This window comes from Pleurodeles waltl, chromosome 1_1 (genome assembly GCF_031143425.1).
Source record: "Pleurodeles waltl isolate 20211129_DDA chromosome 1_1, aPleWal1.hap1.20221129, whole genome shotgun sequence".
Lineage (NCBI taxonomy): Eukaryota > Metazoa > Chordata > Amphibia > Caudata > Salamandridae > Pleurodeles > Pleurodeles waltl.
In genome coordinates, this window is record NC_090436.1 from 592833658 (window position 1) to 592977836 (window position 144179).

Genomic DNA, 144179 nt, shown 5'->3' on the forward strand with positions numbered 1-144179 from the left:
GTATAATATAAGCGATGTAGGAATGAAAGTGTATAAGCCGCAGTCAGTAGTTAGGCAATGGTGCTCTCTTGTGTGCGCAACAGCTTCTCCACATTGCCTCAGTAATATCCTCCCCAAAATCCATCTCCCATTTAGCCCTAGCAGCCTCCATCAATGCCTTCCGCTGCTCCTGCAAGCACCTATACAGTCTGGTGATAAGCCTTCGTGGCGACTGCACGCGCCACAGCAACTCAAGCGCTGAGGCATTGTCTGAAGGCCAGTAAATCACGCACGGAGCATCGCATATACATACAACAAATAAAGCCTATGCAGCACATTATCGGCTCCAGCACTCAGCGCCTCCTCCGGCGAAAGCAAGCGCTCGTTCACAAACCAGTTCCCCAGCAGTGAAGCAGCAAGAAAATCTCGCAGTCGTGCATCTGCAACATCCAGCACCGGCATCGCAGGAGCAAAGGGCTCACACGTCCCCGACCGACGCACCAAAGCAGCCCAAGACCCAGAAGTGCATGCAACAGTATCCACTCCCCCACTCCCCTGGGTCGAGTCCGGGACATGCATCCAAGTACCCTCGGCAGCCGGTCCGGCCACACCGCGTCACTCTCAGGCGCAAGATGAGCTAAATACCGTATAGGGCGGATCCAGAAATACGCAAAATGAGCCTGTGCACAATAATAATAAAGCTCCAGGTCAGGGGCGGCAAGGCCCCCCATCTCGAACGGCAGCATCAGCTTCTCCCAGGCAATCCTGGAATTCCCGCCCACCCACACCAGCCGCACCAAAGCTGATCTAAGCCTCTGTAGGAAACTCACGGTTAGCACCAGTGGAAGGTTAACAGATACAAAAAATTTGGCAGCACGACCATTTTGGCAATGCGCCCAATAATCGAAAGCGGTAGCGAGCGCCACACCTCAAGCTTGTCCTCCACCCAGGCTACTAACTTGCCATAAATTGCAAGCCAAAGGGTCTCTACGTTGCAACTCAGCCAAACTCCCAGATAGTGAACCGGGCCATCCGCCCACTCAATAGGATAACGCAACAAAAAGCACGCTGTGCCACCAGTGAGGGGAAGCACAACCGATTAAGACCAATTCATCATTATGCCGGAGAAGGCACCAAAGCGGACAACCTCAGTAAGCAAAACATCAAGATTCCTACCCGGCTCCTGCAGATACAGCGCAATATCATCCGCATACATCGAAATTAAAATCGGACGTTACCTGAACTACAGCCCTCTGTGATTATGATGTTGCTGCAAATAGGCCGTCAGCGGTTCCATCGCAATAGCAAAAGGCAGCGGGGATAGAGGGCACCCCTGTCGAGTCCCCTGGGCCACCGGAAGGGGCCCCAGACGCAGCCATTCAGCCAGAGCCTCGCAACCGGATCAGTATACAGCAAGCGAATCAGCCTTATAAATCGGGCACTCATGCCCACACTGCCCAAGAGCGCAAATACATATGGCCAGACCAAAGAATCAAACGCCTTTCTAGCATCTAAAAACACTGCAGCAGCCTCATCTTCCGCCGCAAGGCCACACAGCACCGCAAAGAACGTGCACAAATTGTGTGTCGTCGACTGCCCTGGCACAAAGCCAGACTGGTCCGGGAGCACCAGGCGCGGCATCAATGGCTGCAGACGGAGCGCTATTAACTTAGCCAAAATGTTATTGTCTACATTGATCATGGAGAGCGGGTGGTATAAATCACAGCTACAGGGATCCTTTCCCGGCTTAAGTATCATGACGATCAACGCCTCCCGTAGGGACGCAGGGAGAGACCCAGCTTCCAATGCCTCAGCATAAATCTCCAACAGATAGGGAGACAAAATATCAGAGTACTCTTTGTAAAAAGCATGAGTTAAGCCGTCCAGTCTAGGAGACTTGTCGCCAGGAAGTCCGCTGATGACTGCCTTGATCTCTTCCGCCGAGAAGGGCTCATCAAAGTAAGTTCCATGTGCATCATCAAACCAAAGCAGGCTGATCTCTGAAAAATAAGCTTGCGCCGCGTCAAGATTCAGCTCGGCAGGGGGCGAATATAGGTCCTCAAAGTATCTCGTAAAGACCTTCATGACACCTTCCGTTCCAGCCACCCGCTCTCCCCCCTGCCCATCTATTTTGGTGACATATCCACCTGCCCAAAGTTTGCGTAGCATGTTCGCCAATGTTCGACCTACCCTGTCTCCCTCCCCGTAACACCGGGCCCTGGCATATTTTCCCAAAAAACAGACCTCCCTCTGGGAGGCCTCTTCATATAGGGAGACCGCATCCCGCAAAGCCGCCATCGTCTCGCCAGCCCAGTCCGCCACTAATTTCGCCTCCAGCTCCACTATCTGCGATTCCAGCTCGGCTAACTCTCGACGCAAAACACAAAGCACACCATGCTGCTTAAAGAGGCACACTCCTCGAATAACCACCTTCAAGGCCTCCCAGAGCGTTCTGGCTGAGCTAACCGACCCGCGATTCTCATAGAAGAAATGTAAGATGGCCTCCCGAATCTCCTCGCAAAACACTGCATCCCGAAGAGCTCCCTGTGGCAAACGGCATGCAAACACAGCAGTCGGGGTCCCAGGTATCGACAGCTGCAGTTTGACCGGGGAGTGGTCCGAGAGGGTTCGGGTAGATGCTCCACTGATTGTGTCCACATCTCCACATGCCTAGTTCCCAGCCATCGGTCTATGCGAGACCAGCTATTATGATCATAGTTGAAGCACGTGTCCTTTCTCTGATCACCATGCTTTGTCCTCCATAGGTCAACCAAGGCACCATCACTCATTACAGTCATTAAGGCAGCCGCAGCAGCAGTATGTCGAGGCCTAGTCGTGCTCTCCCGGTCCCTCTCCAGAACTAAAACCACATTGAAGTCACCCCCCCCAAATCACAGCCCCATTCCCCATTGAGTCAACTAGGTGGCCCACCTCACAAAAGATCCGGGGTCATCAACATTAGGGTTGTAAACCCACACCAGCCGACAGGGCCTGTCCACAGTGTCCCACTCAACAAAATGTAGCGCCCAATCGGATCCACTATCACGCGGTGCGTTCGCCATTGCAGCCCCTTACGCAACAAGATCGCCACCCCTCTAGCGTACCTCTAGAACACCGCTCCATGACACTCACCAATCCATTCAGCCTTCAGCCGATTCAGCATGGACGCCTCCAAATGGGTCTCCTTAAGCATACACACATCTATGTGATGACGCTGGATATAAGCAGACATGAGCCGCACCTTACGCTGATCATTCAAGCCACGCACATTCCAGGTACGGCAGCTAACCGCTGTTATCGTCCCCAGCCTCATCACAACAGCACTTCCATTCGTCCCGCCACAGAGCCACCTGCCCCCACCTACCAGTCCCATTCTTCACAAAAGGACAGTAATACGAAGTCCAAACATCACAGGAACAACAATCCAGAACACAGACCCACCCACGCAGACCCCCCCAAATGGGTCAAAGCAGAAATCCCCCACCCCATCCCCCAACAGAGGAGATCTGAAACCCACAGCATAGTAATGGGACTCATCCAGGGGTCGTAGGCCTAGCCATCCAGCCCATCCGCAATCAGACAGCCTGGAAAGGACAAAGGGCTAGGGAAACAGGTATACCGACACAGCAGCGCTGAAAGAGGGAGTCAAAGGCATCACAACAATAACGCCCGGCAGGAATCAGGGCCAAACAGCAACGCAACTCCACAGACAGTCAATCGGTGTCACTAAGGTTCGCCTGCTCTGAGCCAGGATCTCCTGATTGCTCAGCCGAAGAGCGCTGTGGAAGCGTCTTAACAAATTTGGCAGCCAGCTTTAGATCTGTAAAGAAATGCAGTGTGCCGCCATGCTGTATCCGAAGCTTCACCGTATAGATAAGAGAACAACAAGCTGCAGTCAAACTCAAAGAGCGCTTGATCGGCAGGAACTGTTGCCGCCTGCACACTCGGAGTATAGTCTGGGGAAAAATGCAGCTCTGTGTTTCTGTAGATCACTGGTCAGCGCTCTCGAGCCAGTCGCAGCACATTGACGCAGTCACGATAATTCAAGAGGTGAAAAATTACAGGTCGCGGCGGAGTCCCGGGAGGAGGCCTAGGGCCCAACAACCTATTAGCCCTCCCCACCACCAGCATTCGAGAAAGCTCACCAGGAAACAAGTCGGCAACCATTTTGAAGTCTTTCATCCTGCCCATGTCCGTGGACTCGGGAAGACCAATCATCCTAACATTGTTGCACCGGGACTGCGCCTCCAAATCTTAATTTTTATTCCTTATTACCTCCAGCACCCGCTCCATCTGCAGCAAGCGTTCTCTCTCACCACGCCGCTGATCCTCCATCTCCGAGGTGCGTGACTCGAGCTGCTCAAAGCTAGCATCCTGCTCATCCACCCAGGCCCTGATGCAGTCCATCTGCTCCGTCAAATGGTCAAGCTTGGCATCTAAGCCGGCCAACCTGCTCTTGAGATCCAAAAACATGGACTTAACGGAGACATCTGAGGGCCCATCGTCCATCTGCACCTCTCCAGGCTGCGGCACGGGGTGCCCCCCCTCTGTTTGCTGCCATCGAAGGAAAGCTATGTCTGCCACTGCTCCACCTTGCCCATAGCGTCATCCACTATAATCTCAACCATGGACGCACCACTGATCGCCAAAAGGCCGGCAGGCCACCCAGAGAGTATAGGACCCAGGCGGGAACCCATCAAAGGACTCCCAGTCACTGGTCGAAACGCACCAGCCGGTGACCACACTCACCCAGAGGTAAGTACTAGATAGCAGGAGGGCCGGTCAGTCGTCTCGCAAGAGATGTCAAGTACGAACCAGAATCTCCTTCAGTCCTCCACCAACGCCAAAACGTCTTCTGTCTTCTCCATCAGACCAACAAGTGCAGTAACGGTCCAAAAAGGGCCTATTTTCTCCTAAAGGCCCAAAAGGCTCTCCCCGGCCCGGCCCGGCCGGCGACAATTACCATCGGGCTCCTCCAGCAGGGGTCCACCGCCAGGAGGCCCATGGCGAGTCCACCCGACCACAGGATCCAAGGCTGGGTCCCCCGCCACGTAGGAGGGCCTCCCGGCCACCAATTCCCAGGGGCCCCCGCACTCCAACGGCACCGCTGCCCAGAGGGCCCCTGCCCCCTCAGTGCCGCCGCCGATCCTGCCTCCTCCAAAGCGAGACAGGCCTCACTCCTACAGGCCACGCCGCCAGGCCACAGACCGCCCGATGCCCGGGCCCACAAAGTCACGGGGGCCGTGGCCCGATTAGACCACCAAAGGCCCCCCCAGCAGCGCCCCCTCTCACCTCGCTCCAGCGGGAGCACATGGCCTTCTCCTGGGCGCTCACAGCAGTGCGCGACAGCCCGCCCGAGCCGAACAAGCCTCTCTCCTGCAGGCCCGGAGCTGGCCGAGCTCTCCTCCACATCGTCGACCGCAGGCAACCGGATTTTCAGGACGGGCAAAGGCACCGTCCCAATCCGCAAGTCTCCTGGCTGGGGGGAGCACTTCTAATGCCGCTCCATCAGGATCATTTGAAAAATAGCCCTAAGTCCGGCAGAGCCCCACATGGTTATGGCCATCTTGCCGGCAGGCTATCTCCGCCCCCCGTAGCAGGGTTTATACCTGACGTTACTGCATGCGGTTGGGCTGGAGCAGCACGTGTTGGGTTTGTATTTAATGTTTTCATCACAAACTGTACCAATCATCTATATGTCACTGTTAATTCAGTATATAAGCGACGAACCTCAGCTACTGCTAAATTCGCTACTGGAGGGTGTGGTGTATAGGTGGCCATTGAAGGCCAGGTGGGACCACCGTTACTTAGAGGACCTGACCTTACTGGTAATATTATGTGTGATAGAGCGCCATCAAGCTAATTATTATGTTCTTGATAAGATAATGGTATCTCTAAGTATGCATATGTCCTGAAATGTCGAGGTGCGTTGGCGTGTGTATAATAATCAAATGTATTTGTGTTCCCATCAACTGCTGGTAATGGGACCCAAGAATAGAATAGTTCTGTTCCATAAGCTGCCTTGGTGTCCACCACAAATGTGACTGGACCCCCCTTGGCCGTTAAGCTGTTTGCTAATAAATGTGCAGTCAGAGGTTGTCTCATATTGACTGCTATTACTATCTGCTGTGGATTCGCCATACTAGATCAAAGAAGTGTTCAGAGAAGGCACACCAAATAGGGTTTTCCTTTTAAAGTTCAAGCTTGAACAACCTCCAGCCTCAGATAGGATAGCCTATGTAGCTGGGGTGGAAATCCTTAGTACCACGGACGTCTCTGTATACAGTATTGAGGTATCATTGTATAAAATGAGACAGAGATATCCGGAGGACCCGAAAATTGGAGCCTGACCAAACATTGGGCAGCGCATGTCACACAAGGTTTTATTATTTTAATAAGACTACTGCAGTTTGAGCAGCAGGATTGCCTGCGGTGTGGGAGACTTAGGGGGTCATTCCGACCCCGCCCAAACACCGCCCCGCGATCAAATGACCGCGGGGAGCATTCCAACTTTCCCGCTGGGCCGGCGGGCGATCTTCAAAAGATCGCCCGCTGGCCCAGCGGAAAAGCCCCAGCAAAGATGAAGCCGGCTCCGAATGGAGCCGGCGGATTTGCTGGGGTGCGACGGGTGCAGTTGCACCCGTCGCGATTTTCAGTGTCTGCCAAGCAGACACTGAAAATCTTAATGGGGCCCTGTTAGGGGGCCCCTGCAGTGCCCATGCCAGTTCCCGCCAGCCTCTTCCTGGTGGAAGGGGGTCGGAATCCCCATCGAGGATTCCCTGGGGCAGGGGAAAACCGGCGGGAAACCTTTTCTGACCGCGGCTTTACCGCCGCTGTCAGAATTGCCCCGTTAGCACCGCCAGCCTGTTGGCGGTGCTTCCTCTGCCCTCTGCCCTGGCGGTTGGAACCCTCCAGGGTCAGAATGAGGGCCTAAGTCTGATCCACTGCGGGTGACACCTGTCGCTCCAATCCGGGTTTTGCTCCGGCCAACTAGCAGTGCCTCATCTCTACCCAAGGATAGGGATGACTGGGCAGCCGAGCACATGACATACTTGGTTTCTCAGGGAAGCCGTAGTCACTCAAGTCTCATCCGTTTCTCTCCGTTTCATTTAGTCTCATATATAAATGGCAAACAGAGGCAGTATATTTTTTAATAATGAGTTTAATAAAACAACTGCATCTGAGATAGCAAAGTGTGAGCTTCAATAACCAGGACAGCACAACATGACAGTATTAAAATTGTGAAGAGAAGAGTGAGCATAAGAATAACGCTATCATATTGTCACTATTGCCAATAGACTAACTACTACCTACGCTATGATAGAGCACAGCATGTTAAGCTCTAATTCTGCCCTTCAGGTTCCCCTGGGAAGACATCATCCCCCATACCTGAGCAAAGGCCTGTGGTCTCTGTTAGCATCTGTAGCAAAGCATTCAGCAATCAGCATACAGTCATGGTTCTCTGGCTGGAATCTCCCTCTAACGTGTAAGGGACAAGGAAGTGTTTTCATAAGAACACAGCTGATGTTCTGGGAAAATGTCCATACGTAAGGATGCGTGTTTTATATGAATGTTGGATACTAAACTTCTACCACTTTCACCGGCAATGTACTGTGCTGTATCCTTGAAAGAAGCACAGAGTGATCAAGAATGTCTTGTTTGAGAACAGAGTACTGGCCTAGGCAAAAACAGTTAGATAAACAGAAAAAAAACAAGACCGTAAAAGTGGCTATTGCAACAATAATAAAATGAAGCTGAATAAAATATATCTAGGTTGAGGTGCACAGAGGTTTGGCCTATTGTGTTAAAATAACATGTATGAAGCTATGGCTAAAATGGCTACACAACAACATGCCTACAACTACCATGAGGCACTCTTTCTGTAACTCAAACCGAGAGGCCATTTTGCAATTGCCCAAAGATACTTGTTAGCCATGTCACAACTGATGTGCATTCATCCTGAAGGTGACCATATGTCCAGGGTTGGAAGTCTGAAAGTGACATCACTACCAAGAGGCCCTCTTTCTGTAACTCAAAATAAGAGGCTTTTTGCACTTGCGCAGACACTTGTCAATCATGTCACAAATGATGTTCACTCATCATTGAGTGAGCAATCTACATATCATGCTTATCTGTGAGACGTGTATGCCTGTCTAGCTTGATTTTGTCCTGGTAACCCCAAATTACACTACTGATGCCATGAATGACACCTTACCAACTGGGTACACCAAGTACTTGTAAGGCACTAATCTGCTTCAGCTGATTGGATGTAGTAGGTAACCTATTGACTCTGGACTACTCACATGATGTCTACTGCTACACATACAGCCACGCTTTGTTTTCTCCTGTATCTTATACAACTAGGCCTTGAAATGGTCAAACACACGTTACTTCTTCTCTGTGTTGCCTTAACTATTTGGTGGATGTTATGCCCATTGCTTAATGTAACATGCATGTTATCAGCACATCTAAGGAGCTGCTCAATCCTAATGGATTTTGCAACCACCACAAATGTTTGTCAACAACGTCAATACCATGGAAATATATCAGAATAATAAACACTACCTATTAACATTTCCCTTGGACTGTACTTACTTTGACAGTAAATATTTGTATGTAGATTCTACACTTCCATCAATAACAATGTACTCTATTTCACAACAGGTAAAACTGGCACTCCACCTGGGCAGACTTTGTCCACCGAGCAGACTCCCAACACCCCCCATGGATGAAGCACTAAGGGATGACAGCACTCCTGGAAATGTGCATGTGAATGACGGTCCTGGCACATCTGGTCAGTTTGGTGAAACAGTAATAGTGAGTCTCACTGTGCCCACATCAACAACTTCCATCCCAGCTGCTACAACATCTCAGCCGCCCACATACCCCCCAACCTGAGGGCCTAGCACAGTCAGTACAATCTTGTGCCCCCCCCCAGTCTTAAACCCTGAAGTGCAAATCACCACCCCTGACACAGAGAGACCAGGACCCAATTAGAGAGGGCCCCCTGAGCCTATGGCACAGCCTTGTGGGGGCAGGGGCCATGGAAAGGATGCTAAGGGATGGCAGAGTGGGGTACCTGGTGCCACTCATGACCAGGACACCATCAGGTAAGTCTTGGGGGGGTCTATCAGGAGTCCCAATGCATGATGGGCCAGATAGTAACTGAGCTATGGGACATCAAGCAGCTCCAGAGAGACATGTACTAACAGGTGGTGGCCATAATTCCAACATGGGCATCCTAACAGGGGTGCTGGTGGACATCCACACAATCCTGAGCAGGGCTTTTCTACCACCACCTATCCCTTCCTGTGGTGCAAGTACATCAAGGCCTTCTACATCTCTAGCAGACACAGGAAAGGAGGCCATAGCAGAGGAAGAAATACTGTCAGACACACCTGCCTCTGCAGCAGCTGAACCACACCCCCTCCCTCACAAGCAGGGATGTCCATTCAAATATCCCGGAGGTGCAGATGGCAGGACACCCACCACTGCCAGCAAGAAACATGAACCTTAATGTTCTCCTTTGTGTGTCACACATTTGCTCCGTGGACTAATTCTGTACACTTTAATTTGCCTGATGGGAAGAGCAATTTGGACTTCAGATAATTTGACATCTACATCTATGGTTTCATTCACTATGACTGACTCCTTCACTTTTTATTTATGTTTGTTTTTACATCAACTATGTCTTCACCTTTAACACTGATAAATTCACAAGTCACAAACTCATTGTCTGCTACAGTAAATTTCACATTTGGCAATGTATATATGTAAGACCGTGTGCACTATACAATGACAAAACACTTGTGTAAGCATTGATATGGTGCATGTACACAATGTTTAGCTCCGGAATCACAACCATGACACATCAACACATACATATGTGTCTTGTTTAAGAATATTTTTATTACAGTTTTCAAACCATAGTATGGCAAGATGACAGATACATAGAAAATCCAACATGATTGAATTGTACTGTGTAAATGATCAGATTACAAGTGCAGAACTCCAGAATATGGAAGGAATGGATATAGCATACATTGTCCTATAGCATAGACAAAAATGAATTTGGTTGATATCATCAGCTGGAGCCATATCACCTACCTCACAAAATGGAATCCAACATCACTTAATTCAACATTCAGCCATATGGCAGTACAACAGTACCTGATCACAGGGTCATTAAAATCCAGTGCTTCTGCGTCTGGTGGTATGACACAAACAAATGTCAGTGATATGCCTACGATGATGAAACACATCAACAGCTATATACGGTTCAAACAAAAAGAGGGCTAAGCCAAGGTGAAGCAAAACTAACATGGGTTTGGCCTACAGCTACATAAGTTCTGACCACATGATGACACACATAATGTGTCATGGCCTCCACAAGACAAGGAACAAGTCCAATCAAGTCTCCTTAACTTCCATCCTAGCTCTGTGTAAGCTGTCTTGTACACCCAAAGTCTTAGGTCATACATCCCCAGGAACAATCCATCTCCGCTTCATATGTCCCAACAGCATCAAATACCTGCCATTGTCACAACTCTGAAATGTCCAAATGAAGATGCCACGAGGAAGGTACCTATACAAACACACAAACACAACGACTATGGTTTTGAAACCATACATGTGACATAGCAAACATCTGGGTAATGCAGTCCATGAAAAAGTTTAACATAAAGAAAGGAACTTTTACTAAATGTGAATGTGACAAAAGCTTCATCACCAAGCACCCAGAGTTTAGAGGTTGTTCCTTGGGGTCCCCTTTGAATGTTAAGGTTGCAAGGGGGATTACCATTAGGGCACAGCAGGTTCTTTGTTGCAGGGCACAGGGCAGCAGGATGCAGAGTGAATTGGTGAGCCTGGAGCTGTGTGGAAGGATGCCCTTGGGATCTATAGGTAAGTCACTTTAAGGGGCGCTTACAGGAAAATGAGGGCACTCTGGTGGGAATTCCAGGGTGTTCCTGAAGCCCTTTGACTGGGGTTTCCTCCTGGTCCTTTTTCATTCCTGGATAGGTTTATCTGGTGTCTGACACCAGCTGACCAGTAGCCAGGGTATTGGTATGGGTCGACCACTGGAGGGCACAATGCCACCAAACGTGTCACACTTTCAGGGTGTGTCCTTGTGGTTGTTGGCGTGTCATCAGGTCCAGCTGCAACTTCAAGTTCAGGAGTTAGCAGCCAGTCAAGTGAAATGACAGTCAATGGGTTGCTGTTTTTTTCTTTGTTGCAGAGTGGTGCCTCCACTCTGGAGAGAGCTCTTGGGTAATTGGCGAATCCTAGAGGTCCTCTGGGTTTCTTGAAGACAGTCCAGTTGCTCAGCAGCTCCTTAGTGGTGACTGTCGGGTCCTGGGTGCAGCAGGCAGGATTTGGTGCCTTTTGTTTGAGTAGCAGGTCCACAGTTCTCGTGCCATGGATCTTCTTTGGTCTAGGGATGCCCACTAAATATTGAATTTAGTGGGCATTTTAGCGGGTACCTGGTAGTGTCCAATGGGACACTTACCTTTGGGTGGCTACACCCACTATAGTGACCACTTCCAGGGGAACGGTCACTACCCTAACCCTGATTGGCTATTTTCCTTGCATCTAAGATGGAGGAAAATGAAATGGAGTGTCCACTTTGCAGGCAACACCTTACGGATGGTGCATGCCAAGTGGGGACTCCCTCCCTACCCTTTGTGTGGTTTCTCGCCTTTGCTCCTGCCAAAAGTAGGGGTTTGCAAAGGGTTGACCATCTGCTGCTAGTAGCTGACCTGGGGGTTGAGTTTCAAAAGCGGTAAGCCCTTTGAAGCTTGCCACCAGGGCAGTGCACATTCCTGAGTGATGGAGTGTTAGCACCTCCACCCAGGAACAGCATTGGTTTACAAACCAGAGAGACAGGGCTTTCCCCCAAGGTTTGTAGATTGGGTGTCTGGAGGTGGAAGGCTGGATAGAATCAGTCAGCAACCATACCAGTGTAGTTATCTTTTGCAGGGGGCACCTCTGAGGTGACCCCTGGGAACATGTAGTGATAAATCAAACACTGGTACCAGTTTGCATTTATCATTCTGAGTTGTTTGATACCAAAAAAATCAGGGTTCAGAGTGGCCATCAAGTAGCTGGGAAACTCGTGTTGACCAGGGTCCAGCACATGTATTAAAATGGCTGCTCTGCTCACTCACTATGTCCCAGGTTTAGCAAGGACACAGTGGGGTCATATTGCTCATGCAGCTATGACTTCACATTTAATATTGTGCACCCTGCCTTAGGGCTGTAAGGCCTGCAAGAGGAGTGTCTTACCCATAGTAAATGCAGTGTATGGTGGACATGGCACACAGGCAGTGTGCCATGTCAAGTTTGTGTTTTAGGTTTGCAACAGGACACTCAGCCTCTAAAATGGCGGATGCCAGAACTCATTTACTTTTGGAAGCTGCTGCTGCAGGCGGCAATTGACTTTGCAGTGGGCGGTTTCATCCATGGCAGTCCCAACCATTGGCTAACGTTGTTGACTGTGATGGTTGTGGACCAATGGCTGTGCCCATCTGTGCCTGTGCCCTGTGTCCTAGTATCTGTATCTGTTACCTAGTAGTCTCGTTATTTTGTGTGTTGTACCGCTTCTTGCTCTCTCCCCTTGTGCGTCTCCCTCCTCCTCTGACCCCCGCCCTCAATCCAGCGCCATCCGCCCGCTTCCCTGACTCTTTTCTCCCAGCCTACACCCCCTGCCTTCCCACCTCCCCCTCCCCTCTAGCTACCTAGCGTTATTTTTTTCACCCCCCCTCCCTACTCGCCGCTCCCTCGCCCGTTTCCCGCCGCTTTGGCCCTGCCCCCCTCCCGCCCCCAGCTCCTCCTCCCTCCCTCCACCCCCTCTTAATGCAGGTCGCTGCGCTGCGAGGCCGCGTTCTCTGACCTTGTTGTCAGGACAGGACGCTCCCCCCGCCGCACAGTGCACCCTGCAGGTGCTCTGTCCCTGACTGCCGCTGCTGCCTGAGTTCGAGGCCCTCCTCCACCCGCAGGCCCCTGCCTGCGCCTCATCCCTGGTGGCTCAGTGGTGGGCAGTAAGGTTTGCTCTGTCATGTCTGTTTCTGTCTCTGTTTCCTCACCGTCTCTCCCTGTTGTGTATTCTCTGTATTGTATTGTTATCACGTTGTCACTGTTATTCACTGTTATTCCATCTGTGCCCTGTGTCCTAGTATCTGTATCTGTTACCTAGTAGTCTCGTTATTTTGTGTGTTGTACCGCTTCTTGCTCTCTCCCCTTGCGTGTCTCCCTCCTCCTCTGACCAACCTGCCCTCAATTCAGCGCCATCCGCCCGCTTCCCTGACTATTTTCTCACAGCCTACACCCCCTGCCCTCCCTCCTCCCCCTCCCCTCTAGCTACCTAGCATTATTTTTTTCACCCCCCCTCCCTACTCGCCGCTCCCTCGCCCGTTTCCCGCCGCTTCGGCCCCGCCCCCCTCCCGCCCCCAGCTCCTCCTCCCTCCGTCCACCCCCTCTTAATGCAGGCCGCTGCGTTGCGAGGGTGCGTTCTCTGACCTTGTTGTCAGGACAGGACGCTCCCCCCGCCGCACAGCGCACCCTGCAGGTGCTCTGACCCTGACTGCCCTGCTGCCCGAGTTTGAGGCCCTCCTCCACCCGCAGGCCCCCGCCTGCGCCTCATCCCTGGTGGCCCAGTGGTGGTCAGTAAGGTTTGCTCTGTCGTGTCTGTTTCTGTCTGTTTCCTCACTGTCTCTCCCTGTTGTGTATTCTCTGTATTGTATTGTAATCACGTTGTCACTGTTATTCCCTGTTATTCCATCTGTGCCCTGTGTCCTAGTATCTGTATCTGTTACCTAGTAGTCTCGTTATTTTGTGTGTTGTACTGCTTCTTGCTCTCTCCCCTTGCGCGTCTCCCTCCTCCTCTGACCCCCCGCCCTCAATCCAGCACCATCCGCCCGCTTCCCTGACTCTTTTCTCCCAGCCTACACCCCCTGCCCTCCCACCTCACCCTCCCCTCTAGCTACCTAGTGTTATTTTTTTCACCCCCCCTCCCTACTCACAGCTCCCTCGCCCGTTTCCCGCCGCTTCGGCCCCGCCCCCTCCCACCCCCAGCTCCTCCTCCCTCCCTCCACCCCCTCTTAATGCAGGTCGCTGCGCGACTGTGCAGCGGGCGCATGCAGCGGGCGCGCCGGAGGCGCACCAGAGGCAAGCCCGTCTGTGCCCGTCCGCGCCTGGCCCGCGCCCAGCGCCAGGACCCTTGGACCTCGCACCCCGCACTGCACACCGCCCAGGCTCAGCTACGACGCCGCCTCCCTCCACGCACTCAACTACGGCCGAGACCAACACTGCTACCAAGCCGCCCCGAAGCACACCCACGGACCTTTCGCCTGCCGCAACTGCCACTTCTCCTGCGACCGATCCTCCAAACCAACGACCACCAGGCCGAACCACCTCCACTGCATACTCCTCAACACCCGCTCCGCACGCAAACATGCCGTAGAACTCTGGGACCTACTCGACAGCACCGCCCCGGACGTAGCATTCCTGACCGAGACATGGTGGAACGACTCATCTGCGCCAGACATCGCGATCGCCATCCCAGACAGAACAAGATCTCCCGCAGGGACCGCACCAACGGCTACGGAGGAGGACTCGCCATCGTCCACAAATACTCCCACAAGATCACCACCCACACCGACAAGCATTTCAACACCGCAGAGCTTCTACACTTCCGGATCCACACCGACCCCAACACCACCCTGAGAGGCACCCTCGTCTACAGACCCCCCGGTCCACGGGCCCAGTTCTGCTACACCATCGCCGACCTCGCAAGCACCCACGCACTCACCTCAACGGACTACATCCTCCTCGGGGACCTCAATTTTCACCTCGAGAACAACAACGACCGCAACTCGACCACGCTGATCAGCAACCTCAGGAACGTCTGACTCAGACAACTCGTCACGTCACCAACCCACGCCGCCGGACACACACTGGACGCCATCTTCTCCACCAGCGAAGACACCACCGAACCCTACTGGACCGACCAACACTGCATCCATTTCACCTATGACAAAAGCACAGCACACCACCACAGCCGCCAACTCCCCCTCCGCAACTGGGGCAAAGTCACCGAAGAACAACTCCTCAGCACCCTCTCCCAGAACCCACCGAACGAGCCCACCGGCCCAGACACCGCAGCCTGCAACTTCAAACAATGGATCAACAACTGCTCCAACATCCTCGCCCCACTGAAGAAACCCCCCAGCAACCTCGCCAGCAAGAAAGCCTCCTGGTTCACCGACGAACTCCTGGCCTCCAAACGCGCCTGCAGGAAATTGGAAAAGAAATGGCTCCAAGAACGCACACCGGTCAACCACGTAACCCTCAAAGACGCCACCCGCCGACACCACCACCTCATCAGGACCACCAAGAGGTCCTCCTTCAAAGACCGCCTAGACAACAATGCACACAACAGCAAAGAGCTCTTCCGCATCGTAAAGGAACTGTCCACCCCCAGCGCCAACGTCAACGACATCCCACCCTCTCAGGAACTTTGCGACTCCCTCGCCGCTTTTTTCCACTGCAGCTTCAACACCCCGACCACGCCCACCTCTGTCACCACCTCAAACCCAAGCAGCATCAACCCCATCACCGCCTGGTCCAACGTCGACGACGATGCAACACGCAAAATCATGAACTCCATCCACTCCGGATCACCGACTGATCCCTGCCCCCACCACATCTTCAACAAAGCCGACTCTATCATCGCGCCCCAACTCCGCAAGATCGTCAATGCCTCCTTCGAAACAGGCACCTTCCCGGAAAGCTGGAAGCACGCAGACATCAACGCCCTCTGCAAGAAACCCAAAGCCGACCCCAAGGACCTCAAGAACTTCCGCCCCATCTCCCTCCTCCCCTACCCACCAAAAGTCGCAGAAAAGATCGTCAACCTTCAACTGACACGCCACATCGAAGACAACAACGTCCTCGACCCCTCACAAACCGGATTTAGACGAAACCACAGAACCGAGACCGCACTCATCGCTGCCACAGATGACATCAGACGCCAACTCGACCACGGCGAGACCTCCGCCCTCATCCTCCTAGACCTCTTAGCGGCCTTCGACACGGTCTGCCACCGCACCCTACTATCACGCCTCCAAGAAGCCGGCATCCAGGAAAAAGCCCTAGCCTGGACCTCATCCTTCCTCTCCGGCAGAACACAGACTGTCCGCCTCCCACCCTACCGCTCAGAAGCCAACAACATCATCTGCGGCGTCCCCCAGGGCTCCTCCCTGAGCCCAACGCTGTTCAACATTTACATGGCCCCCCTCGCACAAGTGGCCCGCCGTCATGACCTCAACATCATCACCTACGCCGACGACACCCAGCTCATCCTCTCCCTCACCAACGACCCCGCCACCGCCAAAGCCAACGTCCACGAAGGAATGAAAGCAGTCTCCGACTGGATGAGAAATAGCCGCCTGAAACTCAGCACCGACAAGACAGAAATCCTCATCCTCGGGACATCCCCCTCCACCTTGAACGACTCGTGGTGGCCCACCACCCTTGGTAGGGCTCCGACGCCCACCAACCACGCCCTCAACTTGGGATTCATCCACTCTCCATGGACAGACAAGTCAGCGCCGTCACCTCCTCCTGCTACAACACCCTCCGCACCCTCTGCAGGATCTACAAGTGGATCCCGACCGACACCAGGAAGACGGTGACCCACGCCCTCGTCAGCAGCAGATTGGACTACGGCAACGCACTCTTGCAGGAATCCCAGCAAAACACCTCCAACGGCTCCAACGCATCCAGAACGCCTCAGCCTGACTCATCACCAACGCACCCCGCCACAGCCACATCACCCCTCACCTCAAATAGCTCCACTGGCTTCCCGTCGACAAAAGGGTCACCTTTAAGCTTCTCACCCACGCACACAAAGCACTCCACAACGCCGGCCCCACCTACCTCAACGAGAGACTCAATTTCAACACGCCGACCCGCCAACTGCGATCCGCGAGCCTCGCCCTCGCCACCGTCACCCACATCCAACGAACCACCGCCGGTGCAGATCCTTCTCCTACCTCGCCGCCAAGACCTGAAACACGCACCCTACCTACCTCCGACAGACTCAAGACCTACTCGCCTTCAGAAGACTCCTCAAGACCTGGCTCTTCGAGCAGTAGCTGTCTCCACCCCCCCTCAGCGCCTTGGAACCCTAACGGGTAAGTAGCGCGCTCTATAAATGTCTGTGATTGATTGATTGACTGTCGCTTAGCCTTGTACCTGTTTGTTTCTTCCAGAGCCTGCTCCCTGTTTCTCTGTCCTGCTCCAGCCTTGTTTCAGCCTGAAACTGCTCTATGTTTCCCAGTCCTGTTTACTGCGTATTCCTACTCCCTGTATTCCAACCCTGTCCTTGCTTGTTCCTGCCAGAGTCTGCTTTCTGTTTCCCAGCCCTGTCTCTGTTTGTTCGAGCCAGAAGTTTGCACCCTGTTTTCCAGTCCTAGTCCTGCCTTTGCTTCAGCCTGAGCCTGTTCCCAGTTCCTGCCTCTACCTCTTGATGTGTTCCTTCTGTTTCTGTTTCCTCTCAGTATTTGTGTCTGATAAGTGCTCTATCAGTCTTCACCAGTGTATAGGTGTCCTCCTTTGTACTGGGGTTGGCTCCTGGTTTCCAGGAGGCAATTCCAGCCCCCATCCTTGTCTAGTGTTCTACGTTGTCCTTTGTGCCTTACAGTGACAGTGTGCTTTTGCTGTTTTTCTAGGAATCGCCACTGTGTTTTCCAGCTAGACCCACAAGAGCTTGTCTTGTGTATGTAGGTAGTATCCCTGTTTGTGGTCTAAGGTTCAGAGACAGACTCACTTCTGCTGCCTCCTTTCTAGGGGGCTGCAGGGTGACTATCTGTAAGAGCAAACTGCACAGAGGCATTGACATTCCCTGTCACTGTGGGAAGTTCTGTGCCCTACTCTGTGTACAACCCCTGCGTATTTGTCCATTAGTAATCCGTTTCCTGTTTGTTCACACAAGGGTTGCTCTTCTTTTACTTTCCTGTTTCCTGTACCTGTCCATAGCTGTCCTTTCTGTGTATGCCTTTAGCTGCTCTTCTGCCCCAGTACACTACCTCTTTGGGATATTCTGTGACCTTAAGGGGTGGCCCAACCAGAGTGCTGATCAGACACACCCGAAACCGTGACAAAATGCATGACCCAAAGATTTCAAGCTCCCCAGGCAGCAAAGGCACACACAGACCTAAAATGCTTTCCTATCATGTTTAGGCACCCCTTTCTAAACCTATACATTCTCTGAACACCTCTAAAAAAAAGCCTTAGTTTAAAGGATAGACTTGTTAAAGAAGACCATAACTTGCAAGTTCAGTACTACACCAAGTGGCTTGCTAATCCTTCAATGACAGTCCCTGTGTAGAAGAATTACAAGGACGTAATGAGTTTCAGCAGTATATATTAGCCAAAGCCAGTAAGAATGTTCATAACAATGGTAGTGCTCTTGATACCTCTGCACAAGACACTTAGGGGGTGATTCTGATTCTGGCAGGCGGCGGAGGCCGCCCGCCAGAATTCCGCCCCCATTATACCGCTCCGCGGTCAGAAGACCGCGGAGGGTATTATGAGTTTTTCCCTGGGCTGGCGGGCGGTCTCCAAAAGACCGCCCGCCAGCCCAGGGAAAAACTCCCTTCCCACGAGGATGCCGGCTCGTAATCGAGCCGGCGGAGTGGGAAGGGGCGACGGGTGCAGTGGCACCCGTCGCGTATTTCAGTGTCTGCAAGGCAGACACTGAAATACTTTGCGGGGCCCTCTTACGGGGGCCCCTGCCGTGCCCATGCCATTGGCATGGGCACGGCAGGGGCCCCCAGGGGCCCCGCGACCCCCCCTACCGCCATCCTGTTCATGGCGGCTTTCCCGCCATGAACAGGATGGCGGTAGGGGGGGTCAGAATCCTCATGGCGGCGGAGCACGCTCCGCCGCCATGAAGGATTCCCCCGAGCAGCGGTAAGTCGGTGGGAGCCCGCCGACTTGCCGCTTCTGACCGCGGCTGAACCGCCGCGGTCAGAATGCTCGTGGGAGCACCGCCAGCCTGTTGGCGGTGCTCCCGTGGTCGGTGGCCCTGGCGGCCACCGGCCGCCAGGGTCAGAATGACCCCCTTACTCTCTACTCTCTAATTCCTTGCCTCATGCTAGTGCATCCCAAGTTAATTTCCATGACTTTGCTATAACAAAGAATCCTGACACTGTCCAAGAAGCCATCCTAGGGATCCCTTTGCATTCTGATGCATGCTTCAGCCCATCTAGGTCAATTTCTCAGAATTCAAAGTGCAGTGCTGACTCTTATAAGGACCTACCAATCCTTCAGAACTTTCAAGTCAGCAGGGTAGACCCTGTATCTAAGAGATCAGTAAAGACTGTGGGATTCCTTAGTTCAACTCAAATGGCTTGTGCTCTTCCCAAATCGGATGACATTACATCAGTCTCAATTCCTAAGTGCTGTGCTGACTCTTGTGAAGACCTACCAGTCATTCAGAGATTTCAAGTCAGCAGGATAGGCTCTGTATCAAAGGGATCAGTAAGGACTGTGGGATTCCTTAGTTCCACTCAAAAGGCTTGCAATCTTCCCATACTGGATGATAATACACCAGTCTCAATCCCTAAAAGCTTTTCTAAACCATTTTCTATCATGAGTGGGATTGATAACAATATGGACATACACATACTAAAAGAGCAGTTTTGGCAGATTAAAAGGCAGATATCGGACTTCTATGATGAATATGTTGTAACATACACAAGAAATCTTGCACGTGGGCTCTTTTCATCAATGTATATTTCACTGTTGCCAGAACCAGAAATTCTGTTTATCTGTAAGGTAGAATAAGTAACAGAACAGTTGATGGAAACTACTGCAAGGCAATTTGAAAACATGAAAAAAGAAAATGATCACCATCTTTGGCTTAAAGAACAGTATACTACTTCATGTGCCTCTCCAGAAACTACTATAGTGCAGATGTTCTGTGCTATTAATGAATGTCAAAAGACTGCTCCAGTTTTAAATTTATCAGCCTCTTCTTCAGACTCTCTCTCAGCTTGTACTTTTCCAGAGAATATCCCTGTGCAGTTGACTGAATCTCTGACATCTCTGAGAGATTTGAAACCTCTTGATTCAAAGGATGAATCGGAGGCTTCACAAGGAAGTGTCTCAGCCCCTCTATCAGAAAAAATAAAGCATAAGGAAGAAGACAGTTCTGATGCAGACTTCAATAGCTGCACCTTAAGAAACCAAGATGTGACTTTACTGGAGATTAATAGCAAGTTGTTCAATAGTGTTGAAGAATCTGAATCTAGTGATGACAGTGGTTCCTGCCCTGCGGTAAACAAACCTGCAGATAGTGCTGTTCAAATGACGCACACACCAGAATTTTCAGCTCAAGGGGATACTCCTGCCCTTTCAAACACTATCATAGAATTTTCAGCAACACCCCAACCATCCTTTCCACATCCAACTCCTCCACTGTGACACCTGATTTCCCCTCATTGAACCCAGCCATATCCCGAGGAAAACCAAAATAGGGACCCCCCTCCCAAACCCAAGCCCACCCTTTCCAAAACCAAATCCTCCCATCTCAAAACTGTGAGGTGCCCATGGCATTGTACTGAGAGGCAAGGTAAGTTGCTCAGCAGTGTCCTGGACCACCTCTATTACTATTGGGCTGTCTTTTTGCCTTACCTACATATGTTTATTTGTTTAAAATAAAAAAGAGGTTGCTAGTTTTCCTACACATTTGTCCTGCCATTACTTTTCTACCATTTGGATGTTAATGGCACTTTGGTATATATAACTACTGTTGTGTTTGTTTCACTTGTTTCACCCTGATTGATGTGCTCGAGTCACCCAGGACTAGGGGAAATGTACAGCGGATAGATATTTGGGATGTAATCTTATTGGGACTTACACTGCATTGGGTGGTATTTATATGGTAAATATTTAATCTTGGCTTGGCACATGTCATCATTATTTGGGTTCCATTTCTCCTATCATGTATGTTGGACATTTGTTTAATGTGTGCAAGCTAGAGATTTGTTTGTCCACATATGGATGGTGTTCAATTTTCATACCTTTGTATTTATTTTACTGGACATGTGTCCATTTTCATGTGTGTAGCTTACACCTAATCTAGCTAAATGTGTGACCCACGTGGTTACTGCTGTATTTGCTTTCATGATTTGCACTAATACATTTCCCACATATGCATGGCACTTGGTTATACTCTTGGTTGTTCCTGGTAGACATCAAGCCACGGTTCCACTGCAGATAGGGGTTTTGAGGGATATGCAAAGTGATAGCCCAGGCCAGCAGTGTCCTGGACCACCTCTATTACTATTGGGCTGGCTTTTTGCCTTACCTACATATGTTTATTTGTTTAAAATAAAAAAGAGGTTGCTAGTTTTCCTACACATTTGTCCTGCCATTACTTTTCTACCATTTGGATGTTCATGGCACTTTGGTATATATAACTACTGTTGTGTTTGTTTCACTTGTTTCACCCTGATTGATGTGCTCGAGTCACCCAGGACTAGGTGAAATGTACAGCGGATAGATATTTGGGATGTAATCTTATTGGGAATTACACTGCATTGGGTGGTATTTATATGGTAAATATTTAATCTTGGCTTGGCACATGTCATCATTATTTGGGTTCCATTTCTTCTATCATGTATGTTGAACATTTGTTTAATGTGTGCAAGCTAGAGATTTGTTTGTCCACATATGGATGGTGTTCAATTTTCATACCCTTGTATTTATTTTAGTGGACATGTGTTCATTTTCATGTGTGTAGTTTACACCTAATCTAGCTAAATGTGTGACCCACGTGGTTACTGCTGTATTTGCTTTCATGGTTTGCACTAATGCATTTTCCACATATGCATGGCACTTGGTTATACTCTTGGTTGTTCCTGGTAGACATCAAGCCACGGTTCCTGTGGAGATAGGGGTTTTGAGGGATATGCAAAGTGATAGCCCAGGCCACCAGTCTTCTTGGGGTTCCCCTGGTAGAGGCATTCATATGCTGCAGGGGCTCTTTGTATTGTGACCTTTGAATGTTTCTCACACTGATTGGTTTGCATCCCATTTACCTTGCATTATTTTGAAATGTGAGTGATATATGGAAGTCCATAACAGATGTTTAGCAGAAAAGGTGGGATTCAGTTTCATGACACACCTGTACAAATGTATATTTTATATCATAACAGGCGATGGCATGTGAACAATGTGAGGGTGTCACTTAGATTTGGAGGTGGGATATCAAAGATGAGTTGCTGTTGTGTGATACTATGTTATGGGTACATCACTTTCCGAGAGTATTGGTTGTGCACACATTTATCATTTAGAAGAGTGTGCCTGCACAGTATCAGTGACCTGGACAGAGAGGGCATCAGAGGGCTGTGATTGGGTCATACGTGGAGTGCAACTCAAAACATGGGCACACAAAATATGTTTTGACCACGTACTCCATGCCGGGTCCATGGCGGGGCATCGATTTGTTGTCGAGTTGTTGGTAATGGGTAAGTGTTTCACTTACAGTCGGTTGTGTCCAAGACAGCGTTGATTTTGGACATTATCTAGAAGTACAAGCAGTGGAAGTGCATGTACGATCGTCTCAAAGGGGTCACCAGATGTGTGAAACTGAGTACAGTTGAGTTTCAGCCTTATATGCCTACCTTTCCGTCTGCACAGATGTGATGGTTGGACCGTCACAGTCACATCAGCAGAATGTCACATTGTAATCGGACTGACTGTTGCACTGGTGGTCTGCCCTCTGACAGAAGCATTGGCCTATCTCACAAATACCACAGTCTAGATTTGCTAGCGGTGTCAGCGGGACCACTAAGGTCTTTCATCTAGGTAACCACATGCATCGTAATACGGTGGTTGGACGGCAAACACTTAAGCACGGTAACCGTCGCCGCTGCCATGGTGGTCCCAGTACGGCCAAAGGTGTAATCAGGCCCTAACTTTAGGATTTGAGTATAGTAAATGTCACCCCTTTGTTGTACAACACCTACCTGAAAATGGCTTAGATTGGAGTGGAAATAGTAAATGTAACTCCTTAAATGTTATTTATAGTGTTGTCTTCTAAGGTCCGAAAGTTTAATTGTAATTTGTGTGATTATGTTTACTAGTGCTCTGCGTTAGGCTTCGTTTGAGTTTGGTATTAGTCTATCATTATTGGTAGTAATATATCATTTTTTTATATGTTATGGTATGTGTGTTATAAACTTTAATTGTAATGTTTATGTTACTTTTGAAGATAGGGTTTTTGTGGGTTGGTATTTTATATTTTGTGCACGTTTATAGCTCCAAAGTCATGTTTGAATGTTGCATTTCTTTTAAAGGCAATCGTTTTGGTTTTTATTAAACCAATATTTTTAATTTTGATTTCCTTAGATTTTTTTGAGTTTCCATGAGCATTTCTTTTATACGCTTTTTCGGGTTTCTAAAGGTGCCCTACAAGAGGGCAAGAAGACCTGGGGAGTGCACACAGGAGGACGCTCTGCCAGCAGTCTGCAGAGGAGCTGAACAAGATGCCCCCACCAGCAGGAGAAAAGCATTAGGAACTCAGCAGAGGAGAAGGCCGGCCCTGGGAGAAATAAAATCCCAGATGCCTGCTTAATGCATACCTTTGGAGGCCAGGAAGCCTGATAAAAGATCTCCTGATGCCTAGGCCTGACAACCAGGAGCAAAATGAAAATTGAGCCAATGGGGCCAGAGATATGCAGCCTTGAAGATTTGCCTTTGAAATCAAAGAAAGACAAAAAGCAGAGCTCACCTCTTTATTTTTAAAAAGTATCTCCCCTCCTCCCGAGAAGAAGTAAGTCCCCGGAGATCTATGCTAGCCCATTTCTTTTGTTTAAATGAGATGGTTGTGCGTGGGACCCCCTACCTGTTCTGATTCTATTCTGGAGACTCCATACCCCTGGGCCCGCAAAGAGAACTGGCCTGGCACATTTCCTGCACTTTTCCCTTGTTTGTGAAAGGTGGGTTATGCCAGCCTGTCAGACACCTGCCTGCATGGACATTATCCAGCTCCTGCCACTAGCAAGAGCATAGGAAAAGATTGTTCCTGATGCGCAGGCGCAGAAGAGAAATGCCGGTCTGAGGAAAAGCACCCCCCCAAAAAGCCCTCCAGCATGTCCGTGCTTCTGGTGGGACCAGCCACCATGAACAAAATAAAAGGGGGGGGAGGAGCATAAAGGAAAACAAGCTGCTCGCAGCCACTAAACAAAATGGAATGCACCTTTTGGCCCACATACAATTGTCACTACTCCCAGCCTGGGAGAACCCCATAATGCCCTGTGAGGGCTATTATTGGCATATTCTCTCTCACATGGTACCTCACGGATAGGCAGAGGTACTTCTAATGCAGGTCTTAAGTGTTGTGGAGAGGCTGCAGGGAGCACAGCATCCCCCACAAGTGATTTATCAGACACTGACCCTAAGTCTCCTGAGATTCTTATAAGTGTGACCTCAGGAGAGGTTTACTATGATTTCAAGCACTCCCAGAATTGGAGCTTTTACTCTTGTCCTTTGAAGGGAACGCATTCCTAGTTGTTGGTTACACCACTCAATTATGTAGCATATAACAAATAATACAATGCTCACCCACATTTTGAGTTCATTAGCTTTATTTATGATGTGGAAGTGTACAATTAATATTTACCATTACAATGAATGCCTACGACTATTAATATTGGTTTCATTGATTTAAATGCTGTTATAATGTTCAAACATGACATGTGGTTGATTCTAATAATGTGATGACAGCCAGACAAAGACAGCAGACCTGTCTTGTACATACTAACATCCCTTTTAATTTGTTGCTTCGACAACTTTTAGCATGTAGTTTTTTTTTTTTTTTTATGTACAACAGTTATCAGGAACTGTGGCACTGGCACCTTATTCTGATCATGTCATTTCCTCAACAAATCACCCTTGACATCAGTAGGTGCTGTCACTTTGAAGGGTCACCAGCAAATGTAATGCAGTCTGCTAGGTCAACCTTTTTACCCATCTCACCTGGGCATAATTGGCAGTATGCATGTGGATGAGTATAAACAAAATATTATCTCAATCCCTTCTAGAACAGCCCATAGTTTAGGACTGGAAATCATGTTGAACGCAGACCGTAGATCGGCAAATGCCACATATAGCTGTCCCCGTTGCAAACTCACTGTCTTCCAGTATATAAATAGAAATTGAAAGGCCTGATCAGTTCTGCTTAACTTGTTCTAAATCCAGCTTGCAGATCACTGAGCACATTACTCTCTGTCATCCATCCCTGAATTTTCTCCAGGGATTACCTACTGATACAGTATAAAATTCTCCATAGAACCGTCTATGACAGAGCACAACTGCATAGATGTGGGAGGGCCGTGTCGCCTGATTGTTTGAGGTGTGTAATGCAGAGAGAGACTCGCACACATACTTTGGAAATGTCCTAGAATCTAACCATATTGGTTTAAAATCCTTAATGTATTGGGGAAGATACTAGTTCCCAAATATGTACTTCTGTGTCCCCCAATTGATTTTGGCCTCCCGCGGCCTAAGCTGCTCTTTAGCAACTTGGGAATTGCAGTGGCCAAAAGGGATGTGGCAAAACGCTGGGGTGCAACAGAGGTACCCAATGTGACAGAATGGAAGGCAAGGATGGACCTCTATCTGATAGCTGAAAAAGTCACATATAAATCCAGATGATGCCCGAAAAAAATCTTCAAGATCTGAGAGACTGATATGCGGATGGTGAGTGGGATATGCTCTTCCTGGAGCGGTGGGGGGGCACTCATTGGTATCAAAATTTAATACATTCGCATCGTCAAGCTTCAGCTGAATGTGCACTATTCATCCTGTGCCATTTTCAAGTTTGTGCCCGCATCAGTGTTTTGTAAAGTTTGACTAAAATCTTAAATAAAAATATTTTTTTTTAAAATCTCTTTGTAAAACACATTTATTTGTCACCAGATTATGAAAATTGTCATTTTTACATTTTTTTTCCAGTTTTCATGTTATGTAGGTGCATCTTTCATCAAAGAAATAGTCCAACGATTTCCAAATAGGGAGACCATAATGGGACCATAACTCCAAGCTCCTTGTCTGTATGGTTTACACAACCCACCTGTCCTGTCAGTAACTCTTACAAAGAACAACATGAACTAGAATTAAAGGTAATAAAAAAGCCGTACCCATGGCCATGGATTGAGTTGACATCAGCATGCACCACTAGTCCAACAAGTCCCACTTAACTGAACAATCTGGTGCTCCTTAAATGTGTTTCTTGGGCCTCAGATCATAGCTATACCAGATTACCATAAAGCTCCAAAACTGCACACGTTTTACTATTATTTAATAGGTCATTGACCGTAAAAATGTACATTTGCAAACATTCTAGGGTACCTTTTGGGACTTGATTGCTTGATATGTTTTCCCTTTTTTTTGTTTCGTATTTGAACTGTGGGCAGCTGGCATTTGGGCTACTAGGCAGCTTAGGCCTACTAAATAGGTTGCAGGCGCATTTGGCATTCCCTAACAATGATGAAAACATTATTTGGGATTAAATTGCCATACGTGACACGTTGATCGACCAGGTAAAAGTATGCATAAGTGACACAAGAAGCAAAATGATTTTTTCCCAGATGTCAACCTGCAGCAGATAATGTTACCGCATACATGTGGAGTAAAAATAAAATGGGATTAAATGCAGCATATGGTTGTAGGTATGCTGTTTCAAAATTTGCTGCTTTATGGCTAAAACGTAATATTTGGTGTGCTGTAACTCGGCTGTAAGTGTGCACTGAAATATTTTGCACAGCTGCTTAATGTTCAGATGTGTAAGTTAGCATACACAGCTGGTCTTGCTTTCTGCAGAGGATGCGTTTTTTTTAAAGTGCGACATTTTTGTCTAAATTCTGTTGTGTTAATTGAGATTTGGAAAACGTTAGAATCTCTAGTTGTGCAGTGTGTAGATAAATACATGTTACAAAATCAATTATCACTGAATTTACTTACAACGCTAATATGACTTTTGTTTTGTTTATCATATTACGTGCTTTTTTGTCTGGTTAAATTCTCTGTACTGCATAGATACGCAGCTGCATGTCATCTATGCAGCATTGCAGCCAATTGCTAAACATCAAACGTGAGAGCACAGTTTGCCTCAGGAAAGAACTGTTCCTTACACCAGCCTCCTTACCCTGTTAATTTTAGCTATAACATTAATTTCCGTAGTGCATAACACTTTTTACAGAGTCGGGGAAATCCTTTCTAACATGGAGTTGGATGGATGTGTATCTTGGAGATGAGGGATTTTGGAAGCAGTAGTGAAATGTCTTTGGGTAGATCTAGAGAGATATTTTGGGAAGCTGTAATGCTGCCATTTGGGTTGTCTGTGGCACAAAACAGGTTGAGGAACCTGGCTCAGGTTATGATATCTGTCTTATCTCTCACTGGAGTAGAAATATAGACAGTGTAACCTAGAATATTTATTAGAATAGTCCTGGTCATTAGTCTGTTGGGATTGAACCCAAATGGATTGCATGGGTGTGTAGTATCCGTTTTTCAAAATCATTAGCTTACTACACTTTCGAACCATATTTGTGGAAGTCACATATTACAGCTCTTCATAACTGATCCTGCTTTAGCTGCCTCCATGATATTTTGAAATTCTAGGATGTGCTTATAAACAGTATTGACAATCCTCCATGAGATTTTCTTGTTTTTGATATTTCCCTGAACAGCTCTTCCTCATTTTTCCAGAAAATGCTACTCTTGTAGTCAGTATCCAAAACTATTGAAAAATGTTTCCACACCTCTGAGCCCGAGGCCAGCCATGCCCAAATGAAAAATGCTGGCTGACAGTAGACCTGGGGAAAGCGGAATGGATAAGAGGGAAAAAGAGACAATGGGTAATTTGCTAGGCACTGATTCGCCCTGGTGCTGATAGTGGATTTTTAAACACAAAGGCAAACGTAGACCAAAAGTCCACGTTTGCCGTAAGTCTAACTTTACTAGTAGTATACTGTAGGTAAAAGTTTAGGGGCAGATTTATGGAAGGTAGCTCTGCACCAAGTGCAGCTCCACTTTCCCTGTGCCCCTCAGCACCCCCTACCGCCACCATGTGTGCACTGTATTAAAATACAGCGCACCATGGCACATGGTAGGGGGAAACAGTGTCATTTTAAATGACGCTATTGATGTACTTTGCAGGAGTAGTGCCAAAATATTGGCGCTACTCCTGCAGAGTGCATAGGGGCCCATTCTAAAGAATGGAAGCTTCCTTTTAAAGCCTGCTTATGAGCAAAAATTGTTACTGCATACCTCCAGTTATGAAAGATCTCTTTTGGCTTCTCCTAGAACAATCAAAGAACAATCCCAGCTGATATACATTACCTTTAAGGTCCTGCACCATCACCTGTACCTCTGTTCAAGTCTCAAAAATATCTAGCTGCAACAAAACCGTGAGGAGGTTAGACACTCTAAGACATGTAATCAAAACATTTAGGCCCGTATTTATACTTTTTTTAGCGCCGCATTTGCGCCGCTTTTTGACGCAAAACGGCGCAAACCTACAAAATACAATGTGATTTTGCAAGTTTTTCGCTGTTTTTGCGTCAAAAAATGACGCAAATGCGGCGCAAAAAAAGTATAAATACGGGCCTTAGAATTCACAAGGCTACAACTCATAGCTTCTCTGGAGAAGCCCACTCCATCAACTTCAGATGCTCAAAGGTTTTTATTCAATTCTGCAAAGACAAAAATCCACCTGTTGAAACTTTTTTCAGCTCACATTTTCTAAACCCGTTTTCTGCTAACTCTTCCACTACTTATTTTCTCTTCATTTATTTTAACTCTTTTTCTGCCACCTAATTCAGCGGCACCACTTATGTTCTTCAAAAAACCTCATCTGCAAACCTCTTGCTCTTTTTTCTCTTGCTATAAATACTGACACTCACCTGGGCAAAGTGGGTGTTTGAAGACTACCCCTCATAATTACATAGTGGAGAGCCCCACAGGGGGTATCCCATTATCAGGAAACACCAAAGGGTACTCCTCTTGAAGACTAGATTTGAAGTTTGAGGATTTCTCAGACTCAAGGGCCCCACAAACTTTCCAAAAGCAATAAAAATGCTGAAACCTGCAAACACAATGGCAATAATGACAGTGTGGCACCCTTTTACCATTGTTTATTCTCACCAATACTTAATACTGTAGGGAGCTGAGTTCCGATTGCAGTACCCCCTACCACAAACGTTTTACCTGGAACATGATGTGGTTTCTAAACAGGTCCCCACGGTCACATCTTTTTCCCCAGAACTGCACTGTGATTGGCAACTTCAGTCACCCTTGTATGTCCCTATTAAATGGTACCCCAGGTATTTAGGGCATGGGTACTGAGGAGGACCCCCCAGAGCTGCAGCACCAATTGTGTCACTATGAGAGGCCCCACACCAGCCTTAAGCAGATTGTCATTGTAGGCTGCACAACAAGGTATCCCCAAAATTGCAAAAACGACCCGGCACTCAGCATGGGTGCCATGTTCCCTAACACTGCATTCAATATAGATAAGCCAACCCTCTAGCTAGCCTTACATCCCTAAGGCAGGGTGCATTATACTACATGTGAGGGCATATGTGCATGAGCAAATATGCCCCTACTGTGTCTTTGTCAATTCTTAGACATTCTAAGTGTACAGAGAAGCCATAGTAAGTGCAAGTGCTGGACACTGGTCAATGCGAGCTCCCGAGCTACATGATTGCCTTTCTGAACCCTGGGTTGTTTTGTACCAGATAACTTAGTAAAAAAATCCTCACTAGTGTCTAAAAACCTAAAAGTACTAGCATGGTTGCTGACTGGTCTTAGCCAGCCTGCCACCACCAGACATGATTGTGGACCCCTGGGGTGAGAGCCTATGCTCTCTGGGGCCAGAAGACAAAAGTTATCATTATGACCTTGGTGGTCAGGTCACCGCCACGCCAGCGATGGTGGTAGTACCGTCGCCAGGCCAGCGGTAATGACCGCCAAATAATGACCATAGCGGTGATGCCTCCCAAAGACAGACAATTTACCACCCCAACCGCCAGTGTGGTACGAACACTGAACACAATGGTAGCAATCTCCAGGCAGGTGGAAGACAAGGATCCGCCCACCGTATTCTTTCCAGGGCGGTACCAATGCCACCAAAAGCCTGGCGGAAACACATCATATAAAAGGAGATACTCTCCTCCAGGGACACAGAGGAGTCAGCGGCCACCGTGGAACCTGAACTGCAAGTCTTCCCGATGCTGTACCACGCCATGGCTGTTCAGGAGCACCAATGCTGACGAAGACGACAACAGTGAGTACAGCCGGCTAGCACACAAGGGAGGCAGGGAGGGAGGGGAGAGTGACACACACAGGCACAACACACACCAAACACACACCACACATCCAGAACCATCTGCAGAGTTAAACAAGAGTAACATAATCCAGGAGCAAAGAAAGCCAGGACACATACCTCTGTTCCAACCACTGTAATCCTGTTGGATGAAGAGCCCAAGTCCAAAATATATACATCAATGCATATTCACATGCAAGGCCAGTGGCCAGTCCAAAGTCTGAATAAGCTCAAGGGGGCAAAGTCCAAGCCCCAACTTGACTCCTGACAACATCAGGACTCCACTGTGTAGGGGCATCATGTTGGAAATAGTCAGGCACCTTAGGGTGTGGGGGCTTCTTTTTGGGAGTGTGGTCCTTGGGTTTGGGTTTGAGTTTGGAAGGGGGTGGCACTTTACCCTTCCATTTTGGGGGCAGAGGAGCGGGCTTCCGGTGGGGGGCTGGCATTGCACTCATGCGCCCGTTAGTGGCAGGTGAAGTCTTTAGGGGTAGAACAGGGCTAGATTTGGTGCTGGCGGTACTGGGCTGGGGGGGTCTTTCTCTTAAGGGCAGGACTGGTGTAAGGGGGAGGGAAGAGGTTAAGGCAGGAAAGGAAAAGCTTTTAGGGCCAATGGGGTGGGATGTGGGAGGAGGGATGGGATTGGAGATAGAGGGAGTGGTGGCAGGAGGTGGTGTGCTGGACTTGGGTGCCAGTGCATGGACAGTGTGCATGTGTGAGGTGGATGGCTGTTGGGGGTCTGAGTGCAAGCGTTTGTGTGTCTTTGGGGGGCAGACATGGTGGGGGAGGTTAAACAGGATATGTGGATGGATTTTGTGGTGGTGTCTGCAAGTGAGGTGGGTGTACTGCATGAGGTGGTGACGGTGGTGGTGGTGACTGTGCATGTGGTGTGTGGGGGGCATGTCTGAGGTTCTGCTATTGTGGTGACTGTGGGCAAAGCTGTGCAGGTGGCAGGTTCAGGGACTGTTGATGCAGTGCATGTAGGTGTGAGTACTTATGTGACTTTGAGGGAGGAGGAAGCAGAGGGGAAGATAGTGCAGACAATGGATGATGCTGTGTATGCATTCGTGTGTTGGCTGTGTGAGTGCTGGTGGACTGAAGTGTGCTCCTGTGCGAGTCTTGTCTGTTGTTTTGGGTGGGTGCTTGTCAGAATGTGTGAGTGGGATGGGCATGGGGTTAGGAGACTGGGAAGTGGTAGTTGTAGGGTGGTTGGAAGAAACAGGGACACTGGCTGTCATCAGGGAGGAGGTCAGAGCATGAAACGATCTCTGTAGGGCCGCCAAGCCACAGTGAATGCCCTCCAGGAAGGCATTCCATTGCTGCACCTGGGATGCCAGCCCTTGGATGGCATTCACTATGGTTGACTGCCCTACAGAGATGGATTTCAGGAGGTCAATAGCCTCCTCATTGAGGACAGCAGGGCTGACTGGGGTAGGGCCTGAGGTGTCTGGGGTGAAGGAGATGCCCAACCCTGCACCAAAATCCCATGCCAGGCAACATATATGGTTGTCCCAGACACTGTACTCACCCCCTTGTGTCTGCTCAGGCACCCATCCAGCTCTGGGTAGGCCACCGCCAGTATGCGGGCCATCAGGGGGGTCAGGTTCCGACGGGCACCCCTCCCTTATTGGGAGGCCGTCCCCAGATGGGCCTCTGCGGTATTCCGGGCCCAGCGTCTGAGGTCCTCCCAATGTTTCCTACAGTGGGTGCTCCACCGGCCATCGACCCCCAGGGTCCGCACTTCCTTGGTGCTGGCACACTACAACTCCTTCTTCCGATGGGCGTGTACCTGCAGACGAAACACAGACAGAACGACACCATTAACCATATAATCCAGCCTGTCAAAGAAATAGCTCACATACTGCATTTGCCCCTCATCAAGCACACACATGACCCATACCACTGCCAAAATACTGCCACCAGCCATACCCCCCCAAATGACACACTGCCAGTACACACACATCTCCATGCAGCCATGTCATATGCAGCGTACCCATGGTGTACTCACCTTTTGGTCTGGAGGCCTATACAACTGCCCATACAGGGATAGGACCCCATCCATGAGCCTCTCCAACTCCTCTGACTTATAGTCTGGGGCCCTTTTCACTGTTGCATGGGCTATGGCAGGTTCCAGACACAGGTCACAGCAGCACATGTAGTGATCCTGTGGAAAGTCAGGAATCAACTGAAGTGGTAGAAAGAAAATGGCGGTCACTGCCGCGGCGGTGAACACCGTCACCACCGGCGCTGATCATCATTGGTTCCTAAACTCCATAGAGGCCCATGTTAGCCAATGAGGAATTGCACAGCAGTGCAGACCGACTCCCGCAATGACGCCTAATGCCAGCAGAGTGAGGTCACTTCCACCTGTCCCAGCATACAGGACAGGTGGTTGCCATTTTCTGATGTACTGATTTAAAAGTGCGTCATTGTTGTCGAATGTACACACCTAGACAATTCCAGTGTCCCACATACAGATATGTTCTGTGCCACTGATGTAGTTCCTGTTGTCACTCTCTTCTTACTTTTTGGTCCCTTAGGTACCAACCACTGCAGAAGAATAGGAGGAGGAGGCAAGCACCCGTGTACAGACCCCTTATGGATTGGGCTACACTGGAGGACAGGCACATCATACTCACCTATTGACTGGAAAGGGCCACAATCACAGAGATGTGTGCATAATTGGAGCCTGATCTGCTACCTGCAATCCGTTGCACCAGAGTAATGCCCCCTCTTGTGCAGGTAATCAGTGTTCCATTTCCTGGCAACAGGCTCTTTCCAGGTGACAGTGGGCTTGGCTGCAGGTATGTCACAGCCAATGTTCTCTATTGTGCTTGCAAGGGTTTTGGCAGCCTTGCTCAAACACATGTGTAGCTACATCACTGTAATGGTACATATACCATGCAATGGTACATATACCACATGTTATTGGGACCCATATTGCCTTAGTCCCCCCGGGCCAATGAACAGGTGTACAGGAATAGAAGGAGTTTCCACTCACTCAATGTCCAAATGGTGTGCTTTGCTGACCAGTACATCTCCCACTTCACTGCCAAGTATCCTGGGTCAGTGCATGATGCATTTGTCCTGAGGAATAGCAGTGTCCCACAGCTGATGGCACAACTACAGGGGCGCAGAGTGTGGGTTAAGGATGAGCCTGAATCCCCACCCAATGTCAGTGTATGCCTTCAGGAGTCATACATCCTGCTATTGTGCAAGGCTAATGTGTGACTCATACATCCTGCTATTGTGCAAGGCTAATGTGTGACTCTCACTTCTTGCAGGTGATTCCTGCCACCCAAACCTGTCCTGGTTATTGACCCCTGTTAGGAATCCGAGAACAAGGGCTGAGAATAGGTACAATCATGCTCATGGGCGTACCAGGAGGATTGTTGAAATGACCTTTGGTCTCCTGAAGGGCAGGTTCAGGTGCCCCCATCTGACAGGTGGATCCCTGTGCTACTCCCCTGGGAAGGTCTGCAGGATTGTTGTGTGTTGCATGTTGCACAACTTGGCCCTCAGATGCCATTTGCCCTATCTGCAGGAGGAGGGGGTGTTAAGGCAGCTGCAGCAGCTTTGGACAGTGAAGACAGTGAGGAGGAGGAAGAGAAGGATGATGTGGACAACAGGACACATATGATACAGCAGTACTTCCAATGACACTCAGGTAAGACTGTTGAACTAAACATTTCTCCATTTAAGTGTTGTGCTGAGTGGCTGTAGCAGTATGCCACTCACTTCCTTTGCATCCCAGCTGACTGTCACTTATGGCTTCCCATATCACAGATTTTGGTGTGATTACAACAGTGTGATGCTGTGATGTGTACAGACTGCTGAGACACAAATGTAGGATAGATCAACATATTACTGAACATTTGCACAAGACCATGCAGTTCAAAACATTGCAATACAGTGTAAATTCACTTCAGATAAAGCACTATTACTCAAATTGTCTCCAAGGGTGTTAAATGATTATTCTGGTATACACTGCAAAGTGCAATGGAGTAGAGTGATGGTTGGGAAAAGTCCAGTGTAGCGGGTCAGTCTGTTTGTTGCACACGTCCAGTGTGCAAGGGGCCATAGGAAGGGAAGCAATGGCAGTTCATAGTGGACAAGGTGACACAGTGGAACACAAGGGGGACATTCAGGAGGGGCTCATTACCTGGCGGTGGTCTTGGTCTTGGCAACTGTCTCTGGTTTCTGTCTGGGTCGCAGGGAATGTTTGCGGGGTGGTTCACCTTCTGCAGGAGGAGGAGTGCTTGTGGCATGTGGGTCCTGTGGCAGCGCCTCCTGTCCACTAGTTGTAGCAGATATGGAGGGCTACTCAGTACACTAGCTAGTGGGAGGGGCCCGCTGGTGTGCTGTGTACTCCCTCATGATGTTGGCCATATCACCCAGCACCCCTGCAATAGAGACCATGGCGGTATTCAAGGCCTGCAATTCTTGCTTGATCTCCTGGTGGTGTTCCCCTGCAGCCGCTGGTTCTCCTGCTTGATGTTCAACACCTGACCCATCTTGTCCTGGGATTGTTGGTATGCCCCCAGGACATTAGTGACTGCCTCCTGGGCAGGTGGTTCTCTGGGCCTACCCTCCCCCTGGTGCACAGCTGTCCTCCGACCGTCCCTGGCCCGTGTGCCTGTGTCCCCTTAACGGTGTGTCCACTCCCACTGACTCCAGGACTCTCATTGTCTTGCCTGTGAGGTGTTGACTCGGGTCCCTGTACAGGTGGGCACACTACTGATTGATGTGTCCTGGGGATAGAGGTCTGAGGATGCCGGGTGGCTGCTGTGGTGTTGGATTCTGAAGGGGGCTCTGTAGTGGACTGGCTGTGTGATGGGGTAGCCGACTGACCAGTGGTCCCAAATGGGCCAGGGAGTTCATCCAGATCCAGAGCTCCTGAGTTGTTGTCATCACTTGGGGCATTTTCTGGTGGGGGATTGGGAAGCCGTGGCACCTCCTCGCTGCTGACATTGGCTGGGGCACCTGTGAGGGTGTAAGTGGTGTATTATGCTACATGTCTGTGGCATATTCTGCATCACTAGCTTCCCCAATGTTGTTGCTGTTGCCCTGCCACCTTTGGTTGTGTATGGAGATGAATTGTGGGACTGTTATTTCTCCATGCTAAGCATGCATTGGTGGTGGGTGTACATGCAGGGCTGGAAGGGATGTGCATGCAGTGGACATGGCATGCAGGGCCTGGAGTCTCATTTTGGTAATTGGGGTGGTGCACTGTGTGGGATAAAGTGGGGTGATGAGTGTCAGGGTGAGTGGTTGTGGTGGCATGCGAGTATGGGGGAGATAGGTAGTACATTTTGACTCATCAGTTTCCAGTCCTCCACCTACTCCAGTGAGCCCCTCAGGATGCAGGATTGCCAAGACTTGCTCCTCTGATGATGTCAGCTGTGGGGGAGGAGGTGGGGATCCGCCACCAGTCGTGCTGATGGCGAGCTGGTGTTTTCCTGCAATTGAACGTACCTTCCCCCATAGGTACTTCCACCTCTTCTTTATGTTGTCCCTTGTGTGTAGATGTTGTCCCACAGCATTCTCCCTGTTCACAATCCTCTGCCATAGCTCCATATTCCTGGCAATGGAAATCTGAAGGGCATGTTCTCCAGACAGCTGTGACTCTACTCTGACTATTTCCTCAACCATGACCCACAACTACTCATCAGTGAAACAGGGGTGCCTTTGTGGGGACATGGGTGTTGTGTGGTGTGTGTATGTTGTGCAGAGCGTGATGTGTAAAGTGGTGGGGTGTGTGTTGTGTGGTGCCTGACGGATGAAAAGATAGTGTGATTTGTGTGTGCAGTTCTCTTTAGGATTGGTGTGGCAAAGTGTAATGTCTTCTCATGTTTGCAAAGGAGGTGGGTGATGTGGGAGGGTGTTTTATAGTGCTGTTGGTGGGTGTATGGGGTGTGTGTATTTGTCAGGTGTGGGTTTTTGGTTCTGGCCAATGTTGTCTTGTTTTTTATTTGGGTGGCCATATCCGCCGCAGCGGTGTGCACTGCCAATGGTTTATCTCCACTTATCTGGGAAGCTGTGGGTTGTCTTCACCCATCTTCCTGGCCAGAGCCTGCAGCCTGTTTCTGAAACTGATCTCCTCCACTGGGTGCCCGATGCTGTGTTGGGCCTCGGCACCCATCTGCCTCTGTGCTGCTGAGGGTGTAAGTTTGGTGCTGCCTTGTTGACCCCCTTGTGGTAACCTCAACTCCTGAAGATTGACCCTTGACCCCCCTCTACTCACCTGGGAGCAGCGCATCTTTTGCTACCCCTGTCTCTATTGGCTAACCTTGGGCTCCCAAGCTGTGTTGGCACACTGCATCTGGTTGCCCCTGTGCCGCTGAGGGTGAAGTTTGGTGCTGCCTTGTGGCTCCTCAGTGCTTACTTCATCCCCTACAGTGCAACCTCTGATGCAGCTTTTACTCACCTGTGAGCAGTGCATCTTCCTCCACCTCCAGTCTCCATTGATTAACATAGGGCAAGCAACTCCTAATCCGACCTCTGCACCCGGCCGCCCCTGTGCCACTGTGGGTGCGCTCTTGATGCTGACTTGAACCTTGCTTGGTGTTCATCTGAAACCCTGGAGACTGGATTGGTAAGTCATACACTTACCTTCAAAACATCATTCTTGTTTACCTCCCATAGGTTAACATTGAATATTCTGAAAATTGCAGTGTGTTGATTTTTGAAACTGAAAAGTATTTTTACTTTAAAACTGCTCACCTTGTAACAAAGTTCTTGGTCTTAAAAATTATATTAAAATCTATGTTTTTTTCTTTAAATTGGACTCAAGTTATTCTTTTGAGTGTGTGTCTTCATTTACTGATACTGTGAGTACAACAAATGCTTTTCACAGCTCCTAGAAAAGCCTAACTGCTTGCCCACACTACCACAAAAATAGAGCACTGGGTTGTCTATTTTGACCTCTAGATATCAACGTGGGGTTGCCTGGACTGTCTGCACAGTGCACGCCATTTTAGTTCACCACATAGAAAGCCAGCCTCCTTTCAAATACCACATCAAAGTTAAGGTATTCTTCTCCAGTGATCATTTGCTCAGTAACATAACCCACTCCTGACTTTTCACATCTATAAAAACTCTACAAAAATGGCTTATACGACCACACCTATTACAAACAGTGTCAATAGCTGGATAAACTCTCTGAGTAGCTAGGTGTGATTGACTTCAACAGAGAAAACATGACTCCTTTTTGTGTTAAAAGCCAAACTAATTTCCTTTGTTACTTCAATATACTTTCCTAGTAACAGCACTCACATCTGTGAATTACAAGGAAAAGGTGGCTGTGCTTACATGTTTGCACATCCTAAGCATACAAATCGAGTAGTAAGGGGAAAAGGTATATCATACTCTTACGCAATGTCCATAGGGTGCTGTACTAGTGTTCACACCCAACCACCAAGGGTGTGGTTGTCCCAACAAGACACCAGTTAGGACTGAACAGACATTTTGCAGAAAAAAACAAGGCACACCAAAGTAGTCCAGTAGTACATAGTATGCAAAATAAGTCAAAGAAAGTCCAAGATGCGTTCTCTTGTTGGTTATAGTTTATTCGTCCCACGCTATGATGATTCCAATAACAGCAGCTGACACGTGTTTCGTCAGCTAGACTTTTTCAAAGGCAAATTCAATGTTAATGTATCCGTAATCGGTTTATGATTGATGTTGTGTAGAGTATTCTATTTAATGCTGTCCTCCGTGTAAAGAGAGAGTTCAGGGGACTTGATAAAAAGGGCTATGATAAACCTACGAGCAGTTCCTGTCTATGAAAAGCTCGCTCCAATACCTGCTCTACTGTGCAGGGATCACTCTATGGAGAATTGCATTTGCCCACACAAGTTAGTTTTTGCAAACTCACACTTACTGGTCAACTTGTATCATAGCACTGTTGTCCATACTTTCACACGCCTCTCCTTGAATTCATATACTCCACCATCTCCTCTTGTTTGAACGACAGATTTCAGTCAGCTACTCTTCACCTAGAAGAACACCTTTCCACTAATCACCAAGGGCACAACTCGGCAACCGCTTTTCTCTTTCTCAGCAGCTCAAAAGTTGTCCTTCCAGTCATAGTATGTGGTCATACTACAGACCAAAAGCATTTTGAAGCACTTAGAACAACACTCAGCTGCTTGCCTTCGACTTTGTAACACAGGGATTGTACAATTGCACAGATGGTCAGGCATTGTTGCACACAGGCACAGTCTTTCATTCGCTGAGTGACATAACCAGTATATGACAAAAGAATGCCTCGACTAACATCACCAAAGGGTAAAAACTGTGGTCTTGGCCAAATGGAATATAGTTTAGTTTGAAGAAATATTTTGCATTGTATTAGTAATATATTTTTTAACTAAATACATTTACAGAAGAGCGAATTAAACACTGTACTCGTGATAGAATCCTCGTAGTATTAGAGGAGTACAAATTGTGTATTTTAAAGTTAATGTGTTTTCTTCTAAGCATTCTGCAGAACATTGGTGAGAGTGTTTTTGCAATAGCATTGATGTTTTCTATTCGTTTGTGGTGTGCAGCTGAGCTCCAGATTTGACATTTATTCTCAATCTGCATGTCAGACTCTTCTTATGTCTTTTTTGTTGATTTTTTTTCCCGAGAATCCAGAAGAAATAAAGACTTTCGAACTGAAAGTGTGAGGAAAGCAAAGGCGTAGTAGCAGGGAGAGAATGTGCTTTGCCACACTACTTCAAAAACAAAGTGCACCCTTTCCAGGGCAGGATCATGGCTTTTTGTGTCTTTACATAGGTGCAGAAGGGCGCTGTATGTTTATTTTCGAAGAAACTACAGTTTAAAAAGCGCATTTGAAAAACATGGATCACCAATCACTGCAAAGGGGCGCATGAAAAGTGGCACTGCATTGGATGCAGTGCCACTTTTCTTAAATTCGGGCCTTAAAATCACTGAAAAAAAGTAAAGTCCATTTTTATTAAAAATAAACACAAACAGGAAAATATATTTTTTCTGTCTGTATTTATCAGTAAAAATGGAAAACGGAGAGCCTTAATCATAATACAGTTGTAGGAACCTACCTTGATCCAGCTCATTGTAAGTGTTCTGGTCCAGAAGGGAATCTTGCAGACCACTCTCAACAAAATCAGCCTCTTTACAGTCCACATGCTGTTGTTCCGATTATCAGTTGAGTGGAATTCCTGTGTGGAATTGTGCTCTTCTCATTTATGAGTGGGTTGTTGTTACTGTGATTTACCACATGTAGAATAAAAAGACCTGATGTTATCGGCTAGAAAATCCAGCCTGTAACATCATCTTGGAAAGGGTTGCCCAGAGCCAATCACTGCCCTTGCCTGACCTTCACATAAGTCATAAGGGAGCATGCATTGCTCCCTCCTGCCACCTTACTTCCATCACCCTCCCCGTCCACCTTCCTCCACTCCCCAACATACCCCAGCCCATGGTGTAGGGAATATTGTGCAGTGTTCTGCTTGATACAATAGGTCCGCACGCTTATTCTGTATTCCATGAGGTTTAACTCAGAATTGCAAGGTACTGGGAGTGTGTTACCGCAGGGTACCAGTAATTAAGGGTGTGGAGTCCCCTCCCCCCCCCACTAGTACTAAGCAACTTTCAATTGGGGCCTAATCTGGTAAATCTTTGAATTATTTCATGAGCAACAAACAGCACAGCACAAAAACAGGATAGTGGTCTCACATTCCAATTCATACGGATCTTCCACGGACATTCAACTTGGCATCTCTATACTTTCACAATTTGGAAAGTGAGATCTTATTTTGTCTTAAACACATTTTGGTACTTAAAGTAAGTATCTTCTGTTGTTATTGAAATGAGTGGCTTCTGCTTGGGAATGCCTGACATAAAGAGTGCAGGCTCTTTTCTTTGAAGTTCCCAAGTTGTTCCTGGCAAGCAGCACATCCTTCCAATGTGGTTGTGAGATTGGTAACTGGAGCTGTTAAAGCTACAGTCAGTCACATTTACAGTTTTCTGGACCATTAACATTGGCTCGAAGTCCAGAGAAAAAAACATTATGGATACATTTTTGGCAATCAACTGCTTTGACAGCATGTTTCAATTGTTAACCTTTGAAAAGCTTTAAAAACTGAAGCTGTCTGCTTGTATAAAGGATCTAATTCAAGGGTAAGTTCAAAATGCATGCTGGAACTGAAAGGGCAAGAATTGAAAATAAATGATAGGGAAGCCATTCACAGTTTAAAAGTTGGAAAATTAATACAGCAGGATTACAGCAGTTTGGAGCAAATGCAATTCTTTCCAGCAACTCACAATGGATCCCAGCATTACGCCAGGAAATCTACTACAGTTGTAGGTTGCTTCATTACAGCATTGCGTAGTTTTCTCACCAGCAGATTTTTCACAGGTGGAACATTCCGCATGCTGAAATATAATAGATGTGTGCTTTTGCAAAATAAAGGATAGCATGATCACGTTTCGCCTATGCCAATCACTTGAAAAAGATCATTAGACACTGAAACATTTTGGCTGTCGGTGAACTATATGACCTCCATATTTGTATTCAATGCTAGAACTTGTGAGACCAGTTACTACATGCCACACCTGCCACTACAAATCTTACTACAGCACCTTTCCACAGGGCTCTAGTAAATTATAAACACGCAAAAGTCGCTAACATTGAACCTTAGGCACAAAATGCTATGGGGAGATCAATTGCAACTCTGAACTCATTTTGCAAAGACTCATCTTCCTTTGTGGGCTCAGTAATAAGTGAGTGGCCGCTCACAAGACCACAGAATAGTGAAACACAAAAGTAGCCATTTCTGCTCCTGTATCTCCACAAAGCTTACCATGCATTTGAAAGAGGTGATCCATAAAGCAGACAGCATTAACAGTGACGTTACTTAAAAGTTATTCCCCAGTAAAGGTGCTTCATTGAGCTTTTAGGATGCTTTATACTGTAAGGATACTCCATAGGAACTTCAAAATTGGACTTTCAAGTTCTGGACACGTAGTCAGGGTTTAAATGATGTTGATGCTCTGTCACCAGATATGACAAAATATGAAAGCCTTCCCTATTTCATTCCAGGATCTACTTGGGATTATATTCGGAAATAAGCACCAACAGTACTTGTGGGCTGTGCTCTAAAAAAGTAACCAGGAGATATATTACAAAATAATCTCCCTTTTATTCAATTCTGATTAGACAGTTACTAAAGTCTGACACACATCTGATTATTGACTGAACAAAGATATGCACAAAGTACATCTCATGGATAACCAGTCATGTAGCTCATGAGCACAATCGAAATCCTTGCCAGATTTTCTTTTCGATCATCCAGTTATTTAAACACTAGAACAAGTATTTCGAATCACAACAGAGTTTACCACACGACCCTGTAAAATGGGTTAGAACTAATGATGAATGCCTGTACATCACAACACCCTTTAAAGCCCTCGAGCAACAAAAACACATTCTTTTTGTCTATTAGCATGGCAATTGTTTTGAAAACTGCAATGTGTGTTTTTCTCTCAGTCTGGAGCAGGGGTTCACTAGCATGAGCTATGCGCAGGCCAGACACAAATAGATCAAATGTGATTGATATCGTGTGGGTGTTCCACCCAGTAAGGGAAATGATTTGCCCTACTTTTCAACCACAGTTTCTGATTTTACACTTCCGTGTGTTATTCTTTTACATGTGTATAATTTACCTTCGGCTCTCTTGCTCTGCTAGATCATGCTGAGCAGTGAGCCAATGCAGTTAGCGCTAGAGACGGTGAATGCAATCATGAGGGTGAAAGGTTTTTTCCACCTCGCAACGTTTAAGCTGCTTGAAACAAAAACACGTACTTAAAATCACCAGTTTAGGCTCTGGTCGGACCCTCGTACTGAAAAAAAGCAGCACAGCTCTTGGATAAACATGGAGGCATCTAAGTGAATGATATTGTTATTACATACCATTCTTTTCAAACCTCTTTGTCTCCAAAAAGCTGTACTGTTTTTCTTATATCAACATGTGATCTGGTAAACAAATGCATGTATGTCTCAGTATCTGGTCTTCTACTGGTACCTGCGGGGAAATAGGAAGTGCAAACAATGTTGTCTGACAATTCCAACAGACCTTTGACCTTTTACCTGCTCCCTAACATTTGGGAGGGTTCCTAATCCTCCGGATGCCTTTCCTGATTAATGCAATTGATGCTAGAAGGGCACGTAGAGCTGCAAAACATGTTGACTGTGACAGGAAATTAAGCATACCATATGTTTAGGTTGAGTCTACCAGAAATTGAAGCAGTTTGGTTGCAAAAGACCTATCATTAGCTCTCCAAGAACTTACAGTGGGTTTATAGCCTGCCAATTGCTTACAACTGCTAGACTTTATTGTATTTATCCTTCTTTTGTTCTTCCCGCTACTACTGCATAGTCTAATTGTTTACCTCATACCCTTGCTTAATCTTTAGGAGCTACTTTTTTAATTTTGCTTTAGCACTCCATGAGAAAGCAAGTTTTCAAGCTCTCTCCCTCATTTTATTCTCACCCTGTGCTCTGTGCTAATCTCTTTCATTTGTGTGCTGCCACATGCTCCATGTTGCTTTCTCTCACTTGTGTACTTCTCTTCTCCTGCTCTTCATGATGATCTGGTGCGTTCTTCTTCCTTTGACCCGTTCTTTATTTCCCTCATGCATGTCCTCCCACCCTCCCCGTTGCTCCCTCAATAGTTCAACTCTTTTCCCTTACCCCACTTTACCCATTACCCCGAGTTCTCGTCCTTTACCCTCTCTTCTGCCCGCACCCTGATCTTATTTTATTTTTATTGTACTTGTTTTTTAAGCTCCAGGCAGCAAATTGTTGTCAATCATTCCTCTTAAGAAATTTAAAAAAGCCTTTGTGCTTTTAAATGTTCATATTTTGTTATGGACTAATTTATCTTGGATTAGTAAATAAAAAATGACATCCTGTCACATATATGCATTGTGACACATGTGCACCCACACAAAAGGACACAGCCACCATGGCTGCATCTTTGCACCTTTTGATTTTTGATTTTGTTCAAGTTGTATAGCCAGTGCTTAATTTGTAAATAAAAACATGCCATGCCCTAAGCACTCCACTTAAACACGCAGCTGCTGAAATTAAATGTGCGAACACAGAATACTGAGGCAGCGTAATACTGAAGCCATAACTGGCATCTTCAATCCATTTAAAGCCACTCCCTGCCTCTTCAGCTCACTCTTGCGGCTTTCTGCTTTCTCCCATTGCGGAACTTTTTCGTTTTTCTCTTCCCCTGTCTTTCCCATATGTGTCTTTTGCTCGCAGTAAATGGTTGAGGGAGAAAAATAAGTGCTGGCCCTCACAAATAAGTGCTGGTGCCCCGCACCAGAAACAACAAGCACAAATTAAGTACTGTATGTAGCATCAGCAATGCTGATGCTGTGTAACATCTGAGGTGCTGATACTGTGCAGCACACTCAAAAGGAACTGACAGAACCAATAGGTCTCAAAGGTGAGACCTATTGACTTTTCCAACATTTGTTTAATCTTGTGTTTAATCTTGTGAAAGAAAGGTCTCAACAAACCAATTAGCTAATTGGCTCAAATTCAATTTTAAGCAGCCTGTGCTGATATTGTGACAGTTAACACTTAGGGAATATCTAGAGAGTTTGTCCTTTAGGAAGGTGGTGGTGCAACACTACTAATTAGATATGGATAAACACTACCATTCGCTAAATAATGAAAAGGACAATCAAGAACGTTTACTAAGTGCAAACTCCATGAGAAAAGCTGCTACACTGAGTGAGTGAAGGTCTGATCTTGGTATATGTACAGATCCTTCCTTTCCCTCAGGTGGTTTGCAGAGTGGACCCATGGTAACCATGCAGAAACAGATTGTGTTCACAATCTTGATCACTGATTTGACTACTGGATGCTATCCGGTATGTTCAGGTTTTGTCAAACAATAGTACCTCTGCATCTTTAATCTACTCCTCACACTTCAACTTTCTTGGCTAGACAACTAGCTATGCAGGTTCAACTGTTTAGCCATTGTTCTACGTTGAAAGCATACCTTGATCACAGGATATTATACTCTTTCTTGTATGAATAAAGAGACCTCAGAATTAGCCATTATCTTACAGTTTTTGGAAAGCAGGGTTAAATGTGAACTCACAAATACATTGCATGCAGATTGAGAAGCAATTAGGGCCGTCTGAATGGGGGAAGTTGATTTTGAGGTAAATATATAATGTCTCCTTGGTATCACTGCAGACACAGCCAACAAATCCATCCTTCAGTTTACTGTTTGTTCTGAAGATGTTACATTAGGATCTATTTGAAATTTGGGGCAGTAGTGACATAAAGCTCCCCATTATAAAGTCAGCATTATTGGTGGCTGCAATGTCTGCTGTGCCATTCAACTAGTTAGGACAATTTTGTTAATACAGTAATTGTTTTGTTCCAGCTGGGATTTTTTTTTGCCAGAACAGACCCTATGGTAAGTTGAAAGGCGTTGTTTCAGTTTTTTGTTTCACAAGCAATGTCTCTTCTTCTCCAGGACAGGAATGATGGCACTGTTTTGTGTGCCAATAAAGGCCAGGTAGGACCATCATTACTGAGTGGACCTAACCTTACTGGTAATATTGTGTGGGGTAGGGCGCCATCATGCCAATTATTATGTTCTTGATAAGATAGAGGTATCTCTAAATATGCGTATGCTCTGTATTGCCCAGGCGCGTTTGCAACTGTATATGTATGAAATGTATTTGTGGTCCCATCAACTGCTGGAAATGTGACCCAAGAGTAAAAAAGTTCTGTTCTATCGGCTGTGTCGGCGTCCACCACAAACGTGACTGGACCACCCTGGACCATAAGGCCATGTGCCAGCAAATGTGCTGTGAGAGGTTCTCTCATGTTAAGAGCTATTTGTACAACCTGGGGATTCGCCATCATAAAAGCACTAAGAGTTCAGAGAAGGCACACCAAGAAGGGGTTTCTTCCTTTTAAGGTTCAAGCTTGAACAACCACCAGCTGAAAATAGGATTACCTATACTGCGGTGGTGGAAATCCTCAGTATCACCGACGTCTCGGTATACGGAACTGAGGGGTCATTTTATAAAAATGAGACCGAGATATGCTGGTGGACCCGAAAATTAGAGCCTGACCAAACGTTGGCGGCGCCATGTCGCGTAGGCTCTCATTATCCTAATGAGACTACTGGATTTTGAGCGGCACGATCATTCACAGTGTGGGGGACTGAGTCTGACCCACGGTGGATGACACTTCTCACTCTAAATCCGGGTTTTGCTCCAGCTAACTAGCAGTGCCTCATCTCTCCTGACTGGTAGAGACAATTGGGCAGCCGGGCGCATGGCATCTTAATACTTCTCAGGGAAGTCGTGGTCACTCAGGTCACAACCGGTTCTCTCATACATAGTGCGGTCTCATCTATAAATGACAGTAGAAGCAGTATAAGTTTTAAAGATTGGTTTAATAAAACAACTGCATTTTAGATAGCAAAGCGTGAGCTGCAATAACCAGAACTGCACAACACAGTAATATTAAAATAGTAACAATGAGAGTGAAGCACAAGAATAAAGCTATCATAGTGATTATTCTCTCTCTAGTTTATATTTTCGAGCACAGCAACTTAAGCTCTAAGCCTGCCTTTCAGGTTCCCCCGGGAGGACATCGACCATCATACCTGAGCAAAGGCCTGTAATCTGCAACGGGGCGTTCAGCATACAGTTGTAGGTCCCTGGCTGGAATCTCCCTCTTGACGTGTACTAGGACTAGAACGTGTTTTTATAACTAACATGCAGATGTTCTAAGAAAATGTCCCTACGTAAAGATGTGTGTTTTCTCCGAATGCTGGAGACTAAACTTCTACCACGTTTACCGGCAATGTACCAGACTATAGCCTTGAGTGAAGCACAGGGCGACCAAGAATGCATTATTTGAGAACACAGTGCTGAACTAAGCTAAACAGTGTGATAGAAGAAATTAAAATAAGACCATAAAAACTGGATATTGTAAAATAACAGTGCAAAGCTGAATAAAATATATCTAGGGCAAAGTTCACAGCGGCCTAGTATGTTAAACTAACGTGCATGAAGCTATATTTAAAATGGCTACACTACACCCTAGAAGGGCATGATCTGTTTAGTTCACTGAAAATGCTAAAGAACTACCTTTATGGAGACATAACCTAAGCATGAGATTATGACCACTACATCTTCTTCATGCCTCTCTACAAATTCTAAATCTTTTCAACAAGCAAGGCACTCTATATGTAGTACATATTTTGGAGCTGATATGCAAATGTTAGGTGCAACATAAGTATGTTAATTCATAGATATGGTTCTATGTTACAATCTGATGTTAATAATGTAGCCATTGTATAATTGCCAACCCCATGTGTATAGTACTTACACCAATTGTTGAATTTTAAAACGTAACAATATATTTTCCCGAAAATATTTTGCTCATACATGACACTTCTTCCTATATAAATAATGCGATGAGATGTGCAGTCCATGCAACTGTCTGCACAACATTTTGGCAGCATGTTTGGGTGAATGTTAAGCACTGGGATATTTCTCATTGTATGCATTCTGAAAGCACTTTTATATCATGAGTATGGCCCAGTAGCTCTTTTGCAAGTTGTGTTTCCTTTGAGATATGGGATTAATATTGCCTAAAATCCAAGTGATCTGTTTACATTGTACTTGATAATGCATGATAATATTTAAAGGTACACCATACTGTACAATGACAAGCTAGGCTAGAGTAGACTAATATGTTGTATAATAATGGGTTATACTAGTGTCTGGCTAGATATGTTTAAGGATGTGTGTGGAATATGTGGTGTATGGATACACGTGCTAAAAGGTAATGCCTTTAGTTTTCTTCTTCAGGGGCTCATGGCTGTCTACTGTTCAGCACCAGATGACTGGTCTCTTTGGATGCATTTGTACAGACTCTTTGGATTGATCTAGTGTTGTGTACATTCTGGAGTGGTTGAAACTTCTTTTAAATGATAGTTATATCCTGTGGAGTTGTCAAATATTTACCCAACTGTTTGGCTACAGTGTACAAGGAAACAAATTCAATATTAATGTGCTGTTGAAATTGTAATGCTTAGCTAAGCATATGTCTTTTTAGGTAATCATACCTTTACAGAGTCAGATGCATGTGAGGTGTGATGCTTTGTGGACTTTGCTCTGTTTGGTGTTAGCTGTCCTGAGGAAATAAATAAAAAACATCACCTATTAGTTCCAAGGTGTTTGGGACAAAATATGAAGTTGCAAATATCGGGAGACACTAATATCAGGAAACATACTATGACATAAAAATCATGTGATGCAAAAATATCGCTGACAAAGAATATCATTATTTTAGGGAAGTAATATTGTTTCTGAGACCTCAGTTGTTTTTAAAATAGTTTTCAATAACATTGTTGTAAAAACAGTGTTTTTAATTACTTTAATGTGTTTTTTTATTCCTGTATGTCTTAATATTCTTTGTGTAATTGTGTAATTGTTATTATTTTTTAAATATATAAGTAATTTATAGGGGCTGATTATGAGTTCGACGGGTGGATTACAGGTTGCTGCCATACTGGTTACCTCTCCACTGGGCCCATTAGAAGTTTCCTGCTAGGTCAGAGGGCAGAAACCTGAGTTTGCACCCGCTTTCCTAGCGGGAAACAGCACACAACATTGTCTCCAGCTCGTAATTGAGCCAGCCGCAATGCTGTAGGCTGCAGGGTGCACCAGCAAGTGAACATTGTGAGGGTGCTGGTCAGGGGCCAAGTGCATGGGCAGTGCACTGCCATGAAATGGCTGGTGGAGAATTAGGTCATAATCCCCAGAGCAGCGCTGTCCCGGCAGATTAGGACCGCCACCTACCTCCAGACCGCCGGGATCCCTGATGTTGAGGTAGCTGGCGGTCCCCTTGCGGCCCGACCGCCAGGGTTGAAATATGGCACTGGGACTGCTGCATTGGTGGCGGTCTGACTGCATCTGTGAAATTGGCGGTTCATAATGAGGCCCATAGTGTTGTAGAAGATTGGTGGGCTTGTAGGGGGATAGTGTTTTAAGGTTCCTACAGGTTTGGAGGACTGTGTATTATATCAACAAGGACTTCACAATATACAGATTTAGGACTATATGGGATTTCGGCGCAGGGCAGTGCAGCAAGTCAACTTGCTCCACTGCCCTGCATCAAAGCAAAGGACAGGAATGTGCTGTATCTATGGCATATGGTGCATTCCTGTCCTTTCCACCTGTGCTGGTGCCGTTTTGGCAGCCTAACACCAACACAGGCAACCTTGAACCATGATGAAAGAGGAGCAACGTCCTGTACAAATATAATCCTGGGAATGTTTTTCCTCTTTCCATGTGTGCTGCAGTATGCAGCATTCATAGAAAGAGGAAAAAAGAAGAAGAAATAGTGATATTTCTCCTCGTTGCACCTCCCCTGGGGAGGAATAAGGTTTTTGCACATCCCAAGTTGCACATTGGCTTGTAAATCTGGGGATGCATCAAAAAACATGGGTGTTGCATGGGGTCAGGCAACACAACACCCATGGAACACCTACGTAGCGCAGAGAAAGGCAACACAGTGATTTGTGCTGCCTTTCCTTATTCCATATCTATGTGGCCATTCAGAGCCACACAAAGTGGCTTTGCATTGCCTCATAGATCTAGTTTCAAGTACTGTGCTACCTTTGCGTCACAAAAAGTGACACAACAGCAGTGCAAGGGGCTCATAAATATGCCGCTTAGTCTACTTTATTCATTAGTGAATGTTTTTTTTTTTGGGTAGCTCACAGTACCACATTTAAACCCCTAACCTGACATAGGTAATAAATGTTACTGGTAACCTCAAACATGACCACTCAGACTCGCAAGGAATTTATGGAAAAAATCAAACACTTTTGTTTGTTACTTTTGCATGGCCAAGGTGACAAGAGGAAAATATATTGAAATATATTTTCAAATGTTTATTGAAGAGATGTTATTCTTGTAATAAAAATGTGACCTGTGATGATTAGACAGATCAGACACATTACAGTAATCAGCATTATTCGAATGGTGAAAAACACAGATAATTCAACCATGTTAATTGTTACTAATGTTACTCTGCTCATATCTGTCACTAATCCCTATACAAAAGAGAACATATAGGTATTATCCTCTGCCAGATCTATTGGGGTAGTGTAATCCCATACCTTGGTATTATGGGTCAGTAAGCCTATCTAAGTATGCAGGCTATCTTCCATCACAGGATAAAGTTCAGAGAGCAGGGTTGCATCTCAGTCACAGTCCACAGGGGTTCTATGATAACCGCAGCATGAAGTGCTCCTCTCACTGAGCCCAGCATGGGTGTTATAATAAAGCACTGTCCTTATCACATTGTGACAGAGGTGAAGAACCATGTCTTTGGTTTGTCCAATGTAAGTGAGTTGTCTCCTGCAAGCACATAGAAAAATAATAAAAGAGTATAGCTTTCTGAATCTGCAACATTGGAAATAAATGTGCAGACTACAGGATAACAATGCTTACCAAAAATAAATGTGTCATGTAGCACATTCTTCTGTTAGAGGAAAATATGTAAAATGCCACCATCAGAAAAAGATGTCACACTAAGGAAAATCTAAAATGAAGACTAAGCGTGGGCCCTACAACAAAAGGGTTGGAAATTAATAAAGGAAGAACAAATTATTTATAAATATTTGTGTAATTGTATTGGTTATGTAAATCATGTTATTCTGATTTATTTCAGTTATATTGTAGGTGGGGTTGCTAAGTTTGTAGGTGTATAGAGTGGGAAGTTAATTATGTAATGATTAATGAACAAATTATTATTATATCAATAATTATTTAATTGATTATTACCTATGTAAATTGTATATTAATTATATACTTTCTGTTTCATTGGTTGTGAGCTGCTGGGTTTATAGGGGTATTGTGTAGGAAGTAAATTAAATAATAATTAACAATTAATTAATAATTGGTACTTAAGCATTTAATTGATTATTAATTATGTATATTGACTATACTTATTTATTTGTTATGTTTTAGTTATATAGATTTTTTTGAGACTTTATTATTTTTTCTACATTCATATTGTTACTTAGATGTGTAAGGTATTTTGAGTGAAGTATTTTCCCTACCCTTGCTTAGACTGAAGTAGGGATAGTAAAATTAATGTCTTCATAGTTCAACACTTTCCCTACTATTGTCTTGTTTGGAGTAGGGATAGTAAATTTCACCACTCCGAAATCCAACGCTTCCCTTACTGTTGTGCTGATTGGAGTGGGAATATTAAATTTCACCTCTCCAAAATCCAATGCTTTCCTTTCTGTTGAACCCTTTCTCTAGTATTGCAGATAGTGGAGTGGGAAGAGTAACATTTAACCCTTCGTTGTGGCTTGGGATGTCAAAATGATGGTCACACTCTATGAGTGCTCTGCTCCGGACTCCTCCTTCATCTACCGCCATCAGCATTAGTGTCCCATCCTGTGTGAGCTGGTGATCATCTTGCACTAGCAGCACATATTATCTCCTCATTCCTAGCATGGAGGGGGGCCGATCAATCCATTTTCAGGTGGAGACCCTAAGATGTGGATCTGTGTTATGTGTAGGCTCCTAACCAGCATCAAAGAGGTGTCCTGTCTCACCGATCAATCTGTGTACCTGCTGGGAGAGGAGGCGGCTCAGCCAGTTCACACATCAGCCTGACAAAGCACCCCAAGGGACTTCACTCGCCCCAGGGATGACATGGTTCCTGGTCCTTTGACCGCCACATCGAGCGCCCCCCTCAAGCCGAAATCGACTGCCCCAGCTGGATGGACAGGCATGCTTGTGCCATCTGTTACAGTTTCAGGCTGTGGGGCTTTGGGAGACAATTCTGGCATGGGACTTGCTGACCTACTGCGTTGCCTCTGTGCACCAAATCAAGACAAAGCAAGATGAGCAGCGGGGCCCTTGAAATGATGATGAGGGCTGGCCTAGGCCCTGGCCCTGAGTGATTGCATTGCACAGCAGTCCCCGCTGTGCCTAGTGGTGCTGGTGATTGATGCAGAAAGTGAGAACTGCTAAAGGTTTATTTATAGGACACTCTCACCCAGCTTCATACCCTTGTGGCCAGGTGCTAGCCTCAGTGATATGGTGAAGCCACAGGAGTGATTAGGGGCTGTTGTAGGGCTCCCGTCCCTTGGTGTGGGAGCAGCTCCCAGCCAGGGACCTATTGCTTGGGCTGCGCCTTCGGGATCCATACAGCAGGGCCCTCGGGTCTCACTGCACTCTATGTGAGAGACCTGGCACTGTTGAGATAAGCCTTGCAGGGCCAAGTAAAGTGAGCAGCTCACGTTGGGGAAATTGCAAGTTCTGCCCCAAAACAGATGACCAGGTACAGCTTGCCTGACATGTACGTGATCCACCTGCAGCTCCACGGTGCAGATTCCTCGCCTGTTACACTGAGTTTTCCTCAGACCACTCATCTGTTGCACCGACAGACAACAGTTCACTCTGTGACCTGCTGCTCAAGCTGCAGCGGGTCACGCAAGTGGGCTGGACTCCAGTGACAACTATTTCCTTGATGTAGAGATAAACTAAGGAGAAGAGCAAGACTGTAAGTCCTCACCTCTCCCAGCCACATATTGGCCAATTCACGACATCAGCTGGCGACATGGATGGCAAAGTGTCAGAAAATAAAATGCCCCCAGTGGAAGACCTAAACAAAATGATTCAGGTCATCCACAATTCACAAACAGTGGTGGAAAACAAAATAGGGGAAGTGCGGGTTGATATGGCACTCATCCGTCAAGACCGGTGAAATTAAACTAACCATATACTGAAGCAGAAGGGCATCTTTTTGCAGTCTTTCCACAGTTGAGGAGGAGATCTCCAATCTCAAATCCAAAGTTGCTCGTCTCCTCACTAGTACAAATGCACTCCACTACCTTGCTGAAGATGCGGACAATCACTTGAGGCATAACAACTTGCACTTTGTAGGCTTTCGGGAGGATGCAGAGCCCACTCAACCTGCTAAATTCTTAGAAGAATGTCTCAAATTCTGGTTATCAGTGGAAACACTGTCCCCATGGTTTGCAACACAGCAGGCCCACAGAGCACTCACCCCTCCTGGCAATCCACACCAGCCCGTGATAGCGCTGTTTTAAAATTTCAAAGACAGAATTAGGGAGGCTCAAGTGCACCTGGACCTCCTGTATCGAAATTCGAAAATCTTAATCTTCCCTGACTACACCCAGGAGGTCCAGGCCAGTGGCAGGTCATTTGAGAATGTCAAACTGAAACTCCTGCTCTTCATGGGTCCTACATGCTCTTGTTTCCAACATGACTTAAACTATTATTTACTGACAAACCACGCTTCATTGAATACCCTGAATCAGCATTGGAATGTCTCACTGAGGAGATGCAACAGCACCGGCTGGCTCAATCTCCTCCCTGTTCAACCAAACATCCGTCCACAGCTGGTGAAGAGGTGGACAGATGCCAGAAACATTGTAGATGGTGCAGCACACGTACCACTACCGCTAAGTCCCAAGGTGGCTGGCGCGGATCATCTCCTACCCTCCCAAAAATAATTTTGGCCTGGCCTCCGGGGATCCAAGTATGACATTGGCCTGGGGAGGGGGGCATTTGGCAACCTTCTAAAAAAAACAATTAACTATTTAGGCCAGGTCCCATGGGATGGGGTCCCTTTGGGCCGAGATGGACCTTGGAAGGAGGGCCCAAAAATAAATATATTTAGGTCACACGCTGGGGGATAGTACCGCTGGGGCCAAGATCTGCAGAGGAGGAAGGCCTCACACCCCTTCCCCCCCAAAAAAAAGATTTAGGCAGGGCTCTGTGAAAAATCTAGAAGTATGGGCCCTGTGAGATGTGGTCCCCGGAGCCAAAATCGGCCAGGGGATGAAGGCATGCAGACCTGTGGCCAATTACTGCTGTGCATGGCCAAAGGCTGTGTGCAGCGTGGGGTTGGGTGGTTAGGGATGCTGGCTGCAGGGACTCGTGCCCTCACCATGCACTGCTAATTACACCACAAATTGCAGCACTAATGACATCTTTGATAACATCACTGATTATGTTACTGTAACATTTGCAGTAAAACAGCTGAAGAAAAAAACTGTGCACGGCTGGGGTGGGAGTTATAGTTACCTTAGGGTGCTAGTTATAGTTACTTTAAATAACTCTAAATATAACATGAATTTCCATGGTTTTGTAGCTTTAATATGGGAGCCTAACTATAATGTTCCTCGAATTTTGGGATTTTTTCAGTGAAAATAAAAAAATATATATATATCACTATTCACTGAAAAACCAAATATATATATAAAGCCACACACAAATTGGCCCCTTCACATCATGCTCCCCTGCTGGTGCCTACGTCAGGGATGGACCGATTCCCTGTTACTAATTTTCAGCACGTGACAAACAAGTCAAACACAGCACTCCGTGGATTCCAGTAGTCTTCTGTCTTCAAGTGCATGAGTACGTTTATAAAACTGAAAAACACATCTCTCAATCAATGAAGTACAAACCATCATGCTTGATGTTATACCTCCAGCATGTCTCAAAGATCGGACATTTCTACCTAAACATGGGTTTAAGACTTCAGAGAGGGACTTTAGAGATCAAATCGAGTCAGCAGTGAGCATGAACACACAGGCTCTGCAGTAGAAGGCCTCATCCATGATTAAAGATATACTTGTGTGCATTCACAACAAGATTATGCCACCACTTCCCCATACTTCTTACTTTATGTAGGAGAGCACCTACAGAAGTGCTATGAGATGTTACAATGTGATGGTATGTGACTGTTTTAGTACCTCTGTAGCTTTCTAAATGGGTAAGTGGCCAAACAAATACCTTAGCACCTGTGTTAATAAATAGATGGGTATGTGGGTGTGTCTTGAACTGCCTTTGACACTGCTGCATACATAAGTAGTTTCTGTGTATATGCTTGAATGTATGAGTGTGATAGAGGATCTATGCTTTTGTGAATTTATATGTCACTTACTTTATGGGTAGTGTAACGTATTTAGGCCCATATTTATACCTTTTTTTGCGCCACTTTTGTGGCACTTTTTGATGCAAAAGTGGCACAAACATAAAATACAATTGTATTTTGTACTTTTGCGTCAAAAAATGATACAAATGCGGTGCTAAAAAAGTATAAATACGGGCCTTAGTACTTGATGTTGGGGCCTGTAAGTGCATGAGTAACTAGTTCATCTCAAAAACAAATCTTTCTTGTTTTAAACATAAAGTACCATAGTTTATGATATAACAACAGCATATTTCAGAAATGTGTGATGGGTACTAAAACATGGATTTCACAGCTAAGAAAACACCTTGTGCATGCCATGAGAAGCTGCCTGTGTTACATCATCGACATGGTCTGCACTACTAGGACTGACCCATATCTGAACACTGTTGCCCATATTTATACTTTCTATGCGCCACATTTGCATCATTCTTTGATGCAAATGTGGCACAAAGAAAGTATATTTATGGGCCTGTTTGTTTAAGTATGCTTAACAGTCATGCACTGCACATCTGACTCAGTATTAATTTAAAGAACTAATCGTACCTTCTAAGCACATACAAACCTGTCTTATAATTTCCCAACAACTACCCTAAAGAGTATCTAATACATTGCTCTCAACTTTCACATGTTCATGGTTCATATACACCTAGAGTGCATGTTTTTCCCTTTCATTTTTGAGTGTTGTAATCCTCCTTTAATATGGAACAAATAGGACTACAAGTCCCAGAATTCAAAGAAAAATATTATTTTTGAACAGCACATCATGTATAGGCATGTACAACTTTCACATCTACTATTACATTGTTAAGTATAAGTTTAATCCTTAGTGTACCGTTTTTTTTTGGCAATTAGACCAGGCAGTAAAGCAGCATTATGTACAATATGCAGTTCCATGGCAACATTTTGTGAACCAAGCTCTCACACACTTGGTCTGCACCGCAGAGAAAGTCCATCTTAGTCATCTATTAATAAATATATAAAAGGACTCACACAACCACTCGTGGATCATCTCAGATACTTTAAATAATTTTCTCTATATTTCATACTCTATTTTACTCTTTTAACAATGTCACATAGACATATGGCTTTTAATCATTTTTTTTTAGAATTAAATGTGATTCACATACCTGAAGACGGAGTATGTTAATGAAATTGCTCTTAGTATATAGGTTCAATAGTCTCGGCAATTGTGAACAATGAACGTAAGAATGACACACCACTATCATGCAAAGCAACCATGAATGACAACCAATTCAACTTTGCGCTGTCTGATACTGTGGAAGTCAGCAAATAAAAACATACCTTTCATACTTTACTTTTGTAAGTTCAGTTCTGAGTGATTAGTATGTGTTAACCCTTTCATGCACTTTTGTAAAGAAGCCCAACATGGTGGACATTTTGGGGCTCATTGCGATTTTGGTGGTCCGAATGCAGAACCGCCAATCTTGCAGGGAGGACACCACCGCAATGGCAGTGGCATCCTTCCACCTCATTACAAGATTTCTGCCTGTCTGACCTGGCTGATTGGTGGAAACCTTGAAATAGAGTGCCCCCACCGGTCTGAGGGCAGGGATAGTGCTACGAGATAGCACTCAGTTTCCTTAAAGTAGCCGAGTGCTATTTCGTAGCACAGAGGGGGCTGTCCAGCACCCTGCAAACTGTCTGCAAAGCACTAGGAAATGAAACCCTTAATAATAAATAATTAGTGCAAACACCTTTAATTTTAAAAATGACAGAACTCTCTTTTTAGCGCCCTTCTCCCAGTACACTCTTAGAACAGTGTTCATAGCAAACCCACTACAACCAGTAGGTTACAAGTTCAACGCACTTTCTAGAAGGGGCATTCTAGTTACAAAATGAGCTGCATCAGGTATAATTTACTGTACAGATTGAATAGTAGACTGTATTAGGATTTTTTTTTTTTATCTGACCCATTAATAGACAAACTCATTAATTCTTTTAAGATACTACCTAATTTTATTCACTAGCACATTCACATCATCCAATCAAATGTGTTTTTTTATATGTAAGCACGCCTCCAGTTTATCTGTCTTCCATTTTTTTAAACAAACTCATTCACCCCAGCCTTCTCCTATCTCCTATTGCTGCTTCACTTCAAAATGGTTAGAGTGTGGATTGTGGGCCACAGCTATGTCATTTGGGATAGGGAGGCTGATGGAAACAGTAGTATTGACAGAGACATGGGTTTTGGATAATGTGGACCTTAATTGGAATGGCCAGATAAGGTTAAAGTGGCTAACTTTGGTTCTAAACATTAGGGATTGTCAATACCCTGGCCTCATGATAGTGCACTATGGTGGAAATTATCTAGGCACACTGACTGGAGTTGGACTGGAAATCCTAATGAGGGATACCTTTGCACAAATGATGTCACTTTTCCCTCACACTGTCTTAGTGTACTCCAGACATAAGTGGAAGTGGTCAAATCAGTTCTGTCCACAGATTGAACAAGCCAGAAAACATGTTAATAATACTGTTTCTGCATTCCTCACACACCATAACATGGGTTACATCTACAAAAACAACCTATGCTTTGATATGGATGTTATCTATAGAAGCGATGGTATGCACTTCATAGACGCAGGCAACAGAGTGTTTCTTTCCAACCTGAAATACATCCGGTCTTACATGTAGGTGTCAAATACTCACAATTAACACAAAGCCTCTTCTCACGGCCACCGTATTTCCCAAAAGCTTTTTTCATTTTCTTCATTTAAATAATTTTTTCCAATTTAAAAAAATATTTGCAACAATGTTGCGATCTTGGTGATATAGTCGGGACTATGCAAAACAAAAGCAGGCATAAATAAACACCAGCCCATTCAAACTTAATTCTATATTATTAAGACATTTCTTGTATCACACTATGGACATCACATTCTAAATAACTCTATAAATACATCTATGACCTCCTACGTATGCCTGTGACTGGGATTATAAGAGTTAAAATGGGTCTGTGAGTGGGTGTGTGAGGGTCTGAGTGGGTCTGTGAGTGGGTGCATGACAGTCTGACTGGGTCTATGAGTGGGTGAGTCAGTGTCTGAGTAGGTCTGTGAGTATGTGCATGAGAGTCTGAGTGAGTCTGTGAGTGAGTACCTGGGTCTCTGAGTGGCTCTGTGAGTGGGTGAGTGAGGGCCTGAGTAGGTCTGTGATTGGCTGTGTGAGGGTCTGAGTGGATCTACTAGTGGGTGTGTGAGTGTCTGAGTGGTTCTGTGAGTGGGTGCATGATGGTCTGAGTGGGTCTGTGACTGGCTGCATGAGGATTTACTTGAATGGGTCTGTGAGTGGGTGTGTGAGGGTCTGAGTGGGTGTGTGAGGGTCTGAGTGGGTCTGCGAGTAAGTGCATGAGTCTCTAAGTAGGTCAGCAAGCAGGTGAATGAGTCTCTGAGTGGTTCTGTGAGTGAGAGCATGAGTCTTTGAGTGGGTCTGTAAGTGGGTGTGTGAGTCTTTGACTGGGTCTGTAATCATGAACCCTACAACTAAGAAGGTCACAAAATTTGCATCTCTGCAACATTATTAAGAGAGGCAAATGGCACACGGAGGGCTTTCCTAGCTCTCTGGCTCTTGCTACATATATGGGCCATCAGGTATTTCATGTTGGAGCCTCTCTGCATGTGGATTACACTGAATGGCAAGTGCAGGGACTTTCTGGATCCTGAGGACTTGCAGGGCTTCTTGGGCACCTTGGAGGTTACTACCATGGACACGTTGTCTAACCTTGCTCCCACAGGGGACACTATTACCCTTCCTCTCAAGGACAATGGTGATCCCTGTCACATGTTGAAGGTATGGGTGCCTATGTCTCAATCCCGAAGTGGGAAAGACATAGCCATTTGGGTGGCTGTTGAGCTTACACAGGAGATGGGGAGTGACAAGGCCCATTCACCACTAAAAATATTGGGGGCTTCAACAAGGCTGATGAAGACCACGAGCCCCTCTGCAAATGCTGCAGCTCCAGATGGTTGAGAACACAATGTTCACCCGTGTGGCCAATGTGATCTTTTTATTATCTCCTATATGTCACTGTTCCTTTCTGATTATTGTTCCTCATCATACACAGTTGCTTGATGTGTTGTTGCTTTTTCTCATTGTAGCATTTTATGTAGGAAGAGACACCAGTGGTTGTAGTAGTAATGTGTCTTCCTTTCTCTTCTCCCTCCCTCAGATGCCTGACGGACTGCTCCCATCCTCATCTTTTCCTGCCCCCCAGGTTGATTCTGGGGTTTGCTTTCACCCCTTTACCCCCCCGGCCTCCTCCTACCCTGTGCCAGAGCTTCACATTAGACCATCACCATTATTACTTCCCTGATCTTATTGCTCTTTTTGATACATCTGATCGTTTTGTTGCTTTTTTCTCTATCTCTCCCCCCTTTGTGTTCCTTCCTTTCTCACATCCCCTCTTTCTCCCCTCCCTTGTGCTCACCCATCTTGGAAGGCCAATCTCTACCTGAGGGTTACCCCCATCACTCCCTTGTGTCCGTCTTCTTCTGATGCCACCCTTTTCTTTTCTCCCTTTCAGGTACCAAAGCAGATGAACATGATTCTTTCTTCCTGGGGCTACTGGGCTTCTAGACTATTAGCCCTTGTGAGATTTAGCTCCATCGACTACAGTTGCTCTCTTTTTCCATGGAAAGACTTGACTTTGTTGTTGCTTTTTTGTTTGATTTATTGTATTCATCCTTTCTCCTGTGAGACACACAATCAGACCATGGCCTTCTGGATATTTGCCGCCTTCTCCAACTAACTGACAAATCATATACCTATGTGTCACCAGTACAAGGCACACAATCTAAGCTTGATCACTTTCTCACATCCCATTCCCTCTTACCATTGGTACTAGATGCACATATCCTCAAGGGTTTACTATCAGTTCATTCACTGAATAGTGTTTTGCCACATGTGGGGTTGATAAAACCCATACGTAAGCCCTGCTGACCCAATGTCTCTTATCATAAGGTCCCAGAGCTGAAGGTACTCCTTAAATCAAATAAAAAAACGTATCTTGCTGATAATGTGGGTTCGATCCCATCTGCATGGATGCTTTGGATGGCAGTGAAGGCCACCATCAGATCTGCAGCATTACGCTGCCCTGCATAATTAACAAAGAGCACCTTGGCAGGCCTCAATGGAGGCAACAATCTGGGACCTGAGTCACTCATACACCTCCCAGATATTCCACATCATCAGCTAGAGAAGGCTAAAATGTAACTCAATGCCCTTTTCACCTCCAAGGCAGAATACACACCCCATAAACATAAATATCTTTATTATGAGCAGAGGAAAAGGCTGGCAGGTGGTGCAGTTCCGGCAGCATGAGGCAGCATCTGCAATCTCAACCATAACGGACCAGACTGGTTGCCTTGTCCCCACAAGAGATTGCAGATACTTTTGCAGATTATTAACAAAATCTTTATACTCATGTAATTGTCATTGATGAGACCCTCTTTGAAACTTCTTTCCCTGTTTGAATGATTATGGATGGGCATTACTTTCTTTTGAGACCACAAAGGAGGAAATTGCCCAGGCCATATCAACCATGCCTTACCCCAGAGCCCCTGAGGAGGATGGCTTTTGAGAGGAGTTCAACAATGGAAATCTCCTGATGTGATGGATTCTCTGTGCACTGCCTATGGGGAGGTGGTTCAGACAGGAGGTCTTGGCCCAATCTCCAGCACAGCCTTGATAACAGTACTTCCAATCCAGGCAAGGATCTGTTGTCCTGCAGCAGTTATCGCACCATATCACTCCTCATTGGAGATGTCAAGATTTTGGCCAGCATACTAGCAAACCACCGTAAGGAAGTCATACCTATGCTCACCTATCCTACCCCTAGCCAAAAATCTTGATACTACTTCTGAACGTTGCCTCTTGTCTTATGACTGGCTAAGGATCTGCCAGAAGAGGTGCTAGCTCTGTCCCTCAACACCGAAAAAGCATTCAACCACACTGAACGCGAATATCTTTTTGTAGCTGTCCAAAAATTTGGTCTCAGTGACGACTTAATTGCTTGGATCCATAGGCTTTATGACTTCCCCATGGCACAGGTAAATTGCGGGGGTTTCTTGTCAAACCCCTTTCCCATCCGGCACTGGATGTGACAATGGTGCCCTCTCTCCTTACTCCTGTTCCTCCTTGACCTTGAGCCGCTGGTGGTAGCCATCTGCCAATCAATGAATATAGTTGCGATCCCCACACCAGGTGGTCCTTCGGTAGATAGCATTCTGCTAACACTCTAGGACCTCCCCAGTTCCGTGTTGGCCCTAATTGAGAAGCTTGCAGCAATAGCAGGTTAACTGGGATAAGAGTGAGGCTCTACCCCTTTCCGTGGCCACTACGGTATCTGATACTGAGGGCTTCCCATTCTGTTGAACCCCATCCTGACTTAAATACCTGGGTATTTATGTCAACTGAGGGCTTGAATGTATGACAGTAGACAACTTGAAACCCCTTATAGAATGAACCAAGGTGGACTTTGCTAAATGGACACACCTCAATCTCTCTCTGTAGCGGTAGGGTCCAGGCTCTTAAAATGGTCACCCTTCCAAGATTTACCTATATCCTGGGCATTCTTCCAATCCATACACTACTTTCATTGTTGTGCTCCATAGACACACATCAAGAGATTTATTTGGGGTGCTCCTCGTCCATGACTGGCTAGCTCCAAACTGCTAGCACATAGGTCATAGGTCCTTTGGTAGGTTGGGTCTACCATCAGTCAAACTCTACTTCCTGGCCTTCCATCTTGCATAATTTGCCATCATGCAACGGGGTGTGTTGGACCCCCCTCCAGGGTGTCTGTTAGAGAGAGAACTCTTCCAGAGTACCCAGGCCTCCACTCACTCTATGCGATTGGACTTCCTATGATAAGTCTTACTAACCCTATGATTCGAATGATGGTTCACTCCAGGAGTCGTGCCTACACTCCCCTATTGATCAACCTGTATTTGCATGAGGCAGCCCTATTTGGCAGAATGTTGGAATCCACATATGTGGCGTGTTGCCCCGCTGGCTCCTATGGCATCAGGTGGGTATGGAAGACATCTTGCAGATAATTGATGAAGGGGCTCTGAAATCCTTTGAGGACCTGAGTGTGGAATTTCATCTCCCTCTTACTCAGAAATGGTGGTAACTTCAGCTCTGGCATTGCCTTTTGAGTACATTAGGCAAACTCTCATTAGTACTGGACTCCTTACCTATAGTCTTGTATATTCACCTGTGGAGCTACCATAGGGGAATTATGTGAATCTTTATAGCCTAATGGTGCTCCACAGGCACTCCCTGCCCCAATCACTACATCTGCATACTACTTAGAAGGAGATATTACACTGTGACTACACTCATTACCATTGAGCTGAAGTCCGGACCGCAAGGTGTGCGAGTACAGCACGACAATCTGTATTTTCAAATCTCTCCAGGACCGGTACTGGACTCCCTCTAAATTGGAATCACATCACTCTCAACGCTGGTATTGCAGCCACTGAGAATGCAAAGTGGCCCATAATCAAAAATGACTGCCCAGCCCTATGGGACCTATGGTCAGCAGTAACACACTGTACTTGTTGCCTCTCTGCTTGTGAGTCACATCTGACCGCTTTCGCACAGTGAATGCCAATTTATTGCTATTGCCTGAGCAGAGCTCTGTGCCCTCCGGCACTGTTGCTTGCCGCCCATACCCACACCTGCTGAATGGATAACCAAGAGATTCAAATTATTATTTATGGTCGGACATCTCCTTATGGTAAAGTATAGGGAAACGTTCTCTATAATTTTATACTTTACAATAAGAAGATATCCAATGTTTGAGTGGAGATCTCTTCATGATAAATTGTTGAGGAAAGTTCTTTATATGTTACTTTAGGGAGATCTCCAACTAGGTGGTGGAGATTTCTACATGCTAAGGGATAGGGAAAAGTAAAACAAAATGCATCACACTTTGTGAAACTACGTTTATGTTCAATATTAATAAAATTATTTTATTTACTGGGGAAAACCCTACGCAGGTAGGTTTTTGTTGCATTAATAATTATTAAAAATGATTTATAGAATGAGTTAAAAGAAATGCAAACATATGTTAACAACATGAATTATTACATTAATGTTAAAATGGAAAAGATTATTCATGTGTTTTTATCATTAAATAAACATATGCAATATTTGTATACATATATTAAACATTACATTTTATGTTTTTTACATTTGTAACTATTTTAAATAATAATGTAATTTGAATTAACCTGTTTTCAATAGGGTTTCCACTTGAGTTCCTGCTTCCATTATTTTCAATGGAAGGGTGCTGTTGTACCAGGGTTTGGCCATCTGTGGTGCTAGACTTGCTGTTGTTTTTATAGTAGTAACATACACTCATAGGTTAGGCTCCAACACCTTTATCAGGGCATCAAGACATATAAGACTGCACTTTTGAGTAGCTTTCAACTCTGATTTTGTGAATAGGCCACAAGTGGTAAAGTTACTCAAAAGTGTCAGAGTAAAGTTACACATGTAAATTACCCACAAGTGTAATTTACCTTTCTGAATAGCCCAGAATGTATTTAAAAATGGATAGTGGAACATCAAATTACTCATAAGATGTTACGCCCCATGTTTGCTGGAGCTTTGTGGGTTCTGTGCCTCCTGTGCTGAGGGATGTCTATGGTATTGTGCGCAACTCTGGAATATTGTGCAATATTCTGCAGGTCACTTTCTATCAAGCTTTACCCTGCATAATAGTGGTGTGATCAATTGCGTAGATTAATCTAATTGCTGTCCTACTCTACTTACTTTCCCCTTTCTGATGGGTTCAGAAAGATGGTGGGATTGTCACCTGGCTTGGGTAGTTGAACTGCATGGTGCGGTCTGTAGACATGGTTCCTCCATGCACAGTATTCTGAAAAGCACTCTAACAGCATGCTTATTTTCCTCACGTTGATTTAGAAGTTTATAGTATTTCTTTGTAATTTTTGCCTGACAGATATCCCTGATTTGATTTCAGAATGCCCCTTTTTAAACATATAATGAATGCCATCCCTAGTGTAATTTATGTTCTGCTCCGATACCCAGCTTCATCCTCACTCCAGCTCCTTATATTCCATTCTTTTGAAATTTTCTAATAACACTTTTGAACCAATTATCACTAAAGCTCTAACTACACCTTCTCTATCATAGACTGTGACTGGTATAGATATATTAGCATATGTCATTTCACAGGTGTAATAATCTTACTATAATATCGTATGCCCTAAGTATCGCATTCTGTAGTTTTGGGTACTGTGTTTCCTGAAGCACTATACTCTAGACAAATAACAGAAGAGTTTTTAGTGCCATGTATACTTCGGGCCTCATTTACAAGGCCCATGGTGCAGGGCGGTGTAGCAAGTGTCTTACTGCACTACCCTGAACCACCAGGAAAGGGCAGAAATGTGCTGTATCTGCAAGATAAAGCACATTTCTGTTTGTCTCCCTCTGCGTAAAATTGGGCCAAAGCCGGCACCCTTGCACCATGGTGCAAGGGTGCCTGCATTGTGAGGATGATTGTTTTTGGTGCGGAAGGGAGACCTTCCTGCACACAAACAATTGCAAGAGGTGTTTCCCTCCTTCAATTGAAAAGAATGCAGCACACATAAAAAGAGCAAAACCAGGGAGACAAAAGGATATTTCTGCCTTTTGTATCACTCTTATGCCAACCCTGAGGTGGCATAGGAGTCTAACACGTCCCCAGACTTTTAAAAGTGGGAATGCATCAGATTCCTTCAGGTTCCATGGGTGATGCATGGAATGACCCCAAGATGGCTTTGAGTGGCCTTGAAAATATGGGCTGGCACACTGTGCCACTGGAGCATAAAAAATGACGCTCAGATCGTGCAGTGTGCCACTATGGCCTCGTAAATGAAGCCCTTTGTTTCTCCTTTCTTTCCCACTATCCTTGCATTTATGGTGTTTGGCAGTTTAGTTCTGTCACTGGAGTACAGAAATGCCTCAATTTCCCTGTAATGTTCTTAGGAGGGGGCAAAAGAAGAGGAGGGATCCCAAAGTTCTGTTTGTCTTTCAGAAACAGGGACTATACCTAATGGTAAATGTCAAGTCTATCTGCTAATGCATAAATGGTGAACTGTTTTGCTGTCGTAACTATGCTCATCACTATTTACAGAGAACTAACTCCCCACATGCAGTTTTTAGTTACAAACAATGCAAACATTTCTGGACACCACCAGTGGGTAGGTTGAAAACATTAGCGAAAGTTTGCATATTTTTCAGGACACAGCGCCTTATACCTGAGTTCTTATTGCAATAAGCTTACCCCTTCCCCAGTGAAGAAAAACATGCTGACCCAACTAAATTGATTTACTCAGACTCATTTATCTCCCAGCTGACCCTACAGGGTTACAAGTATTGGAAAGAAAATAGTGACTTGAAACAAATTGGGGAGCACACAATTGACAGGTACAGGGCAGTGATGCTTTGCTTAGAGCCTGCTTCACCCCTAAACAAATGATTTTCCTGAACAACGCAGTGCAACAAACAACTTGCATGGGTCTGGCTAAAATTGAAGAGATGAATGCACCTATTATTCCCTCCATTGCATAATCGTCAACATTTTGCAAACCTTACAAAATAACAACTAAGCAACATTGTTGTATAGCTATTTTAGCCATGATTTTAGACACATTATTTTAGCAACCAGACCTGCCATTGTGCACTTAAGCCCAGTTACATTTTATTTAGCTTAATTTTATTTTTTTAGCATAGGCCACATTTGCGGTACTGTTTTATTTTCTTTATCTAGTTGGAAAGCATTCCATTTCTAGCAGGACATTCTTTTCACTTTGTGCTTTCTTCAAGCCTGCACCCAGATAGAGTTGCCGGCAAAGGGGCAAGCTCCAACATTCACAGAAACATACACATCCTTACTTAGGGACTTTCTCCTCAGAACATCAGCTGTTTTATTTTAAAACACTTCTCTGTCTCATACACGTTGGAGGAAGATTCCAGCCAGATGATCACGACTGCATGCTGACTGCTGATTGCCTTCACTACAGCTGCTTGCTTAGACTACCGGATCCCTGGCCTACATGGGGATGGTGTCTTTCCAGGCAACAAACTTCGTTGCTCAGGTATGGGAGATGATGTCTTCCCAGGGGGGAAACCTGAAGGGTGGATTAGGGCTTATCACGCTGTCCACTAACAAAGTTTAGGAAGGAACCACATATATTAACTATAGTGCTAGTATGGGGGGCCTGTTCTTATGTTTTACTCTTCTTGTCGCCATTTTGTTTCTAGCGTGTTTTGTCATTCTAGTTATTGAAATTCATACCATTTGATCTAAGATGCAGTTAATTCAATAAACCTCATTGAACCATCTCTGCCTCTGTTTGTCTTTGCCTATGTGAGACTAATGTAACTGAGAGAAAAGGATGAGATCTGATCGACCACAATTCCCTTAAAGAGTCATTTCTGTCATGCGCCCAGCTCCCACAATCATCCCTGCTCCTGGGCAGAGATGAGGTGCTGCTAATTAGCTTGAAAACTCGAATTAGGCCAACAGTTTTCACATGGTGTGTTATTGGATTCAGTTTCTGATATTTTGGTGATTCTAATACTCGAATCCTGTAGTCTCATGAGGATAATGAGAGCCTATGCGACATTATGATGCTGAATGGTGCATTGAATTCTTCAATTTCAGGTCCAGACGGGTGGTTAATGTGGCCAGTTGACTCTAATAGTTGTGTGACAACCAGTTTAGCTGGGTCAGCTTATTTTTATCTTCACTGAGGAAGGGGTAATATTAATATAATATTAATATAATGAGAACTATGGTCTAAGGGGTTGTGTCCTGAAAAATAAGCAAACTTTCTCAAATGTTTTGGAACTATCCACTGGTGGTGCCTGGCAATGTTTCCACTGTATCTAAGTAAAAACTGCATTTGGGGAACTAGTTCTGTGTAAATAGTGATGAGCATAGAGCATAGTGATGACAGCAAACCATTTCTCCATATTTAACGGAATTCAAATATTAAACTTCAATTTCAAATACAGTTTAACTTTCTAATTCAGAAAGCAAGCATCTTACAGTCTCCACATCCCATTTATTGGAAATGGCACCAGGAGTAATTGTGTCATCAATAGCAACTTTCAACACATAAGAAATTTGTAGTGTTTTTGTAGGACCAAAAATATCAAGTCTGACCTTATCCTAAATGATTCCATCGCAGACAGGAAATGTGTTCACAAGGGACAGGTCTCTTTGCACCCTACATGAACAACAATGAGGTTTTAACACCTCAGCTACCAGTTCAGTAGCAGTATGTTCCGGAAGGTAATGTCGACTGAGAATAAAAAATACAACTTTAGCAAACCCACTCCAAATGAAGAGGAAAAATAGTGAAATGCAAATTCAAATAAAGGACCAAGGAGGAATCAGCTAAGTTTGTTTCTGCCAACAAAAAAAGGTACATACTCCTGTCGTGTGACTCTCATGTTTCCATAAGACTGCTAGACTTGATGCAGCAGCAGAACTGCTTGTGACTGACTCAGGCCTTCATTAGGACATTGGTGGTCTTTTAGCAAGACCGCCGTTGGAGCAGGTGCCAAAAGACCGCCAGTGTTGGCGGTCCGAAGACCTCTGTATAATGACTCACCAAAGTATTTCTGCCCATTGACAGGTGGAAATCAGACACCGTCATCCTGACTGATGGTGGGTGAGAGGCGGTTCAAATGCTAGCACCGCCATGCTACGCCACTCCGTCCGCCTTATTATGAGAAGTAATATGGTATCCGGTCCCTGCATGGCGGTGTGGCGCTGGTGGTGGAACCGCCAATACCCATCTCCTCCTGGACGACCACCTCACCCAGATAGGTAGGTGGACCGACCAAAGGGGGGGTGAGGTGTTTGCATGTTTGTGGTGTGTGAGTGTATGTTTGTGTGTATAGGAATGGGTGAGTGTGAGTGTCTGTGTGTATGTATGTGTGCGTGGAGGGTGTGTGTGTATGTATGCATACGTGGAGGGTGTGTTTATGTATGTATCTGCATGTGGAGGGTATGTGTGTGTATGTATGCATGTGTGGAGGGTGTCTGTGTGTATGTATGCATGTGTGGAAGGGGTGTGTGTGTATATATGCGTGCTTGGAGGGTATGGAGGTGTGTAATTATGTGGAGGGGTGGTGGGGGAGTGTAAGTATGTCCAGGTGGGGGTGTGAATGTGTGTGATCAGGTGGATGTGAGGGTCTGTGTGTGTGCGAGTGGGGATGTTTGTGTGGGTCAGTGCGGTCGGATGGGGGGCTGGCAGGAAATACGTGGGTGAGTGGGGGTGTGTGTCTGCAGGTGTGTGGACGTGTGGGTGTGCATGTGCCAGCAGCAGGAATGGGGATTCGTGTCGCCGGGTGCACTTCTGTCAGGGTTTTTGTGGCAGTGCGAGTGCTGCAAAAAGCCTGGCGGTTTGCCGAGTCGTAATTCCACCAATGTACTTATGGCTGCCGCCAGGCTGGAGATACCAACCTCTGGCCCTGCAGTTCGACCGCCCTGGCAGTACTGGTGGCGTTGTGGCAGTTTAGATTCATCCAAACTGCCAATGTCATAAATCGTCTGTCTTACCGTCGGGCCCACGGTGGTAAGACCGCCATTGCAAGTGTGGTGGTCTTCAAACCACCACACTCATAATGAAGGACTGAGTCTCTCCCACACCAGTTTGGCATGCATCCCTGTTACCTTAGCACAAGGGTCTGCCCTCCGTCTCCTGATGTGGCTGATGTCAAATGCAAAATGGTATGCAGCATCAGTGGAAATTCCTGGCCGGAAGAACGCCTCTAATGACCTTTGGCCCTCATGGTATTTATATATGTAAACATGTTTTTTTCTGTGAAGTAGGCCTGATGTGAACATGTGCCTAAGTGTTAGATTGTTTATACAGTCTTCTGGCACAGTACTGAACATTATCGTTCTCATTCTGTTCTTGTCAACCCTTGGGCAGGGAACACAATCAAAAAATTTCATCCATAACAATCACAAAAAAGTGTTCTCTAAATGACAACTGATTACAAAAAAACACTATTACTGAAAGCAGGCTATTCTAAAATCAATAACTGAAAACAGAGCATGTTATCCAGGTAAAAGGGCACAGGCCTCATTTAATCTAAAATATATGTGCCCAAACAAAACTAAAATGGAGCCACAACACTCCAAGCAGTGAAGTATGTGAAGAATATGAAGGAAAAACATCAATGTTAACAAAGTAACCAGAGGCAGTTTGTACAAAACACTGACTTCATGTTGTAAAAGAGAACTGGTAGGGTTTTCCAAAGGTGGTTGGTAATAAATAACTTCACTATTAGAAGCAACAGTTGAAAACCATAAAATCCGATCCGAGTGGAATGCTGCTACAGCATATGTTCCCATAAAGACTTGCAAATCTTTAATAACAGTTTGAGCGTCAGTCGATCGTTGTGGCCACACCCATAGAAATGTAGAACTTGAATCTACGCCCAGTAGAATACATTAAATGTGCCATCTGAGTTCAGAGGTCTGCAATGATACAAAAATATAAATTGGAGAGGTTTGTTGGAAACAAAGAGAGGTGTCTATGGTGGGCACACTGCAGTGGAACTTTTCATTTTTTGACAAATGTTACAACTGAGGACATTTTATTGTCTTCTTGTACAGACTGTGATACTTTTTGTAGTAGAAAAACTTTAGCCGCCCACCAGCATGTGCAGATATCAATACCTCATGTGCAGCAATAATTAATTCTAGGCTATGGTTCTGGTTGGATATCACTCAATGACCTACCCCGTGAATGCTGAAAAAGGAATATTTTGGACACTCAACAGATAGGAATAATTTGCTGGATATCTGCTAGGTAATGGGGGTCCACTGTGTGAAGCGACAACAGCAGCCATAATGTAATCATCCACCCTTGAGTGAGAATGAGTAATCACAGCTACTACAGGAGTCTCGACCACTGCTTTTGCTGCTTCTTTAGCCTGTGAATTACTTGCAATGTGTATTCCAACACATTGGTGACCAAGTCCCTCATTATGAGTTTGATGGGCAGTGGAGGCCATCCACCAAACTCTTTGGGGAGGAAAACCACCACTCTGGTTTTCCTCCCGCTGACCCTAGTTTGAGTTTTCCACTGGGCCAGCGGGCAGAAACAGCATTTCCGTCTCCTGGCACAGCGGAAAACTCACCACAACATTGACGCTGGCTCATATTCAAGCCAGCGGAAATGTTGCGGTGTGTCGGGTGTGACAGCACCCATTGCGCTTTTCACTGCCTGTAATTCGGGCGGGGAAAAGTGTGATGGAGCTGTCCACGGGGGCCACTGCACTGCCCATGCTAAGTGCATGGGCAGTGCAGAAGCCCCCATGAAGTCCCCAGCACCCAGTCTCCACCAGCCTTTGCATGTTGGTGGGACCGCTATGCAAAAGCCGGTAGAGAGGGTACTCTGGTACTGCCAGCATGTCAACTGGCGGCAACCTGGCAGCGCTGGCGGTCAGACAGTGGCGGCACCACCAGGGTTGTAATGTGTAGGCCAAACCGCTGCTTTGGTGACGGTCTGATCTCCACTGCGAGTCTGGTGGTCCCAGAACACCAGACTAGTAATGAGGGGCTAAATGTATGAACTACATGAGCATATGACAAGCAATCTTTAAGATGCACCACCTTTCACTAAAACAATTTATGCTTGATAGCATTTCCTTTAGAGTTTTTAAATCCATTCAAGTGCCAATAATGTAAATTTTCATTTTAAAACTGGCTACAATAACACAAATCACACACTATGGGTGTGAGGAATTCAGGATCCGTATTCTTCAGTGCCAGAACCAGTGTTTTCAACCCAGCGAGCTGGGTGGTACAATCCCTAAAGGACTGTGTATGGTTTTTGTTGAAGAAAAACTCCATCTTTCATGACAGCACACACTGCTGCAAAAGCAGCAGAATATTGTTGTTTTTTGCCAAATGCGGGCAGAGCTGAACCATCAGTATGTATTGCATAATCACACTGATTAAGAGGCAAAATGTCACGAGGCACAGTGTATTCTTTTTTGTACTGAAGGAACTCTTAAATCTGCAAAGTGGGGTCACAGATATAGTCTACATCAATAGCTGTTAAGGAAATGGCCACTTTATCCATTTCAGATGTAAGGGTTTCACATTAGGAACGATGGCCTTGTTAACAGCCTCTATGCATGTTACATTTCCCCTGAACCAATGGCCTTTCCTTTATAACAGCCGTCTGAACTACAGTTGGTATTTTTTCAGTGGATGCAAAATGCATTTCAGCATTTGAATAGAAATGTGACTTATATGCAACCAGCACTGTGTCACTCTCATTGAAAGTAACATATGTATAATCATAGAATCCAGCATTTATGTATACCACTAAGTTAGTTGTGCTGACACAAGTATGTAGGGGCCAGATGTATCAAAGGTTTTTACCCATCCTGTGTCTATAGGAAAAAGCGGTCGTACCTATGGCCCTAGGTATCTTGATGCAAACATGCCGGCTTACAGTCTTCTGAGTATTTTTTTGCATTCTGTTATTGAATGTATACTGGAGAAATCTGGGTGAATTAAATCATACAAAGGTTTAACCCGTTGTGTGTAATCTGGTATATATGGTTTACCAAAGTTCAGTAAGCCTAAAAGTGTTTGTAGCTTTTTATCGTATTAGGTGGTTTTAAAAGAGAATATTTCTCAAAAAAATGTGGCACAAGACTCTTGCCGTCATTAGACAATTTGTATCCCAAAAATAGAACACTAAAAAAGACAATTTCTAAATTTTTTGAATTACATTTGTAGCCATATCCTACAACTCCAAGACAATGCGATCTACCCTGGCTAAGTGTGTATTCAAATCATTGTTTGTTAGGTATATGTCATCAACAAAAGGACAATGCTTCTGAGTCAATTTCTTGTAAAACTGACATTGCACAGGCAGTGAACAATCCTGGACTTTTCTTATACCCTTGAGGGAGTGAACAAATTTTCTCTGACTTCCCAGGACACTGGATGTGGTTAGATTTCTGCTTTCAGGTTCTATATTTTAGCAGAAAAATCCATTGCAAATGTCCAATGTTGTTTCATATTTTTTGCGGACTACATTGTTTATTAAAGCGGTACTGTGTGAATTTTGAATTTCAAAATTGCATGCGTGATTGATTAAAAGTCTATAGTCTAAAATTATGCAGTAGGAATGATCTGGTTTCACTACAGGAAAAAGAGGATTCTTCATAGTAGATACACAGGGTTCATTTACTTCCTGGTGCTCTAGTTCTGAGAGAATGTCACTCACAGGCATTTTTGATTTGTGTTTATTTGTGTATTGTGGTTGCACTTGTGGACTAGGGCAGGTAGGTAGTATATGGTAAGGAGTACCCTTATCCCAACCTACATGATTGCAGTATAATGCTGGGGCTTGTGTAAGAGCCCAGTCTTCAGCATATGCTTGTGCTTCTGGAACAAGAATAGAGAATAAAGGTTTTATTACATCTTCTCCTTGTAGGACTTTTCTACCAAACCCAGGGGTCCAATCTACCTCAGCCAAGAGAATGTCAGCTGTATGTTAAATTTTCCCAGAAAACTAGTATGCAGTATGTCGCCCTCAATTTGTATGTCCAAATCATATAGTGCTTGCCACACTGTCCTCCGGCCAGCAACTGGGAGCAGCACTTCTGCATCAATGGCACCACCCCAAATTAAGCCCAAAGCCAACTCTTTCAGTGAGGTGGCCACTGCAATCACAGTGACTAGCAGTGGGTCTGAGTTGATGTTGCCCCAGCCGCAAGCTAGTGCCCAGCCGTGGCTGGAAACTGAGCAAAGTAGACAACAGGAGCCGCAGCCAGCAATGGTAGATCATCCTAAAATAGGAGCAAAACAGAAAGTTGAGCTATCTACTGAGCAAGATGTACCTCTCTTGAACCTTTAGCTTCCCGGTCTCCAACAAGAACAATGAAGGGTACTCCACCATCTTCTCCAATCCCCCCTTCTATAGCCCGGTGCCCAGGACATATAGTTTGGGTTCAAGGACAACAAGTTTTGATGTTTATTTTGTCCTGAGGGTTGTGCTGTAGGCCCAACCCTCTACAGCACAAAGCCTTTGCCTGCCAGTTTGCAGTACCACATGAGGTATCAGCGAAAGGCATATTCTGCAGTTAAGGTAATATGTGTGTCTGTATGTCAATGCTGTTCAAGTTTGCATTTATGGTTTATTCAATCAATCAATCAAATATTTGTAGAGCATGACTAATCACCACGTAGGCCCCAAGGCACTAGAAGGGGGACGCAGATCAGTCAAATAGCTCTTGATGCCCTTCCTGAACTGAGACAGCGAGGGGGACTGCCTGAGGTGGAGTGGCATCGTGTTCCAGGTCTGTGTGGAAAGGTACGAGAAAGATCTTCCTCCAGCCGTTTTCTTCCAGATCCTGGGTATAGTGGTCAGGGCCAATTAAGCAGAGCGGAGTTGCCTCGAGGGTGTGTAGAAGGAGTGGCGGTGGTTAAGGTAGGCCGGTCTGATGTTGTGAAGGGTCTTGTACGCGTGTGTCAGGAGTTTGAAAGTGATGCGTTTGTTGACAGGAAGCCAGTGTAAGACTCTCAGGGGAGCAGAGAGATGTGGTTGAGGCTAGAGATGCCCAGGATCAGTTTGGCTGTGGCGCTCTGTATTCTCTGATGTCTTGTTTGGAATTTTTTGTTGATTCCAGGATCGAGTGCTATGCCATAGTTGAGTTTACTGTTGACGAGTGCCTAGGCAACTGTTCTTCTCGCATCAATGGGGATCCACTTGAAGACCTTCCAGGGCAGGCGAAGAGTGTTGGAGCATGAGCATGAAACGGTATTGACTTAGTGGTCGATAGACATTGAGGATTCGAGAATGATGCTGGGGTTTCATGCGTGGTCGGTAGGAGATGGGACAGGTCCGAGGGCACCGGGCCACCAGGAAACTTCCCAGGATGGGGCCCAGGATGAGGATCTTCATCTTATCTGAGCTGAGCTTGAGGCAGCTGTCTCTCATCCAGCTAGCAACTGAGTTTCTTTCGGCTGTCGATGGTTTGTCAGTGAGGGAGAGTATTAGCTGTGTGTCATCAGTGTATGAGAGGATGTTGAGCTTGTGGTGTTTGACGATCTTAGTGAGCGGGGTCATGTAGACAATGAATAGGGTGAGGCTCAGGTAGGTACCCTGGGAAACTCCACAGTTGGTTTTGATTGTCATCCAGGTGAAACGTGACTCTCTAGGTTCAGACGATGAGGAAGGAGCAGATCCACTCCAGGGCCTTTGCCGCAGATGCTGGTGACATGTAGCCTGGTGCACAATGTGGGATGGAAGATGGTGTTGAAGACAGCAGAGAGGTCAAGGGGGATGAGGGCAGCTGTTTCACCGCAGTCAAGTAGAGTGTGGATGTCATCCCTGGCTGTTAGGAGAGCAGTTTCAATGCTGTGGTTGCTCCTGAATCTGGATTGGGAGGGGTCGAGGATGTGGTTGGTCTCGATGAATTTGGTAAGCTGTGTGTTGATCGCTTTTTTGATTACCATGGCTGGAAAAGGGAGCAGTGAGATAGGTCTGTAGTTTTTCACCTCCTTTAAGTCTGCAGACAGTTTCTTCAGTAGGGTGTTTATCTCCGCATGTTCATCCCCACGTGTTTCCAGACATCTGGGAAAGTGCAGTCTCAATGGAGCAGTTGATGGTACAGCATAGTTCAGGTGTGATGGGGGCGCCAGCTTGATTGAAGATGTGGTGGGGGCATGGGTCTGAGGGTGCCCCAAAGTGAATGGTATTCATGAGCTTTATTCAGGAGGAACAGTCAGTTGTTCACAATCGGTCAGCGGTTGGAATCCGTGGTGGTGCTGGTAGGTGGGGTGGGTGGGTACATTTTCATTTGCAAATCCATTGTAGATGTCCTGGATTTTTTGGTGGAAGAAGGTGGCGAGTTTGTTGCAGAGGTCTTGGAAGGGTGGGATGTCTGTGGTGTCTGTGCCGGGTTTCGTGAATTCCTTCACTACGGTGAAAAGTTCCTTGCTGTTGTGTGCATTGGCATTGATGCACTCTTGAATGGCTGATTTTCTAGCTGATCTGGTGAGCCGGTGGTGTGATGTGACAGCGTCTTTGAAGGCTTTGTGGTCTGTCATGCTTTTACTGCTTCTCCACTTTCTCTTGAGTCATTTGCATGCACTCTTGGATGTTGGGAGAGAAACAGCTTGGCCACCTACGGTGTTGATTGTTAGTGGATTTCCTTAGAGGGGTTAGGGTGTTGGCAAAAGGGAAAAACGGCAAAAGAGCAAAAAGGCAGAAGGCCACCAGGGATGAGGTGCAGGCAGGTGCCTGCAGGTGAAGTAGGACCTTGAACACCCAGAGCCAGGCAATCTCAGAGGACGAAGGGCAGCAGCAGCAACAGGTGGAGCTATGCAGGGGTAGTGATGCAAATGCTGACCAGAGGGTTATTAATACAAAGCTTTTATTATTAGGATGAGAGCTCTAAAGATATGTTGTAAGCTTGAACTGCACTACTGAGAGTGGTTCATTATACAAATGTGTACAGACGCTTGGAAAGTTTAACAATATGAAGCTACGTATAATGCTCCCAGAATGCTGTCTGCTCAGAGGCAAATATTTGAAGAAGCTTGAAAGCAACTTTGATTCTTTTCTTTCTATGTCAAATGTTCACAAATAAATGCAACTAGGATAACATTTTCAAATGTGCTGATGCCTGCTAAAATGTTCATAATGGAAAACTTGTGTAACAATTTTTAACAAGATGAAGGGAAACATGAAAAAACAACCATTGGCAAAGCCAATACATTCAACATTGGTGGTTAGCCTTTTGGTTTTGTTTGTGTGTTTTGTTTTGACATGGTTTTTGTAAGACTTTATTGTTGTGGGAGATGCCGGGCCTGCACCATTTTAACAAACATTGGCAAAAAGAAAAAAAATATTTTGGACTCAAAAGCACAGACTGCTCAGTAGTCCCTGGCACTGAACAAAACTACTTTGTGAAATATATGCCTCTTGTGAAAGAGCAGAATGCTTTCACTCACAGTGAAGCAGCTGATCAATAGGTAGATAGATAGATAGATATATAGATAGATAGATAGATGGATAGATAGATAGATAGATAGATAGATAGATAGATAGATAGATAGATAGATAGATAGATAGATAGATAGATAGATAGATAGATTTCACATCCCTGTAAGACCCCTGCTGAGTTCAAGATCTGCCACAAGGAAAAGGAAAGTTCCTGGAAGCCTTAGAATTATGGAAGGGAAGGAGGAGGACAAGCAAGTCATTGTCATGGAAACTGGCTCAGCGGCCCCTACCATTATCCTTCCTATTCAACCTGCTCTGAGTGATGTGGCACTGAAACCACCACCACCGTCAGCCTCCATATTTTAAGGCCCCCACTGAGTCCTGCATCCACCACTACCTCAGTCAAAGTACGCACTGGTGAGAGGTAATTGTCGGCACACCCATGTACCTCCAGTTCATCGGGCATTGGCAGTAGCACCAGTGGCCCACTAAAAAATCTTGCTTCCCTAGTTTGAGACGTTTTTACAACTAGCAAGCAGGAGGATAAAATTGCAATATGCTCCATTTGCCATGTAAGTGTTCGTCAAGGTGATCCTGGTTCACACTATGGTACTGTAGGTCAAAAGACCCACATGAAAAATCATGCAATACAGTGGGAGGAGCACCTTAAATTAAAAAATTGCTGCAGGTGGCAGAGGTGATGAGACAGGGGAATCAGCTCTGAACACAGTGGGAGGTCAAGGTAATGAGCAAGAAGATGGTGACAGCTTTACACAAAGCAAACCTGTCCCCAGCAGTGTGCCAGTATCACCTGACCTAGCAACCTTGTAATGGCACAAGCCAGATGGAGATACCATAGCAAAAGTGGATGCCTTAAGGCACACATTGAGTGTACCACCACCTAGTTCTCACAAGTCACCTGCGTCAATAGCAGCAGAAAAGGAAAAAATCCAAGCTACCATTATGGGCATGTTTAGGCAGGAGTGGCCCTACAAACTGAACCACCCAACAACACATTTGTACAATGGGATGCTGGCTAAAATTTTACCATTGGATCCCCTTCCTTTTTCTTTTGTGAACGGAGTGGGATTTTTAGAATTGGTGGCAGCAATTTGGGTGAAACAGAAGGTTCCCAGTCAGACCTATTTTGCCAGAGTTGCTGTTCCAGCACTACATCATGATGTCCTGTAATTGGTTGGAAAAACATTGCAGCAGAATGCTGTTCAAACTATCCACCTGATGACAGACATGTGGACCAGTTATGAAGCAACTGATTATGTGTATATTACTGCACACTGGCTTTCCTTTGCAGGGTTCAGGCAACAGCTACCTACATGTCTCAGTGCTTTAAGCGTGTTCGGCATCATGCAACAGTAGCCATGTTTGCCATGGAAAAATCCCGTACACCTACAAGAATCTTGGAAGACTTTGACAGCAAGGTGCTTGAACAGCTACAACCCAGAGGTCTTACAATTGGATGTGTTGCCATGGACAATGACAGTAATATAGTTAAGACCATGGCAGTTGGTGGCTATTTCAGGGCCCTGTGCTTGTCACATTGCATCAACCTGACTGTGCAGGATTTATTTAAAAAGGAAGACACAGTCAACTTCACTCTGACTATCTACAGAAGAATCTGCACTCATTTTAGCCATTCTTTTAAATCCCAGAAGCAGTTGAGTATCATTCAGCGTGCTACTAGAGTACCAGTTAAAGCCCTCACATAGGAGGTTCCATCATATTGGAACTCGACCTATTACATGTTTCCATCTCTGTTTGAGCAGCACAAATTGATCAATGACTATGGGCCTGATGTAGAGCTTGGCAGACAGATTACTCTGTCATAAATGTGACAGATATCTTATCTGCTGTATTACAACCCCCATGGGCTAAACTCTACATCAGTTCCCATGTCATTTAAAGAGGAGGGGATGAGGTTGGGAAAAGCATGACCATGGATGTGGAAAAATTGGGCCTAGTCAAATGTCTGATACAGATGCTACTTCCTTTTGAGGTTTTCACACAGAAAGTTAGTAAGGAGGACAGTAGGATGATCCAAGGTATCCCACTGCTGCATCGGCTACAAGATCACTTAAGAAGAGCTGTTGTAAAGGTTGGCTGGCGTGAATGGCAACAAAAAAGCAGATGAGTTATTTGTTGGCTTAATCCTTTGATTGGCTTTAATCCAATGCTACAAAGAGAGGTTGTGTCCTCCAAAGAGTACATATGTTGCACAAAAATTGATCCATAATACAAAAAAATACTGTGGGTGATTGGTGAGACTCAGGTGCATTAGCTAACCAACTTCTGTGCAAACTGCTTGAGTTTAATGACAAACTCTACTTCCCTAGCTGAGTAGGTCCCCAGAGAACCCTGAGATTGCCATTAAGTTACTTTGACAGCAAAAAATAAGTGGATATAGGTAGAGGAGCATTCTATATTTTGTTTGTGGCTGACTTATGCAGCCCCACCATTTTAGCCAGATGTATGGCCGGGTTGGAGTTGGACAAATGTGCATTGAATAAGCCTGACCATTCCCTTTAAAGATATTGGAGACAATGCCTACCTCCGTCCAATGCCGATCCTTCTTTTTTTCTGCATTCCTTAGTAGGGATGCCCCAGTAAAGATGATTTGATTTATAAAACTGTCAAATTGCCAATGTGTGCTTCCATCGAAAGAGGCGATGCAATTGTCTACCACTATGCGTGGATTGGAACAGGTACCTTTTGCACCAGAGAGTGACATATTATTGAGTGATTGTGAGTGATGATTGAGGATTCATCTGACAGAGAGGGAGGGTGTCCAACTAGTAATTTGTAAACTTGATTGCAATGCTTGGGGACTGACGGGTGTTTTTGCCTGAAAGTGATTGGCCACTTCACAATAAGTTAGATTTACTTGCATGGTCCACTCCTTGCTGTACTTTTTACCTGGTTTTTCGGAGACCAGACCAGTCAGATACAAATCTTCATAAGACGTTCATATTCTTTTGCTCCTCTTGTTAATCAACAGCAGTGCACTACAGATCTATCTCTCTCAATCCCATTTGGGACAAGAGTCAAACTCATTCTTTACTCAGAATCAGGACTTAAGGTTGGACTACCTCAACAGCCAGAAGAATAAAGTTATCTACTTCAAAGGGTAACCTAACCAATTTGATGATGACTCTAAGAGACCAACTTAGCCCTGTAGACTGAACAGAGGTACTTTGATTTGGGAAATACTTAGTAGTCTGTTGGCTCACATAAATATCAAACTCCTCATTCATATGGTTGTGACCGGGGGGCTTTAACTGAACATGAGATGATGTCACATCATCAGCATCACATGGTGGATGCACCCAGTTAAATGCTATGACAGTTTTGAGATTGATCAGCCAGGTACGTGCAGCTACCTGTCTGGCATTGATTGATTGTAAAATTGTTCTCACTTCTCTCACTTAATCATGATGGCTGATTGATTACAGCATCCAATGTCCTTGCTCTGCCTCTTGGTCCACTTCTTATGAAGTTTACCTTCTGTCCTTCTCCTTGGCTTTAAAATATTGTAACTGTTTTACAATCCACAGGCCTTCTGGAAGGTGGGAGCTTCAGAATACCCTTGCTTACCTTATTTGACCGGTTCAGCCAGGTACCCAAGCTAGACATTCTGGACATTCCAAGAAGAATGCAAATGCACTGCCCAATTTAGCATTTCTATAGAGTATCATTTTACTTTTAACAATTATAATGTTTGGAACCGTGCAGGTTCAATCACAGCACCATAATTTGTATTTTTTAATCCAAGATAACAGAAGATTTAGATATACAATAACATGGGTCTCTGTGCCTGAAGGACTGTTTTCAATGCATTTAATTGAACTGTCATTCCTTAGTTTTCTTCAACAGCAAATTTAATTATGATCATGTGTTGTTCATCACCATGATGAATATTGTTGCTGGTGTATGGTGTTTGTCTTTGTCATATGTTTCCCAAACTCCCCTTTCCCCTCCCTTCATCCAACTCCTAACCATCTTCCCCCAGGCTGTATGATTTATTGAGGCATGACTTAATTTACAACATAAATGGATCATACACTTGGTGGGAATTATGGGGTCAAAGGGACACCAACTTACTGGTGGATCGTCTACTACCTGACCACTAGCCCACACTAGCTCCATTTACCCAACTATGCATAAAAGGGATTCATAATTAAGATATATTTAAAACATAATTTGTCAACTTCATTATTTAGGCCTTATGCTGCGTAAGCGCTTAACCTTGTAAACTCTAGTCCTGACTCCTGATTCTACTTCTCCTGACTCAAGGATTTCATCATTTTAATTAAATACTAGCTTCCCATTGCTCAGAAGATGTTTCTATTGCTAGTTTAGTTATAATATCCGTTATTTGTGTCAAGGTAGTAGTCTGATCTCAGTCTTTGTAAAGTTATGATATAAATAAATAGCCCACTATATCTATGTTTTCTTTCAGTCTAGTTGCCTGTGATGGATAATCTTTCTGATCAATCCTACCTGTGGTGATCACATAGGTGGGAGTGGGACATTGCTTGTGATGTCTTTCCTGCTAGCCTGCTAATACTACCATTATCATTAAGAAGACACCTTGCGAAACCCTGCAGTAAGATTTTGGAAGATTGAGAGAGGTCACAGCCATTGCTTTATTTATTCAGGTAAGAAAACTGTGGTGTGAAGTAAACTAGTTTAGTTACTAAACTGCTACTGGTTTGGTGGCGGGTTACAACTTTACAAATGCACCTGTCTTGGACTACCATAAGTATTAAAACTCTGTGAACTGTATTGTCGCCCAATATCTGTGGCTGTACCTGTGCACAAATCACAGCTCCTGCCACCAAAGGTGCAATCCTGAAAGGATTAAATGCAAAAAGATATGGATAGTGCACCACTGCGCAAAGTCAGTAAAGTCTAGTAACACAACGTTGTCTTTTAACCATCTTCATTTTTTATTTTTGCTTTTTCTTAAACAAACGAGCAATCAGCCAATGCATTTCGTCCTATACAAGAGGACTTCTTCAGGGCTGAAATGTAACATAAAAAGAATCTATTTATCACACCAGGACAGGTAAGACACAATAAATACAAAAATAATTTATGTAGGCCTATTTGTTTATGGAGTTTGTTCACCTCTTTTTAAATTTTCCATCTTTTGAAAACTTTGAAAATATCAAATTTATGTGTGGGCAGTCGATAACTTTGGTTGTTACTCGTTTTTCAGTCCATGGGATATTACATAGTGTTGCCATTCTTTTTAGTAACAATAGGTTGGACATTTAATTCCAATAATATGGAAAGACTATCAATTTAAAGACCATGCAAATATAAGGTATGACGTGTTTGATATCATATTTATTTCTCTGTATATATAAAAACTATATTATTATTATTTTTTCTTTTCAATAAATATTTTGTTAAAAATTATAGAATGATGGCGATATTATAAAAATCTTTACAACTATGTAGACTATATCCTTTTTTAAAAGAACTGGTGTTTACATTTTATTTTTTGTAGTTTGTCTTTGTAAATATTAATAATATGTGTCATGTGATATATCAATATATATGTCTCTATCGATTATATGTGTGAATAACATTCCTGGTAGCATTTGTCCCTTGTCTCTTATGATTATGAGTTCTTTATGATCATAAGTATGTGCTTTAGAGGTGATTTTTTGTATGTTCTTGTATATTTTCTTTTTTGTTATTTAATTATTTTTGTATTCATTTTGTCCTACCTGTCCCGGTGTGATATATATATTCTTTTTATGTTACATTTCAGCCCTGAAGAAGTCTTCTTGTATAGGACGAAACGCGTTGGCTGATTGCTCGTTTGTTTAAGAAAAAGCAAAAATAAAAAATGAAGATGGTTAAAAGACAACATTGTGTTACTGGACTTTACTGACTTTGTGCAGTGGTGCACTATCCATATCTTTTTGCATTTAATCCTTTCAGGATTGCCCCTTTGGTGGCAGGTGCTGTGATTTGTGCACAGGTACAGCCATAGATATTGGGCGACAATACAGTTCACAGAGTTTTAATACTCATGGTAGTCCAAGACAGGTGCATTTGTGAAGTTTTAACCCACCACCAATCCAGTAGCAGTTCATTTCGAGGTTTGTTTTCTTGCTTTGCACTGTCTTACCACTTATAAGTGAAAAATCTTTCCTTGTGTTTGAACTAAAATGTCTTGATTCAAGGACAAACATGAAGAAATGGCGAGAGACCTTTTTTGTAATCAAACTGTACAGAACGGAAGTGACAGTATTACTACAGGTCAAGAAGGTCTAAAATCCAAATTTCAGAAATTAGAGAGGTTGAAGAAACAGGAGATGGCCAGATGGTGGGACGGCATCACATTACAAAAATATATTGAAAATAAAAGAATTCCAAGAGGCCTAAGAATTCTTATCTTTCCCACATTCGAGGATCTGGATGAGGAATCCTTGACTGAGTGGGAAGACAAATTGCAGAGTACCTCGTTTACGATGATGCGCATCTTGATCAAGCATTCTGAGGAAAAAACCTCTAAATTACAAGTGGAGGTTGATAAATTGGAGAAAAGTATTGATGATATGAATTTGAAAGATGCCATTAAGAGAAACTATGAGATCTTGGATAAAGTAATGGATGAATACCAAATATCCTTGCGTGATAAGAAACTATGCAAAATCAAACGGGATGAGATTGACTACAGAGAAGGTCGTATTTATACTTTTGCACGGAAATACAATAATTTAAAAACACATGTGGCCAGTAAGAGAACACGGATTGAAACATCGGATACTGATTCAGCCAGCTTAAGCTCTGTGGGTTCTTTTGAAAGCACAACATCCAGTGCAGCATCAGCACCACCAGTTCGCAATCCATCTCCTTTTTTAGTGGAGATGGAAAGGTTAAGATTAGGAAGCAAATTTGTATGAAAAGAAAGAGTGGAAAGACCAGAAGGGGGGGTAAGAGATGGAAACAAAAGCACAGGTTTAGACTCTCAGGGGGTACAAACATGCTCCAAGAAAAACTAACTATATGTAATCCGATAAATGCTGATGGTTATATTGTAACATCAACCATTGACCAGACTTTAGAGCAAGAACAACTAGTGAGTGTTAATTTATCTGATCATGTACTTAATAAAGATGAATATGGAGTTCTTAGCAAAGGATTGGGCTTTTGTCCAACACAAATGGGCGATCCTACCAACATTTTTGTTGATGTATTTAAATTTACACTCTTGTTAAAATTGAAGGACCATTTTAACTCCATGCGTATGTCTAGCCGTTTGGCAGTCGAGTCACAGCCCGTTCTGTCTCATACAGTGACTAATTTACAAGATTTGTAACTGCTCATGTCACTTACGGATGATACTAGTGTGGACATAAACAGTTTAAGATTTGATTTGGGTATTGAGGAAGATACACAGGTCAATGGTGGACTTAAACCAGTTTCAAAGTTTGTGCCTTTTGGTACACATCCCAACATTTATCTTTTCCGCACTACAGTGAATAATGACATGTATAGGCGTCTAGATAAGAGTAACACCTTTAAATTTAGTAATGACAATCTGACCCAAATGAAGAGGAAAGCATTACATTTCCTAAAATCTGTTCCTTTGTTGGTTATTAGGGAGGCAGACAAAGGTGGGAATGTAGTACTAATGAATAAAGTTGACTACATTCAGGAAACTAACAGACAATTGAATGACACAGTGTGCTATGAACGCATCACTGAGAATCCAATGAAATCGCTTGGCGATTTCATTAATATGCGTTTGGATGACTGGCGAGAGAGTGGCCTTATCTCAGATGGGGAATATAAGTATTTGAAAGTACATGAACCACGTTTCCCATGTATTTATGTATTGCCCAAGATACATAAAGGAGATAGGTTTCCTCCTGGTAGACCTATTATCTCGGGAATTCTTCCCCCACAGAGAAACTATCTGAATATGTGGACACATTTTTACAACCGTTTGTACATAATTTACCTGCATATATACAAGATAGTAAAGACATAATAAATAAATTTGATGATTTTGAGTGGTCTGATGACCTGATGTTTGTAACCATGGATGTTACTAGTCTCTACACTTGTATATATAAACATTTCGGGAATAGAGCGGTTGAAGCTTTTCTATGTACTAGGACAGCAGACCATTGGCAACATAATAACATGGTGATGGAAATGATTGATATCATTCTTTCAAATAATTTTTTTCTTACATGATGGTCAGTGGTTCCATCAAATACAGGGGACTGGGATGGGTTCCAGGTTTTCTCCCTCTTATGCCTGCCTGTTAATGGGTTGGTATGAGAGGGAGCATTGCTAGGGTAAGCACGCGTCCCAATGGACAGATCTATTGTTTTTTTGGGGTAGATACATAGACAATATTATACTCATATGGAAATGCTCTATTGAGCAACTTGTGATGTATCATATGTTTCTTAATGATAACCCCTTTAATGTCAAACTCAGTCTACAATACAGCAAGGAACAGATTGACTTTCTTGACATCACATTCTATGTTGAAGGGATCAAGATACAGAGCACTCTCTTTAGAAAGCCTACCTCATGTAACAGTGTCCTACATGCAGCAGTGCCCATCCAAAGTCTGTGATCAACAATATCCCCTTCGTAGAAATGGTCCGCATAAGACGCAATTGTAGTACCAACAAGATATTCACTACACATGTCGACAAAGTCAAACAAAGATTTAGAAATCAAGGCTATGGAGAACATATCCTGACAAAAGCGGAAAAGCGAGTAGGACAACTAATGAGAAGCAATACGCTTTTAATGAATAATAGTAAGAGTGATAAAAGAAGAAAGGAACAGACCCTTGTGAGAGTTGTTACCCAATTCTCTACATCAAGCAATGACATATATAAGATCATTAGGAAGCATTGGCATTTACTATTGGAAATACCCAATATTCGTAATTGTATCTACAAAAAACCTCAGATAATCTATCAAAGGGGCAGAACCCTTAGGGATCACTTGTGCCCTAGTTCTATTGCTACGAATAAATCATCTACGTGGCTACCTATGGGCCCACTAGGTTTCTTTATATGTCATGAGTGCAAAATCTGTAGCTTGGGTATTGTTAAGATCAAAAAGTTCTGTTACAGTTCTCGTAAAAGCTATGAAATCAAACAGTTCATCAACTGCAAAATGAGATATGCTGTTTACATTGTAGGATGTGGATTGGGTAAAATTTATGTTGGCAGCACCATAAGGCCTCTCAAACTCCGTATACAAGAACACGTCCGTGCAATTAAGAATAAAGACATTAGATATCCTCTGTCACTGCATATGTTGGAACAACATACAGATGGCAATAAGATCTGGTTCCATGTGATTGATACGGTACCACCAAACAAAAGAGGGGGTAACAGAGAATTGACCCTGCAGCGCTGAGAGGCAGCATGGATATACCGCCTAAACGCCGTGAGTTTGGGCCACAATACAGATGAAGAATTCAATTATTTCCTTTAAATAGGCATTGTTTGTCAGGTCTTTGTTCTCTTTTTTCCCCTGTTGGCTAAATCATTTTTAGAATTTCAGATTGTAAGGTTTTTTGATTTGGATACTCACCCCGAATAGATGGTGGGCCATAATTTTTATATAATCAATATACATTTAGTATAATTGTCATCAGTTCAAAACGGCTGATGCCTTTATCCAATATGGTGAATATTTCAATGATATTATGGTCGCTATAGTGACCGGTATGTTTCCTGTGTTATTCATCATAGATTATCTTTCTCCTCTTATCTTGTTGGGCTTTATTAAAATCTTTTTCAAGCCCCAACAATGTTTTATCAATATTCCTCCTTGTTTTGTCACCTTCTACGTTATTGATTACATCCTTTTATGATGGCTGACACCCGTTTGTGAAACGATCAGTTTTTCTTGGCCCTTCCTATGTCATGTTAATATACCATGGCATAGTTTGTAAGTTTTATACTTTAGGGCTTTATTATAAGAATGTCGTAGGCTTCGTTGGTTCTCAGTATAGTTGGCACCAGTTAAAAATGGCCGACATATTTAAGTGATATGAAGAGTAATTTTATCGTATAATAATCGCTATAGCAACTTATATGCCTCTTGGGTCCTGTTTAGTATAGAGTATCAGTTTCTTTTTACTTTTTAGGGCTTTATCAAAACTACTGGTAAGCCCGTATAATGCTATATGGATCCCATACATCTGTTTATAGAATGGATGACACCATTCAAAAATGACCGATCTGTTTACTTAAGTTGGTGACTATTCTTATTTCAGAACGGTCGCCATAGCAATGAGTATGCCACCTGTGTCCAATAATCTCGTTATCTAGATTGCTAGGGATTTAAAAAGTGGATGGCAAGCTGGGCTCGGTTTACTTTCTTTGCTGACCGGGGCGGACATGGCTGATCCCTAACGTTATGGGGTAAGCAGTTACTAACTGATTGAAATTTTTCATGCTTAACGGACCTTTAAGGCAGAATTATTGATGACTAGGCATTTAAATTTAAATATACCGCAAATACCTTATCTTTGTATATGTCATCTTGTGGAACGCTGTTTTGTATTATGTTTATTAACTTCCTTTCTTATTGGCATTGTTTTGTAGTAATAACATGAATTAATAGCATATTAGTATATGTGTGGTGTTAGAATTTCTAAATATATGTTTTATGTCTAAGCACTTGTAGGTTTGTGGGGTTATGGTTTATGAGCTGTGGTTTTTTGTAAAATAGAAATAGCTATATTTATATATTTATCCTTAGAAGCTTTGGCTATTTTCTTTAGAGCACAATTTCTTGTGTCTTTTTTAAATTATAATATGGGTTCTTCTGGTGGTAGTTCTTTGTGTTTTTTTTTGCCATTTATGTAGGCCTATTTGTTTATGGAGTTTGTTCACCTCTTTTCAAATTTTCCATCTTTTGAAAACTTTGAAAATATCAAATGTATGTGTGGGCAGTCGATAACTTTGGTTGTTACTCGTTTTTCAATCCGTGGGATATTAAATAGTGTTGTCATTTCTTTTAGTAACAATAGGTTGGACATTTAATTCCAATAATATGGAAAGACAATCAATTTAAAGACCATGAAAATATAAGGTATGACGTGTTTGATATCATTTTTATTTCTGTCTATATTAAAAAAATATTATTATAATTTTTTCTTTTCAATAAATATATTGTTAAAAATTATAGAATGATGGCGATATTATAAAAATCTTTAGAACTATGTAGACTATATCCTTTTTTAAAAGAACTGGTGTTTATATTTTGTTTTTTGTAGTTTGTCTTTGTAAATATTAGTAATATGTGTCATGTGATATATCAATATATATGTCTCTATCGATTATATGTGTGAATAACATTCCTATTACCATGTGTCCCTTGTCTCTTATGATTATGAGTTTTTTATGACCATAAGTATGTGCATTAGAGGTTATTTTTTGTATGTTCTTGTATATTTTATTTTTTGTTGTTTAATTATTTTTGTATTTATTGTGTCTTAACTGTCCTGGTGTGATATATATATCTTCTTTTTATGTTACATTTCAGCCCTGACAAAGTCCTCTTGTATAGGACGAAACGCATTGGCTGATTGCTCATTTGTTTAAGAAAATGCAAAAAAAAAAAATTAAGATGGTTAAAAGACAATGTTGTGTTAATAGACTTTACTGACTTTGCGCAGTAGTGCACTATCCATATCTTTATTTTTAGTTTAGTCACTAACTAGCTTCTACTGAAGATTAAGAAGTTGTTTATCTAAGTTGTTGTAAGTAAGATACGTCTAGGCAATGATATGCCACCCCCAATGGTCAATGTGGTTACAGAGGGTAGTAGGACAAGGGTATAAGTAGCTGGTATAAACTTTGATAAGCAGATTAAAAAACACGTGTTGTGCTAAAATAATTTTCCTCAAATTTTTCCTAAAGATATAAAATCTACCCTCTCCACCAACAACAGAATCAGACCCAACCCTTTACCCAAACAACCCTGTCCATAACCAATGTCCAAAGAAAAATCCAGCATCTTGTTTTCTTTCCCAATCCCCACCTTCTCCACTCATAACAAGTCCCTCCCGCTAAAACATTAAATAAAAATGGCATTAGAGAGCTTCATCTAAGTGGGCTCGAAGGCTAGCTATCTCCTGATGAAGACATACCATTTCCTGGCGAAGCAGTGCTAGCTCTCTCAGCTCATGGCGTTAAAAGCAGAACAGGCAGCAAGGGGGGACAGTGTAGGAAGAGAAGGATCCCATTTGCTTGCCGTGCTGGCGATGTTATGGCTGGGATGGTGGTGCTGGAGGCTGGTTAAAGGTGCTGGGGCCACGTGCAGGAGTGGGTCCTCCTCTTCCTCCAGAACCACCAGCCATTGGTATTCAGCTTGGATGTCCTCCATCCATTGCTGCCACAGTCAAACTGCTATCACCTGCCGAGTTGGTTGTGGGTTAGCAGGAGTAGCTATATCATGAAAGAAAAAGACAAATTGTAAATAATGCTCAATGCAAACACTTATTTATATAGTGGCACAGTAGCAGGACATTGCTAGTCTCCTAGGGTCGTTTGAATTTTTGATGTGATTAATCACAAGGCCAAGTTCTCCCCGCACATACCTCACATAAAAACAATGGCTAGCTGCAAGGAATTAAGTTAAAATACAATCAGATTAAAACGAAGTGATTTTTTTTTAAAAGGATTTCCTCATCAAAAAAACTAAACAGACACGTTGTTTGTAAAAAGAAAATGGATTACCTATCATCAATTACCTCTCATAAGCAATAATGTGCTAAATTAATGTAAGTATGACAGCATACTTTGCTACTCTCTGGAATCTGCAGCTGGGGCAGCTGTAGGTGACATTTTATATCTTACTTTGATTACAATGACCCTGCTCTTTGCCAATTGCCTTTCAATTCTACCCTGAATCCAAAGAGGCAAACAAATAATAATAATACTGGGTCTCACGCGTCATGTATAAAACATGGATGTCCAGTCTGCTGTAAGTAGACAGTGGGAAAATGATGCACTGCAGTACAAGGAAAGGAACAGGATAAAGATTTTATTTGGCATATTTGTCTCCACTAATTCCCGTAAATCAGGTACTTAGTTTCACTTTACTCCCTTGTCTCACCCTACACCCCAATTTTATTTTTTTAAACTGCACTTGGCAGTAAGAAATCTTACTTTACCTCAGTGATAACTTAGAGGGATTAGGGTAGGGAGAGGTTTCATTATAGAAGAGGGGTGGGGTGTTGCTCATCATTATGTTTTAAGCTTTGGCTTAGTCACTTACTGCAATTTATGAATGACAAAAGGGAAAAACTTGAACAGGTGTAAATCTGTTATGGAAGCCATGAAATATCTATACATAGATCAGTTGGCCAGTAAAAGGTGGCACATGCCAAGAATGGACTTTTCAATGTTTTTGGTAGGGTGGGACAGAACTTAGGAAAGAATAAAGGAGTAAAGTACTAGGAGGTAACTGAGGGAGTACCTGGAAATACACCTTGTTTTAGGTTTGTGGGGCATTTAACACTTTGGAAATGCTACATTAATTGAAGCAGATGCACATTGCATAGCCAACACTGCAGTGACAAATTAAACCAAGATGTAGTTAGGTCACAGGTGGCAAAATGCCATTGGCAGGGAGGTGATGAATGATGATGGGTGGGTTATTCACCTTGAATTGAGTGTACAGTTTACATGTTAATCAAGGCTAACTAGAAACAAGCAGCATGTGCAATATAATCTTGTAATAATATTGTGCACAACTGTGTAAAATGTCACTGATAAAAGAAGTGAGCCAAAATGTGTAAACTGTGAAATATAATATTAAGCTAAAGTAAAGCTAAAATGGAGAACCAATGTGGGCCCAAAAAGTCTGCATGATACCTGCTTCAGGGAGAGAGGAGGACAAGTTAAAAGAAGAGGACCAGACATTAGTGTCAGGGCACTGTCAGAGCTAGAGGAGTGTCTACACTTATTAAACCTTGAAAGGAAGCCACAGAACAAGTCAGCAAGAGAGTGGATGGAAGGTGGACTACTGTATAGTGAGCCCATGAATTCTGAGCCAGGCAATAGCTGCTAGAGACTGATTGCTCTACTGTACAAAAACGTCTTTTTGTCACTGACCCATGAAGTTTTTTGAGCAGGTAATTTGGGGATACAAAATGCATATGATAGTTTTGACTCTGTTCTATAGGTTAGGGATACACCAAGACACAGAGACACATAGACGTTCTGTAGAATCTGTCCTACTTGGCAACATGCCTCTCCAGCAGAACACTTCATCACCATCATTCCCTCACAGGACCTCTGCACCAAACTGCCCCTATTTTACAGTAGCAAGATCACCAGCACATATGACATAATTGAGCTCCAACAGGAACACTCTACCCTTTCATCTGCCCTACGCGTCAATTGCAATCCCCAGATGACTAACCTGACCACTGTGCCCAAATTCGCTATATAAGAAAATGCAGCAACTAGGTTTTCAATATATTCCAGAGCAATCACGGACCCCTGACTGCATCACATCTTCACTAAATGACTAGACTGAACCAGCACTCCCCATTCTGAATGATTTAATCAACACAGCCACCTCTCCACATACCTGAAAAGATGCAAAGTTTCTCTCCCTCCTCAAGATCAATCACCAGGCTACACTTGTGGGCAAAGGTCATGTAGAAGATCATTAACAAAGGTCTAGCCACCTACCTCATTGATACCCACTTCCTCAACACCTCTCTATCAGGGTTCAGACCAAACCACAGCACCGGGACAGACCATTGCCTTTCTAGATGACATCTGACTGAGGACACAGTGCTACTCATATCCTTAATTATCTATCTGCCAACTTCAACATAATCTCTCTCCCCATCTTCATTCAATGCTTACAAGAATCTGGCATTCAATGATATGCATTCTGCTGGATATGCTACTTTCTTACAGCCTGCAATTAGTTGGTCAACCTGACATCGTTCACCTCAGCCACCACCATCCTCATTTGGGGAGTACCTTGAGGATCCTCGCTCAGCCCCACACTGTTCGGCACCTACAAGGCCCCACTCACCAGCATCTATCCAGCATCCAGCTTATCCTTCTCCTCTCCAACAAAACATCAAACAACTGGACCATATTCCCTGTCTGCATGCCAAAGTCTCTAGATAGATTAAAAACAACTGCTTCAAACTCCAGACAAGACAAAAGTTGTCATATTCAGAAAATACACCTTGATGTAGGACTCCACCAGGTGGCAGCTGCATTCAAACCCACACACAACTAGCCAGATGAAGAATAGTATTCAACAATCAGCTCCCTATGACCAACCAAGCTAAGGCACTCTCTGCTGTCTGCTTCCTCACACCCAGGATGCTTAAAGAGATTTTCAAATGGGTTCCTCTCAAAATTTGTAGACCCAGGCCCTTGTTACCAGCAAACTGGACTATAGAAGCTCACTCTGCATAGTAGTCAATGCATAATATACCTGAGGACTCCATATAATGCTTAAATTACTTGTAAAACACACTCATACTACCCCATGCATCACCCCTCATCTCAAAGACCTCTACTGGCTCTCCATCCACAAAAGAGGAACTCTTCAAACTTCTTACACACACATGCAAAGCCCTGCACATCATCTGTCCCACATATATAAAAAATCACATTAATTTCCACAAGCCTACTAGATACCTCTGCTTTGCTGGATTCACACTTGCACACAATACCCACATACACTGAACTAGATCCAGAGGTCATGTCCTCTTCTACCTCAAAACTTGGAACATTCTGCCTGTGTATATCAAAGCTACCTCCTCATTTCTAGAATTTGAAAAGAAACTGAAGACATGGCTCTTTGACTAGCCTCTGCCAAGGCTCAGCCTGTACACCTCCTCCTACCAGCACAGGATACCCTCCCTGATGAGTCATGCATTCTATAAAAACATACAACATAACATGACACAGCATGACATAAATGACAAACTTTCATAGTGTTTTTATCTGCTAGATTTCAATCACAGAGCCTTGAAATTTATGAATTGCTGTTGAACCTGCTCAATTAGTTTGAAACTCTTTCTGGGGATGAAAGTTTAAGCTTAAACGCAAAGCATTTATTTGCCTGAGGGGATGGGTGTTGTACGATGCCCTGTCTCTTCAGCTTCTCTCTCTAAATGAGCCACTTCAGAGACTTCCCCTTAGGCCCAAAGAAGCCGCCATCTTTGCAGGCAGTGGGCTAGATGTTAGATAGGGGATGTTCCTACCGCATATATGGTGAGTTAATGCACAGACGCTCGCTAAGGAATAGTTTAACAAGTTCACCACAAAGTTTATAATGTTATTTTGTTTGAATTGGACTGTACTTTTATAGTATTTTTATCTGCTAGATTTTAGGCAGTGAACTTTAAGGTTTATGAAATGTTGTTGAACCTGCTCAATTAGTTTTAAACGAATTCTGGAGACTGTGTTTTTATGCTTAAACACTAAGGGGGTTATTCTAACTTTGGAGGAGGTGTTAATCCGTCCCAAAAGTGACGGAAAAGTTACGGATTTACCACCAGCCGTATTACGAGTCCATTATATCCTATGGAACTCGTAATACGGCTGGTGGTATATCCGTCACTTTACCGTCACTTTTGGGACGGATTAACACTCCTCCAAAGTTAGAATAACCCCCTAAGGGCCTGATTTATAAAAAGTTTGTGCCCCCTTTGCGTCATTTTTTTGAAGTAAAAGCAGTGCAAATTTACCAAATATAATTGTACTTTGTCAATTTGCGCTGCTTTTGCGTCCTAAGGGCTTAATTTACAATAAAATGGTGCAGCATGGCCCTGCAAGCCAACTTCCTGTGCCACGCTGTGTCAATTTGAATGTGCTGGAATGTGTCATTTTACAGAAATATGGCACATCCCTTCACTTTCCTCTGCATTGGTGCACAAACTGCTTTCTAGTGCCAATGCAGCATTGCATTGCAGGGATGATTGTTCGTGTACAGGAAGGCACATCTTCCTACACATACACATTCATTAATGGTGATTTCCTCTTTCTGTAGCACACATAGAAACAACATAAAACAGGGAGAACTAATGTTTTTTCTCCCCGTTGTGCCACTTTACCACCACCCCTGGGGTGGCACAGTAATTAGATGCATTCCGAGACTTGTAAAGCTGGGAATGTGTCAGATTCCGTCAGGTTCCATGAGTGTTGCAAGGGAATACCCCAAGCAAAACACATGAAATGCCCCTTTCATGCAGTGGTATGTGAGAAAGGGGTCCATATTTACAAGGCCATGAAAAGCCATTCAAGGTGGCTTTGAATGGCCTTGCAAATATGGGCTGGCACACTGTGCCACTGGGGTGTCAAAAAAAAATTACGCTGTGATGGTACAGTGTACCACTAGGGCCTCACAAATGAGTCCCTAAGCACTTTATTGCCTGAGGGGGGACAGGTGTTGTGAAAAGTGTGGTCCTGTGTCTTTGGCTTCTCTCTCCTGGTGAGCTAATTTAGAGACTTCCCCTCTGCCCAAAGAAGAAGTCATCATCTTTGCAGGCAGCAGCCTAGTTGTTAGATAGGGGTTGTTCCTATCCCATATAAGTCGAGCTAATGCAGGGACACTCCAAAAGTGTCTAAAGGCACATTAAGGCAAGCCTGTCTGTGCCGGTCCATGATCAGCCTGCACTCAGTGTGAACCACAGACAGGGTTCTGCCCTCCTGGGGTCTAGGCAGCCCAGTCCCAGGAAGGCAGAATAAAGCATTTCCTCTGAGAGCAGGGTGTTACACCCTCTCCCTTTGGAAATAGGTGTTACAGGCTGGGGAGGGATAGCCTCCCCCAGCCTCTGGAAATGCTTTGAAGGGCACAGATGGTGCCCTCCTTGCATAAGCCAGTCTACACAGGTACAAGATCCCTTGTCCCCTGCTCTGGTGTGAAACTGGACAAAGGAAAGGGGAATGACCACTCCCCTGTCCATCACCACCCTAGGGGTGGTGCCCAGAGCTCCTCTAGTGTGTCCCAGACTTCAGCCATCTTGTTTTGCAAGGTGTGGGGGCACTCTGAAGGGCTCTGGGTGCCCAGTGCCAGCAGGTGACGTCCGAGACCCCTCCTGATAGGTCCATACCTGATAAGGTAGCCAATCCCCCTCTCAGGGCTATTTAGGGTCTCTCCTGTGGGTTCTCTTGAGATTCTGCTTGGTTACTGCATAATCCCAATCATGAGGTGTAGTGTGTCCTAAGGAAACTTGCAGTACTTTTTTCCTGCTTTTCTGGGCTCTGGGGTGGGGTAATTTACTTACCTTTACTGTATTCTTACTCTCCCAACGAGTCTGCACACACTACACTTGTCTAGGGGGGAATTTGTGATTCACATTCCACTTTCTTAGTATATGGTTTGTGTTGCCCCTAGACCTATGTTCTCCCATTCGAGCAATAGCATTTCCTATTGTTTGCATTGTTCTATGACTATTTACTTGTCTAATTTTGGTGTCTAGTGTATATATTTTGTATAATACTTACCTCCAGAAGGAGTATTGTCTCTAAGATATTTTTGGTACTATGTTACCCAAATAAATACCTTTATTTTTGGTAACACTGAGTATTGTCTTTATTTGAGTATAAGTATTGTGTAACTATAAGTGGTATTACAGGAGCTTTGCATGTTTCCTAGTTCAGCCTAAGCTGCTTTGCCATAGCTATCTCTATCAGCCTAAGCTGCTAGAACGCTACTACATTTCACTAATAAGGGATAACTGGGCCTGGTATAAGGCGTAAGTACCCAAAGTACCCATTACAAACCAGGCCAGCCTCCTACATTTATGTTGCAGGGTGGGATAAGTACTTTCAATTGCTTTACCACTTTGTTACCTGTGCTTTTCACAAGAACAGCTTGCTCCAATACTTAGAGCATATATAATATGTACTTAGAAACCATTGTCTTCTTTAAACTTTACAAAAGTTTTTACAAAGTTCTGAAAAGATTTTTATTTTCTCTAAAATGTTAGCTCTGTTATTCTACTAACTTTTTACTCACTTTCCTAAACTTTTTTCTTGCAATATGTCTTCAGTAGAAGCTACCCCTATAGTTGTCAAGACTACTTATGAGAATCTAAACTTTAAAAGTTTGAGGGGTCTTTGCATTGAAAGAAGTTTAGGGATTGGGTAGAACCCCAATAAGGATTTATTTTAAAATCTTCTCCTCCAAGATGACCAGGGACTCAGCACTGGTCAAGATCAGGCAGAGGAAGAGGTAGAGGATGACTCCAACCAGGAATGCTCAGAGGAGCAAGATGACAATCCTGGGGAGGTTCCTTCCACAGACCTATCTGTCAACAAGCCCCCTAGTATAACTGGTAGTGGGCAGGGTTCACACACAAGGAGGGCTCCCTTCACTGCTAAAGGCCAGGTCACTAGAGTGGCCCCTGTTAGAAATAGGTCTGTCTCTGCACACTCTCGTGTTACCTCTGTTTCAGAGGCTTCACATAATTCTAACCCTGAAGACCAGTCCCTAGATAGGGAACTCAGAAAGCTGAGGTTAGAGGAGGCCATACTGAGTCTAATGCAGCAACAGTTGGCCTTAGACAGGGAATCCCTGCCTGTGGAGAAAGAAAGGCAGGGTTTGGGGTTAGTTCCTCATGGTGACAGCAGCAGTTTTAGGAATACAAACGTTAGGGAACCTTCATTTGATTATAGAAATCTGCACAAAGTTGTCCCTCCTTACAAGGATAAACAAACACATGAGCAACCAGGGCACTCCACAATTAATAGGTCCAAGATGCATAAAGTTGCATAAATATTTTAATTCCTAGTGTTGGAGAAGATGAAATAATGTTCAAGAGTATTACATAACCATCTGAAGGCATGTAAGAGTTCAGAAACAGCCAACACGTGTTTCGTCCTCACGGACTTTTTCAAGGCTGAGAACAAAGACAAATGGGCATTCTTACAAATAGTATCACTACCATCCGGTAGGAACATTTAACAGTGAAACAGCCACTTCAAGTCAAAATAAAGGCAAATAAATTTTGCAAATGGTGCACATTCCTTCTAACATGCACGGATTAGACCAAAGTAGAGATATTCCCATTTTTTGCGCGTTACACCAGAAGACATAACACCCTGCATGGAAATGGTGAATATATGAAAAAGGTGGGACCAAGGTCATAGTGATAGTGAGTAAAAGTGTCAAGAGCCACCACGTGAGAATTAGGTGCAAACAGAAGTGATAACTTGGCATGAGAATAAAGAACGATGGTGTTCCAATGTACCATCAACCATAAGTACACGGTGGGAAAGACGCAGCCGGTGGGAGCAATTGTTTACCTCAAGCGCTCAGTTTGAGTAAAAAGAGTATAGAGAGTACTTCTGTTATGCCTCGCTTGTAGTATTATGTCTACGAGAGAAATCCAAAAAGAGACAAACTGTAATAGTGGATTCTTATTACAAAAATGAGGAGCATAAGTAAGGGGATGCGGAGGGCAAATTGAAACCTACCAAAGGTTGTAACGTAGTCCCTTGTAATACAGGAAAAGATAAGTTTCCAAGATTAAGGAAATGTACAGTGGTGTGTGTCCATGTTGCAACAAAACCACTGATATGACGGTCCAATGAGACCCAGCCTGTGGAGAGTATGCATGAGATAAAAGACTCATTAGCTACATTCTATACAGAGAACCCACAGTGGTTGAGAACACGTACTATGCGGTATCTTCCTATGAATATGAAACAATAAAGAGCCCTCAATTGACTCTGATATAACTATCCAGCCACATAATTATCCTGGAAGCCGCCAAACACAATGCACACAGATATCCTAGCCAGGTGCGGCAAAGGCATGTATAATACATACCGTGTGCATAACTTAAAATGTAAGTAATAGAGCCATGACTCCTCGCAGCCACTAGAGACATGAACTCAGAAAATGAACAAACGTGTAGCCGTCCAAATCAACGCAGTCAAAACTCCTTGCACGTACAATGACTCGTAAAACTGTAATAACACAAAAACCAGTTGAAGAAAGAAGACATGCCCTCCACATTAACGTTACGCGTTATTCCAGACCTGAAGACTATAGGTAACAACAAGAGGCCTAACTCCGTACCTGTGCTCATCCAGAATCCGAGAGCCTGGGAAGATGTACGAAAAATGAAGAGAGAAAGCGCATGATAACGCTGCCGTATTGTGTAAGGGACCGGCCACGTAGCAACCGGCGTCTATATACGCACAACCAGCAATGAAAAACGGACTAGCTCCAGGTAGCGGGAAACGAGCGGAACCACTCATGATCTATGGCGCTCTACGGGTGCCATGTTGGATGTACTAAAAAAATGTGCCAAGGTGATTAGGCATAGAGAGAACGGGGGGCACATAGATATCCCCCAGAATAGCATAGAGGAGAGGGTTATTGACTCCTCAAGGTCGAGGTGTGTGTAAAAGTAGAAAAGGAGGAGAAATCCCATAACCAGAATATATTCAAAGGAACATTCGAGATGGGAGCACAGAGGGTGCTAATAAAGAGCAGTGTTTGTAATCCTTTGCAAATACACATATTTATACATTGAACACAGTATAGATGACATAAAAGTCCTAACAAATACAGTTAATACATGACAAATACACCGTAAATGGCATCTGCAGTTGACCAAAAATATAGTATTGGACACTAGGCATGATGTAAATAACATGCAGAGCAATGTAGACTGACACATAGGGGGAATCATGCATTTTCAAATGGAACATAATACTAGATAGTGCACACGTATGGTGCTTGGCATACATAGTCATTTAGTAAGCGTAAGAGAGATAAGGAGAAAGAACAAAGTTGTGGCCATAAAACAATAGGGTCTATGTCAGAAAATACGCGAGTCTATACATAAGGATTACATTGTTCACCTTACCGGTAAATGGCAGGTATGCGTTAATGCCCTAAATTATACAATTTCACCGAAAACGTCCACCAAAGCACATCATTAAAAGTTTAATACAAGTATATAATTAAACAGCATCAATCATTATAGAAACACATGGAGGTCCTTGTGGATATTAAGGCCCCGTTCTACCGCACGTAATTTGATGATCCATCTACTTTCAAGGCGTCTTAGCGCCAAAGTGCGATTGCCTCCTCGAGGCATTCTGTTCAGGGAATCTATCCCATGTATAGAGATGTCCAGAACTTCTCTGTGTCCATGTGCCTCATTATAGTGAATCGCAAATGGATAATTGGTGTTAGACATTCGAATAGCCCTCAGGTGTTCTTGAATTCTCTCTTTTAGTGGTCGGATGGTACTACCAACATATATGAGTCCACATGTACAGACAATGCAGTATACCACAAAGCTTGTGTTGCAATTAATAAAATGTTTGAGCTTGTGTGTACACTGAGTGTTGTACTGAAAGCTCACTGTCTTGTCTTTAATATATCCACAGATGTTACAATGGCCACATCTGTAGGTGCCTGGTGGTGGTTTAGGCAGCCAAGTGTCCCTAGTTTGTGAGGGCATGAAACTGTGACATAACTGGTCCCGTAGGGTAGTGCCCCGCTTGTAAATAATGCTAGATTTTTCAGTAAGGCCATTTTTCAGCATACCGTCCGTTAGAAGCAAAGACCAATGTTTCCGTACAGTATTGAATACTTGGGAGCTCAGTGCACTGTGTTTGATGATAAGAGATATACGCTTGTGTGTACTATTCTTCCTTGAGTTGGTAAGTAAGTTAGTACGTTTGGTCTTTAAGATCTTGTTAGATGCTCTATTAAGGATGTGGGGATGATAAACTCTATGTCTGAAACGTAGATTCATGTTGTATAGTTCTTCTTGGAATACATGAGCCTCACTACAGTTACGACGTATCCTAGTACTTTCCCCAAATGGAATGGCATTAATTTGGGGCTTAGGGTGTGCGCTGGTGGCATGCAGAACAGCGTTGCATGCTGTAGGTTTCCTGAATAATTTAGTACAAATTTCACCATTTTTAATGTATATGGTAAGGTCCAGGAAGTTAATGGAAGATTGACTAGCCTCATGAGTAAATTTAATGTTGAATGTATTGTCGTTTAAATGTTCTGTGAGGAGTGTGAGTGAAGGTGCATCTCCCGACCAAAAAACTAAGATGTCATCAATGAATCTGCCCCAGTATAGAATGTGTTGTGTCAAAGAAGGAGGGCAAGCACGCCAAACATGTGTCTTTTCCAGGTATCCCATGTAGAGATTAGCATAAGAAGGAGAAAATTTAGCCCCCATAGCCACTCCTTGTATCTGGCGATACCAACACTCATTGTGTAAAAAGATGTTGTTGTCCAGTACCAAGCTTATTAGGTCCATAAGCATATTGGTATGTTCTAGTTGTGAGGCATCCCTGGTGTCTAAATAATGTTGAATGGCAATGAGACCTTCTTTTTGTGGGATGCTTGTGTATAATGAGGTAACGTCCAACGTAACTAAGTAGTGTCCCTCCGTCCACTCATAGTCCGCAATCTTACATAGGAGATCTTTAGTGTCCCTGATATAAGAGGGTACATTTTGGACAAAAGGCTGTAAGAAGATGTCTATATATTCTGATAGTCTCTCCGTCGGGGAGCCAATGCCAGAGATGATAGGTCTGCCAGGGGGAAAAGTACCCGTTTTGTGTATCTTAGGTAAGATGTATATGCATGGTGCGGTAGGTGTGTTGTTGTACAGATATTTGAATTCCATGTCAGAGATCAAGTCACGATTTAAGAAAATTTGAAGTTTCTGTAAAATGCATCTATTGACCCCTAACATAGGGTTAGAAGTAAGTTTCAGGTATGCAGTACAGTCCGATAATTGACGATCTAGTTCGGATATATTGTCCGTTCTGTCCATAATCACAATGTTCCCACCCTGATCTGCTTCTTTTATGACTATGGGGGTTATTCTAACTTTGGAGGAGTGTTAATCCATCCCAAAAGTGACGGTAAAGTGACGGGTATACCACCAGCCGTATTATGAGTTCCATAGGATATAATGGACTCGTAATACGGCTGGTGGTAAATCCGTCACTTTTCCGTCACTTTTGGGACGGATTAACACCTCCTCCAAAGTTAGAATAACCCCCTATGTCTTTACAAATTCCGAGGGAATGTAAGGCTTGTTTTTCAGCTCGAGTGATATTGTACACAGGGATGGATTTGTGTCCCAGCAGGTATTGTTCCTCCATATGGTAGAGATCGTTTGTTACCTTGTTACAAAAGGAGTCAATCGCATAGTCCCTGGGGATTACAGGTGTGAACTTGGAAGTTGTTTTCAGTCCACTGAGAGTCCTAGTGTTAGGGTCTATATTTAAATCAGTAAGAATCTCCGCAAGTGAAGGCATGGAGTCCTCTGAGTGTTCAATTGATAGCAAAGTTTGGATGTCTTTAACATCCTAGATAGTCATTGTACTGGGGGTGTGACAGAAGTCAGTATTGGCACGAGCAGGGGTGTTGGTGTCATAAAAGTATTTATAGAGCTTGCATTTACGAATAAATTTGAACAAACTGATATGGAATTGAGTAAAGTCTGGAAGTGCGGTGGGTACAAACCCTAGACCTATTTTAAGAATACTGATCTGGTCTGGATTCAGGGTTATGGAAGATAGATTCACAATAGAAATAGTATCGGGAATGTCACCCCTCCATCCCCCCTTGTCTGTCATTGTTGAGCATTGCGAGTTGTCGAACGTGTGGCAACTCCCTCTGGTCGTTTGTTTGTGTTTGTGTTTACCTCTCCTAGTGGCCTTGTATTTCCTTCTTCTCTCCTCTGGAGTTGTTTTTGGCCTCTCCGAAATCTCTCCAGTTCTAATAAAAAAGGTGACCTATGTATGGAAGAAGGTAATGGTGCTGCATCCCTTGTATCCTCATTAGTCCCACTTGAAATGCTCGAAATGTCCGTGTCACTAGTTGTGCGATTAGAAGGAGAAAACATCTTTTTAGTTGTAGAGGATTCCCTAGTACTGTCTGGCTTGGTATTATCATATTTACGTGCAAAGGTCAAAACTCTCCCATTCTTATAGTCGTTGTCGTCCCTCCTAAGTTTACGTAGTTTTTTGTCCTTTATGTATAACTGATGTTTTTGTAAGACTTCCTTAAGAATGTTCAAGTTTTTCACTTTAGTATCGGGTGAATCTATGTCATTAATCTCTTTTTCTAACAGTGTAATATCTTGTAGGAGTTTATCTCTCTCAGCCTTTGCGTCACGAATGAGAATGTCCATCATACCATATGATGAAGTAATTAACAATTGTTCCCACTCCTTAAGTAAGTCAGGGCTAAGGTCATCAAAGGACGGGAATAGGATGACCCTCAGACCCCTCAGTATTTGGTTGTTTTCCATATATTTCTGTAAGATCGTATAATCCCACCAACGTGAGAGTTCCTCTTTTCTTAGTCGTTCGAGTTTAGTAAACTTGGTTCTAAGACCCTCATGCATTAGGTGCACTGGTTTGGGGATCAGTTTGTAAAAGTTCTTTTAGCAGGGTGTCTCTATTGTCATTAAAGTTGTCCATTATTCAACATATACAATTAATACATATAGCAGGTGTAGAATAAATACAATAGTGTAAAATAAAAACACGAAAAAGTCAAATAGTTAAATATAGAGTTGAAAAGTGACAGAGTGCAAACAGCATCTACTTGCAATCAGTCAACATTACTTATAGGAAGGTGGTTGATGCTAATCGTTGCACATCTGAAACAGGACGCTCCAGAGTAGTTAATCATGTATCAATTCTTGTTCAGGGTGCCAACCTGGTCAGGAAACCCAACCACCTAGGGTTTCAAAATTGCACAGAGCAAAAAGCGGAGAAGCAGGTTGGTCCACCTATGCTGTGTGCTGTTTAATACAAAGTAAACAAACAGATGAGCAACCAGGGCACTCCACAATTAATAGGTCCAAGATGCATAAAGTTGCATAAATATTTTAATTCCTTGTGTTGGAGAAGACAAAATAATGTTCAAGAGTATTACATATCCCTCTGAAGGCATGTAACAGCCAACACGTGTTTCGTCCTCACGGTCTTTTTCAAGGCTGAGAACAAAGACAAATGGGCATTCTTACAAATAGTATCACTACCATCCGGTAGGAACATTTAACAGTGAAACAGCCGCTTCAAGTTAAAATAAAGGCAAATAAATTTTGCAAATGGTGCACATTCCTTCTAACATGCACGGATTAGACCAAAGTAGAGATATATTCCCATTGTTACCGCGTTACACCAGAAGACATAACACCCTGTATGGAAATGGTGAATATATGAAAAAGGTGGGACCAAGGTCATAGTGATAGTGAGTAAAAGTGTCAAGAGCCACCACGTCAGAATTAGGTGCAAACAGAAGTGATAACTTGGCATGAGAATAAAGAACGATGGTGTTCCAATGTGCCATCAACCATAAGTACATGGTGGGAAAGACGCAGCCGGTGGGAGCAATTGTTTACCTCAAGCGCTCAGTTTGAGTAAAAAGAGTATAGAGAGTACTTCTGTTATGCCTCGCTTGTAGTATTATGTCTACGAGAGAAATCCAAAAAGAGACAAACTGTAATAGTGGATTCTTATTACAAAAATGAGGAGCATAAGTAAGGGGAAGCGGAGGGCAAATTGAAACCTACCAAAGGTTGTAACGTAGTCCCTTGTGATACAGGAAAAGATAAGTTTCCAAGATTAAGGAAATGTACAGTGGTGTGTGTCCATGTTGCAACAAAACCACTGATATGACGGTCCAATGAGACCCAGCCTGTGGAGAGTATGCATAAGAGATAAAAGACTCATTAGCTACATTCTATACAGAGAACCCACAGTGGCTGAGAACATGTACTATGCGGTATCTTCCTATGAATATGAAACAATAAAGAGCCCAATTTCTAAATCAAGCCCTTGGAGAGTTCTTCTCAAGATGGAAGGCACACAAAGTCCTGTCTTTGCCCTCTTACTCTGGCAGATGCAGCAACTGCAGGATAGATCCACAAAGCACAGTCACAGGCAGGGCAGCTCTTCTTCCTCAGCTCTTCAGCTCTTCTCCAGGCAGAGGTTCCTCTTGATTTCCAGAAGTGTTCTAAAGTCTGTGGTTTTTGGTGCCCTTCTGATTCCCAATTTCTCATTTGAAGTAGGCCTACCTCAAAGCAAAGTCTCTCTTGAATGTGAAATCCTGCCTTGCATAGACCAGGCCCCAGACACTCACCAGGGGGTTGGAGGCTGCATTGTGTGAGGGCAGGCACAGCCCTTTCAGGTATGAGTGACCACTCCTCCCCTCCCTCCAAGCACAGATGGCTCATCAGGAAATGCAGACTACACCCCACCTCCCTTTGTGTCACTGTCTAGTGTGAGGTGCAACCAGCCCAACTGTCAAACTGACCCAGACAGGGAATCCACAAACAGGCAGAGGCACTGAAATGGTATAAGCAAGAAAATGCTCACTTTCTAGAGGTGACATTTTGAAACACACAATCTTAAAATCAACTTTACTAAAAGATGTATTTTTAAATTGTGAGCTCAGGGACCCCAAACTCCACATGTCCATCCGCTCCCAAAGGGAATCTACACTTTATTCAGATTTAAAGGTAGCCCCCATGTTAACCTATGAGAGGGACAGTCCTTGCAACAGTGAAAAACGAATTTAGCAATATTTCACTGTCAGGACATATAAAACACATTACTATATGTCCTACCTTAACCATACACTGCACCCTGCCCTTGGGGCTACCTGGGGCCTACCTTAAGGGTGTCTGACATGTAAGAAAAGGGAAGGTTGAGGCCTGGCAAGTGGGTACACTTGCCAAGTCAAATTTACAGTTAAAACTGCACATACGGACACTGCAGTGGCAGGTCTGAGACATGATTACAGAGCTACTTATGTGGGTGGCACAACCAGTGCTGCAGGCCCACTGGTAGCATTTGATTTACAGGCCCTGGCACCTCCAATGCACTTTACTAGGTACGTACTAGTAAATCAAATATGCCACTTATATACACATTTTATAAAGGAGCACTTGCACTTTAGCACTGGTTAGCAGTGCTAAGGTGCCCAGAGTAACACAAACAGTAAAATCAGACTCCAGCACTCATCAAGAACCTGGGGAACAGAGGCAAAAAGTTAAGGGTGACCATGCTAAGGATGAAAAGTCTAACAAACACTGTAAGCCACCCCATGGCTGTTGTGGATCTCAACTGGGGAGGGGAGGTTTATTGGTCCAAAGAAAGTTATGCTAGCCACTGATCTACCTGTAGCATGTCTGCTAGGCAATGATTTGGAGACTTCAGCTTGGGCTGAAGTGGAGTTGGAGACTCATGCAGCAATGCTGGCCATTCCAGTGCACATCTTTACTCTTACCAGGGCTCAGTCAAAGAAGCAAAGAGGACAGGGAAAATTGGATCCTGGAACAATGGACCATGTGCTACCAGAAACTAGGGGTAGGAAGGGCAAACTCTTGTCCACTCTCACTCCTTCCACAGATGATTTCCCTTTTGAGGAAGAGGAATTATATCCCTGTGCAGAACCTACAGCAGAGGAGCTTGAAGCTGATACAGCTGAGCTTTTGGGTGCAGGGGGGCCTGCCAGGGAAGAGCTGAGTGTGGCACAGCAAACCTGTCCCACACTGGAGGGCCTCAGACAGCAAGTTGTCAAGCAGCAAAATTGTGATGTCACCGACACACACAGAGTTTACTGGGAGAATAATCTCCTTTATACTGAAGCAAGGGACCCTAAACCTGGTGCCACCAGGAGACTGGCCATCCCCCTTCAGTACAGCGAATTCCTCCTAACTCTGGCTCATGACATCCCTTTAGCTGGGCATTTAGGCCAGAGTAAAACATGGGACAGACTTGTTCCACATTTTTGCTGGCCCCATATGTCAGACAACAGAAAGGAGTTTGTTGCTCCTGTGTCACCTGCCAAGCCAGTGACAAGACTGGTGACACCCCAAAGCCCCCCCTTAATGCCACTACCAGTAGTTGGGGTGCCTTTTGAAAGGGTAGGGGTGATATTGTAGGCCCCCTTGACCCTCCAACAGCTTCTAGAAATAGGTTTATCCTTGTGGTGGTGGACCATGCCACAAGGTACCCAGAAGCTATCCCCTTAAGGACCACTACAGCTTCTGCAGTGGCAAAGGCCCTCCTGGGAATCTTTTCCAGGGTGGGCTTCCCTAAGGAAGTGGTGTCAGACAAAGGTAAATGTATGATTATGGGACTCTCTGAAAAACTCAGAAGGAGATGGGATGTCCTATTACCATGCCTCCTTTTCGCCTACAAGGAGGTACTCCAAAAAGGAGCAGGCTACAGCCCCTTTGAAGTCCTATTTGGTCACCCTGTTAGGTGTCCCCTTGCTCTTGTTAAGGAGGGTTGGGAACAACCTTTAAAAGCTCCAAAACAAGAAATAGTTACATTCCAGCCCTGAAGAAGTCCTCTTGTATAGGACGAAACGCGTTGGCTGATTGCTCGTTTGTTTAAGAAAAAGCAAAAATAAAAAATGAAGATGGTTAGAAGACAACGTTGTGTTACTGGACTTTACTGACTTTGCGCAGTGGTGCACTATCCATATCTTTTTGCATTTAATCCTTTCAGGATTGCCCCTTTGGTGGCAGGTGCTGTGATTTGTGCACAGGTACAGCCATAGATATTGGGCGACAATACAGTTCACAGAGTTGTAATACTCATGGTAGTCCAAGACAGGTGCATTTGTAAAGTTTTAACCCACCACCAATCCAGTAGCAGTTCATTTCGAGGTTTTTTTCTTGCTTTGCACTGTGTTACCACTTATAAGTGAAAATTCTTTCCTTGTGTTTGAACTAAAATGTCTCGATTCAAGGACTACGTGAAGAAATGGCGAGAGACCTTTTTTGTAATCAAACTGTACAGAACGGAAGTGATAGGATTACTACAGGTCAAGAAGGTCTAAAATCCAAATTTCAGAAATTAGAGACGTTGAAGAAACAGGAGATGGCCAGATGGTGGGACGGCATCACATTACAAAAATATATTGAAAATAAAAGAATTCCAAGAGGCCTAAGAATTCTTATCTTTCCCACATTCGAGGATCTGGATGAGGAATCCTTGACTGAGTGGGAAGACAACTTGCAGAGTACCTCGTTTACGATGATGCGCATCTTGATCAAGCATTCTGAGAAAAAAAACTCTAAATTACAAGTGGAGGTTGATAAAGTGGAGAAAAGTATTGATGATATGAATTTGAAAGATGCCATTAAGAGAAACTATGAGATCTTGGATAAAGTAATGGATGAATACCAAATATCCTTGCATGATAAGAAACTATGCAAAATCAAACAGGATGAGAGTGACTACAGAGAAGGTCATATTTATACGTTTGCACGGAAATACGATAATTTAAAAACACGTGTGGCCAGTAAGAGAACACTGATTGAAACATCGGATACTGATTCAGCCAGCTTAAGCTCTGTGGGTTCTTTTGAAAGCACAACATCCAGTGCAGCATCAGCACCACCAGTTCGCAATCCATCTCCTTTTTTAGTGGAGATGGAAAGGTTAAGATTAGGAAGCAAATTTGTATGAAAAGAAAGAGTGGAAAGACCAGAAGGTGGGGTAAGAGATGGAAACAAAAGCACAGGTTTAGACTCTCAGGGGGTACAAACACGCTCCAAGAAAAAGTATATGTAATCCGATAAATGCTGATGGTTATATTGTAACATCAACCATTGACCAGACTTTAGAGCAAGAACAACTAGTGATTGTTAATTTATCTGATCATGTACTTAATAAAGATGAATATGGAGTTCTTAGCAAAGGATTGGGCTTTTGTCCAACACAAATGGGTGATCCTACCAACATCCTACCAACATTTTTGTTGATGTATTTAAATTTACATGCTTGTTAAAATTGAAGGACCATTTTAACTCTATGCGCATGTCTAGCAGTTTGGCAGTCGAGTCACAGCCCGTTCTGTCTCAAACTTTGCGCAGTGGTGCACTATCCATATCTTTATTTTTATTTTAGTTACTAACTAGCTTCTACTGAAGATTAAGAAGTTGTTTATCTAACTTGTTGTAAGTAAGATAGGTCTAGGCAATGATATACCACCCCCAATGGTCAATATGGTAACAGAGGGTAGTAGGACAAGGGTATAAGTAGCTGGTATGCACTTTGATAAGCAGATTAAGAAACACGTGTTGTACTAAAATAATTTTCCTTAAATTTTTCCTAAAGATATAAAATCCACCCTCTCCACCAACAACAGAATCAGACCCAACCCTTTACCCAAACAACCATGTCCATAACCAATGTCCAAAGAAAAATCCAGCATCTTGTTTCCTTTCCCAATCCCCACCTTCTCCACTCATAACAAGTCCCTCCCACTAAAACATTAAATAAAAATGGCATTAGAGAGCTTCATCTAAGTGGGCTCGAAGGCTAGCTATCTCCTGATGAAGACATACCATCTCCTGGTGAAGCAGCGCTAGCTCTCTCAGCTCATTGCGTTAAAAGCAGTACAGGCAGGAAGGGGGGACAGTGTAGGAAGAGATGGATCCCAGTTGCTTGCCGTGCTGGCGATGTTATGGCTGGGATGGTGGTGCTGGAGGCTGGTTAAAAGTGCTGGGGCCACATGCAGGAGTGGGTCCCTCCTCTTCCTCCAGAGCCACCAGCTGTTGGAATTCAGCTTGGATGTCCTCCATCCATTGCTGCCACAGTCAAACTGCTATCACCTGTCGAGTTGGTGGTGGGCTAGCAGGAGTAGCTATATCATGAAAGAAAAAGACAAATTGTAAATAATGCTCCATGCAAACACTTATTTATATAGTGGCACAGTAGCAGGACATTGCTAGTCTCCTAGGGTCGTTTGAATTTTTGATGTGATTAATCACAAGGCCATGTTCTCCCCACACATACCTCACAGAAAAACAATGGCTAGCTGCAAGAAATTAAGTTCAAATACAATCAGATTAAAACTAAGTAATTTTTTTTTAAAGGATTTCCTCGTCAAAAAAACTAAACAGACGCATTGTTTGTAAAAAGAAAATGGATTACCTATCATCCATTACCTCTCATAAGCAATAATGTGCTAAATTAATGGAAGTATGATAGCATACTTTGCTACTCTCTGGAATCTACAGCTGGGGCAGCTGTAGGTGACATTTTATATCTTACTTTGATTACAATGACCCTGCTCTTTGCCAATTGCCTTTCAATTCTATCCTGAATCCAAAGAGGCAAACAAATAATAATAATACTGTGTCTCACACGTCATGTATAAAACATGGATGTCCAGTCTGCTGTAAGTAGACAGTGGGAAAATGATGCACTGCAGTACAAGGAAAGGAACAGGATAAAGATTTTATTTGGCATATTTGTCTCCACCAATCTCTAAATCAGGTACTTAGTTTCACTTTACTCCCTTGTCTCACCCTACATCCCAATTTTATTTTTTTAAACTGCACTTGGCAGTAAGAAATCTTACTTTACTTCAGTGTTAACTTAGAGGGATTAGGGTAGGGAGAGGTTTCATTATAGAATAGTGGTGGGGTGTTGCTCATCATTATGTTTTAAGCTTGGGCTTAGTCACTTACTGCAATTTATGAATGACAAAAGGGAAAAACTTGAACAGGTGTAAATCTGTTATGGAAGCCATGAAATATATATATACATAGATCAGTTGGCCAGTAAAAGGTGGTGCATGCCAAGAATTGACTTTTCAATTTTTTTGGTAGGGTGGGACAAAACTTAGGAAAGAATAAAGGAGTGAAGTACTAGGAGGTAACTGAGGGAGTACCTGGGAATACACCTTGTTTTAGGTTTGTGGGGCATTTAACACTTTGGAAATGCTACATTAATTGAAGCAGATGCACATTGCATAGCCAACACTGCAGTGACAAATTAAACCAAGATGTAGTTAGGTCACAGGTGGCAAAATGCCATTGGCAGGGAGGTGATGAATGATGATGGGTGGGTTATTCACCTTGAACTGAGTGTACAGTTTACATGTCAATCAAGGCTAACTAGAAAGAAGCAGCATGTGCAATATAATATTGTAATAATATTGTGCACAACTGTGTAAAATGTCCCTGATAAAAGAAGTGAGCCAAAATGTGTAAACTGTGAAATATAATATTAAGCTAAAGTAAAGCTAAAATGGAGAACCAATGTGGGCCCAAAAAGTCTGCATGATACCTGCTTCAGGGAGAGAGGAGGACAAGTTAAAAGAAGAGGACCAGACATTAGTGTCAGGGCACTGTCAGAGATAGAGGAGTGTCTACACTTATTAAACCTTGAAAGGAAGCCACAGAACAAGTCAGCAAGAGAGTGGATGGAAGGTGGACTGCTGTATAGTGAGCCCATGAATTCTGAGCCAGGCAATAGCTGCTAGAGACTAGTGATTACTCTACTGCACAAAAACGTCTTTTTGTCACTGACCCATGAAGTTTTTTGAGCAGGTAATTTGGGGATACAAAATGCACATGATAGTTTTGACTCTGTTCTATAGGTTAGGGATACACCAAGACACAGAGACACATAGATGTTCTGTAGATTCTGTCCTACTTGGCAACATGCCTCTCCAGCAGAACGCTTCATCACCATCATTCCCTCACAGGACCTCTGCACCGAACTGCCCCTATTTTACAGTAGCAAGATCACCAGCACATATGACATAATTGAGCTCCAACAGGAACACTCTACCCTTTCATCTGCCCTACGCGTCAATTCCAATCCCCAGATGACTAACCTGACCACTGTGCCCAAATTCACTATACAAGAAAATGCAGCAACTAGGTTTTCAATATACTCCAGAGCAATCGTGGACCCCTGACTGCGTCACATCTTCACTAAATGACTGGACTGAACCAGCACTCCCCATTCTGAATGATTTAATCAACACAGCCACCTCTCCACATACCTGGAAACATGCAAAGTTTCTCTCCCTCCTCAAGATCAATCACCAGGCTACACTTGTGGGCAAATCAAATCAAATCAAATCATTAACATTTATAAAGCGCGCTACTCACCCGTGCGGGTCTCAAGGCGCTAGGGGGGAAAGGGGGGGTTATCGCTGCTCGAACAGCCAAGTCTTTAGGAGTCTCCGGAAAGCGGAGTGGTCCTGGGTGGTCGTGAGGCTGGTGGGGAGGGAGTTCCAGGTCTTGGCCGCCAGGAAGGAGAAATATCTCCCACCCGCCGTGGAGCGGCGGGTGCGAGGGACGGCAGCAAGTGCGAGGCCAGCGGAGCGGAGGGGGCGGGTGGGGACGTAGAAGCTGAGGCGTCTGTTGAGGTATTCCGGTCCCTTGTTGTGGAGGGCTTTGTGTGCGTGGGTGAGAAGACGGAATGTGATCCTTTTGCTGACTGGGAGCCAATGCAGGTGTCTCAGGTGTGCGGAGATGTGGCTGTTGCGGGGTACGTCGAGGATGAGGCGGGCCGAGGCGTTTTGGATGCGTTGCAGGTGGTTTTGGAGTTTGGCGGTGGTCCCTGCGTAGAGGGTGTTGCCGTAGTCCAGGCGACTCGTGACAAGGGCGTGGGTCACGGTTTTTCTGGTGTCGGCGGGGATCCAGCGGAAGATCTTGCGGAGCATGCGGAGAATGAGGAAGCAGGCGGAGGACACGGCGTTGACTTGCTTGGTCATGGTGAGAAGAGGGTCCAAGATGAAGCCGAGGTTGCGGGCGTGGTCTGCGGGGGTCGGTGCGGTGCCGAGGGCCGTGGGCCACCAGGAGTCGTCCCAGGCGGACGGGGTGTTGCCGAGGATGAGGACTTCCGTTTTTTCAGAGTTCAGCTTTAGGCGGCTGAGCCTCATCCAATCTGCGACGTCCTTCATACCCTCTTGGAGGTTGGTCTTGGCGCTGGCGGGGTCCTTGGTGAGGGAGAGTACAAGTTGGGTGTCGTCGGCGTAGGAGGTGATGATGATGTCGTGCTTGCGTACGATGTCGGCGAGGGGGCTCATGTAGACATTGAAGAGTGTCGGGCTGAGCGATGAGCCTTGAGGTACGCCGCAGATGATCTTGGTGGGTTCTGAGCGAAACGGAGGGAGGTAAACTCTTTGGGAGCGGTTAGCGAGGTAGGAGGCGATCCAGTCCAGGGCCTGGCCTTGGATCCCGGTGGAGCGTAGGCGGGTGATTAGGGTGCGGTGACAGACGGTGTCAAAGGCAGCCGAGAGGTCGAGGAGAATGAGGGCGACTGTTTCACCGTTGTCCATCAGGGTTCTGATGTCGTCTGTGACTGAGATGAGGGCGGTTTCCGTGCTGTGGTTGGTTCGGAATCCGGTTTGTGAAGGGTCGAGCAGGTTGTTGTCTTCCAGGAAGGTGGTCAGCTGTTTGTTGACGGTCTTTTCTATTACCTTGGCTGGGAAAGGTAGAAGAGAGATGGGGCGGAAGTTTTTCAGGTCGCTTGGGTCAGCCGTAGGTTTCTTTAGTAGGGCGTTGACTTCAGCGTGCTTCCAGCATTCGGGGAAGGTAGCAGAAGAAAAAGAAGAGTTGATGACGGTCTGGAGGTGCGGGGCGATGATGTCGTCGGCTTTGTTAAAGATGAAGTGCGGGCAGGGATCCGAAGGGGCGCCGGAGTGGATAGAGTTCATGATGGATTTGGTTTCTTCCGTGTTGATGTGGGTCCAGTTGTTGAGGGTGATGTCCGGGGAAGCGGGTTCAGTGGTGTATGGTTGGGTCTGGTGTCCGAAGCTGTCGTGGAGGTCGCTGATCTTGCGATGGAAGAAAGTGGCGAGGGATTCGCACAAATCCTGTGAGGGCGTGACGGCGTTGGCGCTGGCGCTGGGGTTGGAGAACTCTTTGACGATGCTAAAGAGTTCTCTGCTGTTGTGGCTGTTTTTGTCTAGTCTGTCGGTGAAAAAGTTCCTTTTGGCAGTGCGGATCAGCTGGTGGTGTTCGCGTGTAGCGTTCTTGAGGGCGGTCATGTTGTCAGCGGTGTGGTCCTTGCGCCAGGCCTTCTCAAGGGCACGACAAGTTTTCTTTGATTCTTTGAGGGTGTCAGAGAACCAGAGAGGTTTTTTGGTGTTGGTCTGTCGATGCGTGCGTTTGAGGGGAGCAAGGTTGTCAGCGCAGTTGGAGATCCAGTTTGTGAGGTTGAGAGCTGCGTCGTTGGGGTCGGTGGTGAGGGTGGGTTGGTTGGCGGCGAGAGCGGAGAAGAGTTGCTCTTCAGGGATCTTGTTCCACTGTCGACGAGGGATGGGTTGAGTGCGGAGGTGGGAGGTCTCGCGTCGGAATGTGAAGTGGACGCAGCTGTGGTCGGTCCAGTGTAGGGCAGAGGTGTGGCTGAAGAAGACGTGTTTGCTGGCGGAGAAGATAGGGTCGAGCGTGTGTCCGGCGAAGGTCACGTAGAAGATCATTAACAAAGGTCTAGCCACCCACCTCATTGATACCCACTTCCTCAACACCTCTCTATCAGGGTTAAGACCAAACCACAGCACCGGGACAGGCCATTGCCTTTGTAGATGACATCTGACTGAGGACACAGTGCTACTCATATCCTTAATTATCTATCTGCCAACTTCAACATAATCTCTCTCCCCATTTTCATTCAATGCTTACAAGAATCTGGCATTCAATGATATGCATTCTGCTGGATATGCTACTTTCTTACAGCCTGCAACTAGTTGGTCAACCTGACATCGTTCACCTCAGCCACCACCAACCTCATTTGGGGAGTACCTTGAGGATCCTCGCTCAGCCCCACACTGTTCGACACCTACAAGGCCCCACTCACCAGCATCTATCCAGCATCCAGCTTATCCTTCTCCTCTCCAACAAAACATCAAACAACTGGACCATATTCCCTGCCTGCATGCCAAAGTCTCTAGATAGATTAAAAACAACTGCTTCAAACTCCAGACAAGACAAAAGTTGTCATATTCAGAAAATACACCTTGATGTAGGACTCCACCAGGTGGCAGCTGCATTCAAACCCACACCCAACTAGCCAGATGAAGAATAGTATTCAACAATCAGCTCACTATGACCAACCAACCTAAGGCACTCTCTGCTGCCTGCTTATTCGCACCCAGGATGCTTAAAGAGATTTTCAAATGGGTTCCTCTCAAAATTTGTAGAACCAAGACCAAGGCCCTTGTTACCAGCAAACTGGACTACAGAAGCTCACTCTGCATAGTAGTCAATGCATAATATACCTGAGGACTCCATATAATGCTTAACTTACTTGCAAAACACACTCAGACTACCCCATGCATCACCCCTCACCTCAAAGACCTCCACTGGCTCTCCATCCACAAAAGAGGAACTCTTCAAACTTCTCACACACACATGCAAAGCCTTGCACATCATCTGTCCCACATATATAAAAAATCACATTCATTTCCACAAGCCTACTAGATACCTCTGCTTTGCTGGATTCACACTTGCACACAATACCCACATACACTGAACTAGATCCAGAAGTCATGTCTTCTTCTACCTCAAAACTTGGAACATTCTGCCTGTGTATATCAAAGCTACCTCCTCAGTTCTAGAATTTGACAAGAAACTGAAGACATGGCTCTTTGACTAGCCTCTGCCAAGACTCAGCATGTACACCTCCTCCTACCAGCACCAGGATACCCTCCCTGATGAGTCATGCACTCTATAAAACATACAACATAACATGCCACAGCATGACATAAATGACAAACTTTCATAGTATTTTTATCTGCTAGATTTCAATCACAGAGCCTTGAAATTTATGAATTGCTGTTGAACCTGCTCAATTAGTTTTAAACTCTTTCTGGGGATGAAAGTTTAAGCTTAAATGCAAAGCATTTATTTGCCTGAGGGGATGGGTGTTGTATGATGCCCTGTCCTGTCTCTTCAGCTTCTGTCTCCCAATGAGCCACTTCAGAGACTTTCCCTTAGGCCCAAAGAAGCCGCCATCTTTGCAGGCAGTGGGCTAGATGTTAGATAGGGGATGTTCCTACCGCATATACGGTGAGTTAATGCACAGACGCTCGCTAAAGAATAGTTTAACAAGTTCACCACAAATGTTATAATGTTATTTTGTTTTAATTTGACTGTACTTTTATAATATTTTTCTCTGCTAGATTTTAGGCAGTGAACTTTAAGATTTATGAAATGTTGAACCTGCTCAATTAGTTTTAAACGAATTCTGGAGACTGTGATTTTATGCTTAAACACTAAGGGCCTGATTTATAAAAAGTTTGTGCCACCTTTGCATCATTTATTTGAAGTAAAAGCGGTGCAAATTTACCAAATATAATTGTACTTTGTCAATTTGTGCTGCTTTTGCGTCCTAAGGGCTTAATTTACAATAAAATGGTGCAGCATGGCCCTGCAAGCCAACTTCTTGTGCCACGCTGTGTCAATTTGAATGTGCTGGAATGTGTCATATTTACAGAAATATGGCACATCCCTTCACTTTCCTCTGCATTGGTGCACAAACTGCTTCCTAGCGCCAATGCAGCATTGCATTGCAGGGATGATTGTTTGTGTGCAGGAAGGGACATCTTCCTACACATACACATTGATTAATGGTGTTTTCCTCTTTCTGTAGCATACATAGAAACAGCATAAAACAGAGAGAACTAATGTTTTTTCTCCCCGTTGTGCCACTTTAACACCACCCCTGGGGTGGCACAGTAATCAGATGCATTCCAAGACTTGTAAAGCTGGGAATGTGTCAGATTCCGTCAGGTTCCATGAGTGTTGCAAGGGAATACCCCAAGCAAAACACATGAAATGCCCCTTTCACGCAGTGCTATGTGAGAAAGGGGTCCATATTTACAAGGCCATGAAAAGCCATTCAAGGTGGCTTTGAATGGCCTTGCAAATATGGGCCGGCACACTATGCCACTGGGGTGTCAAAAAACAATTACGCTGTGATGGTACAGTGTACCACTAGGGCCTCACAAATGAGGCCATAAGCACTTTATTGCCTGAGGGGGACAGGTGTTGTGAAAACTGCGGTCCTGTGTCTTTGGCTTCTCTCTCCTGGTGAGCCAATTCAGAGACTTCCCCTCTGCCCAAAGAAGAAGTAATCATCTTTGCAGGCAGCAGCCTGCCTAGTTGTTAGATACGGGATGTTCCTATCCCATATAAGTCGAGCTAATGCAGGGACACTCCAAAAGTGTCTAAAGGCACGTTAAGGCAAGCCTGTCTGTGCCGGTCCATGCTCAGCCTGCACTCAGTGTGAACCACAGACAGGGTTCTGCCCTCCTGGGGTCTGGGAAGCCCAGTCCCAGGAAGGCAAAACAAAGCATTTCCTCTGAGAGCAGGGTGTTACACCCTCTCCCTTTGGAAATAGGTGTTACAGGCTGGGGAGGGATAGCCTCCCCCAGCCTCTGGAAATGCTTTGAAGGGCACAGATGGTGCACTCCTTGCATAAGCCAGTCTACACAGGTACAAGACCCCTTGTCCCCTGCTCTGGTGTGAAACTGGACAAAGGAAAGGGGAATGACCACTCCCCTGTCCATCACCACCCTAGGGGTGGTGCCCAGAGCTCCTCTAGTGTGTCCCAGACTTCAGCCATCTTGCTTTGCAAGGTGTGGGGGCACTTGGAAGGCCTCTGAGTGGCCAGTGACCCCTCCTGATAGGTCCATACCTGATAAGGTAGCCAATCCCCCTCTCAGGGCTATTTAGGGTCTCTCCTGTGGGTTCTCTTGAGATTCTGCTTGGTTACTGCATAATCCCAATCATGAGGAGTAGTGTGTCCTAAGGAAACTTGCAGTACTTTACTCCTGCTTTTCTGGGCTCTGGGGTGGGGTAATTTACTTACCTTTACTGTATTCTTACTCTCACAGTGATTCTGCACACACTATACTTGTCTAGGGGGGAATTTGTGATTCACATTCCACTTTTTTAGTATATGGTTTGTGTTGCCCCTAGACCTGTGTTCTCCCATTGCGATCAATAGCATTTCCTATTGTTTGCATTGTTCTATGACTATTTACTTGTCTGATTTTGGTGTCGAGTGTATATATTGTGTATAATACTTACCTCCAGAAGGAGTATTGTCTCTAAGATATTTTTGGTACTATGTTACCCAAATAAATACCTTTATTTTTGGTAACACTGAGTATTGTCTTTATTTGTGAATAAGTAGGGGCTTTGCATGTCTCCTAGTTCAGCCTAAGCTGCTTTGCCATAGCTATCTCTATCAGCCTAAGATGCTAGAACACTACTACATTTCACTAATAAGGGATAACTGGGCCTGTGATAAGGTGTAAGTACCCAAAGTACCCACTACAAACCATGCCAGCCTCCTACATTTATGGTGCAGGGTGGGATAAGTACTTGCAATTGCTTTACCACTTTGTTACCTGTGCTTTTCACAAGAAAAGCTTGCTCCAATACTTAGGGCATATATAATATATACTTAGAAACCATTGACTAACTTTCTAAAAGTTCTTTAAACTTTATAAAAGTTTTTACACAGTTCTGAAAAGATTTTTATTTTCTCTAAAAAGTTAACTCTGTTATTCTACTAACTTTTTACTCACTTTCCTAAACTTTTTTCTTTCAATGTGTCTTCTGTAGAAGCTACCCCTAAAGTTGTCAAGACTACTTATGAGAATCTAAACTTTAAAAGTTTGAGGGGTCTTTGCATTGAAAGAAGTTTAAGGATTGGGAAGAACCCCAATAAGGAGTTACTTTTAAATCTTCTCCTCCAAGATGACCAGGGACTCAGCACTGGTCCAGATCAGGCAGGGGAAGAGGTAGAGAATGACTGGTAGTATAACTGGTAGTGGGCAGGGTTCACACACAAGGAGGGCTCCCTTCACTGCTAAAGGCCAAGTCACTAGAGTGGCCCCTGTTAGATATAGGTCTGTCTCTGTGCATTCTCGTGTTACCTCTGTTTCAGAGGCTTCACATAATTCTAACCCTGAAGACCAGTCCCTAGATAGGGAACTGAGAAAGCTGAGGTTGGAGGAGGCCAGACTGAGTCTAATGCAGCAACAGTTGGCCTTAGACAGGGAATCCCTGCCTGTGGAGAAAGAGAGGCAGGGATTGGGGTTAGTTCCTCATGGTGGCAGCAGCAGTTTTAGGAATACAAATGTTAGGGAACCTTCATTTGATTATAGAAATCTGCAGAAATTTGTCGCTCCTTACAAGGATGGTGATGACATCTATACGTGGTTTGCTGCACTTGAGAGGGCCTGTAAATTCATAGGGTCCCTCATGTACATGTACAGTGGGCTGCTATCCTTTGGTTTTCCTTCTCTGGCAAGGGGAGAGACAGACATCTTATTGTCCGAGAGGATGGTGCAGATAATTACCAAATTCTTAAAGGTGCACTCTTAGATGGTCTGGGCTTAACCACTGAACAGTACAGACTTAAGTTCAGAGAGACAGAAAGGAGTCATCACAGGACTAGACAGACTTTGTACACTGTTCTGTAAAGGCCCTAGGATGTTGGTTAAATGGTAGTAAGGTGACTGACTATGAAAGCCTATATAATTTGATTCTGAGAGAGCATATAATGAATGTGTCTGACTTATTGCATCAATATCTTGTGGACTCAGATCTGACCTCTCCCCAATTGGGAAAGAAGGCAGATAAATGAATCAGAACAAAGGTGAGCAGAATAGCTCATGCAGGGGGTGACAAGGATGGCAAGAAGAAGGATGGTAAGTCACATGACAAGGGTGGGGACAAAGATAAAAAATCATCAGAGTCTCCATCAGGCCCACAAAAACCCTCTGGGGGTGGTGGGTCCAAATCCTCTTCTCACAAAGATAAGAAATCTTGGTTTTATTTGTGTAGAGACAAAGGCCATTGGGCAACTGACAGTCATTGTCCAAAGGTAAACACCAAACCTCCCACTACCACAACCCCAACTGCAACCACTAGTGCCCCTAGTAATAGCAGTGGTGGTGGGAAGAGCACTACTAATAGCCAGTCAAAGGGTGTAGCTGGGCTCACCATTGGTACTGTAGTTGGGGTTGGTCTAGTTAGGAAGATCACTGAGGCTGTTTTAGTCTCTGATGGTGGCATTGACCTAGCTAATTTAGTTGCTTGTCTCTGTAATATGGATAAGTACAAGCAGCTACCCCTGATTAATAGTGTTCAGGTTGAGGCCTACAGGGACACAGGTGCCAGTGTCACCATGGTGATGGACAAACTGGTTGCCCCTGAGCAACACCTACTTGGTCACCAGTACCAAATGACAGACGCCCATAGCAACACTGTTAGAAATAGGGTCTTTGGTTGCAATTCAGGTTACCCCCTGTACAAGCAAGGACCCTCACTCAAGTCAGGGTAACAGAGAATCACCCTCAGCTAACCCCTGCTTACCCCCTTGGTAGTTTGTCAGAGCAGTAGGCTTAACTTCAGAGTGCTGGCTGTAAAGTATTTGTACCAACACACACAGTAACTCAATGAAAACACTGCAAAATGGCCCAACGCGGGTTTAGAAAAATCCAGAATATTTATCTAAACAAGACCAAAATGACAAAAATCCACAATACACAAGTCAAGTTATCAATTAAAAAGCAAAAAGAGTCTTCATGTAGTTTTAAAACACACACTAACATTGTTAGTGTGAAAATGTACCTTGGGTGCGTCAAACATAATCCTGCACGGATGCGTATGCTTCAAAAAGGGCTTGCGATGCGTCAATTCCACTCACCTGCGGGACCGTTCGTCGTTTCTCCTTTCGTCGGGTTGGGCGCGTAGTTTCTTCTCTCTGCAGGAAAGCGATGCATCGATCCGGTGAGCACTCTCGGGTCTGGGCAGGACTTGTGTTGTTTTTACCCGCCCAGCGATCTTTGCCTCAGAAATCCAGTCGCACGATGATCCGAAAACCACACAGCACGGGTTGCGATCTCACCAGCCTCATCAGCGATGTTGCGCGTCGTTTCTCCAGCTCCGTGCGTTGATTTTTCGGTTGGTTACAGGCGAGGGTCGATTTTCAGCCGCGAAGCCGGCGGCGTGTCGATTTCCCAGCCGTAGATCGGTGTCATGTCGATCTTTTCCCCGCACGGCGCTCTGTGCATGGATTTCCTCCTCTTAGGCTGCCAGCTTCTCTTTTCAGGGTCCCAGGACTGGATGGGCACCACAGGGCAGAGTAGGAGCCTCTCCAGAGACTCCAGGTGCTGGCAGAGAAGTCTTTGCTGTACCTGAGACTTCAAACAACAGGAGGCAAGTTCTAAATCAAGCCCTTGGAGAGTTCTTCTCAAGATGGAAGGCACACAAAGTCCTGTCTTTGCCCTCTTACTCTGGCAGAAGCAGCAACTGAAGGATAGCTCCACAAAGCACAGTCACAGGCAGGGCAGCTCTTCTTCCTCAGCTCTTCAGCTCTTCAGCTCTTCTCCAGGCAGAGGCTCCTCTTGATTTCCAGAAGTGTTCTAAAGTCTGTGGTTTTTGGTGCCCTTCTGATACCCAATTTCTCATTTGAATTAGGCCTACCTCAAAGCAAAGTCTCTCTTGAATGTGAAATCCTGCCTTGCATAGACCAGGCCCCAGACACTCACCAGGGGGTTGGAGACTGCATTGTGTGAGGGCAGGCACAGCCCTTTCAGGTATGAGTGACCACTCCTCCCCTCCCTCCCAGCACAGGTGGCTCATCAGGAAATGCAGACTACACCCCACCTCCCTTTGTGTCACTGTCTAGTGTGAGGTGCAACCAGCCCAACTGTCAAACTGACCCAGACAGGGAATCCACAAACAGGCAGAGGCACTGAAATGGTATAAGCAAGAAAATGCTCACTTTCTAGAGGTGGCATTTTGAAACACACAATCTCAAAATCAACTTTACTAAAAGATGTATTTTTAAATTGTGAGCTCAGGGACCCCAAACTCCACATGTCCATCCGCTTCGAAAGGGAATCTACACTTTATTCAGATTTAAAGGTAGCCCCCATGTTAAGCTATGAGAGAGACAGTCCTTGCAACAGTGAAAAACGAATTTAGCAATATTTCACTGTCAGGACATATAAAACACATTACTATGGCGGTCATTCCAACCGCGGCGGGCGGCGGTAGCCACCCGCCTGGCGGGAACCGCTGAATGACCGCACCGCGGTCAAAAGACCGCGGCGGCCATTCTGGCTTTCCCGCTGGGACGGCGGGCGACCACCAAAAGGCCGCCCGCCGGCCCAGCGGGAAAGACCCAGCAACGGTGAAGCCGGCTCCGAATGGAGCCGGCGGAGTTGGTGGGGTGCGACGGGTGCAGTGGCACCCGTCGTGATTTTCAGTGTCTGCAAAGCAGACACTGAAAATCATTATGGGGCCCTGTTAGGGGGCCCCTGCACTGCCCATGCCAGTGGCATGGGCAGTGCAGGGGCCCCCAGGGGCCCCACGACACCAGTTCCCGCCATCCTGTTCCTGGCGGTAACAACCGCCAGGAACGGGTTGGCGGGAAGGGGGTCAGAATCCCCATGGCGGCGCTGCAGGGGAAAACCGGCGGGAAACCGCTGGTTCCCCTTTTCTGACCGCAGCTTTACCGCCGCAGTCAGAATGGCCCAGGAAGCACCGCCAGCCTGTTGGCGGTGCTTCCGCGGTCGTTGGCCCTGGCGGTCGGTGACCGCCAGGGTCAGAATGACCCCCTATATGTCCTACCTTAACCATACACTGCACCCTGCCCTTGGGGCTACCTGGGGCCTACCTTAAGAGTGTCTGACATGTAAGAAAAGGGAAGGTTGAGGCCTGGCAAGTGGGTACACTTGCCAAGTAAAATTTACAGTTAAAACTGCACATAAGGACACTGTAGTGGCAGGTCTGAGACATGATTACAGAGCTACTTATGTGGGTGGCACAACCAGTGCTGCAGGCCCACTGGTAGCATTTGATTTACAGGCCCTGGCACCTCCAGTGCACTTTACTAGGTACTTACTAGTAAATCAAATATGCCACTTATATACACATTTTATAAAGGAGCACTTGCACCTTAGCACTGGTTAGCAGTGGTAAAGTGCCCAGAGTAACACAAACAGTAAAATCAGAGTCCAGCACTCATCAAGAACCTGGGGAACAGAGGCAAAAAGTTAAGGGTGACCATGCTAAGGATGAAAAGTCTAACAAACACTGTAAGCCACCCCATGGCTGTTGTGGATCTCAACTGGGGAGGGGGTTTACTGGTCCAAAGAAAGATATGCTGGCCACTGATTTATCTGTAGCATGTCTGCTAGGCAATGATTTGGAGACTTCAGCTTGGGCTGAAGTGGAGCTGGAGGCTCATGCAGCAATGCTGGGCATTCCAGTGCACATCTTTGTTCTTACCAGGGCTCAGGCAGAGAAGCAAAGAGGACAGGGAAACTTGGATCCTGGAACAATGGACCAAGTGCTACTAAAAACTAGGTGTAGGAAGGGCAAACTCTTGTCCACTCTCCCTCCTTCCACGGATGATTTCCCTTTTGAGGAAGAGGAATTAAATCCTTGTGCAGAACCTACAGCAGATGAGCTTGAAGCTGATACAGCTGAGCTTTTGGGTGCAGGGGGGCCTGCCAGGGAAGAGCTGAGTGTGGCACAGCAAACCTGTCCCACATTGGAGGGCCTCAGACAGCAAGTTGTCAAGCACCAAAATTGTGATGTCACTGACACACACAGAGTTTACTGGGAGAATAATCTCCTTTATACTGAAGCAAGGGACCCTAAACCTGGTGCCACCAGGAGACTGGCCATCCCCCTTCAGTACAGCAAATTCCTCCTAACTCTGGCTCATGACATCCCTTTAGCTGGGCATTTAGGCCAGAGTAAAACATGGGACAGACTTGTTCCACATTTTCGCTGGCCCCATATGTTAGAAGACAGAAAGGAGTTTGTTGCTCCTGTGTCACCTGCCAATCCAGTGGCAAGACTTGTGACACCCCAAAACCCCCCTTAATGCCACTACCAGTAGTTGCGGTGCCCTTTGAAAGGGTAGGGGTTGATATTGTAGGCCCCCTTGACCCTCCAACAGGTTCTAGAAATAGGTTTATCCTTGTGGTGGTGGACCATGCCACAAGGTACCCAGAAGCTATCCCCTTAAGGACCACTACAGCTTCTGCAGTGCCAAAGGCCCTCCTGGGAATCTTTTCCAGGGTGGGCTTCCCTAAGGAAGTGGTGTCAGACAAAGGTAAATGTATGATTATGGGACTCTCTGAAAAACTCAGAAGGAGATGGGATGTCCTATTACCATGCCTCCTTTTCGCCTACAAGGAGGTACTCCAAAAAGGAGTAGGCTACAGCCCCTTTGAAGTCCTATTTGGTCACCCTGTTAGGTGTCCCCTTGCTCTTGTTAAGGAGGGTTGGGAACAACCTTTAAAAGCTCCAAAACAAGACATAGTGGACAATGTACTTGGCATGAGAAGTAGAATGGCTGAGTACATGAAAAACGCCAGAAAAACCTTCAGGCCAGCCAAGAGCTCCTAAAGCAATGGTTTGACCAGAAGGCTGTCCTGACACAGTACCACCCAGGACAGAAGGTGTGGGTATTGGAGCCTGTGACTCCAGTTCAAATGGAGTGAACCCCATCTAATTGTAGAGAAGAAAGGTGAGGTCACCTACCTGGTGGACCTGGGCATTGCAAGAAGCCCACTTAGGGTGCTTCATGTCAATCGCCTAAAGCCTTACTATGACAGGGCTGACTTAACCCTGCTCATGGCTACAGATGAGGGACTGGAAGAAGAGAGGGACCCTTTCCCTGATCTCTTCTCCACCACTGAAACTGATGGTTTAGTGGAGGGAGTAGTTCTGGCAGACTGCCTTACTGCTGAGCAGAAGGAAGACTGTAAAAATCTCCTTGATCAGTTTTCTGAACTCTTCTCCCTCACACCTTGTACAACTACTTGGTGTGAACATACAATTGACACTGGAGACAGTTTACCTGTTGAAAGTAAAATTTACAGGCAACCTGACCATGTCAGAGATTGCATAAAAGCAGAGGTTCAGAAAATGTTAGACCTTGGAGTTAGTGAGCCTTCAGATGGCCCCTGGGCCAGTCCAGTGGTGCTTGTCCCCAAACCACATAGCAAAGAAGGAAAGAGAGAAATGTGGTTTTGTGTGGACTATAGGGGTCACAATACAGTAACAAAAACAGATGCTCACCCTATACCCAGGGCATATGAGCTGATAGAGACACTGGCTTCTGCCAAGTATCTAAGCACTTTTGACTTGACTGCAGGGTACTGGCAGATCAAGATGTCAGAAGATACTGAAGCAACAACTACATTTTTTACCATAGGATGGCATTATCACTTCACAGTGATGCCCTTTGGTTTGTAAAATGCACCTGCCACTTTTCAGAGGTTGGTGAATACAGTCCTACACAGTTTGGAAGCTTTTAGTGCAGCATATATGGACTATATTGCTGTCTTTAACTCCACCTGGATGAACACCTGGTCCACTTCTCAATCAGTTATTTGTTAAGTGCGCTATTCACCCGGTAGGGTCTAAAGGCGCTGGGGGGGGGTGCTACTGCTTGAAAAGCCAGGTCTTGAGACGCTTCCTGAAGGTCAGAAGGTCCTTGGTCAGACATAGGTTGACGGGGAGGGAGTTCTAGGTCTTGGCTGCAAGGTGGGAGAAAGATCTGCCTCCGGCTGTGGTACGGTGGACGCGGGGAACGGTGGCGAGGGCGAGGTTGGCGGAGTGGAGCTGGCGTGTCAGGACGTGGAAGTTGAGACGCTCGTTGAGGTAGGCAGGTCCAGCATCGTGGAGTGCCTTGTGAGCGTGGATCAGGAGTTTGAAGATGATCCTTTTGTTGACGGGGAGCCAGTGGAGGTCTCAGAGGTGGGCTGAGATGTATTCATGGTGAGGGAGGTTAAGGATGAGTCGTGCTGAGGCGTTCTGAATGCGCTGAAGTTTTCTCTGGAGCTTGGCTGTTGTTCCCACGTAGAGTGCGTTGCCGAAGTCCAGTCTACTGCTAACGAGGGCATGGGTGACCGTTCTCCTGGTTTCAATGGGGATCCATCTGAAGGTCTTGCGAAGCATGCAGAGTGTGTTAAAGCATGAGGATGAGATGGCGTTGACTTGCTGGGTCATAGAGAGCGATGAGACCAGTATGAAGCTGAGGTTGCGTGCGTAGGTGGTGGGTGTTGGGGCAACTCCTAGAGTGGCAGGCCACCAGGAGCCGTCCCATGCTGATTTGTTGGAGCCGAAGATGATGATCTTGGTCTTATCCGAGTTCAGTTTGAGACGGCTTGCCTCCATCCAGTTGGCGATGGCGTGAAGTCCGGTGTGGAGGTTGGTCTTGGCGGTGGCGTGGTCCCTTGTGAGTGAGAGGATCAGTTGCGTGTCGTCCGCGTAGGAGGCGATGTTCAGGCTGTGGGATCAGACGATGTTGGCGAGCGGCGCCATCTAGACATTGAAAAAGGTGGGGCTGAGAGAGGATCCCTGGGGAACTGCGCAGATGGTCTTGGTGGCATTTGACAGGAACGGAGGGAGGTGGAATCTCTGAGTTCTGCCGGAGAGGAAGGATGTGATCCAGTCCAGTGCCTTATGGCGGATTCCAGCGTTGTGGAGGTGTGTGCAAAATGTATGGTGGCAGACGGTGTCGAAGGCTGCAGAAAGGTCAAGGAGGATCAGGGCCACGGTTTCCACTTTGTCGAGCTTTCTGCTGATGTCGTTGGTAGCAGCGATGAGAGAGGTCTCGGTGCTATGGTTCTTGCAGAAGCCGGACTGGGAGATATCGAGTAGGCTGTTGTCCTCCAGGACACCTCTGGAAAGTTTTGGAGGCCATGCAAAAGGCAGGCCTAACTATCAAGACTTCAAAGTGCCAGATAGGACAGGGAAAAGTGTGTTTATCTGGGCCACCTGGTAGGTGGGGAACAGATTGCACCACTTCAAGGGAAGATTCAGACCATTATGGACTGGGCTCCCCCTACAACTCAGACCCAGGTCAGAGCCTTCTTAGGTCTCACTGGGTATTACAGGAGGTTCGTTAAGAACTATGGCTTCATTGCAGCACCTCTTAATGACCTCACCAGTAAGAAAATGCCTAAAAAGGTATTGTGGACAGGTAGCTGTCAGAAAGCTTTTGATGAGCTTAAGCAGGCAAGGTGCTCTGCACCTGTCTTAAAGAGCCCAAACTAATAAAAAAAAATCATTATTCAAACAGATGCTTCTGAATTAAGGGTAGGGGCTGTACTATCACAACTGAACTCAGAGGGCCAGGATCAACCTGTTGCTTTCCTTAGCCGGAGGTTGACCCCTAGAGAAAAGAGTTGGTCTACCATCTAGAGGGAGGCCTTTGCTGTGGTGTGGGCACTGAAGAAGCTGAGACCCTACTTGTTGGGGACTCACTTCATTGTTCAGACAGACCACAAACTTCTATTATGGCTTAAACAAATGAAAGGTGAAAACCCTAAATTGTTGAGGTGGTCCATCTCCCTACAGGGAACGGACTATACAGCGGAGCATAGACCTGGGAGTACCCACTCCAATGCAGATGGACTCTCCAGATATTTCCACTTAGACAATGAAGACTCATCTGGGCAAGGTTAGACTTATTGTCCCTCGTTTGGAGGGAGGGTTGTGTAGGAAAGTACAATCTTCCTTGGCATGTTACCCCCATTTTTACCTGTATGTCAGTATGTTTTTGCCTGTCTCACTGGGATCCTGCTGGTCAGGACCCCAGTGCTCATAGTTTATGGCCTAATGTATGTGTCTGTGTAGTGCTTAACTGTGTCACTGATGATCTGCTAATCAGAACCTCAGTGCTTATGCTCTTTCTGCCTTTAAATTTGTCACTGTAGGCTAGTGATTTCACTTACCAATTTCAATTGGCACACTGGACCCCCTTTATAAGTCCCTAGTATATAGTACCTAGGTACCCAGGGCATTGGGGTTCCAGGAGATCCATATGGGCTGCAGCATTTCTTTTGCCACCCATAGGGAGCTCAGTCAAACCCTTGTACAGGCCTGCCATTAGAGCCTGCGTGAAATAACGCACACGTTATTTCACAGCCATTTTCACTGCACTTTAGTAACTTATAAGTCACCTGTATGTCTAACCTTCACTTGCTGAAGGTTAGGTGCAAAGTTACTAAGTGTGAGGGTACCCTTGCACTAGTAAAGGTGCCTCAAAATAGTTCAGGGCCATTTCCCCGGACTTTGTGAGTGTGGGGACACCATTACACACATGCACTACATATAGGGTCAATACCTATATGTAGCTTCACAATGGTAACTCCGAATATGGCCATAGAACATGTCTGAGATCATGGAATTGTCCCCCCATTCCAAATCTGGTATTGGGGAGCCAATTCCATGCGTTCTGGGGGCTCCACCATGGACCCCCAGTACTGCCAAACCAGCTCTCTGAGGCTTGCACTGCAGCAACAGCTGCTGCCACCTCACAGACAGGGTTTTGCCCTCCTGGGGTCTTGGCAGCCCAGTCCCAGAAAGGCAGAACAAAGCATTTCCTCTGAGAGCAGGGTGTTACACCCTCTCCCTTTGGAAATAGGTGTTACAGGCTGGGAAGGGGTAGCCTCGCCCAGCCTCTGAAAATGCTTTGGAGGGCACAGATGGTGCCCTCCTTGCATAAGTCAGTCTGCACCAGTTCAAGGACCCCTTGTCCCCTGCTCTGGTGTGAAACTGGACAAAGGAAAGTGGAGTGACCACTCCCCTGTCCTTCACCACCCTAGGGGTGGTGCCCAGAGCTCCTCCAGTGTGTCCCAGACTTCAGCCATCTTGCTTTGCAATGTGTGGTGGCACTCTGGAGGCCTCTAAGTGGCCAGTGCCAGCAGGTGACATCAGAGACCCCTCCTGATAGGTCCATACCTGATAAGGTAGCCAATCCCCCTATCAGGACTATTTAGGGTCTCTCCTGTTGGTTCTCTTGATATTCTGCTTGCAAGTTTCCTTCAGGAATCCTCTGCAACAACTTCATCATCCTCTGACCTCGGATCAACCGCAGCCTGCTCCAGGAACAGCTGTAACTTCAATAAAGTATCCACAAGGAATACTTTTCTTCTGCAACCTCAGCTCCAAGTCAGCAAATGCAACAATTTCCATGGTGTGCATGCTCTGGGGACTCCCTCTCTTCATCCTGCACCAGAAGGGCCATAGAAATCTCCCGTGGGGTGACAGAGTCACTCCCTTGCACCAGCAGGCACCTTCAAAGATGACAACCTGTAACCTTAGATTGCTCTCACAACAACACACGTGCTCCTAAGGACACAGAGGGTGGACATCATCAACATAGACTGTCCTGAGGTCCTGCTGACTCAATTTGGAGGATTTAAGGCCCTGCCTTCCCCAAGAGCAATGGTACCCCTGTGTACTGCGTCTTCTTCACCTTCTGAGGCCTCTTTGCACTATTTGCAAAATTCCTTTGTTCACAGCCTGGCCCAGGTCCCCAGCACTCCATCCTGCAATGCTCAACTCGCTGAGTTGTTTTCTGGTGGCATGGGACCTTCCTTTGTTGTGCTGCATCAACCGCGTTTTGCACCTCCTTTGTCCCTGTGTCCTGGGACTCCCAGGGTTGCTGGTTGGCATCCTGAGGCCTCTCTAAAGTGCTGAGAGACCCTCTTCCTTCTCACATAGAGTTGAGGCCGCCAGTCCCCTCCTGGGTCCATCCAGCACCATTGTGATGCAAAATGAACTTTTTTGTAGCAAAGGCTTGTTGGTGACTTCCCACAGAAAATCACATCTGCAACGATCTTCACGTCATGTGAAATCTATTGCATCACACAGGAACCCACTGGCCTCTTCCTTGGGTGCATTTCTGCAGTCTTCAACTAACTGTGGACTCTTCTTTTGCACCCTCTTCTGGGTTGGCAGGGGCTCCTGTCCTTCCTGGAACTTCTTTCGACTTCTGGACTTGGTCCCCTTCTTTTGCAGGTCTTCAGGTCCAGGAATCCAGCAGTTGTCATTTGAAGACTTGGTTGTTTACTGCATAATCCCAATCATGAGGTATAGTGTGTCCTAAGGAAACTTGCAGTACCTTACTCCTGCTTTTCTGGGCTCTGGGGTGGGGTAATTTACTTACCTTTACTGTATTCTTATTCCCCCAGTGATTCTGCACACACTACACTTGTCTAGGGGGTAATTCGTGATTTACATTCGACTTTCTTAGTATATGGTTTGTGTTGCCCCTAGACCTATTTTCTCCCATTGCATTCTATAGCATTTCCTATTGTTTGCACTGTCCTATGACTAATTACTTGCCTTATTTTGGTGTCTAGTGTATATATTGTGTATAATACTTAACTCCAGAAGGAGTATTGCCTCTAAAATATTTTTGGTACTGTGTCACCCAAATAAGCTACCTTTAATTTTGGTAACACTGAGTATTGTCTTTACTTATGTATAAGTACTTTGTAAATATAAGTGGTATTGCATGAGCTTTGCATGTCTCCTAGTTTAGTCTAAGCTGCTCTGCTGTAGCTACCTCTATCAGTCAAAGCTGCTAGAACACTTATACCTTTCACTAATAAGGGATAAGTGGACCTGGTATAAGATGTAAGTACCCAAGGTACCCAATACAAACCAGGCCAGCCTCCTACAGCAAGCCCAGTAATTTTTGGGGAGAAGGCTCAAGCCTCCCGTATCATACAGGAACTAGTACAACATCTCCAGTCTCAATATCCAGTCTGTCCATGGAAACTCTATGCTCAGTATCAACAGGTAAATTTAGGTAAACACCATGGCTGTTAACCCTTGACTACTACACATAGCGAACACCTTAGCCCCATTGAAAGTGCAAAAGTCAGTCAATTTTACCAGATGACTTTATTCCGTCCCCTGGTTCAATGGTAAACTAATGACTATGCTAAAGCATTGTAAAAAGTTAGAAAGGATCTGGAGAAGGAACTATCACCTCAAAGATAAGAAATAGTACAGAAAAGTTCTGAATAATTATGATTGTATGATTAGGAAGTTTAAAGTAGCTTCCTTTTTTGATCAATTGCAGGATTGAGCAACAAAGCTAGAGACATTTTTAAGATAGTAAAACATTGTTCCTATCCAGGTGCTATCTCTCAGTCCTTAGATGTTTCTACCACATTATGCGAGAAGCTATCTGTTTTTTTTTTAACAGCAAGATCATTGGTATAGGCAGAGATCCTAAAAATATGTTATTAAGTGCAATCTTGAGAATAGTCATGAGGAGAGAGCTTAAAGCCTCCATTTAAGATCTTGTCGTGCTCTCTTCAAGAGTTTGCCAAAGGCGTTGAGAAAATGTAAATTTGGCTCACCAGATGACCATTGTCCTCCATGAACTGTGACCACCAGTTTTAAGGCCATGAATCCCTTTTTAAACATTCACTTTAACAGCTCAATTCAATCGACTACTGTACCCATTGATGGAAACATGTTAGACTGGGTCCCCTTTTATAGAGGTCCACAGTGGATAGAGCTATACTGAGCTATTTTAGGCCTATTTCTTTTCTTGTTAGCATTTTCAAAGATGTCTAAAGTTTTAAAACAAGGCCATTCGTTGCACCAGTCCAAGTCAGGCTTTCACCCCTGCTTTAGCACTAATCCGTTCTAGTAGAAGTCACTGATTCTATCAAGTTGATTGTAGACCAAGTGAAACAGGAAACAATGATACTACTTGACCTATCTGAGGTATTTTATAAGGTATATCACTCTATTCTCCTCCAATGTCTGGAAAAAATAGGTGTCACTAGTTTTGACCTGGTCTGGATCTGCTCTTTCTTGGCCGACTAAGTTCAATTGGTCTAGATGACTCTATTTGCTTCTGACTCTAAGTTGATAAAGTTCAGAGTACCTCAGGGCTCTGCCCTGACCGCTACACTTTTCAATTTTTAAATAACCCCCCTGGTCTCACAGGTGGAGTGCATCTATGTCCAAGTAGTACCCTATTTTGATGACACACAGCTCCTTCTTACTTTAGATAGTAATTCACCAAATGCTTTTAACAGATTTAAGAACCCAACATAAAAGGAGAGAGGAGAGAGAACTCCAGCTGAAGTTGGCAGAATTAAACACAGAGGCTGAGAGTGAAGTCAGGTAAGCTGAAAGAGCCTTAGCAGAAAAGAAAATACTTCTCAATCATGAACTGAGCCTAAAGGAGCTGGATCACAAGGCCAGGCAGGCCAATTCCAGACGTGATGGTGGCAGCATGCATACAGTACCTGATGGAGGCAAGAAGGTTCATATACCCAAGGATTTGGTGCCCAGTTATGTAATCAAAGATGACACTGATAGGTGGTTTTCTACTCATGAAGTTGCACTGAGGGTATGTTTGGTTCCTGAAGAGCACTGAGGGTGGTTCCATGGAAACACATGCAAACACATGGGAGGGACACACTTCTAACATTAGAAGTTAAGGACCAGGCCAAGTACACTCTCATAAAAGCCATTGTGACTACCAAGTTTGGACTAAACCCTGAGAAGTATCGTCAAAGATTCAGGGACAGCCAGAAGCTCCCCAACCAATTCTGGGTAGATTTCAATCATTACTCCAGTAAGACACTGAATCGCTGTGTGTGGGGCAACACAGTCAATGATTATGTTGGGCTGTACAATTTAATCTTGAGAGAGCACATTCTCAGTATCTGTTTGACAGAGTTGCACCAGCACCTAGCTGAGAGTAAGCTGACAGATCTCAGGGGAACACCTACAAAGGTGATCAGGGTTCCAACCATAAGAAAGAGAAGAGAGAAAAACTTTAAAATAAGGAGTTCACTAATGGGCCCAAAAACATTCCCAGGGGAGTAGAGATAACCAGTCCCAGTCAGATCCTAAAAAAAGGTTCCTGTACAGAGTTCTCCAAGTATGGTCACTCTATGGTGACTCAATATGTCTCAAGAGGGCACAGCCCCCCACTGGTGGACAGACATTTGGTTTTGTCGTAGTTTGGACTCTTGCTCTGGGCAAGACTGCTGCTTCAAGGATGACAGTACTTATGTTTATAGGTGACTATGCCTATCCTACAACAAGTCGCAACTGTAGTCCCAACCCTTCCGGCTCACTAGCTGTACCTCACCAATAACCCAAACAGTTAAAGGTGATTTGTAGCAGCCTTTACGCATGGACTCAGAAGTATGACATCTCAGAGAGTGTCGTGGTTAAACAGAGATTACCCCTTTCTCACAGATATATTACATCTCAACCAAACACAAGCAATAACAAAGATGCAGTAATGTTTCAATAGTTTTTATTTAATACAATACGGTAAATAGTATTGGCTGCTGTGATTAGGAAAATAAACAGTACAAGAGATAGAATTGTAAAGACGAGGGTCATGATTATGAAGACACCCACCATCTTGTGTTAGCATAGGAAGACATAAAGCGTATCATATGTCTGTGTACCCTATCATGATAGGCCTAACCTTCTACCTAGAGAAGAGCTGGGTATGTTAAACCTAATTTGCAATGCCAGATCCCTGGAAGGAGCCCCCAACCCTGGTTACCTTGAATGAGGTCTCAAGCTCAAACTTCGGCAGAACATGAAGTTCGGGTCAGCATCAAGGCGAGGTGCAGCATCGATAGCAGCGATGGTATCTGGTCAGAATCCCCTCTGATTATCTGTCTAAAGTGTGATGTATTTATACAGATCTACTTGGACCCCTGACGTAGGTTGTTCCAAAACAACATATAACGCTGCATGCTTGGGACAGTAATTTCTAATGTGAGCACCTACAGTTTGTTTGTCTTTGTTGCATGAGTTGACGCCTTAGCGAGGTGACACTGATAACATAACTCTAAACAAAAAGGCCTAACTATAAACACGGCAGCCATCTTAGAAGATTTAATTAAATAAATGGTCTAAGACAGAGCAAGCTAAGTAGGTTAAAAGTCACTAGGTGATGGGGGCACGAGTTTGCAAGCCAAAGGCTGAGCTAACTCCCTCTATCCCATTAAAACAAACTAGGATTCACTGCACCCTCCCCATTGGCGTAACAAGTATGACGCTAGTACTGGCCGCCACTGAAGGTTAGGTAATCCAAAAGTTAAAAAAGCTGCTCAGAACTAAAAGCGCAGCATAAAAAACAACGTTAAAAATATAGTTAAAATTTGAATGTTTAAAACATACTAAAGAGACTTAAATTCAACCATGTCAAGCACATCAGACCAAAGTAAATCATTGTGGCGTGGAACTATAGACATGATCTTGAAGACTAGCGCCGAAGTCACCTTGCAAAAAGTCATCAAAAAATGAGGCAAAATCGTCTGATGTGAGATCGAGCACTTGGGCGGATGGATTCACAGAGCAAAAGTGCGCAACAGTATCGTGCGGGTCCACCTGCGTCAGTGCCATTGTCCATAGATGCTAGAACCAACTGTTCATAAGTGGCCTCGCAGATCAGCCTTAGTCTCATGGGGCACGACCGTGTATGAACCCTCATCGGGGACATCAGCGTTTCGGGGTCCACAGGAGATACTGGCAGGACAGCAAGACACACTGTTGGCAAATGTTCGAACAAGCGCCATACGCAGCGAAAGACCAGCTGCCCACACCAGAGGAGTGGTCTAAATGACAATAACCAATTCCACGCAAGTTCCTCCAGCAAGGAAGCGTTGAAGATCTGAACCATGCGTTCACGGCACAGTTGTGCTGGTGGCAGTGGCTCCATAGCTCTGTGTAGCTGTAAAGAGACAATGACTGTGTATCAGAAAAAACAGCAGTAGTATTCCATCAAATAATGCAAAAATTATAGGAAAGCAACCAAATACCCTTGAAAAGAGTGAATGGATGGCCGACGGGATGACTCCGAAGATAGCCTGGAAGACGGACACAAATCCAGACCCAACAGCCTTAAAGAAATGGACAATCCAAGTAGTGCTCGAGGCATTGAATATTCTGGATACCAGTTCACCAAAGTGATTGGGGAAGTTGGTATTTAATAGGGATTGCATCTCAGCTGATGATCTCGCAATCTGGAGTGCATACTTTTCTCTAGCAGATGTCAACACGACCTGTTTCTGAAACAGTAGCGCCTTTAGTCTACTCAGCTTGTTATAATTCACATTAATAGTATCAATGTGGGGCCACATTTCTGATACCTTTATATCTTGTGTGGGGGGAAATGAAAACATGTACACAACATGTAACGACCTTCGAGACCGAAATTTTGTAGGCAATGCCCGGTCGCATCCCGCAACAGCTTTGATTGCTCAGCACCACGTAACTGCCATTGGTAAGTACATGAAATGCTGGTCGAATCTAAGAGACTGGAGTACTCTTAAGAAAACAGGCCAAGTTTGTGACCCCTGCATTGCAGTGGCCATGAAGGGACACCTGCCTGCAGATCATAGAATGACTAACAGTAGTCTCACAGCCGCTTCCGCTAAGTAAGACTTCTGTTTCGCCGTTCAGACATTTTTAATCAACAGGCAACTCCCACTCTTCCTTAATATAACTATGACCCAAACGCTCATACCTGCCCATGGCAAGACGTTTCAAGCACTGCGAAAAATGAAAGGTCCATATGGGCAGATTAATAATGCCATGTATAAACCAGACAGTCGAAGGACTCTCTGCAATCATAAAAGGCAACTTTTCCTACTTTTCTATATGAAGCATGGTGAAACTTGCTTCCCTTTTAGCCATTGTCTGTTGTTTCTCAGAGAGATTAAAAGCAGCGAATAGTTCAATACTGTTAATGTACCTCATGGAACACGGTCATTTTTCAATGTTTGTAACGCACAACCAAGCTGCATGATAGAACTCAGCTGACTTTGTCCATGGTATAAACGGGACATGTCTGACTGTATAATACCAATCGTAAATGACACTATATTTGTGGGCGAATAAATACTGTTGGACAGGGTGTTCATGCCGTTATCGACAACCACCAAAGTTATTTCTATGTTTTCCTTATCTATCTGCCTTAAGCATGCAGCGGCTTCTATCTGAGAAAGTTTCCAAATCCAAGTACATCGCATATACAAATCTTTTAGAGCGCTGTTTCCTATGACCTAACAGGAAGTCCTGCAAGTCTATATTTTCAGAAAGTGTGTTCAGGTGTTCTTTAACTGCGGCTAATGTGTTAGACTGTACCCACAGTTTACCCACACTGTACGTAGTCACTATCCCCGTGTGTTGACCTGAGATGAAGCAAGGACTTGGCCAGCTAATCTTAAAACCCCCTGAGGAATTTAAAAAACGAGCCTGACATCCATTGGTGTCTATCGGCCAAACTAACCACCCGCTGGGACTGGAAAGTGAAGAATTATAGGTACCAGCCTGAACTTTTGCATCTAGCTCTTCTTCGGTGTTATTCTACAAGAATTACCTACCATTAAATTCAGCCAGTGTGGGGATACTGGGTGTGTTCATTTCTTTTATTTTTGCTAGCCCAAGGCAGGATTTCTGTTGAACAGTGTCATTCAAAACAATCATTTGTTCAGGAATCAGGCATGCCCTAAACAAGGCCTCCCTACCCTGTATTTGCCAATCCTGTGTCCCCCATACACTCTTTCAATCAATATTGTTCTTCCAGTGATCGTAACCTTCAATGGTAAGACGGGAAACAAAGGCATCTGAATATATCAGTTTTGTATCAGTTAGCAAGATTTACTAATTGTTGAACGAGGCAATTAAAAAAAATATGAGTTTCTTGTATCATGCTCAGTAAAATAAGTGATTTTTTCTAAATAATTTTTAAGGCTCCCCTCTGGTGGCATTGAACAATGTTCTCATTGTGTGTAATTAAGTACAGGTCTATGTCTAGTTGCACGGTGCAGGTAGTAATGTCCCCAATTGTTGTAGCAGAACATTTCCCCATAATTCATTGTATTGACATATACATCATCACTTTCATATATTGAATAGTCCTTCATTTCAGTTAACAGGGTATCAACTGTCTGGACATCCCAACCATCAGAAACAACATTGGGTGTGATAACATCTGTCATGAATATTTTGAATACATATGGAATTTGAATGACCTCAGTAGGCCCGTGTATTTCAAAAGGAACTTTGTCCCACACAATCCCATCAGAAACAGGTACTGCTGAAATTTTCACCCGGACAAGTCTCTGCGGACCTTGTGTGAGGAATGATGTGGAGTCAAAACTTCATCTATTGGTGTTATAATTGCGCGTTCAGGGATGTAATGACCATTTATAAGCAAGAACCAAACCAAAAAAAAATAAGGTAATGAATGTTAAGCAGAACCAAAAATAATTGCGTGGATATAACAAGTAGTTCTTTTTAAGCCATTGATATAGCTTACGTGTCTGTGAATCATTTTCAATCGTATGAGTCGATGAGTCTGAAGAAAAGTCATCAATGTTGACAAAGTAGCCAGAGCCAGTCTCTGCGAAAAAACAGGAGCAAGTTCAGTACTTGTAGATGTGCTGACTTCTCGTGGGGGCTCATAGTAAATTATGCCATCAGTCTGTGTTGTATTGGTGTATAAAACGGCCAACTCTTGACCAGAGGTTGTCGTGGAAGTGTTGACTGGAACCAGCAGGAGCTCATTCTCCGCCCTCCCCATGGTCGAGGAGGAACTCAAAGCATTGTTGGACATCGTAACATAGTCCACAGTAGTATTGGTCACTCTATTCTGAAGAGGAATGTCCTGTTGGGTAGTGAGAGGGGATCGGGAACCACCCAAGGGACCTCTGGGTCTTCTGTGCAGGACCAGCCACATGGTGTAGTTTGGCATTGTCAATTGAAACAAATCTGTTTCCTCAGGAACCTGACAACGGTGGCAATATTACAGTTCTGGTACCTTGTATTGCCAAGACTGAGACTGGTGCTCTGTAGGATGGACCGAATTCCTTCTTTACAGCAATCTTTTCACAGACCAGATCCCCAAATTTAGGAATCCGGCCAGTGGAAGTTGTTGGAATATCCCACTACATGGACACACAGTAGCATATCCTTAAGATCAGCCACCCTCCCCCACAATGTCTTGAGTTTTATGGTGTTCCCTTTAGAATCTCTGAACCCGTTCCATTTCCAATGATTAATATATTCACTGTAAGACTGAATGCACTAATATGAATCACAGACTATCAAAGTCAGTCTTCCTGTCTCAGTTTTTTCTAGCGCTAAAATGAGGGTTTTAAGTTCAGCCAACTCAGGTGTGCAATCCCCAAGGGTCTGCATGTAGATATTGTGAGGGTGGAAAATTCCATCTATCATCACTCCACTTATGACTGCGCAAGCCGGCTGAGTATTGATGTTTACAGCTGGTTGGGCTGAACCATCAGTATAAAGGACAGTATCACAGTTGCCTAAAGCTAAAAGATGTAGAGGAACGGGGCACTCTTGTTCATATTGGAGAAATTCTTGTGTCTGAAGTTTTTGACCAAAAATATAATCTACATCAGTAGCTGTCAGAGAAGTTGCCCACTGAATCCAGCCTGGGTGTAGTGCTTTAGCATTAGGAACGCTCGATTTGGTGACGGCCTCTAGTGCCGGCACCGGGGTAATGACAATGATGTGTTTCCCTTGGGAAAGTGGTCTCTCTTTTATGACAGCCATCTGAACTGCAGTCAGAAATGTTTCTCTGTGCGCAAAGCGATGCTCTGCATTCGAGTATAAATGAGATTTATATGCTATGGGCACCGTGTCATCCTCATTGAAAGTGACATACGTGAACCCAAGGGCAACAGCAATTATTCTGATGACCAAAGTTCTCTTGTTGTCACGGGTGTGTAAGTGTTTAGCTTCTAGCATGTCCTGTTGCAAATCCCTAGGGATGTGTGTATGTTCAATTGTCCAGTGTCTGCCAGAAAAGTCTGGATGTATTAAGTCATATAGGGGGTCATTCTGACCGCCGGGGCCAGGGTCGGCGGGAGCACCGCCAACAGGCTGGCAGTGCCCCGCAGGGCATTCTGACCGTGGCGGTTTGGCCGCGGTCAGAAGAGGAATACCGGCGGTCTCCCACCGGTTTTCCGCTGCCCAGATGACTCCTCCATGGCGGCGCAGCTTGCTGCACCGCCATGGGGATTCAGACACCCCATACCGCCATCCTGTTCTTGGCGGTTCGCTCGCCAGGAACAGGATGGGGGTATGGGGTGTCATGGGGCCCCCGTAAGAGGGCCCCACAAAGAATTTCAGTGTCTGCTTTGCAGACACTGAAATTCGCGACGGGTGCAACTGCACCCGTCGCACCTTCCCACTCCGCTGGCTCCATTCGGAGCCGGCTTCCTCGTGGGAAGGGTGTTTCCCACTGGGCTGGCGGGCGGCCTTTTGGCGGCCGCCCGCCAGCCCAGTGGGAAACCCAGAATAACCGCAGCGGTCTTCTGACCGCGGTGCGGTATTCTGGAGGGGGGAACTCTGGGGGGCGGCCTCCGCCGCCTGCCAGAGTTAGAATGACCCCCATAGTGGCTTAATGCGTTGTCCATAGTCAGGAATGTAAGTTCTGCCAAAATTAAAGAAACCAAGCAAAGACTGTAGTTTCCTTAGCGTATTTGGTAGGTGCAGTGGTGCACATTTTTCTAGGAAGTGTGAGGCCAGGCTCTTTCCTTCGTTCGATAGCTCATATCGCAGGAACAGTATACTGAGAAAGGCGATCTTACTTTTCTTAAAGTTGAATTTATAACTGACTTCTGCAAATCCCAAAATTATGCGATCGACCCTCACAAGATGAATATTCAGGTCTTCGTCTGTGAGGTAAATGTCATCCACATAGGATAATGCCTCTGGATCAATGTCAAGTAATATTGATGTTACTCTGGCTGAGAACAGCCCTGGGCTGTTCTTATAACCCTGGGGTAAATGGCAAAAGCGATTTTGTGAGCCAAATGAGAATGCACTCAGGTCCCTACTTTCTTCGCTAAATTCTGGCAGAAGAACCAGTTGGAGATATCCAACGTTGTTTTATATTTTTTTCGAACTATGTTATTTATCAGTACTGTGCTATGTGAATTTCGTATAGCATATGTACAGGTATGGCTGTTTAAATGCCTGTAATCTAAGACTATTCTATAGGAATGATCTGGCTTCGCAACTGGGAATAACGGGTTATTTATTGCAGAGCCACAGGGCTCAACTACCACCTGATATTCCAGCTGAGTGAGGATCTCCCTCACTGGAGCTTTCGCCTCGTGGTTTATTGGATATTGTGGCTGAGGCTGGGGTGTAGACATGATAGGTATTATATGACACGGAGACTCCCTGTCCCAACCCACCTGATTGTGGTATAATGCAGGTCACTGTGCTAGAGCCCAACTGACAGCATAGGCTTCCTTTTTAGCCGCTGGAACAAGATTAGGGAAACAAGGGAAAATTACATTTTCCCCATGTAGGAGCTTAGGGACGTGTTCGGGCATCCAGTCTCTTTCGGTCAATAGGATGTCCCAATTAAGTTTGTCCCAAAAGTTCACACCAATGGTGCATTCCACATCTCCCTCAATTTCGATCTTTAGGTCATAAAGTCTATCTGGTTGGAGTACGGCCCTTCCACTGTTTCAACTGCAACAAAATCGCTAGTTGCTGTTGCATCCAGATGTTCTCTCAGACTCTGGCGACATATCGTGACCTCTGCTGCGCTGTCTAGCAGTGTCACTGCCCACGTCTTCTTCTTCAGCAAAGTTCTCAAATGTATTGGCATTTTTAAGCGATAATGCTGCCACCTTTTTCTTTTTAAACTGTGGCTTTTGTTGCAAAGTCTGTTCTTCTTTTTTTACTGTAGACTGTGGTGAGTCTTTCTTTTGTTTCACGTAGTCCGGACATTAGTCAGGATGGCCCCCTCTCTCGCCACGCCTATCCGGAGCGTCCTGAAAGGAACGAGAGGGACATGAATCAGTATGTCTATCAGGAGTTCTAACATTCTCCCTATTTCTGAAAGTATATCTCCTTTCGGAGTACTCTGGAAGCGGAGAATCCACTCTCTTATTCTATCTTTCCTTAAATTGTTTTGGCTTTTCCTAGCGCTTTTTCGAACTCTCTTGTGTCTGTTTAGTACCTTCCTTAGGGGTGGCACTGTGTACTTCTAATTTCTTTGGCTTCGCTCCCAACCCATACCGTCCTATACTAGTATAGGTATTGGAAATAACTTTTGGTAGCTGTCTCTCTAAGTTCCAAATGTGGAGTTTCTCGGAGACGCTGGCGTATAGCCAGTGCTACCACTTCCCCTTTAATGTTACTGAGTTTAATCGAAGATAATGCGTCAAAATTATGCATCAATTTTGTGAGAAGGTAGCCTCTTTCTAGCCTTGTTACCCCCACTTTTGGCCTGTTTGTGAGTGTATGTCAGGGTGTTTGTCACTGTTTTCACTGTTTCACTGGGAGCCTGATAGCCAGGCCTCAGTGCTCATAGTGAAAACACTATGTTTTCAGTATGGTTGTTATGTGTCACTGGGATCCTGCTGGTCAGGACCCCAGTGCTCATAGGTTTGTGGCCTATATGTATGTGTCACTGGGACCCTGTCACACAGGGCCCCAGTGCTCATAGGTGTGCATGTATATGTTCCCTGTGTGGTGCCTAACTGTCTCACTGAGGCTCTGCTAACCAGAACCTCAGTGGTTATGCTCTCTCATTACTTTCAAATTGTCACTAACAGGCTAGTGACCAATTTTACCAATTTACATTGGCTTACTGGAACACCCTTATAATTCCCTTGTATATGGTACTGAGGTACCCAGGGTATTGGGGTTCCAGGAGATCCCTATGGGCTGCAGCATTTCTTTTGCCACCCATAGGGAGCTCTGACAATTCTTACACAGGCCTGCCACTGCAGCCTGAGTGAAATAACGTCCACGTTATTTCACAGCCATTTTACACTGCACTTAAGTAACTTATAAGTCACCTATATGTCTAACCTTTACCTGGTAAAGGTTGGGTGCAAAATTACTTAGTGTGAGGGCACCCTGGCACTAGCCAAGGTGCCCCCACATTGTTCAGAGCCAATTCCCTGAACTTTGTGAGTGCGGGGACACCATTACACGCGTGCACTACATATAGGTCACTACCTATATGTAGCGTCACCATGGTAACTCCGAATATGGCCATGTAACATGTCTATGATCATGGAATTGCCCCCTCTATACCATCCTGGCATAGTTGGCACAATTCCATGATCCCAGTGGTCTGTAGCACAGACCCTGGTACTGCCAGACTGCCCTTCCTGGGGTTTCTCTGCAGCTGCTGCTGCTGCCAACCCCTCAGACAGGCAGCTGCCCTCCTGGGGTCCAGCCAGGCCTGGCCCAGGATGGCAGAACAAAGAACTTCCTCTGAGAGAGGGTGTGACACCCTCTCCCTTTGGAAAATGGTGTGAAGGCAGGGGAGGAGTAGCCTCCCCCAGCCTCTGGAAATGCTTTGTTGGGCACAGATGTGCCCAATTCTGCATAAGCCAGTCTACACCGGTTCAGGGACCCCTTAGCCCCTGCTCTGGCGCGAAACTGGACAAAGGAAAGGGGAGTGACCACTCCCCTGACCTGCACCTCCCCTGGGAGGTGTCCAGAGCTCCTCCAGTGTGCTCCAGACCTCTGCCATCTTGGAAACAGAGGTGCTGCTGGCACACTGGACTGCTCTGAGTGGCCAGTGCCACCAGATGACGTCAGAGACTCCTTGTGATAGGCTCCTTCAGGTGTTAGTAGCCTTTCCTCTCTCCTAGGTAGCCAAACCCTCTTTTCTGGCTATTTAGGGTCTCTGTCTCTGGGGAAACTTTAGATAACGAATGCATGAGCTCAGCCGAGTTCCTCTGCATCTCCCTCTTCACCTTCTGATAAGGAATCGACCGCTGACCGCGCTGGAAGCCTGCAAACCTGCAACATAGTAGCAAAGACGACTACTGCAACTCTGTAACGCTGATCCTGCCGCCTTCTCGACTGTTTTCCTGCTTGTGCATGCTGTGGGGGTAGTCTGCCTCCTCTCTGCACCAGAAGCTCCGAAGAAATCTCCCGTGGGTCGACGGAATCTTCCCCCTGCAACCGCAGGCACCAAAAAGCTGCATTACCGGTCCCTTGGGTCTCCTCTCAGCACGACGAGCGAGGTCCCTCGAATCCAGCGACGCTGTCCAAGTGACCCCCACAGTCCAGTGACTCTTCAGCCCAAGTTTGGTGGAGGTAAGTCCTTGCCTCACCTCGCTGGGCTGCATTGCTGGGAACCGCGACTTTGCAAGCTTCTCCAGCCCCTGTGCACTTCCGGCGGAAATCCTTCGTGCACAGCCAAGCCTGGGTCCACGGCACTCTAACCTGCATTGCACGACTTTCTAAGTTGGTCTCCGCCGACGTGGGACTCCTTTGTGCAACTTCGGCGAGCACCGTTTCACGCATCCTCGTAGTGCCTGTTTCTGGCACTTCTCCGGGTGCTACCTGCTTCAGTGAGGGCTCTTTGTCTTGCTCGACGTCCCCTCTCTCTGCAGGTCCAATTTGCAACCTTCTGGTCCCTCCTGGGCCCCAGCAGCGTCCAAAAACGCCAAACGCACGAATTGCGTGTAGCAAGGCTTGTTGGCGTCCATCCGGCGGGAAAACACTTCTGCACGACTCTCCAAGGCGTGGGGGATCCATCCTCCAAAGGGGAAGTCTCTAGCCCTTGTCGTTCCTGCAGTATTCACAGTTCTTCAGCCTAGTAAGAGCTTCTTTGCACCAACCGCTGGCATTTCTTGGGCATCTGCCCATCTCCGAGCTGCTTGTGACTTTTGGACTTGGTCCCCTTGTTCCACAGGTACCCTCAGTCAGGAATCCATCGTTGTTGCATTGCTGATTTGTGTTTTCCTTGCATTTTCCCTCTAACACGACTCTTTTGTCCTTAGGGGAACTTTAGTGCACTTTGCACTCACTTTTCAGGGTCTTGGGGAGGGTTATTTTGCTAACTCTCACTATTTTCTAATAGTCCCAGCGACCCTCTCTAAGGTCACATAGGTTTGGGGTCCATTCGTGGTTCGCATTCCACTTCTGGAGTATATGGTTTGTGTTGCCCCTATCCCTATGTTTCCCCATTGCATCCTATTGTAACTATACATTGTTTGCACTGTTTTCTAAGACTATACTTCATATTTTTGCTATTGTGTATATATATCTTGTGTATATTTCCTATCCTCTCACTGAGGGTACACTCTAAGATACTTTGGCATATTGTCATAAAAATAAAGTACCTTTATTTTTAGTATAACTGTGTATTGTGTTTTCTTATGATATTGTGCATATGACACTAAGTGGTACTGTAGTAGCTTCACACGTCTCCTAGTTCAGCCTAAGCTGCTCTGCTAAGCTACCATTATCTATCAGCCTAAGCTGCTAGACACCCTATACACTAATAAGGGATAACTGGGCCTGGTGCAAGGTGCAAGTACCCCTTGGTACTCACTACAAGCCAGTCCAGCCTCCTACAAATTTCATCCCCAAATCTAGGGCAGGGGCTGCCCCATGCTCATTCTGAGTTTGTTTTAACACTTCTGGTAAATTGGCAAGCGTTGGGGTACCATGTGTGGTAATATATATTGCAGCAAAGACCGGACCCCTTGTGGCACAGTCATCCACCGAGGGAACCATCCCAAAGGGCAAGCACATTGTTAGAATTCTATGTTTCTCCTGTGGTCCCGTATGGGGAAAGACAGCTTCCAGCTGATTTGTTTTCTGGGCTATCCAATAAGGTTTTTTCTCCCGATCTGTGTGTACTTTACCCTATAATAGTATGTACTGTTTGTGGATTAATCCCAGTAGTCAATTGATATCCAGCAGGTGCTGATAGTGCTGGGTGCGCTGGTGTTGTGTTCAAAGTTTGCATTACGAACTGAACAGGCCTTCTATATAATGTTACAATTTCATTATATAAGTTCCGCAGACCTGCTACTGGCATATTCTGTATATCTGGGTGCAGTGTGTATGTGGCAAACATAGGCCATGTTGGTCCGTCATTACTCAAAGGACCTAATCTCACTCGCTGTATAACATGTGGTAGGGTGCCTTCAAACCAGTTCTGATGCTCTTGATAGGTGAGCGGTATTTCGTGATACTGGTATGCTTGGTACCATTGAGGTACATTAGCAATTCTAAACGTGTGAAAGGTGGCTGACCTGGTGTCGTCCTCAGGAAAGGTGACCCAGACATAAAATATTTCTGTTTGGTAAGCTTCATTAGCTTCTACCATGAAAGTGACTATCCTGCCCTCTTCGCTTAAGCCATGCGCTACTAGATGTAATGTTAATGCCTGGCTAGCATTCTCAGGAATGTCTATGGCATTAGTCATATTGAAAAATGGGTAAAGAGATGGAACACCAAGTGGGGAGTAAAAAGTCCTTTTTAAGAGTTCGAGCTCGAACAACCTACAGCCTAATGAGGTGTTCCCTTTTCAGCTGAGAAGGTTTTCCCAAAGACCATGGACATCTCTGTATAATGGTACTTTGGGGTACCTGTCGCTTTGTGAGATAGTGATATTCGGGGTACCCGTAAATTAGTGCCTAAACACCATCATTGGTGGCGACATGTCGTAGTTTGGACTCTTGCTCTGGGCAAGACTGCTGGTTCAAGGATGACAGTACTTATGTTTGTATGGGACTATGCCTGTCCTGCAACAAGTTGCAACTGTAGTCCCAACCCTTCCGGCTCACTAGCAGTACCTCACCAGTAACCCAACAGTTAAAGGTGATTTGTGGCAGCCTTTACGCATGGACTCAGAAGTATGACATCTCAGGGAGTGTTGTGGTTAAACAGAGATTACCCCTTTCTCACAGATATATTACATCTCAACCAAACACAGGCAATAACAAAGATGCAGTAATGTTTCAATAGTTTTTATTGAATACATTGTGGTAAATTGTATTGGCTGCAATGATTAGGAAAATGAACAGTACAAGAGGTAGAACTGTAAAGATGAGGATCATGATTATGAAGACCCCCACCATCTTGTATTAGCATAGCAAGACATAGGGGGGTATTACAACTTTGGAGGAGGTGTTAATCCGTCCCAAAAGTGACGGTAAAGTGACGGATATACCACCAGCCGTATTACGAGTTCCATAGGATATAATGGACTCGTAATACGGCTGGTGGTATATCCATCACTTTACCGTCACTTTTGGGATGGATTAACACCTCCTCCAAAGTTGTAATAACCCCCATAAAGCGTATCATATGTCTGTGTACCCTATCATAATAGGCCTAACCTTTTACCTAGAGGAGAGCTGGGTATGTTCTACCTAATCTGCCAATGCCATGTCCCTGGAAGGAGCTCCCAACCCTGGTTACCTTGAATGAGGTCTCAAGCTCAGACTTCGGCAGAACACAAAGTCCGGGTCAGCATCAAGGCGAGGTGCAGCATCAATAGCAGCGATGGTATCTGGTCGGAATACCCTCTGATTATCTGTCTAAAGTGTGATGTATTTATACAGATCTACTTTGACCCCTGACGTAGGTTGTTTCAAAACCATAGATAACGCTGCATGCTTGGGACAGTAATTTCTAATGTGAGCACCTACAGTTTGTTTGTCTTTGTTGCATGAGTTGATGCAACTCATAACTCTAAACAAAAAGGCCTAACTATAAACATGGCAGCCATCTTAGAAGATTTAATTAAATAAATGGTCTAAAACAGAGCAAACTAAGTAGGTTAAAAGTCACTAGGTGACGGGGGCACAAGTTTGCAAGCCAAAGGCTGAGCTAACTCCCGTTATCCCATTAAAACAAACTAGGATTCACTACAGTTTGACCAGTGTAGCATTTGGGGAGGAGATAATCCAACCTAGTTTTGGGGAACATACAAAGGTAACCCTAGGGTCCCTGAGGGTTAACGATGTTGTGCCGATACTTCCAAATACAGGCATTTGGTCGCCATTAATGGGAAATGAGTGGAGGCTCTGCATGACACAGGAGCCAGCATGACCACTTTCAAGTGTCAGATGGTGTCAGCAGAGCAGGTCCTACCAAACACATTCCACCAAGTCATTGTGGCAGACAATCGTGAGAACCATCTACCAGTGGATCTGGTTCCCTTTGAGTGGCGGGGGTCTCTGGTACTCTGAACATTTCTATGAGTCCTGCCATGCCTGTAGGTTGACTGTTAGGCAATGATGTGAAGCACACTACCTGGAGGGAGGT